The 101,115-nt window shown below is 32.8% G+C and overlaps 3 protein-coding genes across 5 annotated transcripts in view; 1 reads left to right on the top strand and 2 right to left on the bottom strand.

The window, feature by feature from the left end:
- The window catches only part of LOC143227432 (E3 ubiquitin-protein ligase MIB2-like), a 27,058-nt gene extending 23,900 nt beyond the window's left edge, over positions 1–3,158 (bottom strand). Inside the window, exon 1 of the mRNA XM_076458881.1 lies at positions 3,081–3,158. Within this exon, the coding sequence (XP_076314996.1) occupies positions 3,081–3,158 (78 nt within the window). The remainder of the gene's footprint in view (positions 1–3,080) is intronic.
- Positions 3,159–18,097: 14,939 nt separating this feature from the next.
- On the bottom strand, positions 18,098–70,890 carry LOC143225800 (uncharacterized). 3 transcript variants are annotated; one of them, XM_076455827.1, is made up of 5 exons: positions 70,677–70,890; positions 49,072–49,126; positions 34,150–34,319; positions 21,090–21,345; positions 18,098–20,513 (listed from the first exon to the last, which is right to left on the bottom strand). In XM_076455827.1, the coding sequence occupies exons 1-5, from the start codon at positions 70,709–70,711 to the stop codon at positions 18,336–18,338; spliced, it is 2,694 nt and encodes an 897-aa protein (XP_076311942.1). In that variant the 5' UTR covers positions 70,712–70,890; the 3' UTR covers positions 18,098–18,335. The 3 variants fall into 3 exon arrangements, with proteins under 3 accessions (XP_076311942.1, XP_076311944.1, XP_076311943.1); XM_076455829.1 differs by having other exon boundaries at positions 70,660–70,879; XM_076455828.1 differs by lacking the exon at positions 70,677–70,890 and adding an exon at positions 52,646–52,797.
- Positions 65,359–94,238, top strand: LOC143225801 (lysoplasmalogenase TMEM86A). The gene is made up of 5 exons (XM_076455830.1): positions 65,359–65,722; positions 75,967–76,025; positions 81,227–81,392; positions 85,843–86,236; positions 88,348–94,238. Exons 3-5 carry the CDS (start codon positions 81,339–81,341, stop codon positions 88,788–88,790), a joined length of 891 nt encoding a protein of 296 aa, XP_076311945.1. The 5' UTR covers positions 65,359–65,722; positions 75,967–76,025; positions 81,227–81,338; the 3' UTR covers positions 88,791–94,238.
- Positions 94,239–101,115: the final 6,877 nt, after the last annotated feature.

The following is a 101,115-nucleotide window of genomic DNA, read 5'->3' as shown; positions in this document are numbered from 1 at the left end:
CAACATTGCTCGCCCTTTCAGCCGCGAGGGCGTTATTATGTGATGATCAATCCCACTATTCGTTGGTAAAAGAGTAGCCCAAGAGTTGGCGGTGGGTGGTAATGATTAGCTGCCTTCCCTCTTGCCTTAACTGCTAAATTAGGGATGGCAAGCACAGATAGCCATCGTAGAGCTTTGCACGAAATTCAAACAAATCATTTCATGAATGATCTTAATTTTGATTAGCTCACAAAAGAATTTATCAAAGTTTAACTACATTTTTCTACATTTCTGCTGATCAAGCTTGATTTCGCAAAATTTATTTCAGTTATCTTATCACGCATACTTTCTCTTATTTACTTATTTGAATACAATTCTTAATTAATAATTTTTGTCTTGCTCCTCTTCGCACTGAGTTTGCTTCTTTCATTCTACCTGCAACATATTATTTCCCAGTTTTTCTAGATGCTAGATCCGCAAATTGTCACTTATTGCAAAGATCATATAGTAACGTGATGTGCTTATCTTTGAAAAACCTCAATACAGACTCTTAACGATACAGGTAAATACCGAAAAGCAAGTTACATATAGTAGTAGTAATGAAAGCAATCAATGTTTCTAAAGGAAGGCAATAAGTCTTTTACATTTCGAAATAACTTTAAAAACAAAAACAAAAAAATCTGACGTACTTGTTAAAGGTTTGTTTGTTTGTTTTGGAATTTCGCACAAAGCTACTTGAGGGCTATCTGTGCTAGCCGTCCCTAATTTAGCAGTGTAAGACTAGAGGGAAGGCAGCTAGTCATCACCACCCACCGCCAACTCTTGGGCTACTCTTTTACCAACGAACAGTGGGATTGACCGTAACATTATAACGCCCCCACGGCTGAAAGGGCGAGCATATTTGACGCGACGGGGATGCGAGCCCGCGACCCTCAGATTACGAGTCGCACGCCTTAACACGCTTGGCCATGCCGGGCCTTTTGTTATAGATTTCAAAAACATGTTTTTCTAGATTTTCCCATAGATTTTGACAGGTTTAAAAGTTGTGTTTCATAAGTAGTTGAACAAATAATTTTGCCTTAAGCAAAGTTTACCTCAGAAATTATTTTGGAATTTTAAGATCATTCTACTTTGATGTTTGTCAGTTTTGCATATAATTTACTGTTACTATGTTTCCTTAGGTTATTTAATGAGACTTCAGTTCGATTAGTCAGAACTCTTAAACTTTTCGCCTTCTTTTGTAACAACAAGCTCTTTGTATTATTTTTTTATAGTTTTACTTTATGAAAATATTAGTTCTCCACTGAATACACATTTAACTTTTAGTTTTTGTTGGATATGCAAAACTGTTCAGCTTAATAGTTATTATTTAGTGATTTAATATTTAATGAATACTTGGTTTTCATAACAAAAATGATAAAAGCTAATTATTTTAAAAATAATAGTTATGATTAATCTCGTAACGTAACTCGGTAAGTCATACGTTGTGTGCATTGTTCACTTGTTGTAATAGTGTTGACACTATCTCGGGGCCTGGCATGGCCAGGTGGGTTAAGGCATTCGACTCATAATCAGAGGGACGCGGTTTTGAATCCCCGTCGCACCAAACATGCTCGCCATTTCAGCCATGGGGGCATTATAATTCGACGGTGAATCCCACTATTCATTGGTAAAAGAGAAGCCGAAGAGTTGGCAGTGGATGGTGATGACTAGCTGCCTTCCCTTTAGTCTTACACCGCTAAATTAGGGACGGCTAAAGCAGATAGCTCTCGTGTAGCTTTGCGCAAAATTAAAAACAAACAAACAAAAATTATCTCGAAATCTCTAAGTTTTCCTGGCTATGTGAATACTATTACATTATAGCGTTTGTAGAAAGTTTGAGGTCTTATTGATAGAATATATATATGCGACCAAACGAGCACGAGAAAGGGAGGTTAAGTTAGAAAAAAAGTAAGTTAGTTAAAGTAAACGTTAAGTGTGAGTGATTAGTCTTAACAGATGATTTGTACATTGTGTTTCACAACTGTATTGTGACGATAGAGACAGGGAAAATAATTTGTCTTGTCAATTGAGTTCAAAGAAAATTGACTCTGTCTGTATGGATTGTTGACGAAGAAAAAAAGACAATTATTTAAATCTCTGAATACAACTATGATATCAACAAGTTAAGTGAAGTTAAGTCAGGAAAAGCTAAGTCAGTTCAGCTATAAAGGGTAATATTTTAAAACGAGTTTCACAATTTAACAGAGATAAAGAGAATAATTTCTTTCGTCAAAGTATGTTTAAAAGTAATTTAACCCATTTGTATGGACTTTGACGAAAAGAAGAAAATTACTTAAAGTTCGAGAATCAAGTGTGTTAACCGATGGAGTAAAATAAGAAACATGTTAGAGAAAACCAATCCGTCTTGTCAATTGGATTCTAAAGTAATTGAATCAGCCTATGTGGATTTTTGACATGAAAAGAGAATTATTTAGAGCTTTAGATAGAACTGTGATATTCTATATTGCAAAGAATTGTTTCTATATACGTGTAACTTCTTTTGAATATGTTATTTTAAAACAAGTAGGTTGTGTACTGTTCATTTATTGTTTGCATTTATCGCCAACAACTCACAAACACCCACTGTAAAAAAAGACAAAAACAGCCTATATACAAAAAAAATCTGATACTTTTATTTGTATAAGAGGATATATTTATCCATAAGTTTATTTTGTTGAGTAAGAGCGTAGGTTTGATTTGAAAGCAAACTATGAATCTGTCTCGCATATTTAACATTATTTTCTTTCTCTTTTGTTTTTTGTAATAGAGTTGGTTTTATAGATTCGCGTTACGTTAAGGTAAGACTTGTATGCTGGTCTTGATCACATATGAAAGAAAACGTGATAAAATATTCAACGATCTAGTTCGCCACATTGTCGTTTTTTCTTGTTACACCTACATAATTATTTCCCTTGTTATAATTTGTGGTAATACCTTGAGGTATATAATAGGATCTTGTTTTTTATTTAAAATCATGGTGATTATCATTAAACATTTTTATTCTGGGTGAACTTTGTGTCTTGTCTCATTGTTTCTTGCGCAATTGTAGGGAAACATACCCGCACACCAGATCCACGAACATACTGTTTTTGCAAAGCTGCACTTGATTGCTTGCTAAAGGCCTTTGAGATATCCATGTATAGTATAATATACAATATTTAATGTATCATATAATATTAGAATTAGCAAGGAAAGAATTTTGTTTAACTGCTTTCCTTTATCTTTTATAATTCAAAAGACAATTGCCTCTTAAATTCTATTGATTTGGCATCATCATTATTCGAAAAACTTTGAGGAGACTATTGGGTTTAGGAAAACTTGTGGCAAGGTTGGTGTCACTTTTTTCAATATATAGAAGCGGTAAGATTAGATCATATTAGTTTTATTCAGTTCTCACTGATAATAATTATAATTAATAACATTAGCTCTCTGCGATCGATGGCTTAGAAATAAAGATAACGCCACACTACATAGACTGCACACTGATAAGGTGGTGTGATTGCGATGTTATTGTTGGAGGGAGGGAATAGTGTGTTTGGTTAGTGCCAAACTCCTTTCATGTGCTGAATATCTTCATTTATTCCTGTCTTAATGTGGCCTGTAGTTGTGAGAGATTTTAGCTCAATTAATAAATATTAATTTAACACGTGATTAGGTATGTATTTAATTATACTGTTACCGACTACTCACACATTGAATGAATGTTATAAACTGTGTGTTTGGTTTAATTTAAATATGTCGTTCTTTCAATATGTGTAGGGTCAGTGCGACTAAAGAGATATATTGTATATTGTTTTCTACCTTAAAATGTTGCCATATGCTCATTTACAGGCCTAGTAAAGTGTCGTTATGGGTTTGTTATAGCTGTAATGATTGTTTGAAATGCATAACAATTTCTGTGAGTTCAGTTGTAAGTACAAGTGAGGAGAAGCTTCATCAATCCAAACACATTTATAATAAAGTTGCTCTTTCATATTATAGAGTATGTGTATGTGGTTGAATCAGTTGCTATGAATACATGGGATACATAGACGGCGTGTCAATCTTTTATTAGGAGAGATAATTCTGGTATATATAGTGTATAATGTTTCTGAGTTGGTGAGAACAATGCTCTGTAATATACATTTTATTTAGAGAGACTGTTTGATCGTCCACGACAAGTGTTTAAGTAGAGTTTCCCCATTGGCAGTTAGAGATTAATTATCTCACTTTGCCTATTAGAGAAGGCAACTCTTCACAACCCGAACCCCAATGGCAAAGTGATATGTTTGCTGATTTATACCGCTAGAAACTCTGGTTTCGATATTTGTGGTTAGCAGAGCACGAAGCTTATTTACAAGCAAACAAATCTTCCCAAGCCTTTCACATGCACCAACCCTGAATGAGTATTTTATTTATATAATGCATTATTCATTAATAGATGTGAAGGAGCAAACCAGTAAGGGCTGGCATGCAACCTGTAAAGAAAAAAGCAACTGTACGTAATATAAACTTATTAACTGGTTATTTCTTGTGTTTTCAATAAGTATAGAAATTGCATAATGAAAGTGGCATTTTGTGTTATTATCTTTTCGGAAGTCATCATTCTTTTCAAATCAATGACTTAATTAAAGAATATAAAGTACATAGTACAGCTTTCTTATTTTAACAAACATCTCATTTTAGTGCTGTTGATATATTTTTGTTTGTGAGAACTGTAATTTTATGTGACTACAGCAGAAGTAACTATGATGAACTCTAGATATCTTTTATAATTTATAAGTACATTTCTATGTCATTCTCACAAATATTGTCCCACTCCTGTAATGCAGTGCAAGTAAAGATGTTTTGTGGTCAGTCATTAGCATTTAGCTTCCTGTTGTAATCGATCGCTACTTGAATGTCGTGAAGTCATGTACAAATTATTGAATAATGTATCGGTAAGAAATTCATATTTGTTATATGAAATAGAAGAATAATGCGAATACATATAGACTGTTAGATTAAATTTCCCATTGTGAAGAGTCATCTATGTGAAGAATCATCCAGATTGCTGATGCATTCAAGAAATATCACTCTACAGGAGAATCACTAGTGTTACAGTTGGTTTAGTTTCAGTATTTATTCAGTCATCAGTCTGAGACAGAAATCAATATTTTGACAGGATTGCAACATTAGGGAAGATGAGTCTGTAATATTGTTTAATGGCCAATACAACTTACATCTTACCACTTTACGAGAGAGTTTCACACACTTAGAGCAAGTTGAAAGATTATAAAATAGAGGGAAACTTCACTACACAAGGCTCTGAACCAGGGAGAATTCTCGATGGTGTGAGTGTATCTTTACACCATATTGACAATAACCACCTACTTCAACGATGCTAACAGCCTACTGGCCTTCCATCAAGCACTTGCCTTATAACTGAAGACAGGGCTGGGAGCTGGAATTCATAGCAGCTAGTGGTTAATATATTTCCTGCTATGATACATGAAAAGCAGTGACTAGACAGATACTCACATGAGCAATGGAGATCGTACATTCAATAAAAAGTCTTGAAAGTCTAGCAGGAGGAAAGGAAGAACCGGAAAAACCAAGGCCTAATAATCAAGCTCGTAAATGCTGCTTTTATATACAATCTGCCGCACTCTTTCAGTCTCACAATATGGTAGGTTATTAAATTTTCTAACATCAAACACTTTCAACAGCCTAAACTCTTATATTCTGAGTTCACTTTCATTTGTTTTAACTTTTATGTCACATGCTGACCCAAAGGCAGTTTGACTTAACAGATACGAGCCTTATAACAGCTCCCAGCGGAGCAACTACCACTTCAAGCAATAAAATATCCAGATAATTTATCAAAATGTTGCCACACAAATCAAAATCAACCAATGTGTACATGAAGGTAATACATCTTGTTGAAGTTTGGAGGATCATGACCGACCTATCCAACAACACTCCTATATATGTAGTCATAGGAGGCTTCACTACCAGATGTCCCACTTGTGATGCAAGTAAAAACACTTGTGATAAAGGCTTACATTGTTCTCTCCACAGTATAACCACTAACTTTATTTTGCTAAATTTATACAAACTAAATCACTGACTGGCAGAGTGGTACAGGGTCGTACAAAGACCTTGATTTAGTTAATTCCACCTTGAATTTTATCTCTACCTGGCATATGGCACATAACGTCTGCAGTGATCACTTCATATGTGAAGTAAGCATGACGACTGGAAGACATGATGGCGTGAAATAATTTAAAACCCATACAAGGTTGTCAGACGTTCGAGCATTGCTCGTACCCTCAAGTATTTCTTTACCATGAAATAAACTCAAATAAACAAATTATTCAAATAGAATATCCAGTGCTGGAGGAATGGTGATACTGAGAAAACCTGGAAAGCACGTAATCAAGCCCAGACTGAAATTATGCAGATAAGGCATGATCCAACCTGTGCAAAAGAGGTGAGAACTGCTGAAAACAATAAAACAACTAAACAGTGCCATTGAAATAATATTTGTGACTGACTCACAGAAAATACTGTATAAAGTTCAGATTAATCTGTCCCTTAATAAATGGTACAAAAATAGCAATTGTGTAATAAGATCATCAACCGAAAGTAAAGCCAAGTTAAAAACTAATAAGCTCACACAAGAAGCTTCTTTATCAAATCATGCACATCATACTTTCAAGATATTACCTATCATGCACTATTAAAGTAAAAGCGGCAACTGTGAAAGGTATTCATTAATATTTGGATGGAAAGAGGTTGCTGGTAAACAAAGTACGAAGTGGCAAATCAAGTTATAGGAAATCTGTGAACCTTCCTGCCAACAAACCTCTGGTAACATCCATAAAATAACTCTTCCTGATAGGCAGCCAGTTTACACATAATGAGTCAACACATGGCAGTGCAACTATTGGGATTGTCACCTAGAACTCAAGTAAATTTAGGAATTTTTAAATGTTTACATGACTTGTGCGACCAAAGAATCTATTTCCATATTTTCAAAAATTGAAAAATTCTTTAAAAGATAAAACATTCGCACTTACTCGGCTTGTCGCGTTGTAGTACAAATAACTTACAGATTACGATTTTTGGGTGCAACAGTCTTAGACTTGAGATAGTCACACAAATTGCAAGGGTCATTCTCCCTTTCGTGTTGCCAAACTTTCCCACAGAATGTGTTACTGAAGAATTATTCAGGCTTCCATTAATGTGTCCTCTATTGATATTGATTGTATAAAGGCATAGGAATACTTAGAGGGACATGTTCTCCATATTTTTACTTCTGGCATGACAAGAAACGTGAGTGACAAATATGTTCTTCGAAAGTTAACGTTTTGCATTACGTATACAGTGGTTAGTTCTCTCAGCTAGGGTCAGTTGGTTGTCTTGTAAATAAATAAATTTACGGGCCAGGGCATCCCTGCTGTGAATACGCCGTTGAGGCCATGGTGCACTATGTGAGTGACATTAAATTTGGTTATACAAGCGTTGCCAAAAAGCTGTAATGGTAGAATTGGTGTACACAAGATGCCTTCTTTCTCGCCTACAATTTTAAATCAGGGTCATTTGTGTGCTGATATTCTTTATATACTTTTGCACTAAAATGAAAAACAAGCACAAATTAATTCATGTTGATATTTTCTTCTTTCTGATCAGTTTTCATTATTAACCATTAATATTTTTTTGTTTTACAAAACAAAAGGAACCTTTATAATGTTTCCTTTATGTCTGGTAATTACTCAATGATTCAATGCCATATTACTATACTGACAAAAGAATTTTAAGACTAAATACCTTCTTTTACAACTTAATCAAAGAAATTACCTTTTAATTAAATGCGTCCAGCACATAACTTAGGAGACAACAAAAAACAATGTATTTTACTTTATTACGTTTATACCTTTAAAACTTAATAAATAAACGTTTAACCTGAAGTGTGACAAACAACAGTTACCAGACATAAGTGAAATCAAAATCTCTTAGATTTTCAACGCCATTTTAATATTGTGAAATGTTTAAACAGCGAATAGAATGAGCCATGAATAACTTTCACGGCTCAAAATGTAATTGCCCCCAACTAATACAGCGGTATGTCTCCCGATTTATAACCCTAAAATTAGGGGTTCGATTCTCCTCGGTGGGCTCAGCCGATAGCCCGATGTGGCTTTGTTATAAGAAAACACACACTCAGAATGTAATTAACGAATTGTACTGCAACACGCATGCGCTATTTTGGAATTTTGATTTATGATATCGATAAGTTTGTATATTTAATGGTGATATCAATCCATTATATCAACACGCTTACATATTAAATCTACATGCTTGACTAATAATAAATGTATTCCTCAGTTTCTTATGTCGACACCTTTACATGACAAACCTTCATGCTTTCTCATTAAATCTACATATTGTCATAATCAATTACATCTACAACTGAGATCAGCCAACTGAACGAGATATCATCGTGGTATTAGTTATAATTGATTGGACTAAGCTGTAAACTTTTAATTTACTATACCATTCTGCAGATTTAACGTATAACAGTGTCGAGTGAAATATAATAGTTGTGACTTTGTGAAATACACTATAAGTAGTAATATTTTATATACTGCCTTATTGTCACATGCTGAGTTTTGTTTATGTGTTCTAAGGCTCAAAACTACAAATAGGTTATTCGTACTCTAACCATCAATTGTATCGAAACCTGGTTTTTAAATCTAGAAGCTTCTAAGATTTATCACTGAACCACAGGTGAATGTTTGTTTCGTTCTAAACTTATTTTTCATTGGTATTCATGGCTTTAGAGACACTCTATACAGCGAAGTCTTGAGAAAGTTAAATGTATTAGTACTACCTTTTGGCATTAATGTTTACATTCTCATAGTGTATACGACATTCTTTTACACCGTTACAATGTATATTTTCGTTTCTTCAAATCCAAAACTAGTTTTTGCCTGTTCGGTTGTTTCAACTTTCCGAACTATTACTCAGTTCGTACTTAATAAACAGTTGTGTTATAGAAGTTTAGTTTTAAAGGTATTATTTAACGCTTCATATTTAATTACCAAGTTTTAGCCCTCTATATAAGCCCACAGAGCTCAGCGGTAAGGCTCGTGGCTTAAAACGCTAAAAAATTGAACTTCGATACCCAAGGTGGTGGGCACAGCACAGATAGCCATTGCATTGTTTTATGCTTTAAAATAAACTAATAAGTGTTTCGTTAACTGTTCAACTGGTGGTAGTTTGTCTTGTAAATAAGTAAAAAGAAAAATTATGGTAAGTCAAACAGAATATTTACTATGAATTATTATTGCCGATTGGGTGTCTTCAAACAGATTGATTTTGCGGTATTCTGGTACACTAAACTCCATAATACGCACGTTTATGACTGTTAAGTGAAGAATAAATTGATCAGTAAATGATTGTTTGGGCTTCATGACGTGAAGCACTTGGGCTACGTTTGCCAAATAGTTTGTTTTATTTTATTAAAACTAATCACGTAAATTAATTGAAATAAAGGAGAATAAAATACATGTCGAAAATATTATTTTTTTCCAAAAACGAGGTTATAATTAAATAACACGAAAAATACCTACATTTGGGAAAAAGCTAGAACCGTGATCAACTTGGACAATATCATCGTAGCCGATGGCATTACGTAATGTCTGTGTGAAACCATGAAATAAAATATATCTTAAATAATGATGCAGTTGTTAACCATAAAATAGAACTATTGTGATAAGAGTGTTACAAAATTTACGTACTGCCAAATCATTCTTTAGATGTGTAAGGAAACTGTGTAGTTAGCGTAGACTCTTGACTTCCCTCTCTTTAGACCGCAAGATATTAACACATGCTTTATTTAAAAGAGCTTGTTCTAGTGTTGCTCACCCCAAATAGATTGTCAGTTGGCGGAAAGCTTTATTTTAATGACAAGCTTGAACTACAAATAAGGAATAGGTAAGGCAAACTTATTTTATCCTGATGTTAGTGAGCTCTTTCCAATGATTGAGCAACTGGGCAGGAATCCAGAAAAAAATTGAACAGAACTAGATAATAAATAAAAATGAGCGAGTCTTTTCTGAATTTCCAAGAGAAATGAGCGAAAATTGACATAAAGATATAAGTGAGTCAGAATAGATTGTACAATTGGTGTGCTATTGAGTTTCTACATGATTCAGAGAAAGTGAAATAGCATATGACACAGTAGTATACATGCTGTCTATAGAGATAAATGTATGAGCTACCTCAAAGTCACAATAAACCATAAATGAGACCATTGATTCTACTGATTACGAACCAACCATAGAAATTGGAATAACATGTTTAAAAAGGTGTTTATGAAGAAAAGTCTGTACTTTCAGTGGGAGGTATTCAACTTTAAATGACTTTAAAATGTTACAGTTGAGGATGGTAACAAACCATTGTAGGATGGGACAATCGTTGGATTCTGTAATGTTATTCGATGCCAAAACCATTTCATTGGTTTTTGCCCAGATATGAAGACTACAGAGAGGAATTCAAACCATATATTTACAAAAGGAATAGACCACGAATGTATGAAGCATCTTATATCTAATGTTCCTGTATACAAAAGTTCCATATTTTATTTTAGATATCATAAGGGAATGATATGTCTTGAGCATAGATCAATATCTCCTCCTCAAGAGGTGGAAGGGAAGATTATTTTTAATGTCTATAAACTCTTGACTTTAGCCTTTTTAGTGTGGTATTAAAGAAATGTCCCAAGAATTTTTTCTTTGTCTCAGGCACTATAGAATTGAAGTACCACACACATGAAGGTGCATACAAACAAACGAGTAAGGGTACTTTTGAAGTTTACATTCAACATACTGTATTTAATATTTGATGGCTGGCAGAAAACATTAAATGTTATAGATATAGGGTCTCTTTGCAATTTTAGGAGAAAAAGCTTAGAGTTTGTAGTAATCTTAACGCTAAATAATACAATACTAAATACATAGCCCGAAGCTTCCACATGCTTCTATGTAAAAAAAATAATCGGGATAACATTGATCTCATGTAGACCAGGAACGATCTTTCATTTAAGAAATTATGTAGAAAAAGATAAATAGGAACATCTTCCATAGAAATGAAGATCCAATAAGATGCCAATAAGATGTCTTGGGAATATGCGGTTTTAGTCATAATTGTTACTCTTTTCGTGAAATAATGTTTTTGTTTTCCCAAAATGGAGATTTTAGTCTTACCTTTCGTTGAGTTAGGTTTTAAACAAGTATTTTATTATATGTATAACTTCTTTTGTTTTAGTTTCTGTCTTATTTGATCTACTATAATGTATTCATTTTAATATATTTCATCAATGATTCGGTTTTTACCATTCTAAATGGCTTTTCTCCAGTTCTATCACACAAGGTCTGTATCACTTGGCGATCTTACCATGCTACCGAAAAATCCACTCATAAATAACAATTATATTAGTGTTGGTATGTTTCTATAATTTGATTTTCTCTTCTTGTTTCTTAAAATGTAATGTGGTTTGAAGTATATTTTGTTATTACTTCTTCATGTTATTTTATAAATTTATGTTTGACATCCTAAAAAGTGTATTTCTAATATTATTATCTAACTTTATCCCAAATCTGTTCTCAGTTTAGAAATACTGAATAAGTAAATTGCATGTAGATTTCTTGTACACATTACAGATATTACCGCATTACTTGAAATGTAAGATGTTGATACTTCAGTTTTATTTGTTTAGGATTTGCTTGTACAAAGCTACACAATTGACTATCTGTGATCTCCCCACCACGGATATCGAAATCCAGCTGCTGGCGTTATAAATTTCTCTAAGAACTACCATAAAACTAAAAAGAGAACTATTCTTTAAAAAAACCAGACAATATAGTCTTTTAATTAAATATCTAACATTACAGTCCATAGAAAATTTTACTTTATTAACAAATCGAGTAACTTGCTTATTTTTAATATTTCAAAATTTATAGCCCCCCTGTGGCAAGCAGTATATTTGCGAACTTACAAAACCCGTAATCTGAGGATCGTGGGTTTGCATCCCCGTCGCGCCAAACATGCTCGCCCTTTCAGCCGTGGGGGCGTTATAATGTGACGGTCAATTCCACTATTCCTTGGTAAAAGAGTAGCCCAAGAGTTGGCAGTGGGTGGTGATGACTAGCTGCCTTCCCTCTAGTCTTACACTGCAAATTTAGGGACTGCTAGCGCAGATAGCCTTTGAATAGCTTTGCGCGAAATTAGAAAACAAACAAACTTACAAAACTGGAAACCAAGTTTCAGTACCTGTGATGAACATGAACAAAGATTGCCCATTGTGCAGTTTGTGCTTACAAACAAGCAACAACAACATGAAGCTTTATAGAAGCACAGAACAATAAAAATTTTAAACAATGTTTCTCACAAAATAAACAAGTTAACCAGTTTAAAATGACAATTAGGTAGAAATTTGTTCATTGGACAACCAGATGAAGTAACGTGTAAATTTTGTTTTCTCGTAGTTAAGGACAACGCTACACGATGGGCTATATGTGTTCCACTCACCACTGGTATCGAAACCAGGTTTGTAGTATTGTAAGTCGCAGATATACCACAGTGCTATTGGGGAGGAGCCTGTTTGGTTATTCAGCATATATTTTGAAAATAAAATGTTAGCTTATGCTTTGAAATTTAGCTTTCCAAAGAAGTTGAAGTTTGAAGATTATTTTGTGGAACTTGTGTTGTTCTTGCAACAGTTGGTCACATCAGTGCCTTTGGTCTAATGCTGATCAATTTTTCAATAATATTAAAACTTTTAATAAAATAGGCCGACGATTGTTTTATTGTCTTGATATTTTTACATGTTCTTCAATAATTTCTGGACGTTGAATCTGAAAATGATATCCATTTTTCTCCATCACGTAGAGATTTTCTACAAAACGTTGCATGTACTTTTACGTAAGCGAATCATTTGTATTACAATCGGATCACATTTTGTTATGTCTAAAATGTTAACAATCACTATCTAGAGAAATACACTGCTAGTATAAAAACGGTTAACAGGCCGGACAACGTTTCATTTCTGTATAGTGTTAATTTGTACGTGTACTTTGATATGATTTTTTCTTTTCAATATTATTTATTCATCGCTGTGGTAACAAGAGGTTGTCTAAATTACTCAAATATATTCTGTTATATTTGTTGTAAATTTTACTGAAGTTTATTTCTTTTCATTAGTAAAAATATTTATTCTAATGTAATAGAAAAAAGTATATTATTTTCGAAATTTGGGTTTACTGAATTATAAACATAATTATAAACATAATTCAGTAAACCCATTTTTGTTATAACCAAAACAAGTTTTATGAAGTTCAAATTCACAGGTCTGTGTAATTATTATTCTGATTAAAAGAGGTCTTTAAATATAAGTTAAGAAAATTTAGAATATTTGAAAAATTAAGAAAAACTATATTTTCTTTTCTAAATCCGATAAAAGAAATTAAAATTTTGGATAACGTAATGATTAAGAAAGGCTTAATATATTGCTGATGTTTCAATGTTTTTGAAGTTATACCATGAACCTACTAAAACTAGAGACGTTAGATTACAAAACATCGAACGAATCTAAAGAAATATAATGCTTTAAAAGGGAAACAATGCTTAAAATTCAGAATATTCTATTATATCCCTAAAATTTATAAAGAAGGGAGTGCTTTAACACCTGACTGAGCATGACCAGTTGGTTAAGGCACTCGACTCGTAATCTGAGGGTTGCGGGCTCGAACCCCCGTCACACCAAACATGCTCGCCTTTTCAGCCGTGGAGGCGTTATTATATGACGGTCAATTCAACTATTTCGTTGGTAAAATAGTAGCTCAAGAGTTGGCGGTGGGTGATGATGCCTCGCTGCCTTTCCTCCAGTCTTACACTGCTAAATTAAAGACGGTTAGCGCAGATAGCCCTCGTGTAACTTTGCGCAAAATTAAAAAAAAAGAAAACCTTTGCCACCTATAGTTTCTGATTATTAGTGCATCTAACCATGCTTTAGCTGTTTTCGTTCATTTCATTGAGTTTTGGAAACTTTTACTGCTAAGAATGTACGCAAAAACAAAGTTTTGTATTTTTCGACAAATGTAACAATTGATTGTTGTTGTTGTTTTGAATTAAGCACAAAGCTGCACAATGGGCTATCTGTACTCTGCCTAGGTATCGAAACCCGGTTTTTAGCGTTGTAAGTCCGCAGACATACCGCTGAGCCACTGGGGGGCGCAACAATTGAAATTTAGCATCAATGCATATTGCACTAACATTAATGTTTAGCCTTTGCACATGAATGTACTTTGAGAATAAACTGTACAAATGAATGTTGAATTCATTTCAATAAAAACTTATTTGGGCATCTCCAAAAGTTTAACAGAAATCTTTATCATTAGGCTGATGTAACAGCTATCATCTTCTTTGACCAATCGTTTTCTTTTTTACTATGAAAACAATTGTTGGAAGCTGGTCTCTACAGGTATACTGATGAGATTTTCAACAGATTTAGAAACTATTATCAGGTTTATTAGTTTCATGAGTACTCTAAATGTAAACATAGCATAATAAAAGAGCAATGTTGAGCACCAATAAAATCAAATCCTCATTTTTGGACACATTGAATCATAACCATGATGATAACTTCAAAAGTAAATTATAAGGCATAAAGGAATTGGCGTGGTTTCTAACTTCGGAAGTTATATTTAAAGAGAATTTGCTTAATATCTAATTTCGTAGTGCGAAGTTTTGAATAAAGGATTTACTATTATTAGAGAATTCTTATGCAAGAGAGGATTTTCACCTGTGTGTTATCTAACTGATATTTCGAAAATGTTTGAGAAACTGAAGTTTCAGCAAAATATCTACAAATGAAGTTCTTAAACACTCTTTATTTGTAATCCTGCTATATATTTGTAACCATTCTTTGGTTGTGAAAAGTCTGCTAAGAAATAAACAGTTAAGAAGTAATTTTAAAACTAATTGTCGCTTACGAAACGTTTTAGATTTGAGGATAGCATTCCTTCATTGTACTCACCAATTGTACTTGTCTTGCTGTAATCGTGGATATATTGGGTATACTAAAATAAAATCGTTAACTCGCGGGAAGTAAAATGGAAATTTAAGAATTATATAGAGTAGATCAAGTATACGGGAACACCCTTAGATGACAGTGTCTTCATTTGAAATTGTTTTAAGATCTTATTAAGAGTCACTGTTGAACAAAGCTACCATTTAAAAGCAGCTTATTCACATACAAACCGTGACCAAAACAACTATGTGCATTTCACCCAAACTACTCTTGGTTTTACAATCATGTAATCTCATTGTAATACTGTAAGTCAGCAACTTTGCACAAAGTATTGCAAAGTTGAAACTATACTTCATATTTAATAACTGAGAGTAGGACTCCCCTTAGGCCATCTGCTGTTTGGTCCCAAACTTATCTTCAAACTGTGAGAGGAGTTTGTAGATAAAAAAAATTCACAAACACGTTATGAACTAACTTATGTTGTTACAGGAATGTTTTGTTTCTTTTGGTTGTTTGCTTCTGAGCAAACCAACTTTCTGCTATCTGCTGGTTTCAACCCGAAAAACGAAATCTTAATATTTTACGTTGTAAGCCCACACACATTTGTCGCTGTATCGCCGGAAAACCACAGGGATGCATGTTACATTTCATAAACTCCTTACATATTTATCATTAATCTTATTTAAAGTAATATGCATTAAAACACGACCAGTATACAAATATTAGTTCATTTTTTACGTCAGTGTGGTATCACATCATAAAGCAAAAGAAAAAAATTATAATTTAAACTATGAATTCCTAAAGATGCTTCAATGTGTGCGGTTGGAGAGGTAGTTTGTCAATAGTCAACTGTTGTCAAACTAGCCGCGGGACGGTGAGGTTCAACTTTCCTTATGATTGAAGAGTTGTGGAGTTGGTTCTCTTAGTCATACGGGTTCTTTGGGCAAATCTTTTATTTATTTTCAATAGCAGGTCTTGTTTCCGCTTTCAGTATCAGCTATTTGTCATTTATCTACGTTGCTCATCAGACTTCATGATATCAGTGCTTAAGCTGAATAAAGGTAAGATTTAACCGATAACCCTTGTAAGGTAATATATACATCTCTAAGGTCTTTTGTTTGATAAATGTCCAGCAGACCTTAAGTTATTATGTTATCATCACACTATCTCACCTTTGATTCTTGTTAAGCACATAAAAATGAACTGTAACAAACGTCTTAATCCAATAGATTTTTTATATTCTCATGTTTATTGTTCACTACGCTTACCAATTCAATGAAATGAATCAGAAAAAATTGTCCTGAAGAACTAAAGTGTTTATAAAGAAAATGCGCCAATGAATTGGATTTTATACTGTGCATAGCTGATCAAATAACAATATTTTTAAATTCGTCCAACCCGTCGAATACTTAATTGCGTCTTACGTTATTGACGTAATTCGTATTTACTGTTAGGTAAATCTTATATCCTCACATTTACTGTTCTACATTTTTCCAACTTTGTATACAGAAAACGTAAAACATAAATGAATAATGTTTTTCATTCACAACATCATTAGTCCAAACATGAAAATAGCGGCTTTAATTAGTTTTTTTCTGGGTACTGTGAAGTCATTATAATTTATTTATTTATTGTTAACTAATATATTTTTTTTTATAGCAAAGCCGCACCGGGTTATGCACTGAGCCTACCGAGGAGAATCGAACTCCTGATTGGAGTGTTGTAAATCCATAGTCTTACTTCTGTACTAGCGGGAGGCTATTGTCAACTAACTTATAAAAATAATTTAAATTTAGTATAATATGATAATTACAGTCGCAACTTCTCACAAAAAATAAACAACTTATTTTTAATTTGTTTTGGAACTGGTATAACATTTTTTACAATAAAATAAGACATCACATCTGATGAAAAACTAACAAGCGCTGTTAAGAGACACCTTTTATTTAGATAGTGTTCTTGGATTATACCGTTAATTATATTGGAAACAGACTTTAGAACAAAAACAAATATAAGTTTTCTTTCAAATATATTGACTTAGACAAATACAAAATGCTTCACTTTTGTAAGAGATTGACTTATTTTACTGATGTTACTGTATTTTTCTTTATTGTTATGCATTTCTCACATGACGAATTATTGAACGTTACACGTGCTTGGTATAATTTAACTGTGATGTCTGAATCTTTTACGATAAAAATATATATTGTTTTGAAATGTGAACTTCAAATAATTCCGTACATAATACAGCAGTGATTTTCAAAAACGTTTACTGCACTTCTACAAAAAGTTAGAAAAAAGAAAGTCACCTTTTAATTTTGTCATACTTGTCAAAGTACCTTTTTCATTACAAGACGAGTAAAATAAAATAATCAAACTACGTCAAAGTTGCAAAGCTTTTATCTCACTGGCAACAAAGTTCATGTTGAACAAAAGCAACGTAAAGGCTAAGCAGTAACTGAACTAACACTCTCATACATCACATTTGTCCAGAAAAGAACAAACCCGTTTAGAAAACGCAGAAAGAATAAATACCTACCCTGGTAATCCCTCCGTAAAATATATTTTAATAAAATTGTATACAATTATGAATGTGGTATTAAGACTACTTACTTAGCATTGAAACAATGCTTCGTTTATGTGAGTACTTTAAAAAAATCAAAACTGCATATTGATTAATACTTTTAGGGAGTTTCAGGAGTGAAGATAATAGGTTCTTTGTCATCAGATCATGTACTTTTATCGTTAGTGTGTGTGAGTACTTTGCTACCAAATGTAACACTTTTGTTCTTAAAAAAAACAAAATTATAAAAATAGAGGAAAGAACCGCTGGCAATTGCATTACCCACAGCAATGGTGAAGACTTCCTTTCCCCTTTCCCAGTCAAACAGAAAGAGCCAATTTTATTCTTAAAATAACCTAAGGTTAAAATCTCTAACTGTAGCTTGTGGGAGATAATTTGCTTAATGTAGGACTGAATCTTCCAACACCCGTGGAAGATGGAGACTACTTCAAAGGATCCAGTTCATAATAATTTTATTATTCAAAAGCATTGTAAAATGGACTCCCAGGCAAACAAAAACGTTAATGTTGTTTTTAAAATAATATAATTAGAAATAAAGGAGGCTATTATGGCTGCATTACCCATAAGCATGGAGAATAATCGCTACTATTCAAAATTTTCTCATTTAAAAGATTGTTATTTATGAATTTCTTCTGTCACTAGTGAATATCGGGAAAAAACAATGAAAGTTGCTTGTTATGTTGTCAAGTTATTTGTATCGCTATTAACTTGAAACCTTACTTGTAAGGAAAGAGGGTGAATTATTCTGACTACATTTCTGCGTTTTCCTTGCCAAAGAGATCTACCAACTCTTCTTGGCCGCACAGGTTGATAATGAAAACTGTGGAATGGATGATCAGGTGGAGCGTTACCCTTCCATCTAGGTTTCTTGGTAGTCGATGGTCTCGTTATGGGTGGCCTTGTTATTGGAGGCCTTGTAATAGGTGGTCTTGTTATTGGAGGTCTGGTTATAGGTGGTCTCGTAATTGGAGGTCTGGTTATAGGTGGTCTTGTAATTGGAGGTCTGGTTATAGGAGGCCTTGTTATCGGTGGTCTTGTGATTGGAGGCCTTGTAACAGGTGGTCTTGTAATTGGAGGCCTTGTAATAGGCGGTCTTGTTATTGGAGGTCTGGTTATAGGTGGTCTTGTAATTGGAGGTCTGGTTATAGGTGGTCTTGTAATTGGAGGCCTTGTAATAGGCGGTCTTGTTATTGGAGGTCTGGTTATGGGTGGCCTTGTTATTGGAGGTCTGGTTATAGGTGGTCTTGTAATTGGAGGCCTTGTAATAGGCGGTCTTGTTATTGGAGGTCTGGTTATAGGTGGTCTTGTAATTGGAGGTCTCGTTATGGGTGGCCTTGTAATTGGAGGTCTGGTTATAGGCGGTCTTGTTATTGGAGGTCTGGTTATAGGTGGTCTTGTGATTGGAGGTCTTGTTATAGGTGGTCTTGTAATTGGAGGTCTGGTTATAGGTGGCCTTGTGATTGGAGGTCTGGTTATAGGTGGTCTTGTAATTGGAGGTCTGGTTATAGGTGGTCTTGTTATTGGAGGTCTGGTTATAGGTGGTCTTGTGATTGGAGGTCTTGTTATAGGTGGTCTTGTAATTGGAGGTCTGGTTATGGGTGGCCTTGTGATTGGAGGTCTCGTTATAGGTGGTCTTGTAATTGGAGGTCTGGTTATGGGAGGCCTTGTAATAGGCGGTCTTGTTATGGGAGGCCTTGTAATAGGCGGTCTAGTTATGGGAGGCCTTGTAATAGGCGGTCTTGTTATTGGAGGTCTGGTTATAGGTGGTCTTGTTATGGGGGGCCTTGTTATTGGAGGTCTTGTAATAGGCGGTCTTGTGATTGGGGGTCTTGTTATAGGTGGTCTAGTTATTGGAGGTCTTGTTATAGGTGGTCTTGTGATTGGAGGTCTCGTTATAGGTGGTCTAGTTATTGGAGGTCTAGTTATAGGTGGTCTTGTGATTGGAGGTCTAGTTATAGGCGGTCTTGTGATTGGAGGTCTTGTTATGGGAGGCCTTGTAATAGGCGGTCTAGTTATGGGAGGCCTTGTAATAGGTGGTCTAGTTATGGGAGGCCTGGTTATAGGTGGTCTTGTTATGGGGGGCCTTGTTATTGGAGGTCTTGTAGTAGGCGGTCTTGTGATTGGGGGTCTTGTGATTGGTGGTCTGGTTATAGGTGGTCTGGTTATAGGTGGTCTAGTTATTGGAGGTCTCGTTATAGGTGGTCTTGTGATTGGAGGTCTGGTTATAGGTGGTCTTGTAATTGGAGGTCTCGTTATAGGTGGTCTAGTTATTGGAGGTCTTGTTATAGGTGGTCTTGTGATTGGAGGTCTAGTTATAGGCGGTCTTGTGATTGGAGGTCTGGTTATAGGTGGCCTTGTTATTGGAGGTCTTGTTATGGGTGGTTTGATTCCTGGTGGAAGTGTTGGATCAACAATTACAACAACAGGAGTAGTTGGTTCTCCAGGACAGCGATCAGTGCAACTTTCTTGGCAGATTTCAATGTTACAAGTTATGTACACATCCATACTGTCTGGAAAACTGAAGGCTTTTAATGACGTAAATGCAATGATGTCTGCTCCTGTATTACCCGTTTGAAGAGTTCGTTTCCAGTAATCAATAAGTTTGGGCCTTAATGGACAACCATCAAAGTCTGTGAGCTGTAGTTGCCTAGTGCTTGTGCTGTTATATTTTGGACTGTCAAATGCATAGCAATCTTTAACACTGATGTCAAAACGTTTGCTCTCATCTTGAACATATATTACAATTGTGAGTTCTTCGCCAATTTTAACAATTTCATCGATTACTCGTGACTGAGGAAAAATTCCTTTTTGAACATTCATCCAGCAGTTTATTTTATCTCCTTGGAAAGGGACCTGGGAGAAAAATTTTACACTAATGTAAACACAGGACAAGATTAAAATTTTGTGGATTTTAATGTTTTATTTAATCAATGATTGCCAGTTACTCAATAAAAGAATCTCAATCGAAAAGTCAGGTTGTTCGAGTTTTAATTGGCCTGTCCTCACGTTTAAAACAAACTCAGTTTATTTGCTTTTAGATCTTTTCAAATAATACAATACAAGTGCAGTAAAATGGTGTAAAACAAAGAATAACGCAATTTATGTTTTAATGCAAACCCATGCAATGAGTAATTTGTCTTGAATTCTAGCGTAATACGTTTTCACGCTCACTCGTAAATTATTTGGAAAATACAAAAACAAGACCCTAGCTTCTTTTGGTTTTGTTTAAACAACTCTTATGTAACTTTCTAAGTTAGGTATCTTTATACTTTGTTAAAAACAAAATAAAGAAATTAAAACAATTAATGCAACCAAAACTTTCAGGTTTATTTTACTTCTGTAAATGATAGTAAATAATCGAGTATTGATTAAAAAATAAAGAATGTTCTAGGAGCTTAAATTTAAAATCCAAATCTGTAATAATCTTACCGAAATAACATCAAGCATGTCCACGACGAAAGGTTGGAAAATTATTTTCTTTTGGAAAACATCTCTCCATTGACAAGAAATCCTCCTCGCCATGTCCCACACTTCCTGGAAGGCGGGGTCCATTTGGAAAATAATGATATTGTCGTAACTAAGACTTGCGTTAGGGTCAGTTGGATTTAGAATAGATGTTGTTCCACATCCATCTTTTGGTATTTCAAACGTAAAAGAAGATTTACCAGAATCTACTTCAACATACCTGAAATAAGGATTATCGACGTAGACCCAGTTACAAACCATTTACTCATATAACTGATTCTATTTCTTTTTCCCTCCTTGGAAATGATCTGATAATATATGTTTGAACAATATATCATATTTACCTCTTGTTCTAATTCACCTCAACTCTGACTTCATTGTGTTACAACAATCGTCTACTCGTTGTGCTTTCATGATTATATAGTTTATGAAATACTGTTGTAGTTTATTTAATGAAAAACTTAACCAACTTAAAGCTGCTGAATTTTTAACTAAATTTGTGTGCAAAAGTAAGATCCATTCCTATTCTGCTCATAGTGTGGTTTAACCACATTACTTGGAAAGTTGTTTTTTCTTTTTCTCAATGTACTATTTAGATTGAAAATTTCGTATAACACGTTGTACAGGTACATCATATCCTAAAATTTGAGAACAAGCTATTGCTTATAAGTAGAATTTCGTTCTAACATTGCTAAAATCTGTTTTCTCAACGAAACTAATAAAGGAAAGTATTATAACATCTGATTGTATAGTGTCTTATAAATGCATGCCAATTATAATCGAATTAGGAACGTTTTCATACGTACTTATTACTCATTTTTTTGTAAAAAGTGAAACTGTTTAAAACTGTCCAATTTGCTAGTTCCATCAAACAATTACTTTCCGTTTTTCTTCTGCGAATATCACATTTAAGAGCTAAATCAGGAATTATCAACTGTAAGGCATGATGTAGACTTAGTGGTATAAAGTTTCAAAATATGCATTACTGAAGTTTTGCTATTTATGAATATGAAAGGATTTATTTTAACGTTAAAAAAAACAGTTACGTTTATAAAAATATTTTCAAGACTTAGCGTCATATTTAATATTCTCATTAGTAGCTGCCAGTATTAAATATTTTAGCATGGTTGATTTGGGTACCTGCACTTGAAATTTGAGCTTAGAATGTAACACAATCATTCGAAAGATACTTGGTAGGTAGAATAGTCTTTTGACTATTTCTGATCTGTGAACAAGTATTTATTAAATAAATTTATAATGCAATCTAATCATTATAATCATAATTTGAAGGTAATATTAACTTCCATAATGCCGAATCTATAAAACTGTCTAATTAAATATGATAGGAAAGTATCGTTAAAAATACCAAATAATTAAATGATTTTTCAATACAGATGACAAAACAGTATATATTTGTTTAAGGAATTTAGAATGTCTTTCTAGTCATTGGAAAATAAACTAATGGATAGAATGATCTTTCAGTATAATTGACTTTTGAACGTAAAATTGTTAAATTACACTACACGTTGTTTAGTTGATAGAAAAATACCTCACGTGTGGAATGAGCTTTTAATACGATAATCTGTGAAACTGGACTTTTTGGTGAAGTTACAATGTAGTATAATAAATAACAAATCGATTCGTAAGTAAAGTCATCTTTAAATACGACTGACTGCTGAAATTATGCTTGTTAAATAAGATTAGCTTGTCTTTCATCACTAGAAGAATAATTTGGTAGAAACAGCTTTAAGTAAGCCTGGCATGCAACTGTATAATTTGCTCTATTACTTTATAATGTATTATACTCGTAAAAAATATTAGTTTTTTGCGTCATCTCTTAATTCATCTGAGTTGTGGATATAAAAATATAAAATGTAAAATAAGCTTAGAATACAATGTTAAAAATATAATAGGCCTAAAATTAATACCTAATATCTAGAAAAATAATTAATAGGTAGAATAAACTTTGAAAAGGGCAGCATATGAATTTATTGTCGTAAATTAACTTCAAATTACTCTGGTTATTAGAAAATAGGTCTTACATAGAACTATAATTCGGAATATGTCATCTACGGTGAATTAAATGTACGTGTTCGAAACACAGATTCTAATGCTCCAATACATAACTCTTAGCTTTAACTACACGTAAAAAAGAAAATGTATTCTTTGTCAGTAAAGTAAAATAATGGTTTCACTTTCTTCTTTTTTAACTATCAAAGACGACAATAATGTTACTGAAAACGACGGTAACTAAAGTTTTTTTTGTTTTTTTTTAATTTGAATATGTCGAAAACTCTGCTCTTCAAGATATTCTAGATTACGCAGACAGATGAACGTCCAAAGAATATTGTTTAGTGAATTATTTTATTTTATTGTAATTATTTCAGATCGCTTGTGAAGTTATATCGAACTTTAGAAGATATTTATGTATGGTTGGTGACGTTTTAATACCAGAATTATTAATTTTTGCTTTCAACAATATGATTAGTTCTTTGGTATTTTTAGAAAACACTATAAAACTATTTTCTGTCTTTTCGTTTGAGTTGTGGTAACGACACAAGCGCGACTTGGGCTATTCGTCGCTAATTTTGAATAGATAAACTAGATGTTAAGACAGCTGATCAACAGCGCTCATTGTCAGTTCTTGGGTCATTTTAATCGATTAGCGGGACTTGACCACCTTCACATAACGCACCAACGATTCCAAAAGGGCGGTTCGTGGTTAAGTGGCAAGAGGACTCAAACCATGGACTCTTGGACCTACTGTAAACTTTTTCGATAAAAGTGAACTTTTGCTAAGAGTTATTTTGCATCTTACGGAGTACTAAAAGAGCCGCTATCCCCAGTGATGAGATTCAAATATTTCAACAACCGGTTTAATCTCGCTTCCCCAATTTTTTTGCAGTGAAAAATAATAACAAAATATCTTACTGAAATAATTTATTTGGCATGCTTTAAATATTTCCAAATCGATACTTGATTATTATATTGAAATCTCATGATTATGGCAATTTCGTAGGACATTTTCCACATTGTCACGGAAATCATTAATGCTGATTTCGTGATGAAAAAGCTCACTGAAGTCATACAATTTTTCTTAAGCGGGTTTCCAATGGACCAGAACTCAATCAATATTCCAAGAATCTGGTTCAAGTATAGTTACTAGTTCATGAATTTTATTATCATTTTTTTTGTGCCTTAGTTTTATTTTAAGTGATCAAAATCCATCAATCTGACTTTCATATTTTTTATTACTGCTTCTAGTAGTTTTTGACGAGGAAGGCCTACATATCTTTGGTTTTCAATAAACTCAATATTATTAAGGATGTCAGAAACAATGGTTTCATCAATTTTCTTTTCAAAGGTTCCCCTACTTTCTTTGAGCATTTTAAATGCCTTAATAGACCTTTTTATTAGTTTTTTCAACTCTTGCTAAATTTAAATTTCTGGCTTGAAGGGCATTAGAAGATAAATTTCTAGTAGTATGTCTATCATTATTGTTAAATCCTCCAGTCTACATAGACTACATCATTTTTTCAAACTCACCTTCTTTTCTCTGTCTGCTCTAAGATGGCTGATACCAAATGTTCACACAGGAACACAGAGGCCTACATTAGTCTGTGGCAATGTTCTTCTTCCTTCGTCTAAGACTGCTGATCTGTCACTTGTAGAGGCCCATGCGAATCCGGCCTCAAACGTTATCGTACTGATTTACAATTGTGTTATTGTGCGTGACTTTACGTAGCAAAAATCCACATAATTACAGTCGATACATTGTACATCGAGCATTAGAAAACTAAGAGCCAGTAAGAACCGGTTTGGAGAACTAGTAAAATTTTAAGAGCAAGTTCTTAAGAACCGGTGCGAGCCAGCTGAATCCCACCACTGACTATCCCTCATTTTCAAATGAAGTGAGATATTAACGAACCAAGTTCATATTGTGTTCATAGATTAGATACTGACAGAGGTTTAAGACATGTGTTAACGCTGCGGAAGATCTCTGGCGAGCCAACTTCCAATCCATGCAGTACCACAAAATATTTCTCGCGTTTTCGCTGCTGACTGGTTACATTCACTCCTTTGTCAGTAGTTCAACAGTATAGACGGCGGCAGAGAGTCTTAGTAGCTTTGCCGTAAATACAAGATAGAAATTTCAAATAAAATTATATTTTCTCGTACCTTATTGGAAAAGACTAAGCAATCATATTTGATAATAATTAATATATTTATTTTTTCTTTCTAATAATTTATTTAAATGTTATAAACTATTAATCAAATATTTTAACTTGAACAATTGTCTACTACTTAACAGATAGCAAGGAATATGGGGTGTGGAAAAAAATACTTATCAGATGCCAGTAGTGGTGTGAATACAAAATAAGGATAATAACGGGTGTTTTGAGAACCAACTTCAGTAAGTAATTGAAAATAATAAGAAATAGCGTGAATATAAAAGCAATTGTAAGCAAGATCATAACAAATGATGTAAATACTAAATTTCAGTAAGAAAGAAGCTATATAATATTATATACACTCAGTATAACATTTGTAACAAATCTGAGCTATACTGCTCACAAGTCTCCTTTCGGTCGTATTTATTGGGCCCGGCATGGCCAAGCGTGTTAAGGCATTCGACTCGTAATCCGAGGGTCGCGGGATCGAATCCCGGTCGCACCAAACATGCTCGCCCTTTCAGCCGTTAGGGCGTTATAATGTGACGGTCAACCCACTATTCGTTGGTAAAAGAGTATCCCAAGAGTTGATGGTTGGTGGTGGTGACTAGCTGCCTTCCCTCTAGTCTTACACTGCTAAATTAGGGACAGCTAGTGCAGATAGCCCTCGAGTAGCTTTGCGAGAAATTCAAAACAAAGATCCGTGGAATGGATGTAAGATGGCGGTACAAATACTTACATGAAAGGCCCAATGGCATAAGAAATAGAAGAAAAAAAGATCAAATAATGAATTATTTTATTTCACTCTAATCAATACTTTTATGTTGTCGTACTTGAATTCCATCTGTACATTAAAATACAATGAATATTACTAAACAAATAAAGACTTATTATGAACATCAAAATACGATGTACATCGGTCAAAAAGGACTTTTTACTGTACACCAAAATACAATGTTCATCAGTGAAATTGAATGACTTTTGACTACAGTGAATCAAGGGGTCGGAACAGCACAGCGCGATTTGAGTATCTGTTTGGCGTACCCATCTAGGACTTTCTCTCAGAATAGTAGCATCAATCTATGTGCATAGAACAGCACCATACCCTTTATCTGTTGCTCATGTATGGTGCTGTTCTTGTAGCAGCCAAAGTTTAATTTGTATTTTACTTATTTGATTTTATTACATGATTTCCTTTTTTTGATGCCAAAATGTGATAAAGTATCTTGCCGGCTGTTGCCGTCCCGTGAAACACGCACATGAGCTAAATAAAAAAAAACATCTCTTGCGTAACACAGATAAGCAAAATGGTTGTAAATTCATTATTTCTAATCCACTTGCACATTCAAAGGTCGGGTGTTCGAAACGTGATATCACTGAATAAGCTTCATACGTAAACTATGTACGAGTTATAAACATGACAGTCAACCTAATTATTCACTTAAAAGTGCCGGACAAACCCCATGTTGCGGCGAGTTCTGTTTGGCTGGTCAATGCTCAAATGAATGAGTGAATATACTTGAGTTTGACCTGAGTGTTTAGCCGATGTGCACATAAGGTGCTTGTTTAGGCTGGAAATTCCAATTGAAATTTTTGTCGCAGCTTTTATAAACATTTGTATTGGTTTGTATGTAAATAAAATCATTGTACTGAATAATAAACTACGAAGACAACTAATTTTTTAATTTCAAGACTTTATTAAAACTTTGAATGAACATAAAAAATATTAAGTGACTTATTGTCAAATGTTTAAGACGTTTAATAAAAACAAATTGAGTCCACTTTTATTAGATAATGGTTAATTTAAGCTTTCAATGGCTTCCTTTTTAGTAGCTAATAATCAAAATTTCATGTATGTTTTAGTAAAAACGGTTTAGCTTTATATAACTATTTCCGGTTATAATTTTTTTAAAAGAAACTTACAATTTAGTTCGCTTTATTTGAGAGAATTTAACAAGAATACCTTACCTGAAACTTTCAAATACAAATAAAAACTCAAAACTAATTTTTAACAAAGTCAAAATTATTTGAAGTTAAAAATATTGAAGTTGTTTTAATTTTTACCAGTACCTAAAAAATGTGAATGAAATATCTTATTTGTAGGAATATAAATTGAACTTTATACAATGATTGTATTCTGGTGAATAATTATTGGAGAAAATCTCTGTGCAAACAAAATCCTATTAAACAAATATGTTATATAAGCAAAAAAATATTTCAAAAAGTATTATGCATTCTCTTACGCTATTTATAAACAAACCACGTGTTTGAGCCAGTAGGTGACCAAAACTGGTTTACTTTTAACAGCTCCTGGTTCTTGCTGTTTCAGCTTGATCCACAATACTATTAACACTTAAGATAATGTGGTTATTATATCGAAACCAAGAGAAATCATCGTTTCAGACGAAAACATCGATGTCTTACTCTTAACTGTATTTAGTTTAGAAAGCTCCCATTTTCTCTGGTGTTTGTGTATTCATTAAAAGCTATCACAGTGATGCTACCTGAAAAGTTGTGAGTTATAATTACTGTGGCACTTTTCTATTCATTAGACGAATATCACTTCAACTCCCATCCATATCTATTAGCTCTGTTTGCTCCTTTAAATCAAGAAAGGACATGGACTCACGAACTCCTGGTGGACGTTTTGAACTAGGCATTGATAAAGAGAACGCGTGGTTGATCGTGAACAACAAGATAAAGAAAACCGTGAACGAAAGGTTCTTCTGTCGTCTTGTTACTGGGGTTTCAGAAATTGAAATTATGTCCGTTTCGTGATGTTTACACCAAATCTATCAAGTTAGAAGCATAGTCTTCATGATAGATCTACTAGTTCTCTTTACATGGCTTAACATTACATGTTGGATAAACATCTGACTTGTCAATAAAGTTAAAAATCACTAAAGATTGCAAAATAACTTACGTTTATCCCTGTATTTCGAAAGCTTCTCGTTGTTGTTTTTTGGAAATATCAAACCAATGAGAACGTCAAAGGATTCCCTTGAGACGCTGTTATATTCACTGTTTTGGTCTGAGGATTTTTGAAATCAGAGTTGTTTTAAGCAATATAGTATTTGACCAAGATGTCATAACCAATTCCTCCATTTCAAACTAAAAGGGTCGTCTTCAGTACGAGCCATTCTACTGAGATAAGGTAAAATTCTCCATTTTATATTTCGGCAATTAACAGTCTACTGTATTTCCTAAAAAACTTCAACATTTCTACAGGAAATGACTTGAAAGTCATCAGCTTATTCAGTCATTGTGACCAATCACGTGAGATCGTTTTAACAATGTCCTATCCTTTTTGAATAAGTGGTTTGTTTATGAAATATTGTCGTACCTTCATTTAAGCGGCCATTATTGACCAGTGAAAGGATTCCATTATCGTTCACGAGAATCGAGACTTTATTGTAAGTAATTAAATATTTATAATACGTAATGCACCATTTAAAGTTACAAGATACAATTCAATGACGTAGAATGGACTCCGTTTATATTGTCAATGGAAGGCTTAATTAAACTGGTTCACTTTGTTCCAATTTGATATTAAATGTACTTAATTTTAAGGGCTTAGTACACATGTCAAAAAAATAGTAATTACTGTGGTTTACTAAAAATTCTGAGAACAAATTTGAAATTTTTAAATTTATGTAGTTTTTTCCTATCATATTCATCTATATTCATTATACTAACGAAATAAAAATATAACTTCAGTAATAACTGACAATTATTTTCATTGATATAAATAGACGATAAGTCTGAGGGCTTATAAGTTATAGAACTAAAACTCGAGGTGGGCAAAGTACAGAAAGTTCAATGTGTACCTTTGCGCTTAATAATGAGCATAAAAATATTAAAAAACACCAACTTATTTACATATTCACCCATTCATTAAAAGAAATAATGAAGATACAGCTCCAGATGTTACTTAATGTTGTGATTTTAAAATATGATAAAAAATAACAAGGAAAACCATTAAAAATTTAAACTGAATATCTTTAACCTGTTCAATGCCGTAGACGAGATAACTCGTCCAAGCCGATCGGTAACACAGTGCCATGGACGAGTTAATTTGTTCTCAACAATACCTAACTTCAACGCTAGATGTCAGCACCATACACCCATTTGACTAACTTACAAATTGTTTCACTTTCGATCTAAAATGACGTCACGAAAAAGTTACAAAATGAAGAAGCATTAGAGTTGTATTGTAGCAGCTGAAATACTTGGCAGTCAACAGGTTAAAAATCATGGTCTTCTACAGAGTAAAGTGTAACATTCAATAGAATAAAGCCGAATTTTTTTAAATAAGTAATATGCAAGTAAAAGTAAAATAATCAAGAAAAAAACAAGAGATATTTAAAGCTTCAAGATACGTGAACACATGAAGAATATATTTGGAAGTATGTTAAGTGTAAATGTTTTAAGGTATTTCAATATATAAGTGTGTGTATATATGCAACACACTCTTAAAATATTCTGCTTATGCGCTTTACTAGCAACTAGACCAATAAACAATGATGTTTATTAAGAACAAGACCAGCAAAAGTGTGGCTCACTAGCAGGAAAACCAGTAAACAATGTGGTTTAAAAATAAATTACACTATGAATTATCGCATTCTTCTCACAGCAGAATATTAAACTATCGATGGCCATTCAAGGTAAATTTAATTTAGGCAAATTTTTCAATAATTTTCTAATTTACCTAACTTTTTGTGTCGATTATTCATTGAAAAGCCTCCAAGCTAATTTCAACTGATCTTTCTCGGAAATAAATTTTCCGCTAGCGAGGAAAACTGTTTCTAAGTAGAATGAATCAAGAAATAAGGTCGAACATAGTGAATACTCATCGATACATTGATTTATCTTTATTTCGTAATGGTTTGTTTATAAGTTTGTTTTCGGATATTCGCGTACGGTTCAAATTAGCTACCGTCATTCTTATAACGCAACTACGAATTTAAAGTAGAGACTGAGTTTCTGTGGTAACGGGACGCGAACCACGAATCGTCAGGTCCCGAGCTCGCCTCTTTCATAATGGCAAACAATGAAGGACTCGCCGAGATTTTGAATAAAAAATCTTTCAAGGAACTAATGAAGTTAATATTTAGTTAAAACTGCGTGATAAGTGAACGTATAAATCTTAACTAAGCCTATTAATATGATAAAAAAACTGAAAAATAGCAATACTTTTTAAATTCCATTATATTTTACTGAGGAGAACCAGACATAAGGGTTAAACAAAGTAGCTTATGGAAACAGTCTGGTCAACGTATTGCTCCTGTTTAATTATCATAGCATTCACAACCTAAACTTTCCTAGGAATTCTAAATAAGTTAGTTACAAATATATTCATCTATATATATAAATATCTTAAAGGAAGTGATTTAGCTATAAGTCATTTACATTGTTAGATAAATTTCACAGCAGCACACTAGCTACGACAGTTATAGAATACAACCTTACTATGGCTCTCAGACGTTTATTTGTAACATTAGATTGTTACAGTTATGGAAGATAACTTTACTGTGGCACTTAAACATTCATTTATACTGTAAAATATTACAGTTGTGGAAGACAACTTTATTCTAACTTTCAATTGTTCGTTTGTAACGTAAAACTAACTACTACAATTATAAAATGAAATTTTATTATGACTCTTGGACTTCGATTAAATTAAATCAATTTAATTTATATTAAAACAACGGTTGATCTTTTTTTGTGGTTACCGCTTCACTTTCATTCCTTTCAACCAATAAAAAGCGTTCTGGTAATATATATATATATATATATATGCATATATACAAACTGTCCTTTATTATAGCTTACAAAACCCTATCACCACCTTATTAAAGTATTTTAGGGAAGTTTAGGAAAAGGAAGGACAATGGCACAATAAATTTAAAAATGATTATTTCAGTGTTGTTTTAAAGAATGATTTTATGAATATCAGAATTTTAAATTATTTTAAAATAATTCATTTTTATGAGGAAAAGTTTTAGAATTTTTTTGGAGTATTTGTTGCTTTGTTTTCCTTTTCAATTGTGATAACTATTTAAAAGAAATTGTTTTTCTATTAACTGGAATATGGTACAAATTTATGTTTTGAATCTTTCTTCAAACTTATTCATTATAACAGTTACCTGAAGAGATCAACTTCATGGTTTTCGTATTATTTCGGACTCGAAGACACATCAATAACACCACGATCAAACTAATAGTAAAAAGTCCCAAGAGAACAGCAAGGCCTGTGAAAAAACTTGTAGCAGACATACAGTAGTTGGTACTGTTTTTCTGGTTGAGTAAACGAAGTGCTTGAATATAGTCACTCTCCAAGTCTGACAAATCATCAGGAGCAAGAACGGTAAAAGAACGATACATAGATAACGTTGCATTGTTTTCATTGTTACGGTGGTTATTTAGACTTAACTCAATGTCCCTGCGTTTTCTCCCCACGTGGGTTTTATAACGACCGAATTCACCCAAAAAGGTGTGAAAAGCATTCGCTTTGTGCGAGCCTTTTGTTGTAGGAGTAGGTGGCGTTCTAATTGGAGGTTGTACTGTAGGGCGAGTAGGGCGTGTTGGAAGACGTGTACTTCGAGTTGGAGGACGGGTAAGTCGGGTTGGGTGGCGGGTGGGGCGTGTAACTCGAGTTGGAGGAGGGGTAGGTGGAGTGAAACGAGGTGTTGTACGAGGTCGAGGTGTACGCCTCGTTGTAATAGTCGGAGGAAATTCTGTTCTTCCTCCAGGATTAGTTTCATCTGTTATTTCTGGTTGGCACGAACTAGCACAGGAAGTTTTACAGATTTCAACGTTACATGCTATGTAAACGTCCATTTTATCTGGAAATTTGAATGCATTGATAAAGCCATATGCGATTATGCTAGCTCCTGTATTTTTAGTCCTTCGGGTTCTATAAAATGATCGAAGTAGCTTTTCTTTTACTGGACACCCTGACTTATCAGTTAACTGAATACGTCTTGTCTCAGAATTTTCAAAATCCGAGTTATCATAAGCATAACAATCCTTAACAAGAAGATCAAATGAGCCATCATCATCGCGTGTGTATATAACAATGGTGAGGGTTTCTCCAATTTTCACAATTCCGTTCAAGGGAGGAGCAAAAGGTCCTTCTCCCCTTTGAAGATCCATCCAGCAGTCGACGTTGTCTCCTGTGAAGAACACTTCCTTGACTTCCAGCATGTCCACAGTGAATGGGCGGAAAGTAACAAACTTTTCAATACTCGATATCCAGGCGCACGAGATCTTTCTGGCTATGTCCCAAATCTCTTGAAAGAGTTCGTCGTTCTGAAAGATGATGGTATTATCGAACCCAAACTGACCCGTACCATCGACATTGTCATTCGCTGCAGTTCCGCACCCATTCATTGGTATAACAAATTCATAGGAATTTCTCCCACTCTTAGGGTTGACGTATCTGTATTAGCAGTGGTTGAATGGTGAAATAGGAAAGAAAATCGATAGGTAAATGTGTAGAAGTAGACTGAGAAAGGTTTAGACCAATACTTCAGAATATTAGTTGTCTATTAACAATTAATATTTTTGTTTAGTTTTTGGATAATTAAAAAAAAACATTTTATTTGGTTTAGTATTATTTATATTGATGCTTTAGTGAAAAAGTTTCCTTCAGTAATTTGTTTCAGTTATTTACACAAAATCAGTTAATTTGTATCATTGCTTTATTCAGTCTTAATCCTTAGCTCAACTAGTTATTTTATTAGTTTGAATACAAACAGATTATTTAATTGGAGAATTTAAACCACACATCCAAAACCACAACGAACGTTATTAAGAAAAAAATTTGTGCTATATAACATTAAAATTCTGTACCGTTTTTCATGAACGAAAACTGAACTTTGAAAAAAAAAAAAAAACCCAAACACTGGAAAGGATAAATTGTTCTATGGAGTTTCAAAGTAAAAAAGCATCAAATATAATAAGTTTATGAAGTTTCGTGATTCATTAGTTATGAATGTTTCAAATTTCCTTTGAAATTGCAAAAAAACAACAACTGAGAAAGCAATAAGGTATAAAAAACTGTAAAAATTTAATAGCATACTTGTTAGGTTGAGAAAAAAATGTTTAAACAAATTGTATAATTATTCTGGTCTATTTGCTTGAAACAATAGATGAATATTTGTAAAACATATATTATTCCTAACTTAATATTACATACTTTATTGGAGTTTTGGTAAAACTAACCAAAGTAAGATAATCGCACAGTACATAGTAACTGTAATGTCTTCATTGAACTCTGATCTTTTCTCAACTGTAATTTTTTCGAAGAGATATTTAATATAAAGTTTTGGTTGCATTGAATTACCCTCACAGGTCAAATTCGCAAGGACAACAAAATATCTGAACTTTTTGCTTCTTTTCGTTTAATTTCAAATCCTTACAACTATACCTGGAAAATATTTGTGTCATTGGGAGCAATTTTTTATTCATAATACAAATGTTTTATGTTTCTTTTACTTCTGAGTCTTTACTTTTTTACTTTGAAGATATTGTTAGGGCCAGTTTTTTACAGTTAAGGCAATAATTTTATCTATACATAGTACAGCAAGGAAAAGTAAGAATCTAGGTTCCAAGTTAAGACTGCTTCTACAAACAACGCATTTCTGGACTTTTAGGATATTTTTAAATGAATAAATAACTGAATGGCACATGATATGTAATAAACCAATTACAAAGCAATACTCGCACGTGTGTAGTGGCTTTGGTTTGTCCTTGATGAAAGTTAGATCATCCATCTAGCTTAGTTATTTGGTTCGAGCCTCTCTGTTTGTTTGTTGTGGTTTTTTTCAATGTTTAGTTTAAAATCTTACCGGCAGGAAGCAGTGCTGTAATGACCCTTCGAAAATATGATTCCATTGTAAGGTCTGTCAAACTCAACACGAACCGTCATTCCTGTTTTTTCACACTGCACGTCCAAAGAGACGATCTGAGGCATCATGGCTGCAGGTGATAACCCAATGTCTAGCTGGCCCCATGTTGCCTGATTAACAAAAATATTTTATGAGTTTCCATAAATTATATAACATACAAAGTATTAAAAAAGTGTTTTCTTATAGCAAAGCCGCATCGGACTATCTGCTGAGTCCACCAAGGGGAATCGAACCCCTGAAATAAAAAAAGTAAATAAATTAGAATTGTGTCCCTTCGGAATTCATGAGAATTGTTGTCCTCAATTAATACAGACTTGTCTCTACACATGACTTCAAAAGATCGTAATACAATGCAAAACAATCTTACATAAAGGAAAGACAAAAACACAAGAAAGTAACGAACAAAAGATCGTCGTAACTACAACGACAAATGCAACAAAATTCTTCAAAGTTTATTCATATTTTTGCGACCAAAAGCAAACTAATAAAGTAAATTATATCTAAAACTAAAACAGCATGAACAATCATGGGGGCAATTCTTTATAACAAAGTACTTGAAATATTGTCAAAATTAAAAATAGCATTTTGGAAACAAATGTGCACTAAGGAAGAGATTTATATTTCTACCAAGTATTTATTTATTAGCAATTTATTTTAGCCAGTTCAAACCTGGTTTCGAGATTAAAAATGTTTTACAATATATAATAGTAAGTCATTCCCTGTCTGATACTTATTATAAGCTCAAAATTAATTAATTAACGCATTGACTGAAGTATTTTCTAAACAGGAGAGAGAGCGATATAATTTGTTGGATAAATCACACACAACAATGTAATACACAAGTCGATTAAGGGTGTACCTTAAACAATGGATCAAATCATAATCAAGTTTGTTTGTTTGTTTTGAATTTCGCGCAAAGCTACACGAGAGCTATCTGCGCTAGCCGTCCCTAATTTTGCAGTGTAAGACTAGAGGGAAGGCAGCTAGTTATCACCACCCACTTTTGGGCTACTTTATTTCCAACGCATAGTGGGATTGACCGTCATATTATAACACCCCCACGGCTGAAAGGGCGAGCATGTTTGGTGCGACCAGGATTCGAACCCGCGACCTTCGGATTACAAGTCGAGTGCCTTAACCACCTGGCCATGCCGGGGCATGGATTAAATACACAAGATAATAACTCGATGTGGCTTTGTTATAAAAAATACACATACACAAGACTATAAATAAGTGCGTGTGTACGCACGCTTTGTTAATACAATAATCTTTTTCTCAGTTTTTACGAAGTCACTTTGTGAAAGCCAACAAATAATTGAGAAAGATATTAATTATGAATTTGCTTTAAAAATTTTAATCCAATAAGTTTGTTTTTTGTTTTTTAGAATTTCGCACAAAGCTACTCGAGGGCTATCTGTGCTAGTCGTCCCTAATTTAGCAGTGTTAGACTAGAGGGAAGGCATCTAGTCATCACCACCCACCGTCAACTCTTTGGCTACTCTTGTACCAACGAATAGTGGGATTGACCGTCACATTATAACGCCCCCATGGCTGAGAGGGCGAGCATGTTTAGCGCGAACCCGCGACTAATCCAATAAGAATCATACATTTTGATTTTTTTAAAATGAGTATCTTAATCATATTTTGCTATTTGTTTGGTTGGTTTTGAATTTCGCGCAAAGCTACTCGAGGGCTATCTGTGCTAGCCGTCCCTAATTTTGCAGTGCAAGACTAAAGGAAAGGCAGCTAGTCATCACCACCCACCATCACCTCTTAGACTACTCTTTTACCAACAAATAGTGGGATTGACTTGGATTGATTATAATGGCTGAAAGGGCGAGCATTTTTGGCATGACGGGGATTCGAACCCGCAAATCTAGGATTACAAGTCGAGTGCCCTGGCCATGCCGGGCTGAAAAGCTACTTATCTTAACCTTTTTCTCGGTGTTAGTAACATACCATTTTATTTTACTATTTTATAACTACTGTAATATAAAATTTTAAACAGTACAAACTACAAGAATGAATGTTTTTTTGGATCTTTCAAATCACCTCTAAAAGTTCAATAAACATATTTTCTGCATTTCTGTTTTTTTATTGTGTTGTGTTGCATTGATTTTTATAGAAAACTCTTCACTATGGTATTTTTACAAATTTATTGTGACCTTAATCAGATTTTAGTATCTGTTTAATAAACATAACGATAATTTTGCGTTAGAGACCTTATAATTTAAAACACTGTACAAAACTATACTTTCCCCCTCAGGGGGCCCAATTTGTGTGATCAAGCTTGCTTAAAAGAGAATCTGTTGCAAGTGGATTTTCTCGAGTTCCTTCTGTTCCACCCCCAACTAACTCGTGACATTAAATCTAAAGATACCTCGTCGCCCTGAAGGACCACAAGTCCGACATCAGCTATTGATTTTCTCATCTCATCGACCCTGGTTTTCTGTTTGCTTGTAGCCCAACAACTTTCCACTGACAAATTATTATTTTTTCATCATGTCTCTTCACATTAAGCCTCCCACTTTATTTTAAAGCACGAGTGGGACGAAGATATTTTTTCTTCTTCTAGACCCCTGGTAATATGTTACCCCAGACCTTGTTTGAGATCAAATAATTTTGAACAGAAATAACTGGTAGAGTTTTTAGTTTAGGTTCACCCCATATCCCACCTACCAGGAGGAATACTTTAAAGACTTAATCCACATAGATTAAGTATCTCGAAGTAATACTTCAATATCTAATGGTTGCTTTCCTCACGAATCACAAATACGTATTGCCACAAAAGATAGGAGAACACAAACAGAAGAACAGCCCTCCGATGACTTTCAAGTTCCCCTCGAAATCCTTTATCTCCTCCTTACAAGACACGGACTCTGTTGAATGTTAGGACCAGTCATTCACTGTATTACCGTCGACTTTTCAACCGTCAAGCTATTTCAGAAACATGCTATTATACTAGATTTTACTAATCCTTATGTTTGTAATTTCCTTTAAGTATGCTTTCTCGGGATGTTTCTATTTCCCCTCACAGCTCGGTTTTTCGAGCATAGGAGTCATAGATCTCAGCTCTGAGAAGGGACCATGATAAAGCAGCAAATTAATAAGATACTAAATTACAACTTGCAATTAATAACTCTAAATAATCAATCCCTATTAATCATTTTGTTCAATTTTCCTTAAGCATGTTGATTTAAAAAACGAACTTCAAGTTTTCATTTTTCATAAGAAACTATAAGATTCACCGACGGTTATTTATTAGATCGCGCTTATCCTAAAACTGGATGCTCTGGTCACGCCCTTGGTCTGTTTCACATCTCCTTCCTGCTTCAGGCTGTCCAAATTCACGGCTTTCCCTGACATCTTGAGCTTCCGATTAATCATGACAAAGTCCTTCAGCCACAAACCACGTGCTGATTTTCTTATCGTTCCACTCATAAAGTAATTCAAAGTCAATAACACTCTACTTCTGTAATAAAATCTTCGAAGCCACTATCAGACATGCATCTAAATTTCGCGTTCAGGAAGAAAAAAATAACAGTTTTTAAACGCCCCTGATTGTCTCTCAGGCCCCTTAGAGGTCTGTAAGATTTAAAACTAAATTAACTGTCAAAAGTTGGACTGGATTGGACCTTCACTTCTGGAGGTCGAATTTGACAGATGAAAAAGGGATTTTGAAAATTTTTTTATTTACCAATTAAAAAAAAAGCAAAATATTACATATTTTAAGGTTAACAACAAAAATATATCCGAATTTGTTGCAGGTTTACGTTTTTATATAACCATTTATATATATATATATATAAACAGATGGGCTTTTCATTAATGAAGCTGCATACTATATGGAAGTAATTTTCGTAGATACACCATTACATTTCTCAATTTAAGTGTTTGTAAATGTTTGAAGAATTCCTAATGCTACGACTAAGGTGTAATTTTATGCGTTGTTCCAAGTGACACCTAGTTGAAGCCACATAAACTCATCCACAACGAGTATAAACATATCGATAAACAGAGTATGAGAGCTGTTGGTCGTGTTCTTTATCTTAAAGAAAAAAGTTTTGGTTCTTAACACAGCTTTTAAAGAGCAATGAACCTGAGTTTGAGGATAGTTGGGTTTCATGATATTTCTGATCGTAATAATCGGTCACTAACTGTCTTTTAAAGAGCAATGAACCTGAGTTTGAGGATGGTTGGGTTTCATGATATTTCTGATCGTAATAATCGGTCACTAACTGTCTTTTAAAGAGCAGTGAACCTGAGTTTGAGGGTAGTTGGGCTTCATGATATTTCTGATCATAATAATCGGTTACTAACTGTCTTTTTAAAGAGCAGTGAACCTGAGTTTGAGGATTGTTGGGTTTCATGATATTTCTGATCGTAATAATCGGTCACTAACTGTCTTTTAAAGAGCAGTGAACCTGAGTTTGAGGGTAGTTGGGCTTCATGATATTTCTGATCATAATAATCGGTTACTAACTGTCTTTTTAAAGAGCAGTGAACCTGAGTTTGAGGATAGTTGGGTTTCATGATATTTCTGATCGTAATAATCGGTCACTAACTGTCTTTTAAAGAGCAGTGAACCTGAGTTTGAGGGTAGTTGGGCTTCATGATATTTCTGATCATAATAATCGGTTACTAACTGTCTTTTTAAAGAGCAGTGAACCTGAGTTTGAGGATTGTTGGGTTTCATGATATTTCTGATCGTAATAATCGGTCACTAACTGTCTTTTAAAGAGCAGTGAACCTGAGTTTGAGGATAGTTGGGTTTCATGATATTTCTGATCGTAATAATCGGTCACTAACTGTCTTTACCCATGAAAAGGAAAATTGACAAAACAGATTGCTAGAGCACATCAAAACATGTTCACTCCATTTAAAAACAGTTCAGATGAATATCATTTTCTAATTAAACATGTTTTACATTATATTTCTATATCATTTTCTAATTAAACATGTTTTACATTATATTTCTATATAATTTTCTAATTAAACATGTTTTACATTATATTTCTATATGTAATTATTATTATTATTACCAAGAATCTGGTAAGCTTAATAAAACAAAATATCTGTTGAATTAATTTTGTGCTTAAAATATTGCTAAATAATCTTGTAAATTACAGAATTTAAGAAAATTAAATAGACAATTGCACTTTTCACAAAAACTTGATCTATTCAGGACCATGCTCTTGACGATAATTATGGAGTGTCAGCAAGTGTCAATAGTTTCAAGCACCAATCCTGCATGTGTCGGTTTATCATATGTTCCTATTTTCAAATTGTCACTAATAATATTGGTGACCATTTCACATCATTCAATAAAGCTACACAAAATTATACATTTATTTTCAATCAATGTTATATAGATTTATGTATATGCGTGAGTATGTATTACTTACGTATTTAGAAACATGCAACTTATAGTCAGTTATTCACAATCAAAACACTTCATCAAGGCCTGATTATATGAATATAAAATTATATGACGTATATTATCCTAATTCTACAACGAAGCATGCATTTCATGCCACATTATACAAATTGTTTAATTATTTAGAAAATCAAATATTTACATCAGTTATTAATTTTGATAAGTTGGACCAAAAATGGTTTCGCCAAATGGTATGTAACCAGTCAGTTAACACAAATCTTAATAAGAAATAAACTGGTTCATTACTGTATACTTTGATAATCTCTATTTAAGATGCAACTTAGTAATTCACAATCATTGTTTTAACATCATAATTCTATTGTAAAAGTGAATAAATAACACTTAGAAAAAAAATATAACATGTTTATTCTCGTTCTGGACGAGATTGATGTATTTTGGAAAAAGATCGAGATTACATGGATTCAGCCACACGTCGCCTAGAACATCGATCTAAAATAACATCTCAAGTTTGGTGTTGTTAATTATTCAAACACCTATAAGCATGAAGACGATGGTCTCACTATAGTATGCGTTTCCAACAAAGAACAGAATATCTATATAAAAGACAGCCATGAATGGCCAAATGGTTAGGGCGTTCGATTCGTAATCTGAGAATCTCAGGTTCGAGTCCCAGTCATACTAGACTATTCGTTTGGTAAGAAAGTAGACCAAGAGTTGGCGATGGGTGACGATGACTATTTGCTTTCACTCTAACCTTACACTGCTAAATTAGAGACGACTAACGCGGATAGAACCTCGTGTAGCTTTGCGCGAAATTCAAAACGAACCATATAAAAGAAACCTTGATTACAAAGCGAAACAAACTTGCATTCAAATAAGTCAGCCATAGACATTCTTCTGAAAATGTAACAATATATCTCTAGTATTAAACACCTCAATCAAAACTTATCATTGTTGATAAGTGTTTAAATGTTGTTTTCTCCTCTTGCGGCAACCACAATTGTACTTCACTATTTATCACAACAAACATCATAAAAATAATGTTTATATCATTAGCAAGTTGTATCACATTCGCAACCGTGGTAATTACTGGCATAGTAGATGGCGCTGGATTTTCACGTATTGATCATAACCCTATAATAATCTATTTACTTAGGTCAGGGTGCATGTGTGTGCGGTGTGTGTTTTTCTGATAGCTTAGCCACATCAGGCTATCTGCTGTGTCTACCGAAGAGAATCGAACCCTGATTCTAGCATTGTAAATCCGAAGACTTACCGCTGTCCCAGCGGAGGACTTGAAGTCAGGGTAAATCTTCAATTGATAAATTCGGTCATTTCTTACTTTAGTAGGATTTCAACAAATTTCTAAACCAACGCATTTTTTGAATGAATGTTTAAAATATATTTAACATCATTAAAATTATATAAACACACTAGGATAGACATCGCACACATTCTTAAACAATAGACACAAAATACTTTATTTTAATATCAAAATGTTGAATTATAATTTCTTCACATTTCACCACTAAAAGTACAACAGAGATTAATTCTTATGTTTGAGTTAGAGCAGGTGTTTAATGAGAGGAACAATATGTATATAACTTTTTCGAAGTAAAGCCACAATGTGCTATATGCTGTGCCCACCTCATTGAGGGATGACCAGGTGGGTTAAGGCGTTCGACTCGTGACCTGAGGATCACGGGTTCGAATCCCAGTCGCACCGAACATGATCGCCCTTCCAGCCGTGGGGACGTTATAAAGTGACGGTCAATCCCACTATTTGTTGGTAAAGAGTAGCCCAAGAGTTGGCGGTGAGTGGTGATGACTAGCTGCCTTCCCTCTAGTCTTACACTGCTAAATTAGGGACAAATAGCTCAGATAGCCCTCGTAGTCGCAAAGTACACAGTGAATAGTAAACCATTTGATTCATAGTTTGACACGCTAACTATTACAGCACGCCTAGAATGGAGGGAATGGTCCACTCCGTGATTACATTAATAACGCAAAGGAGTGTTTTGAAATCAATGTTCTGCATACAAATAAAAATACAAAAAAACGCTTCAAATCACAAATAAGTGTTAAATGTAGCCAATAAAACCTATGAACACAAAGAAGGTCTTTAAACGAAATGCTGACTGTGTAATTCTATTTCTCTTAGACGTATTTATAATCGGTATTAACATATTCACTATATTACTGCTCGTTACGTTACAGCTTAAGTTTATATTATCTTCTAGAACCAGTTTTTCTTGTTCTTTAATCTTTAGTATCCAGTATCCTAGCGAGGGGACGCTGAGGGGTGAGCCGATCTCTCGCGAATGAATTGTGAGAGGGAATGGACGAAGTAATTCGGACTTGACCCCGGCGCCATACTTCCTTTCTCCAGTACAATTAGTACCAATACTTTTCTATCATAGTTCCCCCCGTCCCCTGCTGGGATAGCGTTAAGTCTCCGGATTTATAACGTTAAAATCAGGGGTTAGATTTTCCTCGGTGGACACAGCAGATAGCCGATATGGTTTTGGTATAAAAAACACACATACATACTTCCCCATCTTATTAACATACACCTTTCAATCTATAATAATAATGGTAATATAAAAATGAAATAGCAAACTACAATAACACAATAACTAAAGTTAGTCAAAAATGTGAACAAACTTTGGACTAGGAATGGTGCTCTGAAACAAACACCATAACATAAAGGAAATGAGGTAAAGATAAAAGATAAACCAGTTTGTATCCGGATAGGAGGAGGAGAAACAGAGGTGTTAAGTGTTAACATGAACATTTTTAATTTTGTACCCTCTTCTTCTTGCTAAAACTACTGTTGTTGCTATAGAATCATAACTACGTAACGTGTTTTGTTGATTAACAGGTTTTATTGTCAGGGAGCAGCAAATAGTTTGAGGGGGGAAGAAGGGAAAGGAAAAAGTGTATGTTAGCTGGTTATTTCTGTAGTTTTGAAAGTTGCTTAGGGCTAGAGAAAACCTCGTTAAGTACGATATAGAAAACCGAAAGAGGGTCATTTTTTAACCTTTCAGGAAGTTTAGAAACATTCAACCCGTTTTAGACACTTAACTGGTTGGTGCTTGACTGGATGTTTTAACTGTATACGCAGTAATCCAGTAACATGTGTAAAACGTTAATATTACTATACTGTAACTTATAAATACACACTCCGGCCCACATGGTTTAATTTTTATCACTTTAACTAATTTGTTATTAATACTAAATTTAGTCCACAAATATATTTAGTACTTCTAAATTTTATCCGCAACTGTAAAATGATATAATTACTTCTGAACTTGTAATCTCATTCTTTAAAAAAAGTTAACTATTTTTTATAACTTATAAATTATTATGCATATAGCTGAATAAGGTATAATGTTTTGCTTTCATTAATTTTATTTGTTAATGAAAATTATTAACTTATATTTCAAGTCTTCCAGTAGTACATCAGTAAATCTACGGGTTTACCACGCTAAAATCAGGTGTTTGATCCCCCGATGAGGTTTTGTTATACAACGTACACGTATGTCATTCGAACTGATCTGAACTTCTTCTAAAAATACGTTATTTTTGTAACATCCTCAGAACCAGTTTTTTTTTTAATATTAATTACAGTTTAGGAGTAAAATTCTAATACTGGGCTACGAATTAATCAACTGACAATGTAAAATAAAACTTAATTGTTCCAAGTTACCCTGGTACTGTACAAATAATGTCGCAAAAAGTGTGACAGTCAGTAAAACATAACAGTTATTTCATGCATATACTTTCTACAGTTGATTCTTTGGTAAAACTCTGAAGTTCGGAGATCAGGAGCCAACCACTGTCGAGTATGTATGATACGACAAAATATTTATAACCGTCAAAGTTATAGATGCGTTATAGGAGTGACAGCCAAACCATAAGTGTAGGTGGTAGGAAGTTGGTCCTTTTCGTGTGTCTGTGACACAATATGTACCAAATACTCCAAAGCCTTTTTTGACTAGATCATTCCTGAGGCGACCCTCGTCCGCTCGAGTTTACCAGCTCTGCACTGCTAAGACCAGACCTAGCTATCAGTCATATGTTTATGCACGCACACCATAGTCTATATCTTTGTAGCCAGTAACACACTATATGCCTCGACACTCAGACATATATAAACAGCATTTCGAAACCCGTGGCGGACAGAAAACACGTAGTCCATTGTGTAGCTTTTTGCTTAGTTCCATACAAACAAATAAATTTCTGTTTTTACTTCTATCCATTTCAAAATTTCATTTCCACACAAAAAACATTGCAATATTAATGCGTCGTAATAAATTCCAGAGAACAAACAAATCAAGACATGGCTAAAAAGAAAATCAGCCAGAGTGAATTCAATCAAGGCTGTCAACTTACCTACTTTATTTTAGAAAAAAAAGTATTTTTAAACACTAATCTTATTTTATTTCTATTTTTTTATTTTAATTATCACTATGAGTATATTGTTTTAACCTTTAAAATATAACTTCTACATATTTAGTTCAACTTAGTATTTTAATGTTAAAAATGGTTTTCTAATGACCAAGAACTAACACCAAAGATCAGAAATAAAGACAGTTAATAATACTAAAAGTTTAAATACACTTTTTAACTCGTTAAGATTTTGTACACTTATAAGTGACATCGTGTAACTTAATACCATGTAACATCGTAATGAGTTTTCCATCACAAGTGAGATAATTTTGGAAATACATATTATTTTACATGTAGGTTATTTTCACATAATATTTCCTCTGATATATCGGTAAAGTGAATTTTCTTGATTAAGTATGTCAATGACATGCGCAGTGTAAACACACGTTTGCCTGTTCTGAGTGGTTTTGCAAGAAAAGTAGGTTTCCAAATGCCACAGTCAGCTGACAATTTAAGTTCAGGATTGTTTATCTGATTTTTTTTTTTTGCATGGTCTTTTGACACGTGAAAAAAAGAAAGACAATATAATAAATGAGAAACGAAAAAATTAACAACACAGGTTGCTTTTACGGTTCGTTCTACCTGCGGTAATGAATATTCACCTCAAGGTCTTTATTTACTTGTGTTTATATATCTTCATGGCCTCAAATAGGGAAACCGTAATCCTTAGAGATTATATGGCCTACATTTTAAAGAAAATAAATATCAGGTTGTTGTTCCAGATGCCACAGATGAAGTATTTGAATTTTTAACATTTTTTTTCTCATCTGGAATATGAAGTTAAACATAGGCAAACCTTACCTATGGTACTTGCGCGAAATGTGATTTAATTTTCTGTGCACATGTTTAACAATTGAAGATATTTAGACAGATATCTGTCTGAAGCGTATGTGCCATTTGAGGCCGAGAGTTTGGTACACTAGGCTGTTGACCCGAGGACCATGGTTTGCGTCCTGTTAGTAAAGATCGCAACTCGCACCTCACAGGAGTGGGTGCGTTATGAGAGTGCCAATTGTGTCTAACTATTCGATAAGAGTAATCCAAAAGTTAGTGGTGGGTTCTGTTTGAAGCTTCTTTCTCTCTAGTCGGTCCGTTTGAAAACAGAGGTTGCGAGTTCAATTTCTCTTTGCACGATTATTTGAAACAAACATAAACTTGTCTTGTTTTATTTAAATTAATGTCATGTTATCGTTTTACCACGGAATTAAACCAAACAATCTATCTGTCTGAGCGTCTATAGAAAAATCAAAGAGTATTATATACAGAAAAACGATTTAGTTTATACCAGATAGGACAATGGCGAAGAGCTTTCCATGTATTAGCAAACAGCTTAAAAACAAATACTGCTAATGATAAAACATGTTTCTTAGCATGATGAAGTAAAGCGTTAAATGTTCTAGGAATGTTGTTTGTTTCAACAGAGTCTTCTCTTATGTAGTTGTTTTCTATATTCTAGGAATAATAAGTAAAATAATATCCTAACTTTTTGTTTCCACAGGACTTGTTGTTACGTATAATTGCGTTTATCTTCTAAGATTAGGCTTGTTTGAAATTTCGCGCAAAGCTACATGAGGACTGCTTGCATTATATTAGCAGTGAAAGATTAAAATGAAAGCAGCTTGTCATCATCACCCACCGTCAACGTTTGGGCTAATGTTTTAATATATTATCAACGAACTTTGGGACTGACCGACACATTATAACGTTTCAACAAGTGAAAGGATGAGCATGTTTAGTGGGACAGATATTCGAACCGATGACTCGCAGATTGCGAACTCAGTTCTTTGAGCACCAGCCACGCCTATCTTCTAATAAATAAAAATTAAAGTAATATTATCCATTTTTGTTATATAATCGTGTAAATCTTTTAACGAATAACCATTAAAATAACAATAATGCATTTTAATAAAGTTTTCAAATAAGTTTGGCAATTTTAAAAAGAACTTGAAGCACTTTCCTCGACATTTCGAAAGTTATTTACATTGTACTTACTTCATAGGCCAGTGTAATTAATAAATTACTTTATTGATTATGCACTCATTTAATTCTACAATGATTTTTAATGTTATATTCGTTGAGATGACAGAGCTGTCCAAGAGTTGGCGATGGATGCTGCTGGCCGATTACCTTCGTCAACAGTATAAGGTCAGGGACGATAATAGATGGTTTTACTATCCTTGCTATAAATAAAACAAACACACAAAACAAATTACGTTTTTTATGAGATTATTTTATTTATGTCAAGTATTATTTTCCTGTGAATAAACAATTTGTTGTTACAGCTGTTTTGTTGTTAAGCACAAAGCAGTACAGTGGTGCTATTTGTGTTTTGCCCTAATCGGGTATCGAAACCCGAATTTTAGCGTTTGAAGCACGCAGATCTTATTGCTGAGTCACTGAGGAATTTTGTGAAATGATCAGCACCACTAACATAATGATGCTGTTGTTTCTTACAAGCAAGTTAACATGATTTGATTGCTTTTTCAAACTTCATTTTATCATTAAGTGTAATTTATAAATGTGCTGCTGTTTCTCACAGGAGAGACGAAAATATTAACATGATTTTATTACTTAGTGAAACCCTTCGAATGTTTAGCAATTGTACTGGTCTCGAAATAAGATATTACATTTTTTTTCTTTCTCATTATTACTTTCAGAAAACAACTTATTATTTCCATTATTCGTTGGTTAAAGAGTAACCCAAGAGTTGGCGGTGGGTGGTGATCACTAGCTGTCTTCCCTCTAGTCTTACACTGTTAAATTAGGGACAGCTAGCGCGGATAGCCCTCGTGTAACTTTGCACGAAATTCAAAACCAACTAACCAAACAAACAAACCTAAATCTCTGTCGCTTTATATATGATTATGGTTTTTCAACTGTTAATTAAACAGTTTTTCCATAACATAAACATATACGGCCATTTGTGGGTTAATTATTGAGGTTTTATTAATATTCACTCAAAATACCTCTAGTCTAAAATTAAGGTTTCAGCTCTTACAACGATTTAAACAAAAATAGCATCGTTGGCCTTTTTCTTTCTACATTCCTACTCTTTTATAAGTCTGTGGTTTTGAATCACCAAGTTTAAAATCAAAAGTAGGACTACAGGTATTTTATTAGTACGTGCGTTGTCCTTATTCGTGTTCCGAGACTTTAATGTCGTCACATTTCAGGGGTGAAAGGTGCGTGCATCTAACATGTTCTCCTGCCGCTTCTCTCTTGTCGCCTGCGCTGCGCTGACCTACATTACCTGCCGACACGTTCAAGGAAATGTAACTATAACGAACAGAGAGTTTCCAGTAAAAGACTTAGTGAAAAAACAACCTGTATTTGTAAATCACTGGCTTAAGGAACTATCCAACGAATTTAAGTGAAGCTTCTCACTACGAGTATATAAGTATATGTATAAAACAATCTATAAATAAAAAAGTTGACGTACCCTCAATAACCTACGATTTACGCTAAAATTATAACTAATGTATGATCTTGACCTTCGCAGGCAAGTTACGTATTTTATATTTATTAATATTCTCTGTTTTTCACAACCAATTTAAAAAAATCGCATGATTAACCAAACTAACCGGAAATAAACGTTCATATATTTAAGCAAATATGTCACTGTTTAAGATGATTTTTAAAGATTTGACATACACTCTTATTACGATTTTTTTAAAAACTAACGTTTCATTATTGTTAGTTTATACTGTGAATAACAGTTGGGTTACGAAGTACGACAATCAATAACATTAAAAATAAAAATGTCATTCAAGCTCTTTTTACAATCGTCAGTAACGAATCTAACTAAACATCAATTATGAGAATCCAGAGTTGAACTTTCACACACATCACATGTTATTTCTGTAGTACATATATCGTTAATACACCATAAACACTACTTAAATTAGCAAAACACTGAATTACCTTAAAATAATACTGATGCACAAGCGGCTTTCAGAAAGAAGCGGGTTTGTCATTCTCAGGGTTATATAAAAGTAAGTTGCATTCAGTGAATGATGTTGTTTATAAGCCAATATCCTTCTGCTGTTAACGACGTGTGTTTTCACGATACTTATGTACCAAATGGCAAATGTGAAGTGTACTGGTTCTAAAAGTATACTGTAACTGAGTTATTAGTGAAAGAAGATAAAAGATTAATTACTCGCACATGATTATAAAACTGATTTATCCTAACTTTTCTATCAATTCTTCTTCCTTTATCCTTCTACGAAAGTAATTATCTGTAGAGATTACTTTCATCAAATGGTTTTCTTAAATCAGATACAAGTTACTGGATACTTAATACTACACCAGATGTTTCTGAACTGGTATGATGACTGTTAGAGGACATTGGGAGTGTGGGGGGTATATGATGTCTTTAACAAAATATTTTGCTGAGAATTGGCATCTTGTTCCCCAAGCCAGCAATTCCGTTAAGGGATGTATGGTGGTAATAATCTTACTTGGATGGTGTACTGGAAGTAAAATCAATCTTGTTTTTAAAATTCCTGGAACTTTTGATGTTCAAGTTAGCATAAGTTCTGAAGAGAAAATTACCAATAAAAACAATAAAATGAATGGCAAAAATTAGGCAAAAATAAAACAAATATCATCTCTTTGTTATAGCAGAAGAAAACAAAACATTTCTACCTTAAAGATAACAATAATACTCTCCTACCAGGTAGGAGGGACATTATTTTGGTACCAAAACAAAAATTGTAACAAGTTATTATTTATAATGGAATGCTAGTACGTAGGTAATTCAAGAGACTGTGAAAAATAATCTTCATACGTTACACAAGTCTTGCCATTTCACTTACGAAACATGCCGTACTTTAATGACAAATAAACACACGTGTGAAAGAACATCTATTGAAAATGGTATACAGTGTTAAGAAGATTACTCATTAATAGTTGGTTTCAATGAACAAAGCTCGTGTGCTTGGCATCTGTGTATACAGTTCGTAGTAGAGTAATATTAAGTAATCGGTAATGTAACTGTTTGTTAGGCTTACCTGGAAACACAGGACTAGCAGTAGAGAGGTTGACCACATAGCGTTTGTTGCTTCCCTACATAGTAATAGAAAATGAATTTCATTACTCGAGAGGTAATGGGCTTTATTCCTTTAAATACACTCATTGAATATTTTTTTTCTAGATCACTTCCGAACCAATACATCATGTTACAATAAAACTACAATGTTTTCCATTAACAAGAAATTAGAGGTGAATCACTTTATTTTATCTCTCATATCCTACTTAGATTTTTATTTCTCATATATAACTCGCCCCCCAGTGGAACAGCGGCATATCTGCGGACTTACAACGCTAGAAACCTGGTTTCGATGTCCTTAGCGGACAAAACACAAATTGTCCATTGTATAGCTTTGTGCTTAACTTCAAACTCACATAATTAATAATATTTACTCATTTTATCAAATGTTTTTTTTAAATCAACGATAATAAGAAAAGAGCTATTTTATTTTGTTTTAGTAATACAAATAATAAAAAATGTACAACGTAATCAAAATTTGAAAACTACATAAAAAGTCATGAATGAAAATTAATCGATGTTTCAACTTAATGCCTATCATGAGCTCTTTCCTTCTCTTTGTGATCTTAGCATATTTTTAATTATATTTTTGTGATATTTAAGGACTTGGAATATAAATAATAAAAACTATAACAAGTATTAATTAGTTTAAACATCTCTCTCTCTTATTCTCTTTATTTTCTCAAGTTTCGATTTATAATAATTAATTTTTAATCAACCATAGTTTCCAAACCTTCTGAAGCACTTTTACAGCCATAATATTAATTATCTTTTTTATGTTAGAAACAAAACTCCGCAGTGTTTAGTTTCCGTATTTTCAGCATTCTGTAAGAACACAATAACACTTTACCTTTTAAAGATCTTCAGTAGCAACTGCTGCAATACATAAGTTTGGTTGAAAGTCACTAGTTTGTGAACTTTTCAAATTACAAGTAGACGATAAAGAATTTGAAACTGTTTAAGACCACAATTAGATGCACATTCTAAATAATATAAAGTTGAACATCCAGTAAGTGACACCATTACAAGGAAGAACATCGATATTTTTCGATGCATTTGTATTTTGTATTTGTGACAAAACTACTATGCTATTTGTCTTTGTTTCTCATCTAGAACTAGTGACCAGAGGGAAGGCAACCAGTCAGTGTCACCCTATCATTCACGCCAAGAGGATGATTGTCACTCTTATAACGTATGCACAGTTTAAAGTGCAGGAAATATTTTGTGACATTACTCAGATTCGAACCCAGATCTTAAGCTCTCAAATTCAAAACTATTCCACAGATCTCTTTCTCTAAGGAAGGCGTCTATATAAAATAACAAAAATAACAAACTAGAATGTTATATTATTAAATAACTTGATTTAGTATGCATTTTAGTTCCTTGGAATTGAAAATTCTGTAAAGAAATTATGTTCTCTGGACAAAATAAAATATTCTCCTGTTCTTTTCGATGATGTTTCTTTAGAGCCAATATTAAATCTTACTTTAAGTTCATATATCTTATAGAGTCATATGAACCATTTTCATTCTTCTATTTCTTTATTCTTTTTAATAATTTGAAGGTTACTGAGAGTTTAAAAAGTATCCTAAGTTGTTTTTGTAAAAGGTTTTCTTCGATTCCTATTTGATATGAAAGCCTTGGGTTGAATGTATGTCAAGGATGAGAGATATATCGACCACCACCTGTGAACCGAGCAAAGATCATGAATATGGTTTTGTTGTATTCAAAAGCCATAGTTCAGGGTTGTTGTAAAGCAAAATTATTTTTAAATTTATCTTTACACGGAATTGCCTTATATTTGTAATAAATTGGTTTCTAAGAATTCTTATTAATGTGGCAAATAAAAATTTCTTAGAGATGCAGTAATTTCTGTTGATCGCATTTGAATTATTTATTTTAGTTTGAAGCTAAAGAAAGTTGTGGGCAAAACAAAAGAACTTTCAAAAACATAGGCATCAAACTACATATATCAATATTTTACCGTTTTAGAATTATCACTCTTACAGATAGGTCTCCTGAGTGTTTATTTGTATTTGACACATCATTGGACTTCACTTGACAAATCTGGAACTTCAACCATAAATGAACATCAAGTCATTCGAATATTTCTTTATCCAAATCGTGTCTTATGGCAAACACCATGTGTATTTTCTTATAATTAATTTATAAAAATAATTATAACTAAAATTACTTCTTAATGTACACTTTTTTCCTTTTTTAACATCGAAGCACCACTAATTTAGGATTTAGTTATTTTCAGAACTGATTCTAATTTCTGTTTAGAAATGGATGCAAAAAACATAGAGCACGTTCAAATTATTAGTCTCGTTATAACACATAATTACTTCTTCCAAACTTTACTTTAAAATTATTTTGTCTTTTCCTTCACCTGCTCCTGCTATCCAGGTAAGCTATCTTTCCATAAAGTAGAAACAAGTGTATCAGCCTGATATTTAAAAGATGGACCCAGGAAATTAGACATTTTATATGAAATAGCACACTTTAAGTTTTTTACGATGATGAAGTAGTGTATAAAATATTTACGTCATGACAATTAGTTCGCTAATGAAAAACTTACAATAAATATACACATTGTTGACAAAACTATTAGTGTGGAGCGCCAACCATCTAAGCAACAATTACACAATTGCTTTCATGAAGAGCATCAGCTTTAGGGAAGTATGATTTGACTATTTTACTGATGCATATATGATGTAAGTAAGTCATATTAACATTTATTTTAGTCAGAGTTACATCTGTCGGTTTGATATTATTTTATGTTCTGTGAACGAACATTTACAGTTTTGTCCATACATTGCAAAATATTTAACGACGACTTCTAGAAAGGTAAGTGGCCAGTCAAAGTAGAAGCCAAACTGCCATGTAAGCATTTAATTTGACCAATTTACAATAAAACTGGTAGTAATAAAAAGATCCATGTCAACATGAAACATGAATATTTATGAACAATGTCCTTTATCTTGCTCGGTATATATAAATTCCAAGTTTATTTAAATCATGATATTGTACATATTTCTTTTAAATACTATTTTCTCTCTTAAAAAAAAGAAAATTATGTTTGTTTTTTGACGTTCACGCAAAGCTACTCGAGGGCTATCTACGCTAGCCATCCTAATTTAGCAGTGTAAGACTAAAGAGAAGGCAGTTAGTCTTCACTACTCACCACCAACTTTTCGTCTACTCTTTTACCAATCAATAGAGGAATTGACTGTGATATTATAATGCCACCACGGCTGAAAGGATGAGCATGTTTGGTGTGACAGGGATTCGAACCTGCGACCCTCACATTGCGAGTTAAACACCCTTACCATGTCAGGCCAAAAGGAGAATTAAAAAGGCACAAAATTCAATAAAAATAATTATATATAAAATATAACAGTCATGCTTTCACCTTTTCGCTCATATTCTAGTTTATTAATTTACTTAAATCTAAAGTTTCCTTATACGATTTTTAAACTTCTCTTTTCATTTCTATTATTTTTTCTTTTTTGTTATTAAAAACATAAACTTACTTTAGGTTCTTCTCTTATTATTTAGTTCCACGTTTTCAATGAATCCTCGCGATTTAACACAACAGAAAGCTTCTTCAGGTAAAACGGGTGTTACATTAGCTTTTATAATAGTGACACACTTTCGGTGACCCCTTCGTAAACAGGGTTCGCTAGAAACCCGCCTGAGTTTGTCTATATCCATCTTCGTGCGTTATGGTCGGGAAAGGAATCGGTTAAGGGGCGGTCAAAATATCACAAAATATTTGTGCCCATTTCTTCTGCTTCTAGCGTTATTATGGGTTTTAGAGGTATTGTAATGGATGTAGAACCTTAACCCTTATGTTGCTAAAATCATAAAACCTCAACTCCACTCCGTTCTAATTTTAATTTTCGTACGATCTAATCTTACGTGAAAAAGGCTACTCACTCCATGAAAACTCAATTTCTAAGGGTAAACGTAGTGACTAAATCATTCGGGAAAGAAATTTCGTTGGAAGTAGAAAAAATCCTCGTTTTACTAACGTAATTTCATAGTTTTGTTGTACCAAATAAGGCACGTGTTTTAGTTTTAGGTGTTTATTACAGTGCTAGAATGAGAGTCAATAGTCCAGTTTGTTTGATAATATAGTCATAATTAAAATGTTATTACTACAACGTTGTTGTGATGAAAACATCTGATCTTATAAAGAAATTGTCAGGACTTTTATTTTATTCATTAAGAGTTTTTGTTGAGATTTATAATCAGTAAACCTCGCAAATATTCAAATTCTTCCCATGAAGCCTAACTTTGGCTCTAGAAGGCGCTAAATGAGTGCAACAAAAATGTAATTTCTTATAAAAATGTACACCCTTTTCTTAAAGACAAGCAAACAAATAAAATAATTAGCCACTCCTCCGCTGATCGATAACTTGTAATAATTATGTATAGTACGTGCACATAATTACCAGTATAAATTAAGATCTGTTCGTTAATCTTGACTATTTTGTTCCACTTATAGAGAAGTTATTATTTTTTTAGGAATTATCCTTACGTTGCTTGTAGAGCACTCACTCATACACCTATCTAATTAAAATTATTGGTGAAAATCACAATATTTTCTATAATATAGTTGAAACACTAGATGGCGATATTTAGAATTTTTTAAAGAAAGTTCAGAGTTCCATTTTGAACTACGTTGTTCTTGTTTTAGTGAAAAGCTACAAAATGGACTATCTGCACTCTGTCCATCGCGCGAGAATAAACTCGGATTTTAATGTTGTGAATCCGTAAACTCACCATTGACCCATCACCAGGTATTTTTCAATGTGGTATACAACTAAACGATTTGAAAGTGAAAACGAGTTTAGAGAGACATAATTACATCGTTATCAACAATTGTTTACATATGTTGAAGAGTGAGATGACTGTATTGGTAAATTCTTCTAAACTAAACTAACCAGTCATTCAGACTCGTCTAGTGGACGTGAAAAACTAAAAATTTAAGCCGGTTTTATTTGGAAAAAAAATGAAAATAGTCAGACAAGAGGTTAATATTGCACATTTTAAATATATAAATCAAACATAAATATATAAATAAAATGGAATACATCATTATTATGTATGCATATACATGGAAGCTGGTAAAATTGTATATTAGAAGTTTCACACAAAGCTACTCAAAGGTTCTCTGCGCATAGCCATATCTTATTTTGAACTGATAGACCACAGAAAATATAATCAAGAGGTCCTACCGCCAGCTCTTGGGTTGTTTTATTTAGTCAAATATAAGAATTTGACTGCCACTCTTATAGTGCACCCACGATTCCAAAGTGCAGAGTATATTTTTGCCAATGCCCGGCATGGCCAGGTGATTAAGGCGTTTGACTCGTGATCTGAGGGTCGCGAGTTTAAATCCCCGTCACATCAAACATGCTCGCCCTTTCAGCCGTGGGGGCGTTATAAAGTGACGGTCAATCCAACTATTTATTGGTAAAAGAGTAGCACAAAAATTGGCGGTGGGTAGTGATCACTAGCTACCTTCCCTCTAGTCTTACACTGCTAAATTGGGGACGGCTAGCTCAGATAGCCCTCGTGTAGCTTTGCGCGAGGGCCTGGCATGGCCTAGCGCGTAAGGCGTGCGACTCGTAATCAGAGGGTCGCGGGTTCGCGCCCGTGTCGCGCCAAACATGCTCGCCCTTCCAGCCGTGGAGTCGTTATAATGTGACGGTCAATCCCACTATTCGTTGGTAAAAGAGTAGCCCAAGAGTTGGCGGTGGGTGGTGATGACTAGCTGCCTTCCCTCTAGTCTTACACTGTTAAATTAGGGACCACAAGCACAGATAGCCCTCGAGTAGCTTTGTGCGAAATTCAAACCAAACCAAACCAAATATTTTTGCCCTAGGATTCAGAATCTGGCCATGCTCGACTCCACAATATTTTGCAGTTATTGAACACAGACGTGTTTCACTGTACAGACACACACATACACATATACTGTATATGAATAAACAGATAAATGAAAACCAACTTTCCGTGCTTTTTTGTTGTTGTTAATTTTATGTAGTCATGGAACTAATAGTAAAGAATGTATTATAAGATGTGTTTCTATAGATACATATACTTAAAAGTAGTAATAAGCTTGCTTGAAAATTATACTGAGAACACAAACACTATTATACAACTAAGACATCTGTAATCTACTCTGCAATTTTAAACATGGTTTTCAGCAAATGCATTTACATCTATGTTGGTACATTTCTTGTTTGAATTAGTTATTAGTAAGACATATAGAATTAAGTGCAGCCAAAAATATCACAACTATTTGTGTTTCTAAAAAATATTATGTAGCCAAAGTGAAATTAGATAAGAAAGGTATAAAAGTAGATTCCAAATAAAGTAAGTCAAGATCAAGCCTTTCACAGCTGACTTTATTACAGGATTTTGCTCAACTAAAGAGAATAAACTGAGGTAAGGTGATAAAGATTAATGTACTTTATAAATAAAATCATCATTAGGGCTTTCCCGAACAATTACAATTATACAGTGTAATAATTATCATATGTGGGTTCTTTCGTACATACATCAGAACTGTACACAAATTTAAATAAAGAAATATTTTTGTCATTAGAATAAACAGAGAGAGGGTAAAAACTAGAAAGGCAAAAGGGCAGTCAAAACTCAGTTTATATTCAAAATTTCGTATTTTTATTAGTGTAATTTTAAGAAGAAATGTTTTTATTTTAACTAATATGTATAAATGCGGGAATAAGGTAGTTTGAAACTAAAACGCAGTAACTGTGTATATCAGCCTCTTTTACAATATTCCATCTATACACCGGTGCTCGAAATCTCGTGTAATTTTCGATAAATTTCGCAGTGTTATTACCTAACGTGGTTGTTATTTTTACGAAGGTGTCGTTGTACTGCATACAATGAGTATTTTTATAAGCACCTTTGCCCGGGCGTGGCCTGATAATCAGCACGCTGGGCTGTGGATTTTTCGATCCGTAGTTCACATCCCGCTATCTGCCCTCCAAGAAAATCGTGTTTCACAATGTCAGGTCGTTAGTTTGTTATAAGACTGACAGTAAAATTGTGCAGTTCTATCACAGTAGTACAAGAAGAGGCCGTGGGTATTGTCGACTTGCTGCTTTCCATCTAATCGATATATTCAGAATTAGGGACTAATAGTGCAGTTAGATAGTTCTTGAGGGCCTTTGAACGAATATCCGAAATAACTAAATGTAAGAACCTCTAAAAAAATACCATCACTAAATAACGACTACACGTTATTCTTACATTTAGTAACATCAGTTTCGGATATTTTATAAAAGGTTTCGTTCTGTATGTTGAATCTTGCTAATAAGACGTCTACAATTTATATTTTATTGTAACACTGCACAACAATTTTTTGAAAAGTTTTTGCTTATTGTGACAAGTAGCTGGTGGGTATGCACAAATATAGTTTTGGTTTTACTTCATCACGTAGAAACTCTGAGAAATAGACAGTTAACTGTTTACCGGCAATAACGTATTTAATTGCGTTTATGTTTCTAATACGATATTAAGTTCAACATAATTAAAAGTGTTTTGCTCCTGATTTTCGTTTGTATTCAATGTCCGGTGCATCACGTTGCAGTGTCCAACAGTAGTCAGCAAGCATTGATGGTTTCCAGTTGCCCTGATATCGTTTTTCCATTGTAGCAATGTCCTGGTGAAACTGAAGATTTCGATGAAATGGTACGTGATTGACTAATTTGGATGTGATTTTCGTGATCAGCAGCCAAAATGTATAAGAAACACCCTACAGTGTTCAAGAAGCTAAAACTTTGTTGTGCAGTGTAATCATTTTATATTAAAAAATTAAATAAATAAAAACTTTAACAGTAACGCCCTCTTTTAACGTATATTTATAACTGAATGTAGTTATTGTCAAGCGAAGCGTTATAAGTGCTGTTGACATTTAGTTGACCTGATTAGCCCATATTTTGAGAAAAACAGGTTTTAGCAGGTCTAGTCTCGTGTAGCTTTCACAATTTTGCAAATTATTTTTCTTTTGCCCTGTGGAACACTCAGTTAATATACAGAACTAGTACCGTTGTACTTTCATATAAGTTACGTTTCTTTTGTTTATTTTACAAACAATTATCGTCCTGTAATATAAATGATCTGAATTACTATTTACAATTCGTGAAAAGCATTAAAATGGAAATATTCCTAGATCTAGCTGTTTTACACTCTTAAGTTTCACAAACATTCACTTACAGAAAAAACGAACAAGGTTTTTATGAAAACGAATATCTTTATTTTCTTATACGTACTTTATAATAGTAAATAAAACAACCAAGAACTTATAACAGTAACGCTCTTTCCTAACACATATATAAGAAATTATTCACAAACTTAAAAACCTCTAATGTACTAATAATAATTTCAGATATATTATATATTCCATTATATATCAGATATCCTGCCAGAATGATTCTGAAGTTGTTAAATAAATATACATTATGATTATTATTGCTTGAAATTGCACAATGTTGTTTTCAAAGATTGTCCTTGTCGGTCTATGTAATCTGCTTATGCACATGAGTCTTTGTTATTTTATTTTCTCTTACTAGTGGAATCTCTAATTTAGAAATATTAGTATGTAAAATAAAATCCTTCATCAGGTGGAACTCTAAATGTAAGAAGATCTTCATCAGGTAATTTATATGCAGAGACAACTGTTGTTACAATGATCTTTATCAAGTAATCTATACAGAATGACAACTTTTGTTACTAAGATTTTTGTCTACTAATCTGTACAGAATGACAACTTTTGTAACTAAGATCTTTGTCTAGTAATCTATACAAAATGACAAGTTTTGTTACAATGATCTTTATCAAGTAATCCATACAAAATGACAACTGACAACTTTTGTTACAGAATGACAACTTTTGTTACTGTAATCTTTGTCCGGTAATCTATACAGAATTATAACTTTTGTTACGAAGATCTTTGGCCTGGCATGGCCAAGCGCGTAAGGCGTGCGACTCGTAATCCGAGGGTCGCGGGGTCGCGCCCGCGTCGCGCTAAACATGCTCGCCCTCTCAGCCGTGGGGTGTATAAAGTGACGGTCAATCCCACTATTCGTTGGTAAAAGAGTAGCCCAAAAGTTGGCGGTGGGTGGTGATGACTAGCTGCCTTCCCTCTAGTCTTACACTGCTAAATTAGGGACGGCTAGCACAGATAGCCCTCGAGTAGCTTTGTGCGAAATTCCAAAACAAACAAACAAACGAAGATCTTTATCAAGTAATCTATACAGAATGACAACTTTTGTTACGAAGATCTTTATCAAGTAATCTATACAGAATGACAACTTTTGTTTCTATGATATTTATCAACTGATTTATACAGAATGACAACTTTTATTACTATGATCTTTATCAAGTAATCCCTACAGAATGACAACTTTGTTACTATAATCTTTATCAAGTGATCTATACAGAATGACAACTTTTGTTACTGTATCTTTAATAATCCATATAGAATGACAACTTTTGTTACTAAATCTTTATCAAGTAATCTATACAGAATGACAACTTTTGTTACTATGATCTTTATCAAGTAATCCCCACAGAATGACAACTTTTGTTACTATAATCTTTATCAAGTGATCTATACAGAATGACAACTTTTGTTACTGTAATCTTTATCGAGTAATCCATACAGAATGACAACTTTTGTTACTATAATCTTTATCAAGTAATCTATACAGAATGACAACTTTTGTTACTGTATTCTTTATCCAGTAATCCCTACAGAATGACAACTTTTGTTACTATAATCTTTATCGAGTAATCCATACAGAATGATAATTTTTGTTACTAAGAATATTTTTTTGTAAAGCAGAACATAAGGTTACAGCTCCGTTAGTAACAATCATGTAAATTTACAGGGTTAAAAGTTTCGTTAGTAATAAGACCTTCATTACGAAAAATTCTGAAGTTACAAGTTTCGCCATTAAGTATATTTTTGTCAGATAGAGCTATGAAGCTATAAGTTCCTACTCAGAAGTCCTTTATCAGGTAGAAATATGAATGAAATTAGCTCTAAAGCTACAAGTTTTGTTGCTAAGATTTTTGAAAAAGAGCCTTCGGATTACAAGCTTTGTTACTAAGAAGATATTTACCAAGTAGAGCTCTGAAATGAAACGTTTTGTTAAGAAAAATATATTTTAAAATAGAGTCTCGAAGTTAAAAGTTTTGTATCTATGAATATATTTATCAGGAAAAATCCAGAAGTTAAAAGTTTTGCTAATAAGAAACATCTAGATAGACGAAGACCTAAAGTTACAAATTTCGTTTTGAAGATACACAAAAATATCTTAATACAGTACAGTTGGTTTACCAAAAAGTTTATTAACTATTGTACTATTTTACTGCTAAAATTAATCCAAAACATTGAACAATAATAATATGCATGTTCTTTTACCGTGTGAAAAACTGGTTTTATAAACCTTGCGCAAACATGATCATCAGATTACTGAAGGCGAATTATAAGTTGCATTTTTCAGGTTTCGACTTTATTTGTTCGGCATTATTTTTGGCTTAAAAATTAAGAAAAAGCCAATTTTCATTTGTTCAAAATAATTATAACAATATTGAAATAAATGTGAACTTTCAGCAATAATATGTAATAACAGGAATAACATGAGGAGATCATATTTATTATTTTTGTGGAGTTTATTAGGAAACTAAAAGTTAAAGACGAATTATTACATATACTTGTGACAATAGCATTTTTCTTTATTGAACTTTTAAATTATCAGATATTCAGACTCGGCCATTATTAATTGTAAGTTGTTTCAGGCGAATAGAAACTATGTTGGTATTGATAATAGAATATGAGAAGCTGAGGTACAAGTGATTTTGAAGGAATTGACATTGTATTATAAGTGATATTGGGTGAATTAAAATTAAGTTATTAGTATTACTGGATGGCTAGAACCTGTGATTAAAGTGATTTCTAAGGAATAGAACTTGTTATGAATGTCTTTGGATTATCACGAATTATGATAGTAGTTCGTTACAGAGACCGCCCACGAATTTCACAAAAATTATAATAGAACATACGGAGAAAGCCATCTTAAATAGCATATCTTTCTTGAAACAACACTGAAGACGTTCCACCTCAATGGCTAAGTTTGTTTTGAATTTCGCGCAAAGCTGCACGAGGGTTATCTGCACTAGCCATCCCTAATTTGCCAGTGTAAGACTAGAGGAAAGGCAGCTAGTCATCACCACCCACCGCCAACTCTTGGGTTACTCTTTTACAAACGAATAGAGGGATTGACGGTCACATTATAACGCCCCCACGGCTGAAAGGGCGAGCATGATTTGGTGTGACGGGGATTCAAATCCGCGACCCTCAGATTAGGAGTCGAGTGTCTTAACCACCTGACCATGGTTAAGGCTGCTAATATAATTTATAATAGAAAAGAAATGATTTTTCGATTGTTGGACAAAATTCAAAATTCATCCATTTGTTCTTCATATTATAATTATTCATGTCATTCTTATTTCACAAGCCTACAGAAAGAAGAACGGCTATCAATATTTTATTTAAAGTTGGGTTCCTCCCCCAGTGGCATAGTGGTATATCTTCGGACTTATACTGATAAAAACCGGGTTTCGATGCCCCTTGTGGGCCAGATAGCCCTTTGTGTATATTTGTGCATAATAACCAACAACAAACCTGAGTAAACCTACTAAAAAATTCCTGAGCAGGTCGTAGGACTATTTTTTGTTGATTCTTGAAAGAGAAGCACCAAAACCTATAGCAAAAACTGTTAGGTATATTGCACCAAAATCTACGCACCACTACTAAACAAACTCCTGCGAAGGTGGTAGAGCTATTTTTAAGTTGATTCTTGAAAGTCAAGATCTACACCACTAATATTTAACTTATTCGCTATCGAAGCTATTCAAGCATCGCAGAAATGTAAATACAATTTAAATACTGTCATGCTAGTCGATAATATTCTGTTTTATACTAGTTGAAAACACTTCGTTATATTTATACACCACTACTCTAATCTTTAAAACTAGTGTTTTTAAGCTATTTTATGGTATCGGTGTAAAATATTAATCATTAAAATGAAAGTGCGTCACCGCCAAATCGATTGCTTATAATAAAGCCATATATACACTTGTTAAACATATCTACTTCCCTTTTATTAATCCGCCAAGCTAATTAAAGTGCATAATAACTGCTATTTTACGATTTTACACAGATTGCTTCTGTAAGTTTATGTCTGATTTTTTTACATTTTGTTCATATAAGACTTTTAAATCACATAACGTCCAAAGCACTTACATTGAAACCATAACATTGTTTTAATAGACAAAGATGAAAGTGAGTGTATGTATCATATTACTCAAATAAGATATTTCAGTATATTCATACCTTGAAATAACAAAGATGCATATTTCAATGTGACTTGTAAAGTTTATGAAAACATTTACTGCTAACATGGTGGTACTTCTATCTTAGTACCTTACCAACATCATCTAGTAGCTTCATCAAGTGTCTACAGTTAGCTTTACATCCTAAAACGTTGTGAGTTGCTTTATTAGACGTACGATAAACATTTTAAAGAAACATTTACTTTCATTCATCAAAACAACTTAAATTATGCGAGACACATTAGTATATCTTTTCTGACTTATCCTAAAAAAACAGGTGGCAAACATAATAAGTTACATAAACAAGAAATGCTGCAACAGAATGTACGAAGTACATTTTGAGAATTTATCTGATAACACATATTACATGTATAATGTATACAGATAGTTTTGTCACTTTTAGTTTACGTTCTCACCCTAATTGTCACCTTTATGGTAATCGTCATCGTTATTAGCACATGTGGTAATACTGCTAGGATTTTCATTAATCAGCCATACGTGCCTAAGTCTCTTCACATGCTAATTCGTTTTCCCAACATATACGGTGAGTACAACAACAAGTAAACTTTTTACAGTGGCAGAAAATTACCTTATAAATAATGACCTGCAATAAAAGACGTATACCAAAATCCGACTTGAATACCTATCATAGGGTTGTCCTATCAAAATATGCAGCTTAACCTTGTATGTGGTGAAGATTGAACACGCTCCTAAGAATAAAACCATTATCAAAAACTGCTCCTAGCCTAATAGGAAGAACAGACTTAAGAGAACTCGTAGTCTTGATAAAAACAGTAACTCGTAACGGAAAGTCTTGTGTTGCGTACATACAGATACAAACACAACTGTGTACATTTACATTTATATTTTTTAAAAAATATTACAAACAACTAAAGGATAAACAACAAAAATAAGTAAGACAAACATGTTTTGATATAACTTAAACTTTGTCCAACACATTTGAATCGACAAATATTTGAGATCGCCGCAATTCAAAGGATGACCCAAAAAGCTCGAACCCTTTCGACAAGAGGTCTCTTAAGAGTACTTGAGCCTTTTATTTTATATATATTTTAATCGATTTACTGTAATAATCTTTTATTTGGACAAGGTGCTGTATTGAACAAAATGTTTAAAATATTCCAAGTATAGCGATATATACCTCATAACTTAATTTTGTAATTAGGCATTGTATTATTTTGCTAAGAAGACTTTTTAAATTAATTTAATGTCCAGTTAATTATTCCCAGAACTAATTAAAGTTATTAATTATTGAGATACAGAACAGCTTTACCAACCACCAGAGCAACATATCATCTGTTTATGGATTATGTTTATCTGTGAAGTAGGGCAACATAACCGTAAGCGTAACTTGACACAATGTGTTTATCCATGAAACAAAACTACATAAACGTACAACGTAACATAAAACAGCATGTTTGTCTGCGAAATAAGACTACATAACTGTAGAGCGTAACGCGACATAGCTTAATCAGCTCTGAATCAACATTCGAAAGTTCTATCATGACGTCTATATGTAGTAAAGAGAAATGATATTATATTTAACAACAGTTTTAGTAACATTATTCAGCACATTGTTTTCTGAAAATTTGTGGAAAACGTCAAGAATATATAGAAACAAGAGAACTGCAAACGCTTACTGCGTGTTTGTGCCCCAGTGACACAGCTAAAAACAAGGTTTCGATTCCACTGGCGGGTAGAGCGCAGATAGCCCATTGTGTAGTTTTGTGTTTAATTCTAAAACAAACAAACAAATACCGCATGTTTATGAACTGTCTTGGAACCGGGCCTGGCATGGCTAAGCGCGTAAGGCGTGCGACTCGTAATCCGGGGTTCGCGCCCGCGTCGCGCTAAATATGCTCGCCCTCCCAGCCGTGGGGGCGTATAATGTGACGGTCAATCCCACTATTCGTTGGTAAAAAGTAGCCCAAGAGTTGGCGGTGGGTGGTGATGACTAGGTGCCTTCCCTCTAGTCTTACACTGCTAAATTAGGGACGGCTAGCACAGATAGCCCTCGAGTAGCTTTGTGCGAAATTCCAAAAACAAACAAACTAGTCTTGGAACCTTTTGCGTTTGATCATCATTCCAAGATATTTATCACTTGAACAAGACATAAGAAAACAGAAGGGAGTACTAACACTTATTTTCATTAATAAAAATATATTTAAAACGCTTGATTTAGCATTATTCTCTACATTAATTTTTAAATGAAAGATTCAGATTTTTGTGTGAAGAGATGGATTACTTTTGTTTTTATATTGTAGAGTACTTCCAAGTTCAGAGTTCATACACAGGACTGACCCACGCTTAACATTTCCTAGCTCTCAAGAAAAAAAAAAAAGAGAATGAGAGAAAATCAAAAGGTTGTTCATTCCTTGACTCTCCTGTTATTTAAGACTGTTTATTACATTTCAAGTATGCATTGTTTTTTGATGTGTTTATTTTTAGCCGCAGCAAAGCTGCTCAAGAACGGCTCTGAGTTCTCCAAGTACAAAATTATTTAGTTCGTAGCTCCGTCATCGTTTGGCTTATCTGAGGTTTAATTACAGTTTTAGACTAAAGAGGTCAAACCCTTTCGATTGATGTAGTTGACCACACCTAAGGCCTTCACGAGAGAAGAGATAACGTTTTCAACATAAATATTGTCAATGATCCTATTAAACTTAGGACAAATAAGGAAAAACAAATCCTACATTTCAATTTTTTTTTGTACTATAATGAATTTTGGATTAACATTCAGGTGTTTTGAGCTATATTGACGAAAATTATATATTACCTCTTCCAAACTTAATATTCACGATGTTATTCTAAAATATTACTTATTGTTTTACGTCTACAGAAAAACTGTAATTTTAAACATATCTAGAATACAGTGTCAAATATCTGGCAAAGATCACGCGAACCTTCAATGACGTATATTCAAAATATATTGACGTCATATTTTGAATGCACCTTGAACTGTTTCAAATACAAAAACCCGTAGGAACTGGATTTTAAACAGCACTGCATGTTTAGAGGAAAGAAGAAATCTCACGTGAATAGACAACTTTTGGTTTTGTTTGCGTCTTTTTGACCTTTTGGTGAAACTAGTATTAATACGGTGATTTCTTAAAAAAAAAGTAACAAGTTTTATTCTAAAACTATGTCAATCTACCCACCTGGTCAGAAACGCACGCACTTCGATCCAAAACTTCAACTTTGTAACAATTTTATGAGGAATATTTATTATGTTTTGCTTTCATTTTTTTCGAAAAGTTAACGAAATTTGTTAACCCTTCAAATAACACATTGTTATATTATAATTCCCTAAAAAATTGGTATATAAAGATTTCCCTTTTTCTATCCACCAAAGATGATGCGTGTGTTTTCTTATAGCAAAGGCACATCGGCTATCTGCTGAGTCCACCGAGGGGAATCGAACCCCTGATTTTAACGTTACTAGCGGGGGCCGAAGATGATGCGGTCTTAAAACATTTTGTTTATTGTTTCGTTTTTAATTTTTACGGCAATTCTCATTTTAAGTTCACACTTTAAACACTTTTTTATTTCGTGAGTATTATGTTACAATGGTGAACTTATAGGCAGTTTACAAAGTGATGTGTGATAGAGCTGAAAGTGTAAATATTTATATAGTAAGTGTTGATTCATAGTGATGACGTTCCAAACGCTTCTTTACATATAATGAGTGTTGTGTTACTAGTGATAACATTATAAATACTTATACTCGTATAGTAAGTGTTGGTGTACAGTGAAAAACTATAAGCATTTTATATAGTGAGTGTTATGTGATAATGTTGAGGTTCTAACGCTTTTTTATATTGTGAATGTTGTGTTATAGTAGTGAATTTATACACATTATATACATTACTGATAACGTGCCGTTAAAACGATAATCATTCGTAGTTCATACGATCATTAATTTTGAAAACACAGAGAAGGCCTTCACGAGAGAAGTTCGGTTTTTTTGGAATTTCGCGCAAAGCTACACGAGGGATATCCAACGAATAGTGGAAATAGCAATCACATTACAACGCCCCCACGGCTGAAAGGGCGAGCATGTTTGGTGCGACGGGGATTCAAACCTACGACCCTCAGATTACGAGTTGAGATTAGAGAAGAGACAGCGTCTTCAACATAAATATTGACAAGTAAATCCTTTTCGGTGCATTTTATAACACATGTTAATTTAGATGTTAAAAGCAATAAATAAATAGTTTATAGTCTCTACTAACAGAGAGATCAAAAATGGTAAAAAGCCTCCATTGTATTTTAATTGTGTTTTCGATATTATGATAATCTTTCTATCATTTGTCTATTTAATTTTTATATAATATGTTGTGTCATTACTTGTGATATGAAAATCACTTATATAGTAAGTGTTGGTGTACAGTGATAAAGCTATAAGCATTTTATATAGTAAGTATTGAGTGATAGTGGTAAAGCTGTCTGTAAACATTTCTTTATTGTTGGTTTATTTTGAATTTCGCGCAAAGCTACACGAGGGCTATCTGCGCTAGCCGTTCCTAAGTTAGCAGTGTACGACTAAAGGGAAGATAACTAGTCATTACCACCACCCCGCCGACTTTTGGCCTACTCTTTTACCAACGAATAGTGGGATTGACCGTCATCTTATAACGCGTCCACGGCTGAAAGAGCATGTTTGGTGTGACAGGAATTTGAACCCGCAACCCTTGGATTACGAGTCGAACGCCTTAACCACCTGGCCATGCTGGCCATTCGATATTGTAATATAATATTTTCATCATTTATCTATTTATGTTTTTGTTAAAAGTATATGAAGATTAGACCTTTTAGATTTATTTATTTGAGGTGAAAGAGCTTCTTAATTTTTGTATGCTGCTTTTAATTTTAACCACCAAATAAATGCACGCTCGCTCGAATGTAACATTTCCTGTAATTTTAGTCTGCTTAATTAGAGACAACTAGCGCAGATAGTCCTCGTGTAGCTTTGCGCGAAACTAAAAAACAAACAAGTAATGTTTAGAGTATTTCTTGGAGGTGCTGCGGCTGTGGCGGGGAACAACATATATCTCATTGGAAAAAGGAACAAGAAACACCTAAATGTTGTAACTGTGGACAAACCCACACAGCAAATTATAAAGGATGTGATAAATACAAACAAATAAAACATCGCATATATCAGGTTAAAAAAACAACGTCAGAACAGGAATAACCAAATACAAGTACGCAACAAACAACAGACACAACAACAGAAGTTAACAAAACAACAAAAACCACGTATGCACAAATGTTAAAAGGTAACAAAACTGTAAGAACAAAGTAACAATACACAAGAAAATAACACCTCATTACAAACACAAAATCCACAGGAAATCAATACCACACTCCCAGAAATAAACGCTAACACACCTGTTAAAACAAGCATATTGACTAACGACAGCAAAAACATAAGCATAGAATTTATAATACAATACACAAAACCAAGTCAAACAACCAAATGTATTGATTTGATAAGCAACATCCTGAAAAAACACATAATACCTCATATACCACCCATAACAACAACACTCACGGTACACCTGCTGACAACATAAAGTTCACAGTGATGTATATCAACATCCAAGGGGCAATATCTTCCAAGAAACATGAGATCGAAGACCTTATACAAGAAACTAACCCCCATATTATAATAGTAAGTTAACTTTATTATACAACAACAATAAATTTAAGATACCAAATTACACAACAATAAGGAAAGACAGAATAAACAACAACAATGAAAATAGAGGCATAATGATGCTATACAAAACAGATCTATCAGTTACAGAAATCAGTATGCGCAGTAACAACAATCATGTTACTATAGATATTCTGCAAACAAACAATACAAAAGTGACAATAGCAGGAGCATACTGTTCACCACATAAGCAACTACACATAGTATTACTCAACAACATCTTTTCCCACAACCATAACTCTATAACCATTGGAGATCTAAACAGCAAAAATGTTAACTTTGGATGCAACTATAGACACAATAATGGAAAAAGTCTCTTACAGTTTATAGATGATAATAATATAGCCCTACTAAATTCTAACACACACACAGCGTATGACACTAACACCAGTGACATACTAGATCTATGTCTTAGCACATATAATATGAGTCAAAAGCTAATAAAATTTCAGGTGGGAAAAGATGTTGATAGCGATGTTGTGCCTTCTATATCGCCCCCCATAAAAATACAATCTACAGAAAAGAAAAATTCGATTATAACAAAACAAATTGACAAAACTATCAAAAGGAATTAGACAACCAGTTACCTAATAACGTTACAGAAGAAGTAAAAAAACATCTTGAATTGGATAACTACTGTCAAACAATAACGGAATGCCTTCAAATAGCAGCCAATAAAACAATACCGAAACAAAACCATAAAACAATAAATAACACATGGAAACCAAACACCCAAATAATAAACATAATCAAAAAACGAAGATAGTTGAGAAGACAATTCATGACAACAAGAGACACGGAAACCAAAACACAAATAAACGTTATAAGAAATCACGTTAGAGCACAAATAAAACAACAAAAACAAGATAAATGGGATAATTTTTGCTCAAAATGAAACGAGAAAAATGACCCGAAAAAATTCTGGACACACCTTAGACGACTCACCAACGACAATTCAGCCCTAAAGAAATATCCTACACTTGAACACAATAATATAATAGCACACACAAATAAAGAAAAAGCCGAAGCTTTCAAAGACCAGCGACAAAATACATTTAAAACACATACTGATCCAGATATGAATACTTATTTTTACAACAAAGTCACAAATTATATACTAAAACCAATTTTCCCAACAAGTATATCTGAGACAAACACAGGACACATAACAAATTACGAACACATGAACCTAACGAAAGAAATATCTATACGTGAATTTCTTGAAGCAATAAAAAACACAAAAAACAAATCTCAAGCCATCCTCCTAAAAGTGGGCACTCCGAAATTGTTTGACCACCTAAAAGCACTTTTCAACTTATCACTATCCTCAGGATACATACCAGTTTTTTGGAAGCATGCTAATACTTTAATGTTCCATAAGGAAGGAAAACCAACAAAAAAAAAAACCTAATAGCTACTGACCAATCAGCCTGACCAGCTGCGTAGGCAAAATTCTTGAGAGAATAAGCAGTAACAGACTCTCCACATAACATCAAAATTGCCAGAAGAACAGAATGGATTTAAAAAATATAGACAAACAACCGACCACTTAGTCAGACTAACTAAAGAGATAATAGATAGCTTTAACAAAAAACAATGCATTTCCGACTGCTTTTTCGACGTTGAGAAAGCATTTGACACTGTATGGTACAATGGTCTACGCTTCCGTATGAATAAAATGGGACTACCGCGTGGAATTATTCGCTGGTTGTCTAACTATTTGGAAAATAGAAAATGTAGAGGGAACTTTTCTGAGTACTTTACTCCAGAAGCTGGTGTCCCTCAGGGAGGAGTGGTTAGCCCTATACTCTTCATCATGTATATAAACAATTTGCCATTGAAGGATCCTAATCATGGATTCTCCTCACAGTTCACTAATGATGTGGCATTCTGGAAAAGTGCCATACACCAACAATAGCAGCAACAAACATACAACCTCAACGAAACAGAATAAGCGAATACTGTCAAAACTATAGTATAAAAATAAATACAGCAAAAACACAACTTGTCGTCTTTGTAAAGCTAACAAAATACAAAAAAACTACAGCCTGAAACATATATGAATGGCAAACTACTTCAGACTGCTATATCGGCAAAATTTCTAGGTCTAGCCTATGACTCAAAACTAACATGGATTAACCATATAAATGAAATTAGAAACAAAGTATGGCGAAGAACCAACTATGCTAGGAGTCTAACTGGCAATAATAGTGAAGCATCAATAGACAACATACTATAAGTTTACAAAACATACATTAGACCAGTAATCGACTATGCAGCTCCAGCATGGATTACTGTAAGTAACAAAACAATTAAAACCAAGCTATAAACAATACAAAACACACTCCTCATAACAGCATACAGAGTTCCCAGAACAACATCATCTAAATTCATGCACAAATATTCAAACGTACCAACCATACCAGATAGACTCCTACATAGTACACTAACGTAATTTGATAAAAATTGGATGAAAAATGAATTATGCGTACTAGACAGGTACGTTATATATGATGAGGATAGTCCTAAACAATAGTCCCTGATCAATATATATTTTAAACATAAAAATAAATAAATGAAAAAATAACAATAAATATATATATATAGAGAGGGGGCACCATAAAACTAGATTTCCTACTGATAGGGCAAAAGAATATCTGTAAATGTATACCAGTACATAGACATTGCCCTGAAAATGGTCGGAGCAACTCAGCCCACTCTGCAGTAACTAACACCAACCAACACTGCATGACAATACAAGTAAAGGAAGGAGGAAGAGGTCAAAGAGCACCTGACCCTCCAAGATATATATATGATACCCAAAACCCCAAAGAGAGAGAGTATTTCTAGTCCCCGCTGGTACAGCAGTAACTTTACGAATTTGTAACGCTAAAATCAGGGATTCGATTCTCTTCAGTAGACTCAGCAGATAGCCCGATGTGGCTTTCTTATAAGAACACGCACTATCTCTGGTCTCATATATTTTACTTCTTTTACGATACTTATTTGCAGGTTTTTAAATTCTCATCTTGCCGTTTTAATTTTTATGAAATTGCAGTATTTTGCATTTATCCACATTTCTAGTAAACAAGCAGTTGCATAGAAACTGATTGAATGTAATTTTTTTTTTAAACAGCAGGGTATATGAATACTTTATATTTTTATGTTGGCAAAAGTATTACCTTCTACCTTCGAAAGTGAAAATGAAACAAATAAATGTAACGCATGTGTACATATACATACAAAGTTTATTTTAATTTAAGCTTTGGCAAATACTACGAAGCGTGCAGTGCTGAAAATGAAACTTTGTAGGTGTCGCATAGCGTTCTAATACTAGGCCTAATTTGAACGAAACATATCACCCACTTGTAGTTTCATCTTACATCATCCCTGCAAAACATCTCTGAATGTAGGTCATCAAGACTGCAAGGCGCAGATCTCGTCAAGCAGGTTGTGACTCTTCTGAGTGGCCTGGAATTTTACAAAAGGCTGACCTCTAATGTCACCCCTTCATTCCCCACGTGCTCCATTCCAAACCTCTTTGACATAGACAACAAACTAAAAATTTATTTAAAACAATAAAGTATATCGTCAGTCATCAGCGCCATCTGTTGTTAAATATATTACTGGTAGCCACAATGCAACATTACACGAATTAATAAATGAAGGCACCACTAAAATCAAAAAGATAAATAATTAAATAAAATCGTAAAGTGCGTTTCGATGTTTTTCACTGTTACTTCTTTGGAAAGTAATTAAAATAATAAGTAGTTCCTCGCTCCCAAAAATGTAAAATGTTGATTTTTAGAAATGAAAAAATTAGAATTAAATTATGTCTTGTGAAATTGTTAGTAACTGAGTAATACAAACACAAGATTATTTAAAAAGATCAAAATATTTGCCTAATGTATTAAACAATGAGATATGTTTTGAAAAGCTATTAAATATGTAAACAAACTGAACAATACATAAAAATTGCTCAATAAAAGTTGTTTTTTCGTTAAGCACTAAGTTACACAAGGATCATTTACGCTCAGCACACCGCAGATATCGAAACCTGACATTTAGCATTATAAGCCCTAAGATACCGGAAAACGTTCATTAGATCTGTTTTCGTAGCTTGTGATAGAATTGGAAATTACTGGAGTATGCCAAAACACATGATACTTTTGTCTTAAAGAATAGTGACGTGATTTGACGGAAACGGGTTGCGAATTATGACTCGACGGATTCACCGTCCAAGCACGCGAAACACAAGATTACTGTTGTGAAGAGTACTAAACGTGGCCTGATGGTTAGCGTCTGAGAAGTAAATGATTTATAACATAGTTCGTGGCCTATTGCCACAAAAAAGGGTACCGTATTTTCTAGCAGTTAGTGTATTATAAGGGTGACTGTCAAATTCCACAGTTAGCTCAGGCTAAAGTATTGATTCAGAATTATTGGCAGCCACGTTAAATGAGTTTTTTGTGGAGTTTCACTCGGCAATGAAGGCTAATTAAAAACAGCAAATAACTTTAAAATCGATGTTGTAGAAAGACACGTTGTATATTGAGTTATTCGTAACTGAATTTATTTACATTTCTATTAACATTTTTATGTACAAGTTATAAGAACTTTAAGGCTTAGAGGTTAGAAGCTTTTTGTAGGAGCGTTAACGTATCTTAATAACACATGCAAACTTCTGATCTGAAAACAAATTCTGCACTCATATTGTGTAACATTTATCTTTCCCTTAAATTTGCCCCAATAATACTGTTTGTTATTAAGCAGAAGGCTACATAAAGGGTTATCTGTACTCTGCCCACCACGGGCATCAAAACCTGGTTTATAGTAGCATAAGTCCACACTGTTCTACTGGTGATCACCTTTTTAATATCGTTTATCATGTAATCCACTAACTAATGCAGTTACTTAATTCGTGTTATCAGTTTTTCTTTAAATATCGTCAAGGTCTCGGTTAGTAAATGTTCGGTGTCATTTCTCATTTGGTTATAAACTGATCATTTGAATACGTTCTCGCCAATTAAAACTTAGACGCCATAGAAAATGGGAAAAGTATATTTCATTGCTATGTGCTGTAAACTATATTTGTTGATCTGAAAGCTCACATTTCGTGGCGTTACTTTTATTATTTACCTCTACTAATATCGACAATTTTATCCTCAGGAAAGGACAAACTGGTACGGTTGAAACAAAACTGAAACCAAGAATCAGTTTTAACTATTTTAAAGATGAAGTAGTGATATGATAATTCATAAACGATTGATTAAATATAGTTTATTTTATATATAGTAACGCAATTCAATCGAAATAATCAAGTAATTAACTTTTATTTCCTGAGTTAATTATTCTGTTTTTCGTGTATAATGGCAAATGTAGAATCTAATACTGTGACAAATGCAGAGATATAAACTCTGGAATACCACTCAGTATTTTTTTACATTTGAAATAAAAATTTTCCTTTCGTATTCTTGATTGCTGTGAAAAAAATTAGAATGTCTTCGTATTTTACTAGAATAGAATTTGAAGGGTAAGAAAACACTGGGCCCTATAAAGGTGGTACAAAATATAGATGTAATGTTAAATATTTCAGAAACTGATTTTTTTAATTGTAATTTCAAAGAAAAATATAAAATTAAATAAGTTTTGAAAAACAAGATATAAACAGTTTAATGATATATGTATAATTATATCTCTATTGAGCAAAAATGATAATCTAGCCCTTGAATTATTCTTGTGTCTCAGTAGATAACATTCGAAGGTTATATAATGAACAAAATGACAAGTTTCTGAAGTTTTAATTCTTGTTTATATCTCAAATGTATACAATGTATGTACGTCTGTGTGAGCATAATTTTGTTATAAGCTATATTTTAATATTGTAATTTGGAAGTTAGCTAGAAAGAGCTATAGATCTTAATGATGAGATTAAGATAGAATGATTTAATAAGATATGCCGATGATACATAAAAAATTCAAATGATGGAACGTAAGCTTTCTATCAAATTTGAAAGTAGGTTATAAATTCATGGTTTCGTGAAACAAAGAAAGAAGATATAAAAGCTAGAGTTATTTCAACACAGTAGATTAAATCAGAGCGTCATCGAATTTTCTTTCAGTCAAAAGTATCAGAAAATTTAGTTTTACAGTAGTGTCGAAAGTTACCATCATTTTAAGTGTAGCCTAAATGCTACCAGTGTTCAAGCGTGTAGAAACGTTAAGATTTGTTTGTTTTGGAATTTGACGCAAAGCTACACGAGAGCTATCTGCGCTAGCCGTCCCTAATTCAGCAGTGTAAGACTAGAGGGAAGGCAGCTAGTCATCACCACCCACCGCCAACTCTTGGGGTGCTCTTTTATCTTTTACCAACGAATAGTAGAATTGACCATCACATTATAACACCTCTGCGACTGAAAGGGGAGCATGTTTGGTGCAACAGGGATTCGAACCCGCGACCCTCAGATTACGAGTCGAACGCCTTTACCCACCTGGCCATGCCGAGCCAAACGTTAAGGTAGAAATAAACTAATTTGTTATAGTTTATGTGGATTGAGTTCTGAATTATTTTTCCCAGATCATTTAAAAGAACTTGCCCACGTAAAACGAACGTTACGACAATTTGTTGTTTTTTTAAATGAAAAGCTACACAACAAGCTATTTGCAGTAAGTCCATCACAAGTATCAAATCTTGATTTTTACCATTATAAGCCCACAAAATTCCCATGCAGTCACTGAGGGTATATGAGCATGAATTCATACAGTTTTTACATCATTAGTTATTTCAGAAAAACTGCTTAGCCATTTCAATTTGTTGTTTACTTCATAAATTTATCTAAACGTGGCAGTTTATCATACAGTTCTAATTTATGATAAATGATAATATACTGGGCAAAATGATTTCATTTAGGATTGAGTTTCTGCAGTTTTTTATACAACAAAAAGTTTAATAACATTGATGAATCCAAGTGAGAGAGTTTTCGAGTGGGTCAGCTGTAAGCTTATAGACTTACAACGCTAAAAACCAGGTTATATTTCCAGTGGTTGATTAGGTGCAGAGGGCCAACTCTGTAGCTTTGCACTAAGAAAACAACAACCAAGCAAGAAAATCCATCTAGCGGCATAACTGTTTTATAATCAAACAGAACACAGGAAATAAATCACAGGACAATACACGTTTCAGGTGCAGCTTGAAGAGATATATCACCTAAGCATGCACATAAAGACCTGTATGGAATAAGAGCTCCTCCGAAAGGATACCAGAAAATTAGTATTGCTATAGATGCGAATAGCCTAGCCGTTACAACCGATACTGCCAAAGTTCAACAGCTGTTCTTAAGCCAAGAAAATTTAGTGAATTAAAGATGGCATTATTTTTATAAAATTTTGCCAGTTATCTTTTCAGTTCATTATTTTACCATGTAAATTAACCAATGACGATCAGTCATTCATTGTTAGATATTTTTATGTTATTATCTGAAAAGAAAACAACTAACTGACAAAAGTTGAAAGTTTTTATTGGAACTATCTTCTATAAAAGTAGGAACATTTTAGTGAAACAGAACTGAGTAGGTGGTTATCATGTTTCTGCTTTGCTTGTCCTGATTTTTCTGAGGTAAGTACCTCTTTGAAATAGTAACATTCATTTGGACAGCATTAATATGGTCGCTCTATAACGTAGCAAATAATATGGTCACTCTACAAAATAGTAATTATTAAACTGGTAATTGTGTACGCATTGATCGACAGTAAGCATTTAAACGTCACGACAAGTCATGCAATATAAAAACAAATGAGGTCATTAGTGATGTGGATTTACTCAAAAAGATGGGTTCCATCATCAAAATAAAAACACAAAAAAGAGAGCCCTGTACCTGTTTAAAAGTTATGATTATTTCTTCAATATCGTGCGATGTGGTTATAAGGAAGTTAGAACACAGTAAAACACTCGTGATTTCATAAGCATTTAGAACTGTCATTCCATCAGTGTAAACATTCTTAATCAACATACTTAAATTCAAGCTACATGTTTGTTAGGATGAAACTGGTAAATTGCTCAATAGGTAAATCGTTGTCTAAGAGTTACTTACGTCTTGAGTGTTAAAAATGGTGGACAAAGAAGCCTCTATAATAAACTGTAACCTAGCTCAATTTTACGTCCCGAATGTTAGAGATAGATAGACAGAAATAATAGTCGTTATTTAGTGAAAAATAGTTTAATTCTATTGTCACAAACAGAGAGAACCTATCGTTCGTTTCTCAATACCTGATGCTTTTCTCTTGAAATAAATCAATTTTACCATAACGAATGATTACATAAAAACGCGACATCTATTGTATAGTTTAAGAAGCATTTGACAAGACCTGTACTAAGGAATATTCGATAATTAGTGCGATTAAGATTCTCGTTAAGGTATACCGGATTATTCAGAATGATAAAAAACTCATTAAAATATGACTAATTTATAATTTAGGTAGCATTTGACAAGATTTATACAGTGATAAAGAAACATATTAAAGTACATTGGATTATTTACTGTGGTAGAGGTTCATTAAAATAATCGAATTATATAATGTAATATAGAGATTCATTGAGGCATGCTGGATTATTTTAGTGTAATAAAGAGACTCATTAAGCTATACCAGATTATTTTCTTTGATGATTCTATTTAGCTCCCCTCAAGCGTCACTTTTGCAGTTCGTGAACTGAAATCTTAAAATGGACTATTTTGGTAAGTACCTCATAGTGTTGGTCAATGTCACTGTTTTCCTTAAAACGTAATAATATCAAATTCGTAGTCATCAACCAGTAGCTACAGATGATTATTGATTAGTCTCAAAACGATATGTATTTATAAGAAAATAACAACTCTGTTTTGAGGTTCATTTTAAATAAGTTATATGAAGATCTCACAATTTGTCCATCAGTTTTGATTCCATAACTCGACCATTTTGTTTTGTTTTGAATTTCGCCTAAAACTATACGAGGACTGTCTGCATTAGCCGTCTCTAATTTAGCAGTGTAGGACTAGAGTAAAGGCAGCCATCCACCGCCAACTCATGGGCTACTCTTTTGCCAACGAATAGGGGGATTGATCGACACTTATAACGTCCATACGGGAGAAAGGACAAGCATGTTTGGTGTGACAGAAATTAGAACCCGCGACTCTCATATTTCTTAACTCGACTAACAATTAAGTAAAGTTTATATAAATTTTGTATAAATTATTAGGGTGTATTTATTAGTAAATTCATAATGATAATAAACAGTTAAGCTGTTTACTAATTTTATCCTATTTTTATTCTTATATGTCACATGCATAAACATAATTATGAAAAGTAATAAATGATGTGAAGACATAGAATTTGAACACTTTTTTCAAATATCGTCTAAGTGCACTTACATAATTAGCTTATTACGGTACATGTACTACGACAATGTAGGAAAATCCTGCAGGAAATATAGTTCAATTGTCATTCATCAATATGGAATCTGTTTTTCTGTTGATAGCCAAAAATATAATTTGACTTTTGTCATTTAAAAGTAAAAGTATTTTAAAACTTACAGAATAGCTAGGTGTGTGCTTCACATCAAATTCTGAAAATCGTTTTATATTGTGAAAAAAAAAGACTGTTGACGTTACCGCTATCTATTATTCAACTCTCTCAATATTATTATGTGTAAATACTTTTAAAGCGACAGAGTAGCAACGCTAATCATGAATTGCAGCAGTAAATATAACACATACAAATATTTTAAAAAATCACAAAATTAACTATACGAACAGTAAAGAAAAGCACTGAAACAAAAACTTGGCATTTATTGTATAACTAACTTATTTTTAGATGTTTTCAAAATTTCTACTAAAATTAAAAACCAACATAACTGACTAATTCTACAGAATGTATAGACCTGAAAAGGTCTCTTAGTGTTTATGCATAACATTTAAATAATATGTAGCAAATAAACGTTACCCAAAACGATTGATGGGCCAGAATTCTTTTGCAGAACCTATGAAATATAGATTTGTTTCATATTACACTCTAATTTCACAGTGCGATACAGTTACAGCATTTGTGTTCTTGTTGAAAATAAGTATTTTCTGTTTATTTAGCAAGGCTTATAACATGGTACAAATAAATAATGTAGACCACAAAAAAGCAATAGCTGAAGTGTCGTGAATTAAATAATTTTTTCAGAGAAATATTTCGCATCATTTTGTCTCTTTTTCCTCTTCTTTGCACATGCATATAGATGTTTTACATGCGTTTACATTTTGTGACTATAAGTCGCTAAGTTCCTTGTATCACCTAACAAGTTACATCCTTTTATATTCTTTATTGCTTCATCATGAGAGCTTTAGTTTATACTTGAGATAACTGTTTGGTTTGAATTTCGCAATGAGGCCCGGCATGGCCACGTGATTAAGGTGTTCGACCGTTATCTGAAGGTCGCGGGTTCGAATCCCCGTCACACCGAAAATGCTCGCCATCTCAGTCGTGGGGGCGTTATAATGTGACGATCAATCCCACTATTCATTGGTAAAAAGTAACCTAACAGTTGGCGGTGGGTGGTGATGACTAGCGAAACTTATTTGTTTTGTTTTTAATTTCGCGCAAAGCTACACGAGAGCTATCTGTGCTAGTCGTCCCTAATTTTACAGCGTAAGACAAGAGGGAAGGCAGCCAGACATCACCACCCACTGCCCTCGCGGCTGAAAGGGCGAGCGTGTTTGGTGTGAAGAGGATTCGAATCCGCGACCCTCATATTACGAGACGAGTGCCAGGTGCATAGTCAGGTGTTTAAGGCACTCAACTCGTAATTCGAGAGTCGCGTGTTCGTATCTCAGTCACACAAAAACATGCTGTACTTTCAGCCGTGTGGCGTTATAGTGTGACAATAAATCTCACTATTCGTAGGTAAAAGAGCTGGCGGTGGGTGGTGATGACTTGCTGCTTTCCCTCTAGTCTTACACTGTAAAATTAGTGACGGCTAGGGCAGATAGCCCTCGTGTATCTTTGCTCGAAAAATTCAAAACAAACCACAATAGTACAAGAATGTTAATCGATTACTGTTTTTGTTCCACCTAAATTAATATGTGTGATAAAAGAAACAAAATATTACTTGATTTCTTCCGTCATGGCCAGGTGATTAAGGCGTTTGATTCGCAATCTGGAGGTCGCGTGGTCGAATCCTCCCCCCTCTTCTAAACAGGTTCGCTCTTTCAGCCTTGGGGGCGTTATACTGTGATGGTCAAATCCACTATTAGTTGGTAAAAGAGTAATCAAAGAGTTGTCGGTGGTTGGTGATGACTACCTCCATTCTCTTTAGTCTTTCAATACTAAATTATGGAAGGCTAGCTGAGAATCCCTCGTGTAGCTTTGCGCAAAATTAAAAAAAAATGAATAATATATATTTTAGTTAGTAATGAATCTATGCCAAATTGTTTTCTAATGATTTAGTTCCGTGTGTCAAATTATTCTGTACTTAGTACAATAAGATATTATTAATTTTAGCACATAGATCAGTGTTTATAATGACTTCCCCTTCCTTTTTACCCAGATAACATGATCATAGTTTTTGAAGCTTTGAGATAGACGTATAAGAATTATGTGCACAGATATATTAATCAGCAAAGTCAGAGACTCGAAGAGTTCAGATAAAACCATACTTCACCCTTCTGACCAGAGAAAAGATAGTTAGCTAGGTATTCATCACTACAAGGGCTTTCTTCCGCTTTTTGAATCAAATGACGTGATTGATTGTCACTTTTATATCTGAACAAAGCTGAAATGTGCAACATTACAAATCTTCAGCACTAGGACCTTCCATTCTAGCCCGACATTCTAGCTTCTAAGTCAATGTCCAACCAGCAATATGAGAAAACCTTATGGTTTTAAATATGCTACTTTTGGATACGTAAAGTGAAATATGAGCAAAGTCTGATAGTAAACTTGCAATTGAATCCTAATCTAAGCATTATTTCTATCTTAATTAATTCCATCCACACGCTATGTTTGTCCTTAATATTCACGCAATGCTACACAAGAGCTATCTGTGTACAGCTATCCCCTGTACAAGACAGCTAATCAGTAATGCTGCCCACAGTTCTTGGACTACTAAAATCAAATTTTGGAATGTAGCTCTTTACACTTATAACGTACTTATGAACTCAAAGCTAAGAATACAATTTTGTGGCAAGGAACTTGAACAGTAAATCCGTGGATCAACAGTTTGGGACATTAAACCACATTCGGTCGAAACACTAGAAAGGGGAAAGGGTTATTCATTTTCTTATACATAAAAATTTTAATCATATTATGAAACATGTAGTAACAGTTTGATTTTATTCATTGCAGGTATTGATAAAATTCTGCAGTGTTTAGTATAAGACCTGAGACTTTTGTATAAAGATATCTTTTGGTATATCTGAGTTGAAACTTTAATCATATATATACAACTTTAATATTTTATGAAGAAGATTTAAACTTTTAATACAATAATGTGCGAAAATAATAAAATCTTTTATTTCATCTTGGGATTTGAATGCTCACTGGTCATGCTTATAAATGACTATGCTGCTTCTCTATAGTATCAAAATAAAATTGTTGCTAAGTATACAAGTAAAATGGTATAAAAATAAGTATATTTGTCTCTCTTACCTTTGCCTGCCAGCTTTTTAAATCTTTCACTCAAGTAAAAGGTTATAATAGTATAGTACCACCTTATGTATGTTTGTTTTGAATTTTCGCACATGTATACACGAGGGCTGTCTGCGTTAACTGTTCCTAATTTAGCAGTACAAGGGAAGGCAGCTAGTCATCACCACTCACCGCCAACTTTTGGGCTACTCTTTTATCAACGAATAGTAGGATTGAACGTTACATTATTATGCGAGCATGTTTAGTGTGACTGAGATTCGAACCCACGACTCTCAGATTACGAGGCGAGGACCCTAATCACCTGGCCATGGCAAGCCGATATTATTTTTACTTTAATATTTTTTTAGCAACACTGACAACCTTATGTTCTTTTTCAATTTTTTTGTTTTTCGAAAAAAAAGATTTGCAAATCTTACGTGCCTTTCTTGTAATCCCTCTTTTAACTTTCTATCTCTTTCGCCCCTACCCCCAGGACAGCGGTAAGTCTTCGGATTTACAACACTTAAATCAGGAGTTCGATTCCTCTCGGCGGAAACAGCAGATAGCCCTATGTGGCTTTGCTGTGAGAAAACACATATATTCACACAACTCTTTCTTCTCATCTTAATTGTATTTTTCTCCAGTTTTCTTCTTGGTCGTCATTCCATTGTTTTTAATAATTTATGGTAAATTTTGAATATTGGTTTCAAGCATGTGTCCTCCTTTTAAATCTTACTCTGATGTTATTTTTACCAAATTTATTCGGTTTTTTGATAACAACATTGTAAAAGTTTTTATTGTTGGGCGAATTCTTATAATAACAGGTAAATAATAAAAATGAAAAATTCAGTGCACTTAATGAAAACAATGGCTTTTTGTATTTTTCTCCGTCAACAAATTTGTTTCTGTCTTGTAAAATTGTGTATTTTGAAATTTATTTTTTGTCATTGTATATGGTGAAATGACATTCTGTAAGTTTATTCGTTAGCTTTCAACGCTGTGTAAAGTTGTTCATACTGAGTGACACATATCACTGCATGAAAAACTTTTACAGCTTGAAAAAGCGCTTGATAACTATTTTAAAACATTAGAAACAAGCTAATCAATTAATATTGTTTTATTATTTGTAAATATATACATATTAATGAAAGTATAAGCACAAGTTACAAGTTGTCGTTTTATACACATGTAAAATATTGACCTTCCACTTGTTTGTTGGAAATTGAGACGCAACTTCCTGGAATACTTTGATTGGCTAAACGTTTCTGTTGTTTTTACTCACACTTTCCAGGGTTTATCTTCTATTGTACAGAATTACGTTTAGAAGTAAAGGAAGGGAGAGAGGAAAAAGGATTTTTATAATCACAAGGCCAAATTAGAATATATTTCTATACATAAAAACCATGAATGAAAAGTTTCCTCATGTTGCCGAATACTGGACAAGCCCAAAAATTGTAGTAAGTTATAATTCACATTAATAACTGAATAGGTTAAAGTAATAATTATTACTGATACTACTGTACGGTGCTAGGCCTTTTAATTTTATATTAATAGTTTAATAATAGTAATACTTAAGTTTTAACTTGTAATAACAGTATCACTAGTAGATGCAAATAATATATTATTGGCATTATTAGAAAAGCAATGATTTCTATGGCGTAAAAAGTTAGGAAGTAAAAGTAAACTTTCTAAAATTAAAGTCCCAATCCTCAATAAGAGTCAATTAAGTCAACATGGATTTAATTTACACGTCTACAGTTTTTCTTGTTATGAGTACGCTATGTGAGCTTCGTCTTTTGATTTACATTATGTAAACGTTCGTTGAAATGCATTACAACTTACAAATGTTTAAGTAGATCGAAATCATTCCCAAACTTTAGTTTAAAATAATCACTTGAAGAGTTGAATCTTTTGTTGTTATTCACATTGTTGTACGACACATAACCCAAGATGTTTTTTTTTTTTTAAATATATGACTGCTGAAATAACTCTGTCAGTTCCTCTCTTTTTTTTTTTCAAGATAAACAATTTCAGAGATCTTAACTTTTTAATCCTATTTTACCTCATAGCTATTCTCTGAACCTTAACAAGGATCCTTGAGGTATTCCACTGCACAGTTTATAATGACTATTCTCTGAAACACCAGTAATAGATCATTTTTTAAAATACTTCAAGGATCCTTGAGGTACATCACATCCACATCTTTGCCCTCTTATATAATCAGAAATGTTAATGCCAGAAGATTTAAATATGATGTTTTGCATACACAGTTTAAACTTTTATACTGGAAAGCATGACTTTCTATCCATCTTGAATAGAAAAGTAACAACAGCAAACTTTCAGTCTGTTCAAGAAATTGTAAAGAAATATTAACAAGCAACATGCATATCCAGTGTATAATGATATAGTGTATCCTATACCAACATGCTAGACTGCTAGTTTCTGGATAGGGTGTTGCAGCCACAACATCAATGGAAGAAAATATCAGTAATTCTAAGAACTCGTGAGTGAAAGCAATAGATAATGTGTTATAATACATCAACCATGCTACATCTGCTTTATGTATATATAAAGTTGAAATGTGAGAGTATTTTCACCCTAACTTTTCCAGGTCTGTATGGCCAATCTCAATAAAATTTGTATGTAGACACTGTGAACTGTAGGGAATATTCTTCCCAAGGAGATCAAAACTGAACTTATCTCTATTTCTGATTTGTAAAACCTGTTGGATAGTTACTCCCAGCCTATTGAGTTAATTTCAAACAATCTTGGCAGATTGATGCTTTGGATAATGTTGAATATTCTAAAGGGATTGAAGCTCATAGTATTAAAGTTAGGTTGTCTTTGTTTTTTTTTCAACTTGTGACTACAGCATCAACAGTCAGAAAATTGCATTTATAATTCTAAGAACCCATGAGTGAAAGCTATTGAGAATGTACTATAATAATTAGTCCACTTTTGTAATCTGACTTACACCATAATAGTTCATGAAAACTGAAAATATATAACACCTATACCTAGGGCAGTACAAGTTAAACCAAAATTAGATAAATTATACATATATAAATTATAATTTCTGGTTTGAAATTTAAGTATTTATATGTGTATAATGTATACTTGCTGTTTGTATGTGTTAATACACTGAAGTTCAATATTGGCTGTATATTTATGCGAATGTGAGTACACAAACAAATGAGTATGTACAAAAATATATCGTTTAACTTAAAGATATAATAAAGTTTTTACAGTAAAATGTGTACTTCATGTTTTTATTTTTCGATCCTCTGAGATTGACTTTTAAGGAAAATTTTCTTGGATCTATAGTTTTCATAGCCCCTAGACACTGTGCCTGTTGTGCCTAATAAATAATCCAGCCCTGCCTATACTACTACTATGTGTTGTTGTATCATAGCTAGCCTGATGAGCCTTGGTTTTGGGCAAAAGGCATAGACATCACTAGATATAGTAAATGTAGTGAGGTTGAATATCATAACATTTTTTCTTTGCTTTCTCTCATGTTATTATTATTTTACAGAATTTGAAAAAATGAAGTTTTATTTTTAATGAAGTAAATCAACCTACACAATAATCTGATAGTTATAAATGATAATGAGTACATTTAATTATTTTTTGTTTTTAATTACTCAAAACTTGTTTTTCTTATTGTTTTACATCATGTTAATGATAATGAATAAATTAAGTTGTGATATGTCATGTTTGCCACAATGTTTTCCTGGTTATTCCTTTTTAACTCTAAAGACTAAGAATATTTATAAAATCAAAATCTATTGGTTATGGAAAACTTCAGATAAATCAATATCTTGAAATCTGAAAACAGAAGTATGTATATTTTTGTATAATACCTTTTGCTTTGCTGATAGTATGTTCATCAATCATTGTTTTGGCTATAGGTAAGTTTTGGAGGACAATGTATACCATCTGCTGGACATATTATGAATTTTATTCTGGTTCTTAATTAACTCATAAAGAGGCACACACAGGTGCAAGGTTAAAAACTGTACACAAGTTGTAATTATCTATTTTGAAGGTATTTAATGTTATTTTTTTGCTCTCTATCATCACATTTGTTATATTCTTACTCTACAATGTAGTGTGTCTAGTTTAAAAATAAAAGTTGGTGAGAGAGACGTTTGTATTGAAAAAGAATACCCAACTGTATAGCTATATGAATTAAAAAACACAAGCGCTGTAGAGGTGGGTTACGTTGGAATACTAGATACATTAGCTTAATGAGAGGTTTATCAGGTGGTTAAGAAATAACAAGCACCAAATGCCATAGAAGTGTAACACACACACACACACACACACACACACACACACACACACAGGATGTAATTTTAATCTACCTAAGATGTAAAAAGGGAGAGAAATAGGCATGTCTGTTATATATATTGCACAATATTAATGGTAAAAATATGCATACAGTACATCAAGTATCATTCAGTTATGAGGACTAGTTTTGTTCATAATTACTGGATGCGACTAAATTATAGTAATCTAAATAAATAATAAAAACAAAAAATACCTTATGCACAACATGGATTGTGAAGTATAAATCTAATTATTCACCATTTTAGTCAAAAACAAATGACATTTATGTATAAAGTGTACTGCTACTTTAAGCACTCTGTATTATACTTGGTTTGTTTCATTTCTTTTTCACAAAATCAAGTAGGTTATCACTATCCATTTCCATCTTTTTGTTTTTTTTACTTATAGATGCTCTAAAATTTGAGGAAGTGATCTCTATTCCATGATGTAGATATTTAGTAAATTCCAGAATTATTTTCCCTTCTTTTTCCATGATATTAATTTCACTTATTGTAATACTGAACAAGCATTAATTTTTTTCAAATAAATTTATTAATGTCACAAAAGAGTTAGTAGGAAGATGAAGTTTAACTAGTTTGACTTTTAAATGACACGGAAGTTTAAGACATTGCAGAAAGTGCTTGTAATTACTACATGAGCTTTTCAAGATAATGGTAAATTGTATTTTATTTTATCACTGGTTAAGTATATTGGTATTATAAGTTACCATTTTATTTTTGATATTTCAAATGCTGATACGCAACCTCCTTAATTGTTTTGATACTTGATTATAGTATAAAGTTGAGCTAATTTTGTGTGTGTGTGTGTGTGTGATGTTCTTAGTAATGAAAAATTCCTTCAGATGCATGTAGTTCAAGGTTATGTAGCTGTGTAACAATGGAGCCTTTTAAAGGTATGTTCATTCTGTAAGAATATCAAAGTTTAACATACTTGGCTTATTACTCCTATTATGTACTAGGGCTTAATCTAGACTGATTTTGGTACCTTTTTGTTGACTTTAAACCCTAAATTCTAGCTCTAAAAATATTCCCAAATGATGATTAGTTATCAGAATAATGTTTTATAACTCAACTAAAGCTTAAAAAAAGTTTTGTACAAAATACTTGTATACTTTAAAATTTTTTTGAAGATATAAAATTAGCTGAAATGTTAATTTGTCAGCAAATATTGTGATGATGTAGTTCTCAAATTAAGGGACACTGTCTAAATTTAAATCTAAATGAAACATTGCATATTATCTGTTACTTATCCATTATAACATTTAATGTATTGTCATATATATGTGTGTGTGTGTGTGTGTGTGTGTGTGTGTAATTATATATATGTTAACAATAATTAATAATAGTAATAAAAAGTATACTTGTCTGATTAACAAATCTTGACAGAAGGGTTATCAACATAACATTGTATTAATTTATGTCAACCTTTTTTTTTGTAAAAAAGAAGTGGGGGTTACCTTTGATTTCATTTAGTAAATTGTTTTGAAAAAATTACCATTCTATCATGCATGATTTATACTAAAATTAACTAAAAGCATTTTTTTTTTAATTTCAGTTGAAATGCGTAGGCCCAAAACTGGTTCCCTTCTTCAAGACAGTGGCCATTTATTTTGTTTTGGCCATCCCTCGTGAAAACCCTTCCTGGTTTGCATGTCTCATCAAGTGCCTTCCTGTTTTGTCTCTTTGTGTCTTTGTCCTCCTACATGGGATTAGTCTTGGAGAGAAACATGCCTATTCCAGAAGAATTTTGGCAGGAATGATTTTCTCATGTGTGGGAGATGCTCTACTCATTTGGCCATGTTGTTTCATCTGGGGCATGGCTTCTTTTGCTGTTGGCCATTTTATGTATATTTGGGGATTTGGTATGCGACCATTCAATCCAATAGCTGGCATGGTTTGTGCAGCAGTGACTATAATTGGCTACTATTTTCTTTTTCCTGGACTTTATGGTTAGTATGTTTATCTTTATACAAGTATTTCATAATTGTATAACTATTTGTAATTAATATTCTCTGTTATGTGATTTTGCAAAAGACAGTATACAGATTATATTCATAACTTGGACCATTTAAACCTTGAAATATTCAGCTGGTTGTTTAGCTTTAGTGAAAACACTTTATATAGTTCTAAGGTTGATTGAAAGGCAAGTTTGAATCTTACAGTTAATAGGTTATTACAGAAATTCTGATATTAAAAGTTTGAGGAAAAGCTTAAAAATTAGGATATCTTTGATGGTAATCCTAAACGATAGGTGGTTGTATCATATACTTGTTTAAAATTCATTGAATTTGGATTATTTTACACTTTTCTTTTCGTTAAGATAAGAAGACTGGAAACACAGACTTTGAAAGATTGATATTATTCTAGAATAAAATTATTTATTGGTTAAATCAATAAATTATTATAATAGCTTTGGTTCTGGAATTAACTATTACTTTAAAATTGTCAGTAAGTATGTAGATGTGAAAGATGTACATATGTGTGAGTATCAGGTTTTCGTAGAGGTCAGATTCTTTACTTGACTGTTTGTGACTTGTTGACGATTGTTGTTGATTTTTTTCCCTACACTGAAGTATTAGATAGGTGCTTTCAAAAAAAAGGAATTGTTTTTAACCTATGGCTTAATGGCATAATTGTGGAGGTTGAAGTGTGTGAAATTAAATACATAATAGATAAACATATGGGGTACAAATACAAACAGGTGTTGTTTAACATACACATAAGCTAGTAGATCTGATGAAAGAATTACCCATAAGAGAAACTGAATAACTCTTAATATACATCAACAGGCATATTGCAAACTGCAAAGAGATGTGAGGCACTAAATTTTCACATGTGATTTGATTTCAGTGTTTGTGTGTTGTTGTTTTTTATCAAAATTAAAGTTATACAAGTGTATTATATGTTGATTTACTATTGGTTTCACACATGGTAAACTTTATAAAATGTATTGGGAGGAATAATTATTGTAGGAACTTTAATTAGAGGCAACACACTAAGTGGTTTTGTTATAAAGATATATGCATTAGGAGGATGCTAGATACCAGCCCTTTGTTTACTGTTTCATTTCCAAATGATAGTAGAGACATTTGGGCATCTCATTTTCTTCAACCATCATTCTCCATGCTACATAAATAAGCATTTTACTTGATATCTTACTCTGATATATAAATTCATCCAATGTTCATGCATCCATTATAAATACTATCTACTGGCATTTATAAGGTCAACATACTTGTGTTGAGCCTTAAGTATTTTACTCATTGTACAATCTATGACATTTACAATTAATAAATCAACTTATCACATGATTAAATTATCATAACTAGTGTTTTCGTCTGTATCCTATCTGTAGAAGATTACCAAATTTAGTTGTGCACTGTACTTGTATAAAATATCTACCTTTACATTTCTTATCAGTGATGTTAGATTTAACTCATCAGATCTTTTGGATTACTTGTATATATTTATTTGCTGTCACATGCTCTTGTCTTGGTTATATTATTTGATTAAATAATACCATATAGTTATAGGATTTTCATAAAGTTAATTGAAGGTATAAATCTATTGATTTTAAGTAAAAACCTTCTACTTACATTCAATATTGCACTAACAGTTATTTTATTAATATGTCTGCTTTTTACTATCACTACAGCCATATTTTTTAATCAAAAGTAAGAAACAATGTTATGTATACACAGATACTACTACATGTCACATCTAAATTAATTGTTACTAACAAAGTTAAAAGAATAAAATTTTTAATTTTGCATTCACATTAAATATTCAGAGTTAACTGGTTATATTTCACGAAATGTTAGTGTATCATTTTCAGATGATTTTATATTACTGTGTCTCATTTTATCAGTTGACTGGTGTGTAAAGTATTCTCTTGTATATTGATGCATTACAGTGCTCATCTTAGGTGGGCTTATTTGTTTGCTGCCTTGAACATGTGCATGCAAGTTTTTGAGCTAAAATTTCACACTATTTCAAAATATAGTATTTCCATTACAGTTCTTTTTGTTGTTTTTTAAACAAGTTTTTGATTCTGTTCCAGGGGCTTATGCTTTGTCAGTTCCATTATATATAATCTTATTAATGATCATGGTTTGGAGAGCTGTTGCCAGAGTTCAGCTGTTTGAAGACTTGTGGACTTGGACTAAGCTTTGTTCTTGTGGAGGAGGAATCCTTTTTGCTCTTTCTGATGGACTTATTGGAATTAGAATGTTCTACCTATCGTCTTCTCAACCTTTCATTCAGACAGCTATTATGGTAACTTATTATGCTGCACAACTGGGCATTGCTTTGTCTGTAGTTGACAGTACAGCAATGGCTGTTCTTAGTGCAGCAAATAGCACCACTTCAACCATTAACTATTGTACCCCTATGAAAAATCGGAAACCAATGATTCCTATCAATTGTCAAAAGGTTGCAGAAAAACTTAAGAATGCAAAACTTGCCAATAATTCTACAGAATTAGTTCTGTCAAAAGTTGAATAACTCATTTTCACATTCTGGAGATCAGATAAAGAAAGAGAAATAATTTTCATCATATATTTATGTTTTTTTAAATAGCCATCTCTCATGGTATGATAAAAGCCTTCCTGTTTTACTTTATTGTTGTCTTCCATAATGATATTACCTTTATACAATGGTTCACATCTAATATCTTATTATTTACACAAATGTAATCTGTGTGTGTCACGTGATTTGAAGTTTTTAGTAAAATAAGCAACAACCCAAAAAGAAGTAAGGTTTAAGCAACAATGTAATTATGTATACTATTCACACAGATTTTACAAAAACAGATTTGTTCCAATTTTTTGGTTTAAATTGGGGTAATATTTCATATGTTTGTAAACTTGAAACTGATGAAGTGAAGACTATTGAATCATTATGATATTACAGAAGTTACAGTATGTTACATTACACCACAATTATAGATATTTCAAACTTTATTTTGTATAAGAATTTAGTGTTGGTTCATAATGTATGTACATCTTTGTACATATATGTAGCTCTAATACAAGGATTTTGTATACAAAACGTGGTCAAACTACTTTACAAAACAAATCGTTTCAACATTCAATTACCTTGAGTATTTGTAATGTTGACTTACTTATCCCAATAAGTATTATTAATAATAAGCAAAAATTACTTTAATTTTGTTGTGAGAAGTGAAAAAATATTTATGATTAACATAAAATATATTGTATGTATGCTAGAGTGCCAAAACAAGCCCTCAAAAAACATAAATCATTATTTTCTTAATTTTATGAAACATTATAGTGAATGACAAAGCTTGACTGTTTGGTTGTAAAACAATCCTATAAATAATTGTGTTTATACATTTTTACTTTTTACATAAAACTACAGTTGAGGGGTTACGTTTGTGGGTTAGAATGAAAACAAAAGAATAATAAAAGTTAGAACAGCTGAGTTTTTAAAGCTGGAAATCTTGAAGTAAACTACAGCCAAGTTTTTCAGCTGATAATTATTATCAATAAGGTTCTAAGCTAGGAAATTTAGATGTTAGTCAGAATGACTATTTCCAACTTTCTAACAATAAACTTTATAAATGTTGACTAAATAATTAAAATAATTAATGAAAAAAGGAAGCATTTTTGTGTTTCAGTTGCATTTACTTGGCTCTAAACTTAAAATATGAAAATCATAACTAAGTTTATGAAACAAAAGTAGTTCTAATCTCAGAACTTCAATATGAATCAGCACTATTATGTATGTATAGTATGAATAATGTGTAAACAAATTTACTTTACTTTTATTATTTTATCTAAAGCCTTTACACAAACAGTGAATGACTGATATGATTATTTATACCACAATTAATCATAAATGGTAAAAGAAGAATAGATGGGTTCAGTGTATAAAACATGTTGCTATATTTAGTTAAATTAGTTTAATGTTATAATGGAATGCTTTGTACACAGTTAAATGTACTTTGATATTAATATTTTAAACATTTTTTGGGTAAAATAAAACAATTTTCATACAGACTCTAACACGGTAAAGATGAGTTCTATACTCATTAATAAATTAGCCAAGTCTGTGTGGATATATGTTCCCTGCACCTACTACCTTTTTTTTTTTCTTTATTGTCAGTTAATTATATGTTTTGTGAAATGAATATATTTATAAACTCTACCAGCCAATCAAGTGTCAATTTCTTAAAGTGTAAGAAAGCGGTTTATATTATGGTAATGGACGTTACATTCAAATTTTTCATCTTCTGTGTAAACAAAAGAATGAACATTTTGTACATATTTTATACAAGTATTCTAAATGTTTTTTGGCTTAATTGTTATTAGATTACTGATAAACAAACTCTTAAGATAATTTATGCTTTTTCAAAACTTTAAGCTTGTAAACAATTGTATCTTAACATTTTCAACTGTTTTTATAAAACTCTAGTGGAGTTGTTACTTCTACATTGTTTGAAATCGAAATGCGAAATCATAGTAGCAATTGTTAAATGTAATAAATTAAACAGCTTATTTTATAAATCTTTAATATTATGTAAAGTGTAGTGCATAAGTATCAGTCACAGTACTGTTTCCATTAAAAATCTGAGAATGCAGAATCATTGCATTCATTCTTCCATTTACTTCTGTACTTGTATGTCACAACAGAACTTTTTGTGATTAATTTGTATGTTTATTTTAGCTATAAACATTTCTTTTTTGGAAAACCTCCTAGAAAAATAGGATGATTCAAAATTTTTGTTTGTCAGGTGCCAAATATACAGTTTACAGTGCACCTTTTTGTGTATAAAATCCACATTTGATTATGTCTGCTGTTGCTATTTTTTTGTTTGTGGATACGTATAATGTTTTCACAGGATCCTTGTATGCCGTATGTTGTACTTTTTAAAATTAAGTAACAAGTATCATTAATTTAAGTTGTTTAAGGTTTAGCTTTTGCGTTTATTGCTTAAAAATTAAAGATACATAAATTTTGGTTGTTCTGTGGCTACAAGAATGAAGTTTATTATCAAGTCAATACAATTTAATATTACTCAATGAACTTTAGTAGAAACATTTGCACTTGGTTAGTCTTCAGTCCTTGAAATTAGGACACCAAATCCTTGTAAAAAATATGCAGTTGTAAGTAAATTAATTGAGACAGCATCTTAGCAACTATCTTTGTCCATTTTTAATAGTTTTTTTCCACTTAAAGATGCATTTAATATTTGAGCAAAGTACAAGGCAAATTCCTTCACGAAAGTAATAAACAAAAGAGAACACAAAAAAAGAATTTTATATTGATTAAATATGTGTGAATTTGGGAAATTATAGGTACCTTTTTAAGTCATATCTGTGGCATAAACTGTCACAATCTGCCCATATGATGCTGAATGTTCATTGGAAGTCAAAATCAAATGTTATATATATCAAGTTATTTAATGCTAGGAAAATGCACAAAAAACTCCTAACAGGTTTCTTTACAAATGTTCTTTTTTTAAAATAAAACTGGGATCTTTGCATTGGTCAAACAGAAAAGATGTCTAAGATATGTCAAACTGTTGTTAAGTTTAAAGTAATAAATGTCACTTTCCTCTTAGATACTACAACACCCAGTAATTCAAAACTACATGCCTAATGGTTTGGTGTTCAAATCAAATCCTTAGGGTTGTGGGTTTGAATTCCTGTCACTGAACATGTTTGCCCTTTAATTTATGGAGGCATTATAATGTGCAGTCAGTCCCACTGTTTGTTGGTAAAAGAGTAGCCCAAAAGTTGGTGGTGTCTAGATGTAAACAGACACAATTGATTGTGTGAAATAAATATCCAAACAGTTTATATCTAACATATTAAATCTTGTCTTTTTAACTTAATGAGTCTTTTTTTTTCCAAAGATGGTTTGTTTTTACAATTGTATGTGACATCAAAATTCTATGGTTTTGCAGTATGTTGTCAATAATTTCCATGACTACTTTTAAAGTGTATGTGTATTTGCCAAATGTTATGAGAACTACAGGAGATTAAGATTCATTTTATGTTTTCATTCAGTATTTTGACAGCAACACAAATACTTTTCTTTATTGTCCAAGTACATAACTTCCCTCCTTCACCCAACTTGAACAACTTTAATGGGAAAAAATGTGAAATTTTATTTAGAATTGGTAGAATAGTAAGCTGTTGGACATTCATGTGTTGAAATGTCATTTAGGTATCTTCTTAACTGAGCTTGTAAAACATTAAAATGTTTTCTAAAACAATTATTACTGAAATGTTTTCATGATTATAACTGTTTATTTTGGGTTTTCCTTCTTATTCATTCCTACTCGTGCAAGCTAACAAGATTGTTTTATATTAGTTTGTGGCTTATTTGTAATAAAAAGTGGAATACTATTTTTGTTTTTATATCAGAACTTAAGATGAATTTTATAAAGTTTGTAAAATGTAAAATAACCTGTAAACAAAAGATAACACCAATGCAGTAACTGTTGATATGGTATGCTTGTTTTCAAAAAGAAAGCAAAGTTAATTTTAAATCACACATATATTTGATTCTAATTCATTTACAGAGTTGTTCTTATAATTGCTTAATTTTTTGCTACAATTTTTTTGAACTATATTACTGAAAAACAGATTTTAAACTAATGGGATAGTTTCAGTCATTAGAAAAAAAACAATCTAATTGTATCTTGCAGGTTTCATAAGGTACTAATTTTATCATAAAATGGAAGACTGACTACATAGTTTATTTTGAGACAGAGTTCATGAAAATCCTAGACATTTAATTTTGTGTAACACAATGGATGTATTTATGAAAATAGTTTCAGTGCATCATCTACATACCAGTTTAGTTCCTTTGTATTCTGTAAAACTATAAACAGAAAGTTTTATTGCAATTGAAGAATGAAGATATTTTCTTTCTGCTTTTATTTTAATAATTTTATTGTAGTTTCCCCTTGGTTTAATGTGAAAACTTCAACTATAGTACAAGTATTATTTAATATATTTTTTCTGTTTGATATAATTTACTTGGATTTTGGTTATTTTTGTCTTTAAAAGAGTCTGGGTATAAGTATTTTTGTTTTTGCTATTATTGGGCTTGTAAAGTCCAAGTTAGATTCATTGCACCTGTTCAATTTATCTTAATTTAAGTAATTTTCTCTTAAAATATTAAGAGATTTACTAACATAAGCACTGAATGTATAAACTGGTAGAGAAAAGAATATTCATATATTTATATTATCAATGCAAAATTTAAATTTTGTAATTATCCTGTTTTTAACATTTTTTTGGTTTATGTAATATTACTTGTGCAGATCAGTGCTTCAATGTTTAATTAACAAAGAAAGCTTTGTTCCTGGTCACTTTATATTTCAAAATGTCTTAACTTAGTTTGCCTTAGCTGTTTTTGCAGATTTAAATTCATAATGGATTTTTTAAGTGCATAAATTATAAGCTGTTTGTGTACTGCAGATATAGGGTACATGGTTTATATGATAAAGTTGCATCTACTTTCTGGTCTACAATGTTATAAAATTTCCTTTTCTTTGTAAAAATAAGTGCTTAAACCTATTTTTGCAAGTGCTATAATATAATAAAGTACAATGTGTTTTATATTTTAATAATCCTACAAATAACAGCTTTTAAGTTTCATAACATTCACTGGAGACATTTATTGTTTGGAATGATACATCTTACTGTAATACTTTATAGTATGCAAAATCTAAAATCAAACTATTACTTCAGAAAACAAAAGCAGTTCAGCAAAAGACATCAGTGCAATAAGCAGTTGTACTAATCTTTTCATTTTGAAAAAAAAACAAAAATGCTTATTGAAGGATTGTTTTTCTAACTTAGAATATTAGGTTTTAGGTAAATTAGAGGACATTTTTGATTAAGTCTTTTATTGTGTGAATTGATTACTTTTTAAATGTTGGTGCACATCTTTCAATAAATTGGTTCAATTCTATTATGCCTATGTTTATTGCCATATTTATAACACATTAAAAATTTATTACTTTGTATAAATTTTTAACAAAGCTACTTTTTAAATACTTACCATAAAGTATTACATTGTGATTACACCAAGAAATGTCAATTGGTCTGGGACACTTCTAGGATAGTGTGTGTTTAACTGTGAGGATTATGTATACAATTTTGTGATGATTGTCACATTGGATGTGCAATAGTGCAAGTTTTAATAAATAAATATATCAAAGTATTTTAAGATTGTAGCCTCTAATTCTGAAAGTAAAAATGTGTTAAATTCTAAATCTCAAGAGTAAAGACATCAGTTAAAATGGAATTCTGGTACACTGTGGAAACATTATATGCATCAAATTAATCAGGAAATCTAGTGTAGGAAATGTGTGTTCACAATCAAGGAACTGTAAGTGAGAAGGGGAATATAGGTGTAAAATCAAGTATTTATTGTAGTTATAATTAGGAAATGATACTATGGGCATTGAAGGTTAAACCTGAATTGAAATATACAATGGGCAACTGGGCATTCTAAGATTACCTTTTTGTTGTTTCTTTACATGAAGGAATTGGTGAATTTGTTTTGGAAGCTAGAGATTTGATGAAAATTAATACCTGTCAAACTCTTCTTGCTAGACCATTATCACACTAAAATCATTTTTTTCTGAGGAATGTGGAAGGATATAATTATTGGTTGTTCTTGTGCACACAATGAATTACATATTAAATTTTAGAATTCTGTATGTTAAGAAACTAATAAGGTTAACGTTTTAATTTTCTCCATGTCCATCATATTGGTTTCATTAAATGTTTATATGTGTATTGTAAGGGGTAATCCTTTCATAGTGTTATAATTCTGGTATTTTTAGGTTAATCTATTTTCTGTAAAGAGTATCAGGTATGTTTTATAAGTAATGAATATGTTAACTGAGGGAAAAAAGATGTAATGCATTTATATTTTGAAAACAAAGAAATAAGCAGACTGTACACAATGTGTTATACAAAATTATTATTTGCAAACATATCTGATGTCACTGATGATAAATACATTGCAATATTTAACAGAACAAGTGAGTCCCATTTCTTCTTTGGTAGTGTCAGAACTGGTGATGCAGTCTGTTGCTAGTAGGTTTGTTATCTCAGAAGTTAACAAGGTTGTTGTCACTGTGACTTTATCAGTAATAAACACTTAGTCTGAAGGTTTGATTTCCATCAGACTTCCTGCTGTTGATGGGTCTGCTCACCCTTGGAAACTTCAGGACCAACCCAAAAACAGAAGAGATAAGTGTTCATATGTCCAATGTCAGACCAGCAACACATCTTCATTAGACTGGCTTTCAGGAATCCTTGTGTACTAGTCTTCACACATCAACTACCATAATGAAACTCCCAAAATTTGTTAGGACACTTTAGTAAACAAGGCAGGATTACTGACCATTGTCTGATTAAAGAAAGATATATCAAAGATGGTAAAAATTTGATCTTAAATAGTGAATGTAGAGCTTGAAAATGCAATATCAGATGAATTCCAATTGATTTAAAGTTCAATTAGGTGCACAAATTAAGAGTTTCAACTGCTTAGTTACTACCATGATTTGCTGTAAAAAATTCGCAAATGAGGTAATAATTTCATACATTAGTCAAATGACACTTTTAATGGTCTTAAATGGTCTCTTACCATCTTTAACTCATAAGATATATCATTAGTGTCTGAGAATTTCCTAATCCCCAGGTTTCATTCGGTCTTTGATTAACCAATTTCTGTAGCCATACTGCTCTCTGTTATTTTTGGTGGACAATAGGTAACATGACTTAGTAGCCTAGCATAATTTCTTTCCCTAATTTCCTGTTAACTCATGACTGCATGCCAGTTCCAGCAGGAAGGAATGGGATTGGGACTGTGAACTTATTTCTACACATATAAGCTGACTCAGGTTAAACGACACCAAATCTTACTTCTAAACATTAAATTGAAAAAGAGTAGAGTAGAGACTACAAACTAATTCCTACCCACATAAGACGACACAGGTTAGGTGACACCAACCCTTACTTTTTATCAGTTACAAGTTAAGCACTTTTTTTGTGAATTACAGACCTTTCACTATAGAGAGTACTGATTTCTACCTCTAAAAATATTTTGTGAAAACCAAATATAACAAAGTGTACACAACATTTATGTTTACAATATTCAAATTAGTGTTTGTGTATTTAGTTTTCTACACATAATTTCATTCACCCGTTGATACTTCATTTCGATCAAATTCAGCTGCCGTGCGCTGCTCTTTATGATAAATAGAAAATAAAAGTGGTTTCTGTCAGATGTAGTGGGAGTCTCTTTGCTACTTATATCTTTCGTGAAATTTCACTACCTGCCAAATATTTCAATGTCAATTAATGACAGTAACAAGTAGCGTATTTTAAAATATTATATTCCAGATCAGTCATAACCGTTAATATCGTATCATAAAGTCTTAACATTGAAATCAAATCCTTTGTCTTCACAAACACACATTACTTCTTGTGAGTGTGTAATTGGTTAGTTCAAGTTATAAAACACTCGTGAATTTCTTAGTATGCTGTTCATATATGTGTGAAAGATCCCACATGGTAGTGAGTCGCAAAAAATGTCACTGCTAGAACTATTTCTACATGACGTGATGGGACACAGAATTGACCCTTCTAAAACTCACCTTTTGTAAGAGATACTTCTTAGATAGCCAGGTGGTTAAGGCATTCGACTCATAATATGAGGGTCGTGGGTTTCAATCCCCATCACACCAAACATGCTCGCCCCTTTTAGCCATGGATCCATTATAAAGTGACGGTCAATCCCACTATTCGTTGGTAAGAGAGTAGCCCAACAGTTGGGGTGGGCGGTGATGACTAGCTACCTTCCCTTTTGTCTTAAACTGCTAAGTGAGCGACAGCTAGTGCAGATAGCTCTCAAGTAGCTTTGCGCGAAATTTAAAACAAACCAAACTTCTTAGATATTCGATAACGTGAACCACCAAGACTTTATACAGTGGAACCCCTCTAAAGCAGCCACCTTCGAGACTTAGACAAACTGGCCTGATTAGAGGGGTTCTACTGTAGTTAGCACTTTTAAAATGAAACGAATCTGTTCAACCATTGCTGAAATATAGCCAAATCGAATCTGACCATCCTGTTTTCTTTTTTTTTTTCTTCATATTCACGCATCCAATATGTTATGTTGGGTGCATACGTTTAATTTTCAAATCTCAGCCATCAAAACAGTCTTGGTTCGTTAGTTTTGAAATTAATATTACTACTTTCTTCATGCTTACTTTACCAACGATGTTTTGTAGCCTAAAGGACTGATTTTAGCTAAAACAATATCTAAATTTTAAATTGTCTTTAAATTTTACAGGTGTAAACAACACTGTTACTTTGTCTTTGTGCAAAATTTCGTGGCTTTCTGACGAGTAGTTTTTATAAAGTGCTTGGTCTTTCATTTTTCCTATACCACACTCTTTAAAATTTTAAATCGCCCATGCCAATAGCTGAAGCTTTGAAGTGACTACCAATGTAAACACGAAAGACGAATTTTAATTGTTTGTTGACAGCCATTACTTCTTTGTTCAAGCAATAGGTTTGTATAGAAGTTGAACTCGTAAATAGTTTCCATACACATAAACCTATATATTCGAGGTAGCTGTATAATCTTATAGGCCTGGCATGGCCTAACGCGTTAAGGCGTGCGCTTTGTAATCTGAGGGTCGCGGGTTCGCGCCCGAGTCGCGTCAAATATGCTCACCCTCCCAGCCGTGTGGGCGTTATAATGTGACAGTTAATCCCACTTTTTGTTGGTAAAAGAGTTGGCGGTGGGTGGTGATGACTAGCTGCCTTCCCTTACACTACTAAATTAGGGACGGCTAGCACAGATAACCCTCGATTAGCTTTGTGCGAAATTCCAAAACAAACTATATAATCTTACTTTTTTTTATTTTCCAATATTATTTAATATGTGAGGGATGTTTTTTCATTACCCCAGTTTATTCAAATATGCCAATTAATATAAAAGCTTTATAAGTAGTTTTGGTAGATCTTATTCAAAATATTCCAAGTTTTAACTGTTACTCACCATTGAAGTATGGTATTAACTTGCTTGTGCCTAGTGCTAACATAAACAGGATTTTGTATTGTAAAGTACATGTATAACAAAGGTATATATGTATAGACAGCCATATATAATTACCAAAATTCATGCATGTATGTGCAGATGTCACATCGTGGAAGGATGATTTCTATTGAGCAATGGCAGGTTGCTATAGAAGGCTTTAGAGTTTCCTTAAACTTTGGCACTTGAAAGCATGGTGACATGGCTACTGATCCTCATTGTGTGCCACTCACATGGTAAAGTACACGGAATATAATGGCAATGAGTGCTTTATTGATGATGATGTTTTATTGTTATGCTGCTCCTTTATTGTGGAAACAATGACAGTAACCCTGCTCCACGTTTTCAAACAGTATGTCCTAATTGTGAAAGGAATATGCATGTGAAAAAATCAGTATGCTCATGTGGATGTGTTGTTGGAAAAATAATTGTAGTAGACAAATGCGTAGTAATATAAATGTATTTGTCAACTTTAGTATGCTTTCTAAGTGTCTCGCTGTCAGAGAAACAAGAGCTTGGTTTTAACTATAGAAGCCCAGTTGACACAATATATGAATCCCAATATGTAATACATCAACTGTATATCCAGTTGTTAATGTTAAGAGTAGCAGCTAGATGTCAAGTTGACGCATATCAGTGTGGCTTAGATATATATCATTGTAAAAATTGTGTAATCAAACAAACACCAATACATGAACGTGGGGTAATCGTAGTGCAGTGAACAGACAAAAAAGGCTTAAATTACTTTAGTACTGTTACTCACAGCCCCATATAAAAAGAGTGAGACCTAAGTATTATAAAATAATTCCAGCTTATTACTAAGTAGTGTATGAGAAAAATATAATTGTCCATCTCCAGTAAAGTCTCGTGCATTAGATAGGTATTGTAGCAATCAGCGTCTAGTTATGCATCAATAAATCAATTTACTTGGTAGATATTTTGATTTTAGGTCATTTAGGCCTTGAAGGACCTGAAAAACAATCAGTGGTGCTCAAAAACCACTGTTTGACATGTTGCTACAGGGTTATTCCTCTTTAACAACTGGCTTTAAGGTGGCACTTCATACATGGTTACAATAGAAACTATTTCAGTCATGTAGAAGATATCCGTTATATCCAGATAGTTCCTTGATCATTGTCTCACCAGGAAGCCTCTCGACGAAACTTATTTACCAGTATGTCTTCATGATCAGTAAAGCCTTTGTATGGTATGGTTAATGTGCAGATGACATAATTCATCAATGGTAGTAGTTAGATTATTAGTGATGCTTCTCTTCCAAGCCTTGATTTTGGCATATTGAATTACTCAATTGTCCACTAGGTCAAATTGTTGGCACAAGGTTAAACTTCAAGATGATGATAAATGTTTGAAGTGAGAATGAAACCTTGCTGGAAATTTATTAAAAGTTTAAATGGAACAAAAAGATCAACAACGGAATTACAAACAAAAATTAATTTGTTCTCAAGCATTAGTATTAGACCTATTATATTTTTAACACTGTATTCTTTATTTAGTTCCCTAGCGATTGTTAAAAATTAGAATATTGTATTAAAATAGTATTTGAACTACATTATTTCATCACACGTATTGTAAACGACGCGTTTCACTTGTTTCAGAGTTTATCAGACCAGCTGGTGTACAATAAATGTGTTAGTGGTCAGAACATTAAGTATGTAAGCCATTTGTTACGACAAAAACTGTTATAAGGTAAACTCCTTTTCCAAGTTTGTGAAGCATGATTATAAGTAATTATACTTATACATCAGATGTTAGTATTAAAAATATATAAAATTGATAACCACATATTATATTTTCAGCGAAAAGATTCTGTTTTATTTTAAAAACAAAATATTGCAAATTACTTCCTGGTAAGTACAGGTACACTTTATAAGGAATGGTATGCAGTAGCTAACATATAAAACATGTTTTACAAATAAAAAACACAAGGTTTGAGTTTTTAAGCTACTGAACAAATTTACGTTTTCATGTTATCTGTTTATGTTTTTAACTGGATCACAAGAGCCCAGAAGTCTATTTGTTTCACTTAACAGCTGCAAGATTGTTCTTAGGGTGCAAGGTAATGTATTTAGGACGCAATACAAGAGCCCAAATAAACCGTACATAACTTCTGTGACTGCATAGATCCTACTATGGAAAGTAATAATTCGTGTAGAATTTAGTACACAATTTCGACCGAATTTATAATGTTCCAAATTGCAAAACTTTCTAGACATAAAAAGTACTCTATATACTTACACCATTCAAGTTGAAAAGATAAAAAAATAAAAAAGTAATAATAAAATAAGTTATAAAGCCTTTTTTTTTTTTCAGAAGTAGAAACTTTCTGTATAAAGCTACAAATGTTCAGGAACTAATATAGCCCATTCATTAATAAAACAAAAATATTTCAAAATTAAGCTGGTCATCATCAAGTGAAAAACGGAATTTTAACAAAATTATAATGAAACCGAAAGGGGAACCGCCAAGTTTACGGACTTATAACGCTAAAACCGGGGTTCGATTCCCCGTGGTGGCCACAGAAGATAGCCCAAAGTGGCACTGCTCTAAAACAAACTGTAATCGAAAATTCGAATAATTAAACAGACGGGTGTTTTTCCTTACCGGGTAAATTACACTATAAATAACTCAGAATCTATAGAATTGAATAATTTTATTCTTATATTTAAAAAAGGAAAACCTTTTATTTATGTTTTTAAAATAATATATA

The sequence above is a fragment of the Tachypleus tridentatus genome, chromosome 9 (assembly GCF_004210375.1).
Source record: "Tachypleus tridentatus isolate NWPU-2018 chromosome 9, ASM421037v1, whole genome shotgun sequence".
In the NCBI taxonomy this organism is placed as follows: Eukaryota; Metazoa; Arthropoda; class Merostomata; order Xiphosura; family Limulidae; genus Tachypleus; species Tachypleus tridentatus.
The sequence above is the reverse complement of the archived record's forward strand: the minus strand, read 5'-3'. Positions and strand labels throughout refer to the sequence as shown.

What these genes read in the sequence shown, in the direction of transcription:
- LOC143225800 (XM_076455827.1), bottom strand. Translation starts at nt 70,711, where the DNA reads ATGACCTACATTCAGAGATGTTTTGCAGGGATGAT. An exon ending in TGCTAGTCCTGTGTTTCCAG is followed by an intron (nt 34,320 to 49,071) that starts GTAAGCCTAACA and finishes TTTGTTAATCAG; the next exon opens with GCAACATGGGGCCAGCTAGA. An exon ending in TACAGCACTGCTTCCTGCCG is followed by an intron (nt 21,346 to 34,149) that starts GTAAGATTTTAA and finishes TCCTTATTTCAG; the next exon opens with GTATGTTGAAGTAGATTCTG.
- LOC143225801 (XM_076455830.1), top strand. Translation starts at nt 81,339, where the DNA reads ATGAATGAAAAGTTTCCTCATGTTGCCGAATACTGGACAAGCCCAAAA. An exon ending in GGACAAGCCCAAAAATTGTA is followed by an intron (nt 81,393 to 85,842) that starts GTAAGTTATAAT and finishes TTTTAATTTCAG; the next exon opens with TTGAAATGCGTAGGCCCAAA. An exon ending in TCTTTTTCCTGGACTTTATG is followed by an intron (nt 86,237 to 88,347) that starts GTTAGTATGTTT and finishes ATTCTGTTCCAG; the next exon opens with GGGCTTATGCTTTGTCAGTT.